Source organism: Oncorhynchus tshawytscha, linkage group LG19 (assembly GCF_018296145.1).
Source record: "Oncorhynchus tshawytscha isolate Ot180627B linkage group LG19, Otsh_v2.0, whole genome shotgun sequence".
Taxonomy (NCBI): Eukaryota; Metazoa; Chordata; class Actinopteri; order Salmoniformes; family Salmonidae; genus Oncorhynchus; species Oncorhynchus tshawytscha.
In genome coordinates, this window is record NC_056447.1 from 54174040 (window position 1) to 54315047 (window position 141008).

Below are 141008 nucleotides of genomic sequence, written 5' to 3' on the forward strand. Positions count from 1 at the left end.
TAGCAGTGACAGCAGTAGTAACAACAGTAGTAACAGTAGTATCAGTAACAACAGTAGTAACAGTAGTATCATTAACAACAGTAGTAACAACAACAGCAGTAGTAACAACAGTAGTAACAACAGCAGTAGTAACAGCAGTAGTAACAGTAACAGCAGTAGTAACAGTAGCAACATCAGTAGTAACAGTAACTACAGTAGTAACAACAGTAGTAGTAACAGTAGTAACATTAGTAACAACAGAAACAACAGCAATAGTAACAGTAGTAACAGTAACAGCAGTAGTAACAGTAACAGTAGTATCAGTAACAACAGTAGTAACAGTAACAGTAGTAACAGTAACAGTAGTATCAGTAACAACAGTAGTAACAGTAACAACAGTAGTAACAGTAACAGCAGTAGTAACAGCAGTAGTAACAGTAACAGCAGTAGTAACAGTAGTAACAGTAACAACAGTAGTAACAGTAACAGCAGTAGTAACAGTAACAGCAGTAGTAACAACAATAGTAAGAGTAACAGCAGTAACAACAGTAGTAATAGTAACAGCAGTAGTAACAGTAGTAACAGTAACAGCAGTAGTAACAGTAACAGCAGTAGTAACAGTAGTAACAGTAACAGCTGTAGTAACAACAGTAGTAACAGTAACAGCAGTAGTAACAGTAGTAACAGTAACAGCAGTAGTAACAGCAGTAGTAACAGTAACAGCAGTAGTAACAGTAACAGCAGTAGTAACAGTAGTAACAGTAACAACAGTAGTAACAGTAACAGCAGTAGTAACAGTAACAGCAGTAGTAACAGTAACAGTAGTAACAGTAACAGTAGTAACAGTAACAGCAGTAGTAACAGTAACAGTAGTAACAGTAACAACAGTAGTAACAGTAACAACAGTAGTAACAGTAACAACAGTAGTAACAGTAGTAACAGTAACAGCAGTAGTGACAACAGTAGTAACAGTAACAGCAGTAGTAACAGCAACAGCAGTAGTAACAACAATAGTAACAGTAACAGCAGTAACAACAGTAGTAATAGTAACAGCAGTAGTAACAGTAGTAACAGTAACAGCAGCAGTAACAGTAGTAACAGTAACAGCTGTAGTAACAACAGTAGTAACAGTAACAGCAGTAGTAACAGTAACAGCAGTAGTAACAGTAACAGCAGTAACAACAGTAGTAACAGTAACAGCAGTAGTAACAGTAACAGCAGTAGTAACAGTAGTAACAGTAACAGCAGTAGTAACAGTAATAACAGTAACAGTAGTAACAGTAACAGCAGTAGTAACAGTAACAGTAGTAACAGTAACAGTAGTAACAGTAGTAACAGTAGCAGTAGTGACAGTAGTAACAGCAGTAGTAACAGTAACAACAGTAGTAACAGTAACAACAGTAGTAACAGTAACAACAGTAGTAACAGTAGTAACAGTAACAGTAGTAACAACAGTAGTAACAGTAGTAACAGTAACAACAGTAGTAACAGTAACAGTAGTAACAGTAGCAGTAGTGACAGTAGTAACAGCAGTAGTAACAGTAACAACAGTAGTAACAGTAACAGTAGTAACAGTAACAGCAGTAGTAACAACAGTAGTAACAGTAACAGCAGTAGTAACAGTAGTAACAGCAGTAGTAACAGTAACAGCAGTAGTAACAGTAACAGCAGTAGTAACAGTAGTAACAGTAACAGTAACAGCAGTAGTGACAACAGTAGTAACAGTAACAGCAGTAACAGTAGTAACAGTAACAGCAGTAGTAACAGTAACAGCAGTAGTAACAGTAACAGCAACAGCAGTAGTAACAGTAACAACAGTAGTAACAGTAACAACAGTAGTAACAACAGTAGTAACAGTAACAGCAGTAGTAACAACAGTAGTAACAGTAACAGCAGTAGTAACAGTAGTAACAGCAGTAGTAACAGTAACAGCAGTAGTAACAGTAACAGCAGTAGTAACAGTAGTAACAGTAGTAACAGTAGTAACAGCAGTAGTAACAACAGTAGTAACAACAACAGTAGTAACACCAGTAGTAACAGTAGTAACAGCAGTAGTAACACCAGTAGTAACAACAACAGTAGTAACACCAGTAGTAACAACAACAACAGTAGTAACAGTAGTAACAACAACAGTAACAGTAGTAACAACAGTAGTAACAGTAGTAACAGTAACAGCAGTAGTAACAAATCCCTCTATTTGACTACAGCACTGTACTATTCTTCATGTGATGGAGGACAGTATAAAATGCAACGGACAAGTGATAGGGCCTACATTTGGAAACAGGTTCCCTTATTGATAAAGGAACTAAAATGGATTTTGTGGAATTATCTCCCTGTGTAAATACAGAGGATTGCATTCTCTATTATTATATTATCAGGGAACAGATAGTGATTTATAATTTGCAGGTAATTACAGTCTGTAAGTTTATCTGAAACATGAATAATTTCGCCTTTGTTTTCTCACACATCTTTTCAGTGCATTTACAAAGTATCCCTTTTAGAGAAACGACAATAGGATGTGCTGAGGGTCTATTAAGGCCGTTCTGTATGCAATCCCTGGGCACGTCTGATGTTTTGTGCCAATCCTCACCACAGAGCTATGGGCTTTTCATTTCCTCAGCCACAACAAAGCGATGCCTCCATCCTCTCCTGTGGCAGCATAATAAGCCGTTTCCATGACCACTCTATTTTTTTTTTTTTAGGAGAATTTATTTATTTTTCTGGTCACCATTTTTTGTTTTTTACAACTTTTTTTGTTGTTGTTAGATATACATTTCACATACATTGTCACGCCCTGGTCTAAGTATTCAACAAATGTTGAAATGACTTGGAAACTATGTTAATTCATCCAGTATGTCCCCAGTGGGTACTGTCTGCATGTTAGCCTGGGCTGGCAGGTTGACTTACTGAAGAGGAGGAGGTGTCACGCCCTGGTCTAAGTATTTTGTGTTTTTCTTCATGTATTGGGTCAGGCCAGGGTGTGGCATGGGGTTTTTGTATTGTGGTGTGTTTTGTCTTGGGGTTTTGGTGTGTATGTATTGGGATTGTAGCTAGTAGGGTTATCTAGCAAAGTCTATGGCTGTCTGGAGTGGTTCTCAATCAGAGGCAGGTGTTTATCGTTGTCTCTGATTGGGAACCATATTTAGGCAGCCATATTCTTTGAGTTTGTCGTGGGTGATTGTCCTGTGTGTCGTTGTTCCTGTCTCAGTTTACACCAGTATAGGCTGTTTCGGTTTTCGTTAAGTTCTTTGTTTTGTCGTGTTTATCATTGATTCGTGTTTTACGTTCGTTCATTAAACATGGATCGCAATCTACACGCTGCATTTTGGTCCGACTCTCCTTCACACCTAGAAAACCGTAACATACATGGTACTTTTATACAATGTCTAATGTTTACATATGACATTTTATACAACGTTTATATATATTACATTTTGGACAGATAATACAGTTATAACCCTCTGTTACTCTCAGCCCATCCCAGCCTCTTGTGATTTCCATGTGCCACATATTTTAACTGTGCTGAGCGTTGGAGCTGAGCGCTGAGCGTTGGACTAGTAACCGGAAGGTTGCAAGTTCAAACCTCCGAGCTGACAAGGTACAAATCTGTCGTTATGCCCCTGAACATGCAGTTAACCTGTTCCTAGGCCGTTGTTGAAAATAAGAATTTGTTCTTCACTGACTTGCCTAGTTAAATAAAGGTTAAAAAAAAATCTCTAAAATGAATTCTCAACCTTTCTAAAGGCATAGATTGTACATTAAAGTTGAATATTTTTTCCTTAGAGTATTATTATTATATTGTTGATTGACTGACCATTACTATTATTTGTAGGGTCCATGTAGGGACCATTTGAAAAGATTGTGATTTTTCAGCCATTCCTGAACCTGTGATCAGGAGCAACCTACATGGGGACATTATCAGAATAAATAATCTAACGATTCTGGGGTTTTTTCACAGCAACATCTGCAGAGCTGAGACTGTTATATACCCCATATATTGTATACAACAGTCTGTTGGTGGCCAAAATGTTGTATTATAATGTAAATAGAACAATGAGGTGTTGAAACAAGTGTTGCTTTGTGTCTCAGTTCATACAGTATACCATGGAATTGGCACATCGAACATTTCTTCCCAGCTATTTTGCAACCTGTAGCTGTAAAACACATTTTGTCTTCAAAGGAAACTGGTATATTTTCTTTAACTTGCGTACGAGTGAAGCTTTTAGTGGTTTAATGCTTTAAATATAATAATTGTATCTTTGTGTAGCATAAGATCTATCAATTATGTTAATGTTAACGCAAAAAAAACAACATTGAAACAATTCTAAGTACTGACCTGCAATAGAGCATTCTGGGAAATATGATAATGATGGCCCGTGGCTTTTGAGACTGACGTACCTTCATATTCAAAATATTGGATAAAACAATTGACCATTTAACTTAGATTATCCTCGCATGTCTCCTAAAAGCTACCGAACAGTACCATGTGAGATCATTACGTGTATCTCTGAAGGTGTATTTGTCATATTTCCAGGTACCCTAACCGTACCCTTTTTTCCCCCTGAGAGTGTACACACATTTCCTGCATAAGACAGACATCCTTTTTTTCCCCAGCATGCAGTGCAGTTCAGCACCATCCACGCGAAGAACGAGCACACGGAAGAGGGAGAGAGTAGTGCATCTCATACGCAGAGGTAAACCTATACCCGAAGCACATAATATACATCCATACCACTTCCTGTAAAAAACAGGTCATATAATATAATTCATAATAGATCCATAAATGGTAGGTTCCTGTTGATTGGATCCACAACAAAGTCTAAGATTTCACATCATCTGTAGTTACTGTCTGTTAAGACATGTCGACGGAAAGCACCACACACACACACACACACACACACACTTCTCTTTAGTATTAGTTAACAGTTTGTCGATTCATTTCCATCCAAACGTGTGGTTTTTACCCACAGCTTCCTGTTTGCATAGTAACCACAAGCACATTGAAGGGTAGGCTCCGTTGAATGCTTAGTTCCCAGAGCTGCCAACCAAGTCATAAAGGTGTGGTAAACTGGCAAGGATTCACCTTGACCGAAGGGCACCCTGGTGATATCCACAGAGGGAGGGATGGGGAGGGGGGGGGGTGTGTGTGTGTAAAACTCCAGTGAGTTGACTTACTGCACGTGGGTATACATCAGGTTAGGCCTGTACAGTAGTAGAAATAACCTACCACATTTCTGGCATAAGGCATTATCCTCTCTGGTCTCCTTCCTGGGTTACGTTGGGTGGGTGTGGCTATGGAGTCTCTGGTCCAATTCAGGAAGTGTTATGGTGTTATTATAAAAGTTGTTACTGTCTGTCCTTACTGTAATTGCTACGGTTTCAGTAAAAATAAATAAAAAGAGCTGTGTAGAAAGTCAACATGAACTTTGAAACCTCACAGCTTTTGATTGAAAGGAGATGTGATTCACCCATTGCTTTTCTGATGGGACTGTTGACAACATTTATATATTATTTAGAGTTGATGAAAAGCAAAAGGAGAATTCAGAAAAAACTTTACTGTATGGAGTTAAGTTTATTTTATTTTATTTTTAAGGTCAAGCCTTCACCACAGGTAGTGTGTGTGTGTGTGTGTTGCATGACGAGGCTCAAGTAGAACACATTTTACAACATACACTGCAAGTATGTGGACACCTGGTCATCGAACATTTCATTCCAAAATCATGGGGATTAATATGGAATTCATATGGAGTTGCCCCCCCCCCCTTTTCTGTTGTAACTGCCCCCACTCTTCTGGGTTAGTCAGAACGTCACTGTGGGGACTTGCTTCCAATCAGCCACTAAGAGTATTAGTGCGGTCGGGCAATGATGTTGGGTGATTAGGCCTGGCTCGCAGTCGGCGTTCAAATTCATGTCAAAATAAGAGGTTGAGGTCAGGGCCTTCTACAGACCAGTCAAGTTCTTCCACACCGATCTCGACAAACCATTTCGGACCTCGCTTTATGCACTGATGCATTATCATGTAGAAACAGTAAAGGGCCTTCTCCAAACTGTTGCCACAAAGTTGGAAGCACATCGTCTAGAACGTCATTAAGATTTCCCTTCACTGGACCTAAGGGGCCTGAACCATGAAACAGCCCCAGATCATTATTCCTCCTCCACCAAACTTTACAGTTGGCACTATGCATTCGAGCAGGCAGCGTTCTCCTGGAATCCGCCAAACCCAGATTCGTCTGTCAGACTGCTAGATGGTGAAGCGTGATTCATCACTCCAGAGAACGTGTTTCCATTGCTCCAAAGTACAATGGCGGCGAGCTTTACATCACTGCAGCCGACACTTGGCATTGCGATGGTGATCTAAGGCTTTTGTAAGGCTGATCTGCCATGGAAACCCATTTCATGACGCTCCCGACAAACAGTTATTGTGCCGACTTTGATTCCAGAGGCCGTTCGTGTTCCAACCGAGCACAGAGGAATTTGACACGCTAAAAAATCAAATCAAATCAAATTTTATTTGTCACATACACATGGTTAGCAGATGTTAATGCGAGTGTAGCGAAATGCTTGTGCTTCTAGTTCCGACAATGCAGTAATAAGGAGCAAGTAATCTAACTAACAATTCCAAAAAAACTACTGTCTTATACACAGTGTAAGGGGATAAAGAATATGTACATAAGGATATATGAATGAGTGATGGTACAGAGCAGCATAGGCAAGATACAGTAGATGATATCGAGTACAGTATATACATATGAGATAAGTATGTAAACCAAGTGGCATAGTTAAAGTGGCTAGTGATACATGTATTACATAAGGATGCAGTCAATGATATAGAGTACAGTATCAACGTATGCATATGAGATGAACAATGTAGGGTAAGTAACATTATATAAGGTAGCATTGTTTAAAGTGGCTAGTGATATATTTACATCATTTCCCATCAATTCCCATGATTAAAGTGGCTGGAGTAGAGTCAGTGTCATTGACAGTGTGTTGGCAGTAGCCACTCAATGTTAGTGGTGGCTGTTTAACAGTCTGATGGCCTTGAGATAGAAGCTGTTTTTCAGTCTCTCGGTCCCAGCTTTGATGCACCTGTACTGACCTCGCCTTCTGGATGGCAGCGGGGTGAACAGGCAGTGGCTCGGGTGGTTGATGTCCTTGATGATCTTTATGGCCTTCCTGTAGCATCGGGTGGTGTAGGTGTCCTGGAGGGCAGGTAGTTTGCCCCCGGTGATGCGTTGTGCAGACCTCACTACCCTCTGGAGAGCCTTACGGTTGAGGGCGGTGCAGTTGCCATACCAGGCGGTGATACAGCCCGCCAGGATGCTCTCGATTGTGCATCTGTAGAAGTTTGTGAGTGCTTTTGGTGACAAGCCGAATTTCTTCAGCCTCCTGAGGTTGAAGAGGCGCTGCTGCGCCTTCCTCACGATGCTGTCTGTGTGAGTGGACCAATTCAGTTTGTCTGTGATGTGTATGCCGAGGAACTTAAAACTTGCTACCCTCTCCACTACTGTTCCATCGATGTGGATGGGGGTGTTCCCTCTGCTGTTTCCTGAAGTCCACAATCATCTCCTTAGTTTTGTTGACGTTGAGTGTGAGGTTATTTTCCTGACACCACACTCCGAGGGCCCTCACCTCCTCCCTGTAGGCCGTCTCGTCGTTGTTGGTAATCAAGCCTACCACTGTTGTGTCGTCCGCAAACTTGATGATTGAGTTGGAGGCGTGCATGGCCACGCAGTCATGGGTGAACAGGGAGTACAGGAGAGGGCTCAGAACGCACCCTTGCTATGTGCGCTTCAGCACTCGGCCGTCCCGTTCTGTGGATTTTGTGTGGACTACCACCTCGCGGCTGAGCCGTTGTTGCTCCTAGACGTTTCAGCACTTAACAGTAACAGCACTTACAGTTGACCAGGGCAGAAATTTTACAAACTGACTTGTTGGAATGTATGACAGTGCCACGTTGAAAGTCACTGAACCATTCTACTGCTAATGTTTGTCTATGGAGATCGCATGGCTGTGTGCTCGATTTTATACACCCGTCAGCAACGGGTGTGGCTGAAATAGCCGAATCCACTAATTTGAAGGGGTGTCCATATACACTGAAGTATCATTCATGACAAACGGGGTGCAAACTTCCTAGAATAAGTCTCCAATGAACAAATTATTTATTTATTTCCAACTAAAACAATGGAAATCCGTAACATATTTCTAATTTGAGGTACAATATAATGCGTCCACATGAAAAAACTAAAATCAACAGTATTGATCTTATTCTGTAATGAGCTGTCAGCCTGAAAGCCCCGGTCAGCCTGAAAGCCCCGGTCAGCCTGAAAGCCCCGGTCAGCCTGAAAGCCCCGGTCAGCTGAAAGCCCTTCAGTTGAACTGGTAAGCAGTTGAAACTAAAATAAAAAGGAGTCAGAAATGGAGTAAAACAGGGCGGTACTATATGTTCTGTTAACCCTTTCATAGCAGTAGTGAACCATCGAAACGTAGGGCAGATCAAAGATGTCAAAACACATTACTGAAATAGAGTTCTCTTTACAGAGCACCACCTCTCTGAATCTGTCCTCCATCTATCCCTCCCTCCCCACCAAAATAAGTAGCTCTTCAGTCATTTGAACATTTTTTAACTCCATAATTACCATGTTTGCCAGATAGGGAGGGCCTGCTGTACAGGCCCGGGACACAGAGTCAAGGAGGAGTGCTGACTACTAATTAAACACTGTGAAAGGGATACTTACTAGTGTGTGTGTCTCATCTGTGCTATACTGTGCAGTACAGTAACCATGGGAACAAGCAACATCGGGCCTGCCTTGCAGCACTCACGGAACCACAAAACCGACAACCACTAGAGAACCAGGACTTTTACAACCTTCTCAGACAGGACTCAACATGGTCATTTACCCTCGTATGGGCATCGTGCGCTTCTCACTGTAAGACATCTGTGTTTTCTATCCAGCACAATGAGAGACAGACTTCCATTCTGAGTGTGTAGATTTTGTTAAGACATACAGCAAGGACTGTAGATGTGAGCTGCGGGAAAAGAGGGTAAGTGGATTGGTTGACAACATTTCCTCAAAATTCCTCTCAAAGCCCATTGGAGGAGAGGATCCAATGTCCCTCCCTCGGACCTCCTCGTCAAATGAGCTTTGAAAGGATTTGAGGAAGGACGTAGGAAGCAAAGATTTCACAGCTAGTAACATTTTCAGACAGGGCCAAGATGTGGTGTGGATTCACAGATCCAGACTGGGAATCCAGTTAGACTAGAGCAGTGGTTTTTCTCCTTCGGGGACCCCGACTTTTCTACATTTTGTTGTAGCCCTGAACTTGCTCACCAGACTCAGGGCTTGGTAATTGGATAACAAGATTTCCGAGACAGACTCTGGAATAGTTCAAATCCATGGAAGTGAGTCCCCGAGGTTCGGAATCCATTGGTGGAGGGGAAAAACATGTGCTTACTATCGACTGGTCCACCTAGCTGTCTGAAGATTAATGTCCTGACTATGACTGAGATATGTGGTTGTCCCACCTAGCTGTCTGAAGATTAATGTTCTGACTATGGACTGGTCCACCTAGCTGTCTGAAGATGAATGTCCTGACTATGGACTGGTCCACCTAGCTGTCTGAAGATGAATGTCCTGACTATGGACTGGTCCACCTAGCTGTCTGAAGATTAATGTCCTGACTATGACTGGTCCACCTAGCTATCTGAAGATGAATGTCCTGACTATGACTGGTCCACCTAGCTATCTGAAGATGAATGTCCTGACTATGACTGGTCCACCTAGCTATCTGAAGATGAATGTCCTGACTATGACTGGTCCACCTAGCTATCTGAAGATGAATGTCCTGACTATGACTGGTCCACCTAGCTATCTGAAGATTAATGTCCTGACTATGACTGAGATATGTGGTCATCTCACCTAGCTGTCTGAAGATTCATGTCCTGACTATGACTGCGATATGTGGTTGTCCCACCTAGCTATCTGAAGATTAATGTCCTGACTATTACTGGTCCACCTAGCTATCTGAAGATGAATGTCCTGACTATGACTGGTCCACCTAGCTATCTGAAGATGAATGTCCTGACTATGACTGGTCCACCTAGCTATCTGAAGATTAATGTCCTAACTAGGGACTGTGATATGTGGTTGTCCCACCTAGCCCCTCTGGATAAGAGCATCTGCTAAATGACTAACATGTGAACTTACATGGGAATGCAGAGATCACGTGAAAAATACAAAAACAACTCCACCACGCACAAACATAGTTATATTTCTATCTCCCCATTTTGTCAGAACTATAATAGCTTCATTCTGTTCATGACTAACACCCATTTTGTCACCATTGACTCTACTGTGTTATTGACTGTATATTTTGTTTATTCCATGTGTAACTCTGTTGTATGTGCTACGCTTTATCTTGGCCAGGTCGCAGTTGTAAATGAGAACTTGTTCTCAACTAGCCTCCCTGGTTAAATAAAGGTGAAATAAAAAAATGTAACACGTTGATCATGCATGATCACACCTCTGTGTACTACTAGTATAAATGTGCTCCAAAAAGATACATTTCCAGGTGCCATATTTCAGCACAGAAAAGGACTATATCGCATGCAATTATCAAACATCAAAACACCACAAATCCATATACAGCGCATTCAGAAAGCATTCAGACCCCTTGACATTTTCCCACATTTTGTTACAGCCTTATTCTAAAATGGATTAAATAAATACAAATCATTAACTACAAACAATACCCCATAATGCAGTGCACTTCATAATGACAAAGCAAAAAAAAATTTTTATTTTTATTTAAATGTCCACAAATGAAACTAATTATTCAGACTCTTCGCTATGAGACTCGATAATTGAGCTCAGGTGCATCCTGTTTCCATTAATCATCCTTGAGATGTTTCTACAACTTGATTGGAGTCCACCTGTGGTAAATTCAATTGATTGGACATGATTTAGAAAGGCAAACACCTGTCTATATATAAAGGTCCCACAGTTGACAGTGCATGTCAGAGCAAAAACCAAGCCATGAGGTCAAAGGAATTGTGGGTAGAGCTCGGAGACAGGATTGTGTCGAGGCACAGATCTGGGGAAGGGTACCAAAACATTTATGCAGCATTGGAGGTCCCCAAGAACAGTGGCCTCCATCATTCTTAAAATGGTGGAAGTTAGGAACCACGAAGAGGATGGAAGAACCCCCTCTTCCTAGAGCTGGGCGCCCGGCCAAACTGAGCAATCGGGGGAGAAGGGCCTTGGTCAGGGAGGTGACTAAGAACCCGATGGTCACTCTGACAGAGGTATAGAGTTCCTCTGTGGAGATGGGAGAACCTTCCAGAAAGACAACCATCTCTGCAGCACCTCACCAAGCAGGCCTTTATGGTAGATTTGCCAGACAGAAGCCACTCCTCAGTAAAAGGCACATGACAGCTGGCTTGGAGTTTGCCAAAAGGCGCCTAAAGACTCTCAGACCATGAGAAACAAGATTCTCTGGTTTGATGAAACCAAGATTGAACTCTTTGGCCTGAATGCCAAGCGTCACATCTGGAGGAAACCTGGCTCCATCCCTACTGTGAAGCATGGTGGGGGCAGCATCATGCTGTGGGGATGTTTTTTAGCGGCAGGGACTGGGAGACTAGTCAGGATCGAGGAAAAGATGAACGGAGCAAAGCACAGAGAGATCCTTGATGAAAACCTGCCCTCGGGACCTCAGACTAGGGTGAAGGTTCACCTTCCAAGAGGACAATGACCCTAAGCACACAGCCAAGACAACTCAGGAGTGGCTTCAGGACACGTCTCTGAATGTCCTTGAGTGGACCAGCCAGATCCCGGACTTGAATCTGATCAAACATCTCTGGAGAGATCTGATAATAGCTGTGCAGCGACGCTCCCCATCCAGCCTGACAGAGCTTGAGAGGATCTACAGAGAAGAATGGAACACCCCAAATACAGGTGTGACAAGCTTGTAGTGTCATACCCAAAACTGCTTCAACAAAGTACTGAGAAAAGGGTCTGAATTATTATTTAAATGTGATATTTTGTATATTTAATGTGTCAATTTAAAATTAAAATAAAGTTTTTGCTTTGTCATTATGGGGTAGTGTGATGTCATTATGGGGTAGTGTGATGTCATTATGGGGTAGTGTGATGTCATTATGGGGTAGTGTGATGTCATTATGGGGTAGTGTGATGTCATTATGGGGTAGTGTGTGTAGATTGATGGGGGGAAAAAAAAAACTAAGCAATTTTAGAATAAGGTTGTAACGTAACAAAATGTGGAAAAAGTCAAGGGGTCTGAATACTTTCCAAATGCAGGGCTTAGACCCCAGACACGACATTAAAATGACATCTTTAAATCCCAGAATGGGACTTTAGAAAACAAAACACATCTATAGGTTTCCTGTTAGGTTCAAAATAACGACATCACACCGCAGTAATACAGTATATGGCTACCTTTATTTACATGTATCAAGTGTATGTTGGTTGGTGACTGTTCTTTGAAAAGTTTAAGGCAAAGACTACAGATAGATATGGTGTGTATAAAAGTTGTGCCGTTGTCACCAATAAAGACGACCCTGACTAACACTGGCACGCTCTGCTGGTCACATCGAAAGTACACCGTAAAAATTAAACAAATGTCCTTCTCTCTCTACATTTGACATTAACCATGAACACACAAAAGAGACCATCTGTAACCAGATGGCTGTAGGGTTCAAATCAAATGTCATGTCACATGCTTTTGTAAACAATACGTGTAGACCGACAGTGAAATGCTTACTTAAATCTACCCCTGTTAGTTATGAAGCATGTGACATTATGTTCAAGTTAAACTTTTGTATAAATACTAAATATTTCAGTGTAATTATACAGTAGGCTGATTGATGGTGACAAGTGACAATTAGCGTTTTCAAAGTTCTATATCTTGAAAACTGGATTGCTGCACTGCAAAACATTTTTTGGGGGGCTGTATCAACAGTGGACGAATGAAACAAATATACACAAAAATATCATTTTGGGAGTGGAATTGACCTTCAAGTCAAAGTTGCTGAATTAAAAAGGTGATCATCCCTGTAAAATGTCTATTCCCGACGCGCTTCATATCGTCAGCTCACTCTCAATATCACGTTAGAGGATGAGGCATCTCTATCATGTACAGTATGCGTTCTCTATGCCCATTGGACAGACTGAAAAGCGGACCTGAGACCTCCCTCAGTGTTCCGACGCAGCATTAAGAACAGACAGAATATACATCTAGATGCTGATCCACACATTATACCGGTCTGTCAGCTGGACAATGGCTTCACCATGAGCAGGTCTGATCACCTTTCAGTTTAGAGACAAGGGCAGCAGGTCTGATCACCTTTCAGTTTAGAGACAAGGGCAGCAGGTCTGATCACCTTTCAGTTTAGAGACAAGGGCAGCAGGTCTGACCACCTTTCAGTTTAGAGACAAGGGCAGCAGGTCTGACCACCTTTCAGTTTAGAGACAAGGGCAGCAGGTCAGATCACCTTTCAGTTTAGAGACAAGGGCAGCAGGTCAGACCACCTTTCAGTTTAGAGACAAGGGCAGCAGGTCAGACCACCTTTCAGTTTAGAGACAAGGGCAGCAGGTCAGACCACCTTTCAGTTTAGAGACAAGGGCAGCAGGTCAGACCACCTTTCAGTTTAGAGACAAGGGCAGCAGGTCTGATCACCTTTCAGTTTAGAGACAAGGGCAGCAGGTCTGATCACCTTTCAGTTTAGAGACAAGGGCAGCAGGTCTGATCACCTTTCAGTTTAGAGACCAGGGCAGCAGGTCAGATCACCTTTCAGTTTAGAGACCAGGGCAGCAGGTCTGATCACCTTTCAGTTTAGAGACCAGGGCAGCAGGTCTGATCACCTTTCAGTTTAGAGACCAGGGCAGCAGGTCTTGATCACCTTTCAGTTTAGAGTCCAGGGCAGCAGGTCAGATCACCTTTCAGTTTAGAGACAAGGGCAGCAGGTCTGATCACCTTTCAGTTTAGAGACCAGGGCAGCAGGTCTGATCACCTTTCAGTTTAGAGACCAGGGCAGCAGGTCTGATCATATAAATAGAACACGGTCGACTTGAAATGTCTGTTCTAGATATTTTATTTGAATTAGTGTGATTCTGTTTTACTGTACCGCTCTGCCTTACCAGCAGTCTTCTACCTATAGCGGACATTCTGCTGGTTAAATGAACAGCTGAACGAAAACAGATAAACACTTGAGATACAGAGAGAGAGAGAGAGACAGAGAGAGAGAGAGACAGAGAGAGAGAGAGAGACAGAGAGAGAGAGAGAGAGAGAGAGAGAAAAGATACAGGTTTCACCTTAGTGCACAGGAGCAGTAACAATGTCACCAACCAACACCATAAAAATGGAATATCTTTAAACTAACAAACTCTTTGTCCTTGAGACTTCAGTATATTCAAAATGAAACTACCAAAAGATCTGAACAACAAAAAATCATTCAAATGACTACATACTAATACAGTATAGTGTTTTAAATTACTCTGTACATCTTGGAACGGTCCCCAAAAAAGCTACTTATTTCCTATACAGTGCACTACATTCATCAGGGCCCATACGACTCTACTTTTGCTCAAAGGTAGTGCACTATATAGGGAATAGGTTGTTATTTGGGACGTAAGCACTAAGTCACGTGACTGGGCGGAAGGGAGATACTGTACAAGAAAAACATTACTTCAAATGAATACACACTTTTTTTTTTTTTTTTTTTTTTTTTTTTAACACAGAACCCCCTACACACACACACGAGTAGAGTACAGTGTTTGGAGGACGACAACAATCTCCCAGTTCACAATCAGACCCTTTCTCATTTTCATATAGAGAACAAATGAGACCACCATGTGTGGGAGGTTATGTGGGGGCAGGGCATATCAGGGAAGCACCTCCCACCCCCGCATCCCTGATAAGCCCGCCCCCGCATCCCTGATAAGCCCGCCCCCGCATCCCTGATAAGCCCGCCCCCGCATCCCTGATAAGCCCGCCCCCGCATCCCTGATAAGCCCCACCCCCACTTCACCTCCCTGATAAGCCCCACCCCCACTTCACCTCCCTGATAAGCCCCACCCCACATCCCTGACCAGAAAAGTAGAACGTTATACATGTAATGTATAGATCTGCCATGCTGGTTTGTCATGTAGAACTGTGAATAATGTCATTTCGCTTCATTCAATAAACCCCAGCTTAAATATCTGGAAGCACCCACCCCTCCCGGACAACCTGACTCAGCCGAGCCCCCCCCAGTGGCCTCCGTCCCCTCCCCTCCCTGCTCTCAAATCATCTTGGCTCGTCCTCTCTCCTCCCCTCCATCTCAGATCTTCTTGGCTCGTCCTCTCTCCTCCCCTCCCTCCATCTCAGATCATCTTGGGTCGTCCTCTCTCCTCCCCTCCATCTCAGATCATCTTGGCTCGTCCTCTCTCCTCCCCTCCATCTCAGATCTTCTTGGCTCGTCCTCTCCCCAGGTGGTAGTAATAGAAGAGAGTGACCAGGAGGAAGAGTACCCGGCTGAGGAGGAGGAGGACGGCAGCGTTGGGCAACGAGCCCATCTCCACCAGGGTGACAGACGTAACTGCAACAAGACAGGGTTGAGACGACAGTAACAAACAAAAAGAACAATAAAACCTCCTCTCTCTCACATAAAGAGACGGACTGACTGACTGATAGATAACGGACGACTCTCAGTCATGGAGATATAATCCCTCATCGGTAATAACTATGACGTTTCAACAGCGGTATCTGATCCAGACTTCAAACAGTACTACTACGTCTCCAACACTAGAGGGCGCCGTTAGCGTATTACACAATCTGAAGAAGGTGGGCAGATTGGACAGCATGACATATGCAATAAGACTCATGGAGTAATGATAATACATACGGTAATAGGTTTGCAGCATAAGCATGAATTTATATATTAAATACCAACATGAAAAGAATGTGTGCTCTCACCTAAAAACTGGACAGCAAAGTAGCATGCCTCACTGAGCAGAGTCCATTGAATGATGACCTTCTCCTGTGTATACACTCCATTCCACAAGATGAGGGATAGACCTGGAGGGGGGTCAGAGGTCATGGGTTATAGTTCAGTCCATTGAATGATGACCTTCTCCTGTGTATACACTCCATTCCACAAGATGAGGGATAGACCTGGAGGGGGGGTCAGAGGTCATGGGTTATAGTTCAGTCCATTGAATGATGACCTTCTCTTGTGTTTACAACCCATTCCACAAGATGAGGGATAGAACTGTGGGAGGAAATGCCATCGGTCAGAGGTTAGGGGTCAAAGAGGTCACGGGAGACAGGCCAAATGGTATGGAGACATTACTATCCCGAATCTAAATAAATCTGAAAACTATACCCCCATCTTCATTCTTCATCAAGCTGAAAACTATACCCCCATCTACATTCACTGGGCATTCTTCATAACACCCATCTACATACGATATCAACAAAAACTTAATTTCAGGACTCATGTTATCATCCATAATCTAGAATCTAGACAGTCAGGTCCAGGGCCGGTCTACCTTGGGTTGGGGGCCCCCTAGCGAGATCTCTCCATAAAGACCTTAGTAGTCGCAGGGTAATTTCACTATTTCTCCATGATGACCTTTAAAGAGGTCAACATTCACAAGGCAGCTGGGCAGACGGATTACCAGGTCGTGTTTACAGAGCATGGGTGGACCAACTGGCAAGTGTCTTCACTGACATTTTCAACCTCTCCCTGACCGAGTCTGTAATACCTACATGTTTCAAGCAGACCATCAGAGTCCCTGTGCCCAAGAATGCGAAGGTTACCTGCCTAAATGACTACAGACCCGTAGCACTCATGTGTGTAGCCATGAAGTGCTTTGAAAGGCTGGTAATGGCTCACATCAACACCATCATCCCGGATCCAGAGAAGACGCAATCTCAATCACACTGCCCACTGGACCTGAGACTGGGGTGAAGGTTCACCTTCCAACAGGACAACGACCCTAAGCACAGAGTCAAGACAATGCTGGAGTGGCTTTGGGACAAATCCCTGAATGTCCTTAAGTGGCCCAGCCAGAGCCCGGACTTGAATCCGATCAAACATCTCTGGAGAAAACTGAAAATATCTGTGCAACGACCCTCCCCATCCAACCTGACAGAGTTTGAGAGGATCTGCAGAGAAGAATGAGAGAAACAACCCAAATACAGATGTGACAAGCTTGTAGTGTCAGTAAGATGAGGCTGTAAAGGGTCTGAATACTTAAATCAAATCAAATTTTATTTGTCACATACACATGGTTAGCAGATGTTAATGCGAGTGTAGCGAAATGCTGTAACGCAACAAAATGTGGAAAAAGTCAAGGGATCTGAATATTTTCTGAATGGGCTGTATATCGATGTTCTCAGGACCGTCTGAAATGTCCAAAATCTATTTCTAGGAAGGACAAAAAACAGTGTCAAAGACACCAGTCACCAAAGTCATTAACGAGTCACTTAACCCCTACCTACGTGTACAAATTACCTCACCTAACCTGTACCCTGAAACATTGACTCAGTACCCCCTGTACAGAACCTCATTATTGTTATGTCATTTTATTGTTACTTTTTATTAAAATTTATTTTGCAAATATTTTCTTAACTATTTCTTGAACTTCATTGTTGGTTAAGGGCTTATAAGTAAGCATTTAACAGTAAGGTCTACTACACCTGTTATATTCAGCATTTCACAGTAAGGTCTACTACACCTGTTGTATTCAGCATTTCACTGTAAGGTCTACTACACCTGTTGTATTCAAGTCTACTACACCTGTTGTATTCAGCATTTCACTGTGAGGTCTACTACACCTGTTGTATTCAGCATTTCACTGTCTACTACACCTGTTGTATTCAGCATTTCACAGTAAGGTCTACTACACCTGTTGTATTCAGCATTTCACTGTAAGGTCTACTACACCTGTTGTATTCAAGTCTACTACACCTGTTGTATTCAGCATTTCACTGTGAGGTCTACTACACCTGTTGTATTCAGCATTTCACTGTGAGGTCTACTACACCTGTTGTATTCAGCATTTCACTGTGAGGTCTACTACACCTGTTGTATTCAGCATTTCACTGTGAGGTCTACTACACCTGTTGTATTCAGCATTTCACTGTGAGGTCTACTACACCTGTTGTATTCAGCATTTCACTGTGAAGTCTACTACACCTGTTGTATTCAGCATTTCACTGTAAGGTCTACTACACCTGTTGTATTCAAGTCTACTACACCTGTTGTATTCAGCATTTCACTGTGAGGTCTACTACACCTGTTGTATTCAGCATTTCACTGTGAGGTCTACTATACCTGTTGTATTCAGTATTTCACTGTAAGGTCTACTACACCTGTTGTATTCAGCATTTCACTGTGAGGTCTACTACACCTGTTGTATTCAGCATTTCACAGTAAGGTCTACTACACCTGTTGTATTCAGCATTTCACTGTAAGGTCTACTACACCTGTTGTATTCAGCATTTCACTGTAAGGTCTACTACACCTGTTGTATTCAGCATTTCACTGTAAGGTCTACTACACCTGTTGTATTCAGCATTTCACAGTAAGGTCTACTACACCTGTTGTATTCAGCATTTCACTGTAAGGTCTACTACACCTGTTGTATTCAGCATTTCACTGTGAGGTCTACTACACCTGTTGTATTCAGCATTTCACAGTAAGGTCTACTACACCTGTTGTATTCAGCATTTCACAGTAAGGTCTACTACACCTGTTGTATTCAGCATTTCACTGTAAGGTCTACTACACCTGTTGTATTCAGCATTTCACAGTAAGGTCTACTACACCTGTTGTATTCAGCATTTCACAGTAAGGTCTACTACACCTGTTGTATTCAACGCCTGTAACTAATACAATTTGATTCCATAATGACCTCAGTGATCCCAGGTTAATGTCACTACATCTCCATAAAGACCATACAGTGGGATTTATGTTCATCTCTTGTTATATAAACCTTACTAGATCTCTCTCGCTCTCTCTACTTTTCTGTCTATGGTGTGACACCATAACCTGTTAAGAGAAACAGACCTGGGTTCAACTTTTGAGACAAATTAGTTCTACGGTGCCAGGCAAGCTCAAGTAAAAACATAGCAAAAACTATTTGAAAGAAAACAAATACTATTTGAACCCTGAAGGGAAGAGGACCACCGCCAACCCAACATTAAATGACTGACTGACATGATTTATTGTCAAATGAACGCGACTATAATAATGAATTCTCATCTTCAATACAATTCCTGTGGCGTGGTGGTACTAGTCCAACGCTTTAACCACTAGGCTACCCTGCCGCCCCTCCACTCTAACCACTAGGCTACCCTGCCGCCCCTCCACTCTAACCACTAGGCTACCCTGCCGCCCCTCCACTCTAACCACTAGGCTACCCTGCCGCCCCTCCACTCTAACCACTAGGCTTCCCTGCCGCCCCTCCACTCTAACCACTAGGCTTCCCTGCCGCCCCTCCACTCTAACCACTAGGCTACCTGCCGCCCCTCCACTCTATAACCACTAGGCTACCCTGCCGCCCCTCCACTCTATAACCACTAGTCTACCCTGCCGCCCCGCCACTCTATAACCACTAGGCTACCCTGCCGCCCCTCCATTCTAACCACTAGGCTACCCTGCCGCCCCTCCACTCTATAACCACTAGGCTACCCTGCCGCCCCTCCACTCTATAACCACTAGGCTACCCTGCCGCCCCTCCACTCTATAACCACTAGGCTACCCTGCCGCCCCTCCACTCTATAACCACTAGGCTACCCTGCCGCCCCTCCACTCTAACCACTAGGCTGCCCTGCCGCCCCTCCACTCTATAACCACTAGGCTACCCTGCCGCCCTCCACTCTAACCACTAGGCTACCCTGCCGCCCCTCCACTCTATAACCACTAGGCTACCCTGCCGCCCTCCACTCTAACCACTAGGCTACCCTGCCGCCCCTCCACTCTATAACCACTAGTCTACCCTGCCGCCCCTCCACTCTAACCACTAGGCTACCCTGCCGCCCTAATAATATACATGCACGGACATTTTATTGTCGTTGTCCATTTTGTCCATGCATGTATATCTGGCTGACAGATGTTTTGTCCTGCTCTTCTGTGCTAACGTGCACTCTATGACGACTCAAACTACAGTCAGTCACGTGCACTCTATGACGACTCAAACTACAGTCAGTCACGTGCACTCTATGACGACTCAAACTACAGTCAGTCACGTGCACTCTATGACGACTCAAACTACAGTCAGTCACGTGCACTCTATGACGACTCAAACTACAGTCAGTCACGTGCACTCTATGACGACTCAAACTACAGTCAGTCACGTGCACTCTATGACGACTCAAACTACAGTCAGTCAGGTGCACTCTATGACGACTCAAACTACAGTCAGTCACGTGCACTCTATGACGACTCAAACTACAGTCAGTCACGTGCACTCTATGACGACTCAAACTACAGTTAGTCACGTGCACTGGTCATGTAGACGGTGACAGAGATACCAATGAAGGCCTTGCATGAAGCATCCAAATACACGGACATGTGGGAGGGACAGAGATGACACTAATATAGTGTGTGTGTGAGACAGTGTATACGTACCATATGCAGATGAACAGCACAAGGAAATAGCAGTGTGTGTGTGTGTGTGTGTGTGTGTGTACTGACTGAGTAGTGCTCCTCCATAGAGCCTGATGGAGATGCTGGTGTTGCTGATCTCTTCTTCAAACACCACCTCATAGAGCTGGTTGGGACACACCAGGGCCTGCAGAGAGAGAGAGAGGACAACACTTATATACTACACAGCATCCACTATAGCGGGGGGGGGCACTGCCTGTCTAAATACAGCCAGCTCCTCTCTCAACTCCAGCCAGCTCCTCTCTCAACTCCAGCCAGCTCCTCTCTCAACTCCAGCCAGCTCCTCTCTCAACTCCAGCCAGCTCCTCTCTCAACTCCAGCCAGCTCCTCTCTCAACTCCAGCCAGCTCCTCTCTCAACTCCAGCCAGCTCCTCTCTCAACTCCAGCCAGCTCCTCTCTCAACTCCAGCCAGCTCCTCTCTCAAATACATCAGCAGCAATGAACAGACTGTGCAACATGAACAACATGAACCGTTGTAGTAATACAATGGGGTTTAGTTTCTGGTTAGGCAGCGATGCTCTGTGCAGCTGTGTTAACTAACGTTCCAAGAAAGCTAGTTCTGTTTATCCCAAAGTCACCAGGCTAGTTCCGCCAGCATTGAACAGAGGACAACTTCATTTACTATTAAAAAAAACTATTTTTGTCTTCCAGTCCTCCCCCCCAGTAAGGCCATTCAGCTCCACTACTAGATAATGAAGACAATTCAGCTCCACTTAAATTTAGGCACAAAGGCACAGCTGTTCCTCCCAGTTGTCCCCATAGAGAGATAGCGTAGCAGTGTCCCCATAGAGAGATAGCGTAGCAGTGTCCCCATAGAGAGATAGCATAGCAGTGTCCCCATAGAGAGATAGCATAGCAGTGTCCCCATAGAGATAGCATAGCAGTGTCCCCATAGACATAGCATAGCAGTGTCCCCATAGAGTGTAGCGGTGTCCCCATAGAGAGACAGCATAGCGGTGTCCCCATAGAGATAGTGTAGCGGTGTCCCCATAGAGAGACAGCATAGCGGTGTCCCCATAGAGAGATAGCATAGCGGTGTCCCCATTGAGATAGCGTAGCAGTGTCCCCATAGAAATAGCATAGCCGTGTCCCCATAGAGATCGTGTAGCGATATATTTTCATTTGTTTAACACTTTTTTGGTTACTACATGATTCCATATGTGTAATTTCATAGTTTTGAGGTCTTCATTATAACCCACAGTTCCCCAGGGTGCTGAAGACGTGGATGTTGATTAAGGCAGCCCCCTGCACCTCTCTGATTCAGAGGGGTTGGGTTAAATGTGGAAGACACATTTCAGTTGAATTCATTCAGTTGTACAACTGACTAGGTATCCCCCCCCTTTCCCTTAATTCTACAATGTAGAAAATAGTTTTAAATGTTTTTTTACAACTCTGGAATGAGTAGGCGTCCAAACCTTTGACTGGTACTGTAGATTTCCCTTAACGGTGTGATGTTTGATGTAAAATACTTTTTTTTTTAAGTCTTGACACACACACACACACACACCCTATAGTTCTAAACCGCTCCTCTGGGCTCTAAACTGCTCCTCTGGGCTCTAAACCGCTCCTCTGGGCTCTAAACGGCCAATGTGACTCTCTATACATCAGAATCATCATTGCAGAAGTTTGAGCGTGGCTAGAACCCAGGTCATCGAGACACTCACCATCAAGGCCATAACTGTGAAGGCAAACGCAGAGATGGCGATCCAGAGCCTGTAGAGAGACAATTACATACAGAGATTGATTTACCCAAAACTGCAATTAAAATAGATTGATCATATGACAGTAAAATTATACCCCCCCCTCCCCTCTGGTGTGTTCTCTCACCTTAGACCAACAGGCTCTCGCACCTGATACTTGATGTCGTTCCCCAGCATCTGACTGAGCTGTGAGGAGAGAGAGAGAGAGAGACAGAAATAGAAAGAGTGGATCATTAAGACGTTTTCTAATTAGAGCTAGTTATAGGTCTATCGAGGAGGAACCTGACAGATGAAGAGGAAGCAGACACCACATAAAATAAAATGAAAAACAAAAACACACGGAAGCAGATACCCCATCAACAAGGTCTTGAATTAATCACAAACTATATTTAACAGAAAAATCGATTATTTAGCACTAATTAGCTCTTCATCACCCATACACACACCCCATGCGTCACAGACAAAGAATGGAGCTTTACATTGATAGAGCCCACGCCCCTAATGGGGGACGTCGCCCACGCACCTAATGAGGATAACACATCAGATGATTGTTTAGTCATAAATGAACTAAATTCTGTGCAGCATTGTGGAACCCAGCATGTCAACACAGATGGCACGACATGAGTACATTTCATACCAAACATTTACAGAGCCAATGCCTCATTACAGTAACTAACCCTAAACTGAAGACACATGCAGTATACATGCTTCCCTGCAAAGTGTCTATAAATGCTAATAAAATTCACATGATCCTTAAAAACAGACAAATAAAATCTACTGTATTAGTCGGATGTGTTGAATACAACAGGTATCACAGTGAAATGCTTAAATAGTCCCTAACCAACAATGCAGTTTAAAAAATATATATAAAATATATATATATATATATATATAAAAAATATAAATATATATATATATAAAAATATTATATGTATATAAAAATATATATATATATATATAATATAATATATATATATATATATATATATAATATATATATATATAATATAATATATATATATATAATATAATATATATATATATATAATATAATATATATATATAAATAATATAATATATATATATATATAAATAATATATAAATAATATAATATATATAAATAATATAATATATATATATATATAAATAATATAATATATATAAATAATATAATATATATATATATATAAATAATATAATATATATATAAATAATATAATATATATATAAATAATATAATATATATATAAATAATATAATATATATATAAATAATATGATATATATATATATATATAAATAATATAAATAATATGATATATATATATATAATATAATATATATATATAAATAATATAATATAATATATATATATAAATAATATAATATATATATATATATATATATATATATATAAAAATTATATATATAATATATATATATAAAAATTATATATATATATAAAAAAATTATATATATATATTTTTATATATATTTTTATATATATATTTATATGTTATATATATTTTTTTTTTATATATAATTTTTTTTATATATATATATATATTTTTTAATATACATTTTTTTTATTTATATATATATATTTTTTTTAAATACGAATAAGAAATAAAAGTAACAAGTAAAAGTAACAAATAATAGAACCCAGCACAAAGCATTACGTCATCACTGCGGAAAAAGCAAAAACAACTTTACAGAAGATTCATTGCTATTTTATTAGTCTATAAGATGGTCTTTTAGTGAAGAACCCATGATACTTCACTGACATGAATTCATATCAAGCTTTAAATCGGCAGTAGGAACTGGGCAGGTGTGTGTCTGTATGTACAGTTGAAGTCGGAAGTTTACATACACTTAGGTTGGAGTCATTAAATCTCGTTTTTTCAACCACTACACAAATGTCTTGTTAACACACTATAGTTTTGGCAAGTCGGTTAGGACATCTACTTTGTGCAGGACACAAGTCATTTTTCTGGGTAATGCAAGCAGTGTGTGAAGAAGCAGTGTGGCTTGGCAGGGTCGTGTTTCCTAAAGAGGCACGGCTCTCGACCTTCGCCTCTCCCGAGTGCGTACGGGAGTTGCAGCGATGAGACAAGACTGGACCAGTGATGAATTAGGTCTGTTATTTCAGACAGAAATCAATATGCCCAAAGGGGAACAGGACCCCGAGCTGTGCGGATGACGTTACGCATTTGAACTTGAAGGGTTTGAGGTTGTCAGGACAATGAAAACTGCCCAGAACAGAACAGGGTTCACTGGTGATTGTCTGAGTCTCTCAAATACGCTCACACACTCTAGAGACTCTCACTCACTCTACAGAGAGTCCATGAGAGAGAGAAAGAGACTCCACCCCTTCTTCTGTGGGGTTAAATTGGCAGTTGGCATCCAAAGTTATGGTGAATTGACACCACCTACTGTCAAGCCCTGCCTCCTGCCTGTTTACCAGAGTTGTAACATAAAAATGGACCAATAGAAGTAGAAAAAAAGGGGGTCCTGCAAATGCAGAAAATATTTTTTCTTTAGCCTTTATTTAACCAAGCAAGTAATTTAAGACCAAACTCTTATTTACAATGACTGCCTAGCAAGAAGCAATAGGCCTCCTATGGAGACAGGGGCTGGGATTAACACAGGGGATTAACACAGGGGATTAACACAGGGGCTAGGATTAACACAGGGGATTAACACAGGGGCTGGGATTAACACAGGGGCTGGGATTAACACAGGGGCTGGGATTAAAGGAACGCCCAGAATTGTGGTCCGCAATCACACCCTTCTAGCAATTTCAGGTGGAAACTCAATAAAACATGTCTGAAATACAATGAATGTCTATAAATTTCAGCTGTTTCAAAAACATTGCTCTGCTATTAGTATTTTTACGGTATGAATGTTGAGCTCAAAATAGACAATTGTGTTTACACTGCCCTTCTTAGATGGGGGGGGGGGAACTGTCAGGCGCGTGTCGTGCGCTACCTCGAGAGGTAGCGTTGTTGGAGACGTGACTTTACATTACAGTAATGCCTCTCCAGAATCTCTCGGAAATCTCTTTACTTCTCATCTATGAGAATAGACCCCCCAAGGGACAAATACACAATCTAAGAGAGATGAGAAGGACTGAAGTGGCTTCATATGGCCATCTCATTTTGGGATGTTCAAATCACAAAAATAACAGAGGGAGGAAATGGGAAAAATAAGGAGTCTAAATTGCAGCGGAAAGGGAAAAGATAAGAGCCAGAGTGTCCAGCCCTAATCTCTCCAGCCACGACCACTGTATTCCACCGTCCAGTGAAACGGAAGCCTTTGCCCAGCCTGGTTGGCTCTCGCTGCCTGGTTGGCTCTCGCTGCCTGGTTGGCTCTCGCTGCCTGGTTGGCTCTCGCTGCCTGGTTGGCTCTCGCTGCCTGTGGCAGGTTTTGGGGTACTTGGGAAAAATAAAAATCACTGGTCTTAACCTGACTGAGCTGGTAAAAACCTTTTAAAAACGGCAAGAAATCCCTCGTTCGAAAGCGAATGCTTTTCTGGAAACTGTGCCGTGACATTTGGGTCAGCCCCCCTAGCAATTAAAAAGTTCTAGCCAATGAGCTTCAGCCGCTTCGCCATTTGAGAGTGACAGCTAGCACGATGCACACACAGCAGAGCGGAGAGCGAGAGAAATCACGCGGTGCTCATATCTGCTCACATGTGACGCTGTTCACCATTTTTCAGGGACCCCTTTTGGCTCGTGAGCTCTACTTCTAGCACTACTGGCTAAAAAGTATACACAAGTACTGGAGAATCTCTTTAAGACAGGAAGTAGGTACATGAAGTGGGTACATGCAAAGGCAAGAAGTGGGTACATGCAAAGACAGGAAGTGGGTACATGCAAAGACAGGAAGATAAGGTGGGGATTCTGGTGTGTAGCCAGTCCTAACATGAGCCTAAGCAGAGCATACACATGCCTGTGTTATCTAACAGTATGACTTTAGAATTGGCTTGAGAATTATATAACAAGAGGAAAAGCAAAGGACTTGGCTGAGGAGGAGAAGAAACAGGAGAAACGGGAGGAGAAGAAACAGGAGAAACGGGAGGAGGAGAAACAGGAGAAACGGGAGGAGAAGAAACAGGAGAAACGGGAGGAGGAGGAGAAGAAACAGTAGAAACGGGAGGAGGAGAAGCAACGGGAGGAGGAGAAGAAACGGGAGAAACTGGAGGAGAAGAAAAGGGAGAAGAAACAGGAGAAGGAGAAGAAACGGGAGAAAGAGGAGAAGAAACGGGAGGAGAAGAAACGGGAGGAGAAGAAACGGGAGAAACAGGAGAAGAAACGGGAGAAACGGGAGGAAGAGGAGAAGAAACGGAGAAACGGGAGGAAGAGGAGAAGAAACGGGAGAAACGGGAGGAAGAGGAGAAGAAACGGGAGAAACGGGAGGAAGAGGAGAAGAAACGGGAGAAACGGGAGGAAGAGGAGAAGAAACGGGAGAAACGGGAGGAAAAGGAGAAGAAACGGGAGAAACGGGAGGATGAGAAGAAACGGAGAAACGGGAGGATGAGAAGAAACGGAGAAGCAGGAGAAGAAACGGGAGAAGCAGGAGAAGAAACGGGAGGAGGAGGAGAAGAAACGGGAGAAACGGGATGTGGAGAAGAAACGGAGAAACGGGATGAGGAGAAGAAACGGGAGAAAGAGGAGAAGAAAACGGGAGAAACAGGAGGAGGAGAAGAAACGGGAGGAACGGGAGAAAGAGGAGAAGAAACGGGAGAAACGGGAGAAAGAGGAGAAGAAACGGGAGGAGGAGGAGAAACGGGAGGAGGAGGAGAAGAAGAAACGGGAGAAGGAGGAGAAGAAACGGGAGAAAGAGGAGAAACGGGAGGAGGAGGAGGAGAAGAAACGGGAGAAACGGGAGGAGGAGAAGAAACGGGAGGAGGAGGAGAAGAAACGGGAGAAGGAGGAGAAGAAACGGGAGAAACGGGAGGAGGAGGAGAGAAGAAACGGGAGGAGGAGGAGAAGAAACGGGAGGAGGAGGAGAAGAAACGGGAGGAGGAGGAGAAGAAACGGGAGGAGGAGGAGAAGAACGGGAGGAGGAGGAGAAGAAACAGGAGAAACGGGAGGAGGAGAAGAAACGGGAGGAGGAGAAGAAACGGGAGAAACGGGAGAAAGAGGAGAAGAAACGGGAGGAGAAGAAAAGGGAGAAGAAACGGGAGAAAGAGGAGAAGAAACGGGAGGAGAAGAAAAGGGAGAAGAAACGGGAGAAAGAGGAGAAGAAACGGGAGAAGGAGGAGAAGAAACGGAGAAGCAGGAGAAGAAACGGGAGAAACGGGAGAAGCAGGAGAAACGGGAGAAGCAGGAGAAGAAACGGAGAAAAGGGAGAAGAAGGAGAAGAAACGGAGAAGGAGAAGAAACGGGAGAAAGAGGAGAAGAAACGGAGAAACGGGAGGAGGAGAAGAAACGGGAGGAACGGAGAAAGAGAAAGAAACGGAGAAACGGGAGAAAGAGAGAAGAAACGGGAGGAGGAGAGAAGAAACGGAGGAGGAGAAGAAACGGAGAAACGGGAGGAGGAGAAGAAACGGGAGAAACGGGAGGAGGAGAAGAAACGGGAGGAGGAGGAGAAGAAGAAACGGAGAAGGAGGAGAAGAAACGGGAGAAGGAGGAGAAGAAACGGGAGAAAGAGGAGAAACGGGAGGAGGAGGAGAAGAAACGGGAGGAGGAGGAGAAGAAACGGGAGGAGGAGGAGAAGAAACGGGAGGAGGAGGAGAAGAAACGGGAGGAGGAGGAGAAGAACGGGAGGAGGAGGAGAAGAAACAGGAGAAACGGGAGGAGGAGAAGAAACGGGAGGAGGAGGAGAAGAGGAAGAAACGGGAGAAAGAGGAGAAGAGAGAAAGAGAAGAAACGGAGGAGAAGAAAAGGGAGAAAGAGGAGAAGAAACGGAGAAAGAGGAGAAGAAACGGGAGAAAGAGGAGAAGAAACGGGAGAAGAAACAGGAGAAAGAAACGGGAGAAGCAGGAGAAGAAACGGAGAAGCAGGAGAAGAAACGGAGAAACGCAGGAGAAGAAACGGAGAAACAGGAGAAGAAACGGAGAAAGAGGAGAAGAAACGGAGAAACGGGAGAAGAAACGGGAGAAACGGGAGAAAGAGGAGAAGAAACGAAAACGGAGGAGGAGAAGAAACGGGAGGAGGAGAAGAAACGGGAGAAACGGGAGGAGGAGAAGAAAAACGGGAGAAACGGGAGGAGGAGAAGAAACGGGAGGAGGAGGAGAAGAAGAAACGGGAGAAGGAGGAGAAGAAACGGGAGAAGGAGGAGAAGAAACGGGAGAAAGAGGAGAAACGGGAGGAGGAGGAGAAGAAACGGGAGGAGGAGGAGAAGAAACGGAGGAGGAGGAGAAGAAACGGGAGGAGGAGGAGAAGAAACGGGAGGAGGAGGAGAAGAACGGGAGGAGGAGGAGAAGAAACAGGAGAAACGGGAGGAGGAGAAGAAACGGGAGGAGGAGAAGAAACGGAGAAACGGGAGAAAGAGGAGAAGAAACGGAGGAGAAGAAAAGGGAGAAAGAGGAGAAGAAACGGGAGAAAGAGGAGAAGAAACGGGAGAAAGAGGAGAAGAAACGGAGAAGCAGGAGAAGAAACGGAGAAGCAGGAGAAGAAACGGGAGAAGCAGGAGAAGAAACGGAGAAACAGGAGAAGAAACGGGAGAAGAAACGGAGAAGAAACGGAGAAGAGGAGAAGAAACGGAGAAAGAGGAGAAGAAACGGGAGAAACGGGAGAAAGAGGAGAAGAAACGGGAGAAACGGGAGGGGAGAAGAAACGGGAGAAACGGGAGGAAGAGGAGAAGAAACGGGAGGAGAAGAAACGGGAGAAACGGGAGAAACGGGAGGAAGAGGAGAAGAAACGGGAGGAGAAGAAACGGGAGAAACGGGAGGAAACGGAGAAGAAACGGGAGGAGAAGAAACGGAGAAACGGGAGAAACGGGAGGAAGAGGAGAAGAAACGGGAGAGAAGAAACGGAGAAACGGAGAAACGGGAGGAAGAGGAGAAGAAACGGGAGGAGAAGAAACGGGAGAAGAAGAAACGGGAGAAAGGAGAAGAAACGGGAGGAGGAGGAGAAGAACGGGAGGGGAGAAAGAAACAGGAGAAACGGGAGGAGGAGAAGAAACGGGAGGAGGAAGAAACGGGAGAAACGGGAGAAAGAGGAGAAGAAACGGAGGAGAAGAAAAGGGAGAAAGAGGAGAAGAAACGGGAGAAAGAGGAGAAGAAACGGGAGAAAGAGGAGAAGAAACGGAGAAGGAGGAGAAGAAACGGGAGAAAGAGGAGAAGAAACGGAGAAACGGAGAAGAAACGGAGAAACGGAGAAACGAGAAGAAACGGAGAAACGGAGGAGGAGAAGAAACGGGAAAGAGGAGAAGAAACGGAGAAACGGAGAAAGAGGAGAAGAAACGGGAGGAACGGGGAGAAGAAACGGAGAAACGGGAGGAAGAGGAGAAGAAACGGAGGAGAAGAAACGGAGAAGAAGAAACGGGAGGAAGAGGAGAAGAAACGGAGGAGAAGAAACGGAGAAGGAGGAGAAGAAACGGGAGAAGAAGGAGGAGAAGAAACGGGAGAAAGGAGAAACGGGAGGAGAGAGAAGAAACGGGAGAAGAAACGGGAGAAACGAGAAACGGGAGGAGAGGAGAAGAAACGGGAGGAGAAGAAACGGGAGGAGAAGAAACGGAGGAGAAGAAAAACGGGAGGAGGAGGAGAAGAACGGGAGGAGGAGAAGAAACAGGAGAAACGGAGGAGGAGAAGAAACGGGAGGAGGAGAAGAAACGGGAGAAAGGGAGAAAGAGGAGAAGAAACGGGAGGAGAAGAAAAGGGAGAAAGAGGAGAAGAAACGGGAGAAAGAGGAGAAGAAACGGGAGAAAGAGGAGAAAAACGGGAGGAGAGAAGAAACGGGAGGAGAAAGAAACGGGAGAAACGAGAAGAAACGGAGGAGAAGAAACGGGAGAAGAAACGGAGAAACGGGAGGAGGAGAAGAAACGGAGGAGGAGAAGAAACGGAGAAACGGGAGAAAGAGGAGAAGAAACGGGAGGAACGGAGGGGAGAAGAAACGGAGAGGAGGAAGAAGAAGAAACGGGAGGAGAAGAAACGGAGAGGAGAAGAAACGGGAGGAGAAGAAACGGGAGGAGAAGAAACGGGAGGAGAAGAAACGGGAGGAGAAGAAGAAACGGAGGAGAAACGAGAAACGGAGAAACGGAGGAAGAAGAAAAACGGAGGAGAAGAAACGGAGAAAGAGGAGAAGAAACGGAGGAGAAGAAACGGAGGAGAAGAAACGGGAGGAGAAGAAACGGAGGAGGAGAAGAAACGGGAGGAGAAGAAACGGAGGAGAAGAAACGGGAGGAGGAGGAGAAAGAAACGGGAGGAGAAGAAACGGAGGAGGAGAGGAGAAGAAACGGGAGGAGAAGAAACGGGAGGAAAGGAGGAAGAGGAGAAGAAACGGGAGGAGAAGAAACGGAGAAAGAGGAGAAGAAACGGGAGGAGAAGAAACGGGGGAGGAGAGAAGAAACGGAGGAGAAGAAACGGGAGGAGGAGGAGAAAGAAACGGGGAGGAGGAGAAGAAACGGGAGGAGAAGAAACGGAGGAGGAGAAGAAACGGGAGGAGAAGAAACGGGAGGAGAAGAAACGGAGGAGAAGAAACGGGAGGAGAAGAAACGGGAGGAGAAGAAACGGAGGAGGAGGAGGAGAAGAAACGGGAGGAGGAGAAGAAAAACGGGAGGAGAAGAAACGGGGAGGAGAAGAAACGGGAGGAGAAGAAACGGAGGAGAAGAAACGGGAGGAGAAGAAACGGGAGGAGAAGAAACGGAGGAGAAGAAACGGAGGAGAAGAAACGGGAGGAGAAGAAACGGGAGGAGAAGAAACGGGAGGAGAAGAAACGGGAGGAGAAGAAGAAGAAACGGGAGGAGAAGAAACGGGAGGAGAAGAAACGGGAGGAGAAGAAACGGGAGGAGGAGGAGGAGAAGAAACGGAGGAGAAGAAACGGGAGGAGGAGGAGGAGAAGAAACGGGAGGAGAAGAAACGGGAGGAGAAACGGAGGAGAAGAAACGGAGGAGAAGAAACGGAGGAGAAGAAACGGGAGGAGAAGAAACGGAGGAGAAGAAACGGGAAGAAACGGAGGAGAAGAAACGGAGGAGGAAACGGGAGGAGAAGAAACGGGAGGAGAAGAAACGGGAGGAGAAGAAACGGGAGGAGAAGAAACGGGAGGAGAAGAAACGGGAGGAGAAGAAACGGGAGAGAAGAAACGGGAGGAGGAGGAGAAGAAACGGGAGGAGGAGAAACGGGAGGAGGAGGAGAAGAAACGGAGAAGGAGGAGAAGAAACGGGAGGAGGAGAAGAAACGGGAGAAACGGGAGGAGGAGGAGAAACGGGAGAAACGGGAGGAGGAGGAGAAACGGGAGAAACGGGAGGAGGAGGAGAAACGGGAGAAACGGGAGGAGAAGGAGAAACGGGAGAAAGAGAAGAAACGGGAGAAACGGGAGGAGGAGGAGAAGAACGGGAGGAGGAGGAGAAGAAGAAACGGGAGGAGGAGGAGGAGAAGAAACGGAGGAGGAGGAGGAGAAGAAACGGGAGGAGGAGGAGGAGAAGAAACGGGAGGAGGAGGAGGAGAAGAAACGGGAGGAGGAGGAGGAGAAGAAACGGGAGGAGGAGGAGGAGAAGAAACGGGAGGAGGAGGAGGAGAAGAAACGGGAGGAGGAGGAGGAGAAGAAACGGGAGGAGGAGGAGGAGAAGAAACGGGAGGAGGAGGAGAAGAAACGGGAGGAGGAGAAAGAAACGGGAGGAGGAGGAGGAGAAGAAACGGGAGAAATGGGAGGAGGATGAGAAACGGAGAAACGGGAGGAGGATGAGAAACGGGAGAAACGGGAGGAGGAGAAGAAACGGGAGGAGAAGAAACGGAGAAACGGGAGGAGGAGGAGAAGAACGGGAGGAGGAGAAGAAACAGGAGAAACGGGAGGAGAAGAAATGGGAGAAACGGGAGGAGGAGGAGAAATGGGAGGAGGAGAAGAAACGGGAGAAACGGGAGGAGGAGAAGAAACGGGAGGAGAAGAAACGGAGAAAAACGGGAGAAAAACGGGAGGAGAAGAAACAGGAGAAACGGGAGGAGGAGAAAACGGGAGGAGGAAACGGAGAAACGGGAGGAGAAGAAACGGGAGAAGAAGAAACGGGAGGAGGAGAAGAAGAAACGGGGAGGAGAAACGGAGAAGAAGAAACGGGAGGAGGAAACGGGAGGAGAAGAAACGGGAGGAGAAAGAAACGGGAGGAGAAGAAACGGAGGAGAAGAAACGGGAGGAGGAGGAGGAGAAGAAACGGGAGGAGAGGAGGAGAAGAAACGGAGAGGAGAAAGAAACGGGAGGAGGAGGAGAAGAAACGGGAGAAAGGGAGGAGGATGAGAAACGGGAGGAGGAGAAAGAAACGGGAGGAGAAGAGGAGAAGAAACGGGAGGAGGAGGAGAAGAAACGGGGGGAGGAGAAGAAACAGGAGAAACGGAGAGAAACGGAGGAGAAGAAATGGGAGAAACGGGAGGAGGAGGAGAAATGGGAGGAGGAGAAGAAACGGGAGGAGGAGGAGAAGAAACGGGAGGAGGAGAAGAAACAGGAGAAACGGAGGAGAAGAAACGGGAGAAACGGGAGGAGGAGAAGAAACGGAGGAGGAGAAGAAACGGGAGGAGGAGAAACGGGAGGAGAAGAAGAAACGGGAGGAGGAAGAAGAACGGGAGGAGAAGAAGAAACAGGAGAAACGAAGAAACGGGAGGAGAAGAAACGGAGAAACGGGAGGAGAAGAAACGAGAAACGGGAGGAGGAGAAGAAGAAACGAGAACGGGAGGAGGAGGAGAAGAAACGGGAGAAACGGGAGGAGGAGGAGAAACGGGAGGAGGAGAGAAGAAACGGAGGAACGGGAGGAGAAGAGAAACGGGAGGAGGAGAAGAAACGGGGAGAAGAAACGGGAGGAGGAGGAGAAGAAAACGGAGAAGGAGGAGAAGAAACGGGAGGAGGAGAAGAAACAGGAGAAACGGGAGAAACGGAGGGGAGAAACAGGAGAAACGGGAGGAGGAGGAGACACGGGAGGAGGAGAAACAGAAACGGGAGAAACGGGAGAGGAGAAGAAACGGGAGAAAGAGGAGAAGAAACGGAGAGAAACGGGAGGAGGAGAAGAAACGGGAGGAACGGAGAAAGAGGAGAAGAAACGGAGAAGAAACGGAGAGGAGGAGAAGAAACAGGAGGAGAAGAAACGGAGAAACGGGAGGAAGAGAAGAAGAAACGGGAGAAACGGGAGGAGGAGAAGAAACGGAGAAACGGGAGGAGGAGGAGAAGAAGAAACGGGAGAAGGAGGAGAAGAAACGGGAGAAAGAGGAGAAACGGAGGAGGAGGAGAAGAAACAGGAGGAGGAGGAGAAACGGGAGGAGGAAAAGGAGAAGAACAAGGAGGAGGAGAAGAAACAGGAGAAACGGGAGGAGGAGAAAATCACGGAGACAAAGAGGAGAAGAAGACGGGAGAAACGGAGAAATGAGGAGAAGAAACGGGAGGAGAAGAAAAGGGAGAAAGAGGAGAAGAAACGGAGAAAGAGGAGAAGAAACGGAGAAGCAGGAGAAGAAACGGGAGAAACGGGAGAAGCAGGAGAAGAAACGGAGAAACGGGAGGAGGAGAAGAAACGGGAGGAACGGAGAAAGAGGAGAAGAAACGGAGAAAGAGAAGAAACGGAGAAACGGGAGAAAGAGGAGAAGAAACGGGAGGAGGAGAAGAAACGGAGGAAGAGGAGAAGAAACGGGAGAAAAGAAACGGGAAGGAGGAGGAGGAGAAGAAGAAACGGGAGAAGGAGGAGGAGAAAGAAACGGAGAAAGAGGAGAAGAAACGGGAGAAAGGAGAAGAAACGGGAGGAGGAGGAGAAGAAACGGGAGGAGGAGGAGAAGAAACGGGAGGAGGAGGAGAAACGGGAGGAGGAGGAGAAACGGGAGGAGGAGAAGAAGAACGGGAGGAGGAGGAGAAGAAACAGGAGAAACGGGAGGAGGAGAAGAAACGGGAGGAGGAGAAGAAACGGGAGAAACGGGAGAAAGAGGAGAAGAAACGGAGGAGAAGAAAAGGGAGAAAGAGGAGAAGAAACGGGAGAAAGAGGAGAAGAAACGGGAGAAGCAGGAGAAGAAACGGGAGAAACGGAGAGCAGGAGAAGAAACGGAGAAACGGGAGGAGGAGAAGAAACGGGAGAAAGAGGAGAAGAAACGGGAGAAAGAGGAGAAGAAACGGAGAAACGGGAGGAGGAGAAGAAACGGAGAAAGAGGAGAAGAAACGGAGAAAGAGGAGAAGAAACGGAGAAACGGGAGAAAGAGGAGAAGAAACGGGAGGAGGAGAAGAAACGGGAGGGGAGAAGAAACGGGAGAAACGGGAGGAGAAGAAACGGGAGAAACGGAGAAACGGGAGGAAGAGGAGAAGAAACGGGAGGAGAAGAAACGGAGAAAGAGGAGAAGAAACGGAGGAGAAGAAGAAACGGGAGGAGAAGAAACGGGAAACGGAGGAGGAAAGAAACGGGAGGAGGAGAAGAAACGGGAGGAGAAGAAACGGGAGGAGAAGAAACGGGAGGAGAAGAAACGGAGGAGAAGAAACGGGAGGAGAAGAAACGGGAGGAGAAGAAACGGGAGGAGAAGAAACGGGAGGAGAAGAAACGGAGGAGAAGAAACGGGAGGAGAAGAAACGGGAGGAGAAGAAACGGGAGGAGAAGAAACGGGAGGAGAAGAAACGGGAGGGGAGAAGAAACGGAGGAGAAGAAAACGGGAGGAGAGAGAAGAAACGGAGGAGAAGAAACGGGAGAAAGAGGAGAAGAAACGGAGGAGAAGAAACGGGAAACGGAGGAGGAGAAGAAACGGGAGGAGAAGAAACGGGAGGAGAAGAAGAAACGGGAGAAACGGGAGGAGGAGAAGAAACGGGAGGAGAAGAAACGGGAGGAGGAGGAGGAGAAGAAACGGGAGGAGAAGAAACGGAGGAGAAGAAACGGGAGGAGAAGAAACGGGAGGAGAAGAAACGGGAGGAGAAGAAACGGAGAGAAGAAACGGAGGAGAAGAAACGGAGGAAGAAACGGGAGGAGGAGAAACGGAGGAGAAGAAACGGGAGGAGGAGGAGAAGAAACGGGAGGAGAAGAAACGGGAGGAGGAGAAAGAAACGGGAGAGGAGGAGAAGAAACGGGAGGAGGAGAAGAAACGGGGAGAAGAAACGGAGAAGAAGAAACGGAGGAGGAGAAGAAGAAACGGGAGGAGGAGAAGAAACGGGAGGAGGAGAAGAAACGGGAGGAGAAGAAGAAACGGGAGGAGGAGAAGAAACGGGAGGAGGAGAAGAAACGGGAGGAGAAGAAGAAACGGAGGAGAAGAAGAAACGGAGGAGAAGAAGAAACGGGAGGAGAAGAAGAAACGGGAGGAGAAGAAGAAACGGAGGAGAAGAAGAAACGGAGGAGAAGAAACGGGAGGAGAAGAAACGGGAGGAGAAGAAGAAGAAACGGGAGGAGAGTTGAAGAAACGGGGAGGAGAAGAAGAAACGGGAGGAGAAGAAGAAGAAACGGGAGGAGGAGTTGAAGAAATGGGAGGAGGAGAAGAAGAAACGGGAGAAACGGAGGAGAGAAGAAACGGGAGGAGGAGAAGAAACGGGAGGAGGAGAAGAAACGGGAGAAACGGGAGGAGGAGAAGAAACGGGAGGAGGAGAAGAAACGGGAGGAGGAGAAGAAACGGGAGAAACGGGAGGAGGAGAAGAAACAGGAGAAACGGGAGGAGGAGAAACAGGAGGAGAGAAACAGGAGGAGAAGAAACAGAGGAAAGAAACAGGAGGAGAAGAAACAGGAGAAAGAAACAGGAGAAACGGGAGGAGGAATAACAGGAGGAGAAGAAACAGGAGAAACGGGAGGAGGAGAAACAGGAGGAGAAACGGGAGGAGGAGAAACAGGAGGAGAAACAGGAGGAGGAGAAGAGAAACGGAAGGAGGAGGAACAGGAGAAACGGAAGGAGGAGAAACAGGAGGAGAAGAAACAGGAGAAACGGGAGGAGGAGAAACAGGAGGAGAAGAAACAGGAGAAACGGGAGGAGGAGAAACAGGAGGAGAAACAGGAGGAGGAGGAGGAGAAGAAACGGGAGGAGGAGAAGAGAAACGGAAGGAGGAGGAACAGGAGAAACAGGAGGAGGGGAAGAGAAATGGGACAGGAAAAGGAAGAAATACACAATGTGAGGAGAGAGGAGCATACGGTAATCTAAACTGTTATGGTCTAGCTTTGACACCAAATCACTTAAGAGACAAAGCCAGGCTGCATTTAGACAGACGGAGTTGAAATACTGATGAATATGATATCCCACTGCCCTCGAGTCCTCTTCAGTCCATTGCTATTCTCATTCCCCGATCCTCATCTCTCAGCCTTGGCAACAACAAAAAACACACACAACTCAATGACCATCCTAGTACAAATCACAGTTGTACCGATGTCATTGTTCAGTTCATTGTGATCCAGTGCGTAGCCTACACTTACATCCTTCTGTATCGGTCTTCATGCCAGAACCATTGCATAGTATTCTCTCCCAGCACCACAGGAGTCAGAGTGCTTTACAGCAGACGAGATGTGGCTCAAGGCCGGGGGGGGACGGGGACAATATCACTGGCCTAAGTAAAATGTTTGTTTCAGAGCACGGCGAAAGGCAGGAAACAGAAGGACAGTGGCTAACAGCCGGCCGACTTCCCTCCTTTGTTTACAAGGACGAAGTGTGTGTGTGTGTGTGTGTGTGTGTGTGTGTGCACGCGTCCTAAGACTAAACCTTCCTCCACACCAACCTCCCGCTCTCTATTTGTAATATGATTGTTATCTCCCAGGGGTGTTGTCGTCTGAGCGGAGGCTGATGAGGTGCTTACGGCAACTCAACTGAAAAACAAAAAACAACACCATTTCATTGTCTGTGTTTGCTAGTCTACAGATAACAAAGCAATTACTTGTAATTCCAATAACATTTATTTTTCTCCTCAGGGGAGATGGAATCATTAACACTGGCAGACGAGCAGAAAATTGTGTTACGGAACTAAATTCTTCTTTCTTATAAGTCAAACGTTTATATAGCTGATCACCCCACTCCTCCTCACACTCCATTGGCTTCCAGTCAAAGCTCACATTCGCTACAAGACCAGGGTGCTTCCCAACAGAGCAGCAAGAGGAACCGCCTCCACGTTACCTAGAGGCTATGCTCAAGAGGAACCGCCTCCACGTTACCTAGAGGCTATGCTCAAGAGGAACCGCCTCCACGTTACCTAGAGGCTATGCTCAAGAGGAACCGCCTCCACGTTACCTAGAGGCTATGCTCAAGAGGGCAGCTCCCTTTCAGCCCAGCCAAAGCACTTCTCTGTTCTGGCAACACAATGGTGGAACCAGCTTCCCCCTGGAGCTAGGAGAGCAGAGTCTCCTGCCCGTCTTCCCCCTGATGCTAGGACAGCAGAGTCCCTGTCCATCTTCCCCCTGAAGCTAGGACAGCAGAGTCCCTGTCCATCTTCCCCTGATGCTAGGTCAGCAGAGTCCCTGTCCGTCTTCCCCCTGATGCTAGGACAGCAGAGTCCCTGTCCGTCTTCCCCCTGATGCTAGGACAGCATAGTCCCTGTCAGTCTTCCCCCTGAAGCTAGGACAGCATAGTCCCATGCCAGTCTTCCTCCTGAAGCTAGGACAGCAGAGTCCCCTGCCCGTCTTCTCCCTGAAGCTAGGACAGCAGAGAACCTGTCCATCTTCCCCCTGAAGCTAGGACAGCATAGTCCCCTGCCCGTCTTCCTCCTGAAGCTAGGACAGCAGAGTCCCCTGCCCATCTTCCCCTGATGCTAGGACAGCAGTGTCCCTGTCCATCTTCCCCCTGATGCTAGGACAGCAGAGTCCCTGCCCATCTTCCCCCTGATGCTAGGACAGCAGAGTCCCTGCCCATCTTCCCCTGATGCTAGGACAGCAGAGTCCCTGCCCATCTTCCCCTGATGCTAGGACAGCAGAGTCCCTGCCCATCTCCCCCTGATGCTAGGACAGCAGAGTCCCCCATGTCCGTCTTCCCCCCCTGAAGGTAGGACAGCAGAGTCCCCTGCCCGTCTTCTGAAAACATCTGAAACCCTACACCTCTTCAAAAGCATCTTAAATAATCCCACAGCACCCCTCCCCCCCAAAAAAAAAATTATTGTAGCAGTAGCTTTGGCTAGTCTGTACAGTAGTGTTGTGTATCCAATCTAACGGCTCAGACACGAGGCCGATGTATCAGGGACTCCAGACAATCAAGGATTATAAGAAGGGAAAAGCCAGGCAGCACGGACACCGACGCCTCGCTCCCGGGAAAGCTAAACACCTTCCCCCGCTTTGAGGAAAACAGCCGACGCAGGCCCCCACCACTCACAAGGACTGTGTGCTCTCGTTCCTCCCATGGCGGATGTGAGTAAGTCATTTAAGCGTGTTAACCCTCACCGGCCCAGACGGCGTCCCAAACCGGGTCCTCAGAGCATGTGAAGGACCAGCTGGCTGGAGTGTTAACAAACACATTCAATCTCTCCATATCCCAGTCTGTTGTCCCCACTTGTATCAAGATGTTCATGTGACTTAGAAAGCGAAGGTAACTCAACTAAATGGCTATCGCCCCGTAGCACTCACTTCTGTCGTCATGAAGTGCTTTGAGAGACTAGTCAAGGATCATATCACCTCCACCTTACCTGACACCCTAGACCCACTTCAATTCACATACCACTATCACCATTGCACTGTACACTGCCCTCTCTCACCTGGACATGATAAATACCTATGTAAGAATGCTGTTAAATCAACATCGTCCTAATATACAGTACCAGTCAAAAGTTGACACCTACTCATTCAAGGGTTTTTCTTCGACTATTTTCTACATTGTAGAATAAATAGTGAAGACATCAACACTATGAAATAACACATATGGAATCATGTAGTAACCCAAAAAAAAAAAGTGTTATACAAATCAAAATATATTCTATATTTGAAAATCTTCAAAGTAGCCACCCTTTGCCTTGATGACAGCTTTACCCACTCTTGGCATCGTGTGTCTCCAGTAGAACTGAGTGACTGTGTCGTGTACCTCTAATATCTGTCTCTCTCACTAAGCATCTGTGTGACTGAGTGAGTGAGTGAGAGAGGGAGGGAAAGTGAGGGGAGGGAAGAGGGGCGAGAGAGAGGGAGGGAAAGTGAGGGGAGGGAAGAGGGGCGAGAGAGAGGGAGGGAAAGTGAGGGAAGGGAAGAGTGAGGGGCAAGACAGGATCTCAGAGGACAAAGCATCTCAGCAGGCAGGCAGAAGGTCAACATTCACTGGATTGTAATAGGGGATTACAGTAAACACAATAGAACAAAGTGAGAGGTGGGCCAATGTATTGTCTGCCAAGGCAATACAAAGGACAGAGAGTGATGACATGTTATCATTCGGTACATTGTGCTGCAATAAGCAAGTAATCAAGAAACTGATATTACTCAAGACGTGGAAGCACTATAGATTATCTTAAATTAACATAATGGTTTATTAAGAATGATTACCTTCACAATAGCGTGCCAGTGTGATTGAGCGGTCATGTTGCATGATGGGTAATAATCTATGAACTCAGTTAAAAAGCCAGTCGGTATTCTCCATTCTATCCACTTGCACACTACCTCTAATGGATTCAACCATGCAGAATCTTTCTCCAGCCACCAAGCCCATGATTGATTCACCATGATGGACAATGAGCAAAACGCTACACCTTTTTCTGTATATTTAGGATCTAAAAATGATACAGACCTTTGACCTATGCACCTCTCCATCGTCATCCTCTCCCCCGACCCCCAGTATCTTCCTGGTCTTCAGCCGGCTCACCAGATCTGACTGACTGTGTTTCTTCATTAGAGGAGGATGTGACTTAGAGGCCATGGCACAATAACCTGGAGCGAGAGAGACCGAGAGAGAGACAGAGACACATTTAGCAATTATGGACTGAAAACAAAAACTCTTAGGTTGCATGGTCCCTTCCATGCAGAACAATCATGTGAAAAATCAACAAGAAAAGGAGAGGTTGAGAGGAGAGAGGGTGGAGAGGGTGTGAGTTATCCACTGCAGACACAGGCAGTCCCAACCCGGTCCACTGCAGACACAGGCAGTCCCAACCCGGTCCACTGCAGACACAGGCAGTCCCAACCCGGTCCACTACAGACACAGGCAGTCCCAACCCGGTCCACTACAGACACAGGCAGTCCCAACCCGGTCCACTGCAGACACAGGCAGTCCCAACCCGGTCCACTGCAGACACAGGCAGTCCCAACCCGGTCCACTACAGACACAGGCAGTCCCAACCCGGTCCACTACAGACACAGGCAGTCCCAACCCGGTCCACTGCAGACACAGGCAGTCCCAACCCGGTCCACTGCAGACACAGGCAGTCCCAACCCGGTCCACTGCAGACACAGGCAGTCCCAACCCGGTCCACTACAGACACAGGCAGTCCCAACCCGGTCCACTGCAGACACAGGCAGTCCCAACCCGGTCCACTGCAGACACAGGCAGTCCCAAACCAGTAAGTCAAATGTCTTCCACAGATCTGACTTTCCCTTTCCCTCCTGAGCAACCAGTAAACATATGCCTGTTTCGAGTTTCTTTTTCACATCCTCCACATCCATTTTGCGGTCACGTGTTGTGGTGTTCGGAGTTCGTTATAACCAACTTATTGATGTAATTATGATAGGCTATCGGTCAGGCCCTATTGGTCACATGCATGTGATGCTTACATGTTTATCGTAAAGATAGCAAGGGTTGAGGGAAAATGGAATGTTTTTCGTAAACAAATTAGGGATTTCGGTAACAGAACTTTTCAGGTCAGAAACAAGAAAGAAACGAAATGGCTGAAATGGCGTCGCAGCACAACAAACCCTTGCTGTAGTAGGTAGGAGAGAGAGACAACGTTCGCCAGTCACGCAGGCACTCGCTGTAATTGTTTTAAACAGTGCGACCATCATGCTGAGTAATTTGATGAATTATTTAATCAAAACAGTGTGCTTAAAAGTATCAGACAAGCTCAGTGCATATGTAGTTGATTTTACTCACACACACACGTAGGGTGTGTGTCTATATATGGAAAAATACATTTCAACTAGTTTAACGCCGATGTCAAAGCTGACGTACCTACGTTATACAGGCATGTAGGTCATCAACCTACGCTATACAGGCATGTAGGTCATCAACCTACGCTATACAGGCATGTAGGTCATCTACCTACGCTATACAGGCATGTAGGTCATCTACCTACGCTATACAGGTATGTAGGTCATCTACCTACGCTATACAGGCATGTAGGTCATCTACCTACGCTATACAGGTAAGTAGGTCATCTACCTACGCTATACAGGTATGTAGGTCATCTACCTACGCTATACAGGTATGTAGGTCATCTACCTACGCTATACAGGTATGTAGGTCATCTACCTACGCTATACAGGTATGTAGGTCATCTACCTACGCTATACAGGTATGTAGGTCATCTACCTACGCTATACAGGTATGTAGGTCATCTACCTACGCTATACAGGTATGTAGGTCATCTACCTACGCTATACAGGTATGTAGGTCATCTACCTACGCTATACAGGTATGTAGGTCATCTACCTACGCTATACAGGTATGTAGGTCATCTACCTACGCTATACAGGTATGTAGGTCATCTACCTACGTTATACAATGGCATTTTGAGAACATGTTTGAAACATGAAAACACTCCTAGCTCCATTCGAACTACTGACTGGAGAAATAAGCTGAACTGAGTCTGCCTCAGACGTAATACCCTTCTTCACGGCATTGAAACACCTGCTCAACAAAACTGCCAACAGACCGTGGGGTTAAAACATACAAAAGTACACAAGGATGTGAACAAGCAATTCAGTGGCATTCTCTCTGAGCCTCTTTACTATGTCGTATCGAGCATGGTGGCAAGGACAGCTACTTCGATGCAGACGAGGACAGAGCTGAGACTTCACTGCTTGACGAAATCTCCCTCTCCCTGTGGGCTTGTGTGAGACCACTCCACTTATGCCAGCCTGCACACAATGGTGTGAGTATATATCCTGAGGCATAGTCCTCACTCCACACACCTGACAGGTTAACCTGCATCACTTGACATGAATCAGCCTCAACTCCTTCCCACAGCAACACACTTCTCTTTCCCCAACATCCATAGCCTGGATAACAAACAGTCTGTGCTAACATTCTCACTGAGAGTCTACAGTATACTGCCCACAGCAACACACTTCTCTTTCCCCAACATCCATAGCCTGGGTAACAAACAGTCTGTGCTAACATTCTCACTGAGAGTCTACAGTATACTGCCCACAGCAACACACTTCTCTTTCCCCAACATCCATAGCCTGGGTAACAGCATATGACAAAATTACAGAGTGGAATGTCAGCACAAAACAGGTCTGCAACAAATCTCCACTCATTTATCAGTGTCTTCATAATGCAGTAGGTCTCAGGACGCCTCAAGTCTCCCACTAGTTTCCACACTCAACAGTAATCTATATACAATAATCAGATGTCTGCCAGACTAACGGTGGATTTATGACTCAGACTCAATGAATTTCACAGTCAATTTAGTTTATTAATTCGACTATTAAAAAAAAATAATAATAATAATAATAATAATAATAATAATAATAAAAAGTGGATAAAAGCCAATACATGCACATGAATAATATCATGGAGGATAACAAAATACAGTCTGGGACTTATTTCCATTGTGGTCCTCTTGAGACAAGATGGCTGGACAAGATGGAACACAGTATGGCAGTGAAAATAATCAAACAAAAGCAGAGAAGAAGAACATCTAGCTCATCAAAAACAGAGAAGAAGAACATCTAGCTCATCAAAAACAGAGAAGAAGAACATCTAGCTCATCATTCCAGTTACATCATAGGGGTTATTCATATGGGCACAGAAGACAAACATTTTTACTTTATGTTTGTTTGATTTCATAGTTCTGAGCAGTCTGACCTTAAGTTGGATGTATCCTGCTGAATCTGGGACTGTCACTCAGATATTTTCACTAACTACTGCTCTGAATGTCTAGTTGGGTCAAGTGGGGACCATTCCCGAAGGGTCGGAACCTGGGGCTATAGTCACAAGTCTACCCCCCCCAAATTTGGCCAACTGATATCAATCCAGACTAAGACAGAGAACAGCTGGCCTCATTCATAAAGCTCAGAATAGGAGTGCTGATCTAGGATATCTCGTGCATTATGAGATCAAAAACTGATCCTAGAATAGCCCTTTTCCTCACCAGCTGTATGAGGTCACAGTTTGGCTGACATTAAAGGGTATTTATAGGTGGTGATTCAAATGCAGGAACGGAGAGAGAGGACAGAGCCCTGAGTTGGGTTAATGTGATATAGGTAAAAAAAATAAAAAGGTGAGATTCACATCATTCTTACACAAACAGTACTAATAAAACCCCTATGGATCAAACATAACTCAAATTTAATTGATCAATCCATAAAAATTGTCTTCCCTAATCTAGATAAGGTCATCTGAATCATACCATTTCCATGGGGGAAAAATGACCCATGAGCACCAACATGGGAAAGCTAAGAGTCTATATTTTGGGGGAGAAATGAAGGCAAAGAGACACGTCTTAACCATTTCCCAAAGTAAAACTGAGGAATAAACAAAAGGCTTTGATATATAGTCACACAGATGGAAAAGGAGTCTTAAAAAAACACATCTACTCGAAAAAGTTCAGGTGTAGAAATAGATCAAAAACACTATGTTGAATTAAAATCAACATTTCTATTTATTTTTGCAGATTTTATTTGCCTTTAAAGTTTAAGAAATATTGACTAGTGTCTGGTCATTCTGTTATCAAAAACACCCACAATATAGCTTTATGATACGCTGTAGTATCTCACTAGGATTATGAAAGTTTACAGAAGTAAAAAAGGTAGACATGCCAAGTAATTTGTGCTTTTAAAATTATAATTTTGTTTTTGAATAAGTGATTAAAACGTGTCGCTCTGATAGCAGTGACTGAAAAATATGCAATTTAATTATTATTATTATTTTTTTTTTTTAAATCTGCCTTAACGGGAAATCTAAGTTGACAAACCACAGTTACATTACAGTTCACTACACTACACTACCATGCAGTACAGTTCACTACACTACACTACACTACCATGCAGTACAGTTCACTACACTACCATGCAGTACAGTTCACTACACTACAATGCAGTACAGTTCACTACACTACACTACACTACACTACACTACCATGCAGTACAGTACACTACACTACAGTACCATGCAGTACACTACACTACACTACAGTACCATGCAGTACAGTTCACTACACTACACTACCATGCAGTACAGTTCACTACACTACCATGCAGTACAGTTCACTACACTACCATGCAGTACAGTTCACTACAGTACACTACACTACACTACCGTGCAGTACAGTTCACTACACTACACTACCATGCAGTACAGTTCACTACACTACACTACCATGCAGTACAGTTCACTACACTACACTACCATGCAGTACAGTTCACTACACTACACTACCATGCAGTACAGTTCACTACACTACCATGCAGTACAGTTCACTACAGTACACTACACTACAGTTCACTACACTACACTACAGTTCACTACACTACCATGCAGTACAGTTCACTACACTACCATGCAGTACAGTTCACTACAGTACACTACACTACAGTTCACTACACTACACTACAGTTCACTACACTACCATGCAGTACAGTTCACTACACTACCATGCAGTACAGTTCACTACACTACCATGCAGTACAGTTCACTACACTACAATGCAGTACAGTTCACTACACTACACTACCATGCAGTACAGTTCACTACACTACACTACACTACCATGCAGTACAGTTCACTACACTACCATGCAGTACAGTTCACTACAGTACACTACACTACAGTTCACTACACTACAGTTCACTACACTACCATGCAGTACAGTTCACTACACTACCATGCAGTACAGTTCACTACACTACCATGCAGTACAGTTCACTACACTACACTACCATGCAGTACAGTTCACTACACTACACTACACTACCATGCAGTACAGTTCACTACACTACCATGCAGTACAGTTCACTACACTACAATGCAGTACAGTTCACTACACTACACTACACTACACTACACTACCATGCAGTACAGTTCACTACACTACACTACCATGCAGTACAGTTCACTACACTACAGTACCATGCAGTACACTACACTACACTACAGTACCATGCAGTACCATACACTACACTACAGTACCATGCAGTACACTACACTACAGTACCATGCAGTACACTACACTACAGTACCATGCAGTACACTACACTACCATGCAGTACACTACAGTACACTACACTACACTACAGTACCATGCAGTACACTACACTACAGTACCATGCAGTACACTACACTACAGTACCATGCAGTACACTACACTACAGTACCATGCAGTACACTACACTACAGTACCATGCAGTACACTACACTACAGTACCATGCAGTACACTACACTACAGTACCATGCAGTACACTACACTACAGTACCACTGCAGTACACTACACTACAGTACCATGCAGTACACTACACTACAGTACCATGCAGTACACTACACTACAGTACACTACACTACACTACACTACAGTACACTACACTACAGTACACTACACTACACTACACTACAGTACCATGCAGTACACTACACTACAGTACAGTTCACTACAGTACAGTTCACTACAGTACCATGCAGTACAGTAGAGGGTGGAGAGATGGGCACTGGTCCCGAACCCAAAACGCAATGTTGTTATTTTAGGCATATGAGACACAAGCACGCTTGCCAGCCTTGGCCCCTGCAATTTCACTCTGCACGCAATATCAAAAATGACCAATAGAAATAGGTTAATTTACCGGAGATTCGTACATGGCTCATTATATTAGGCAATTTCAACCAATAGGATAGACGTCGTTTGAAGAGATGTTTTGCATACAGCCTACCATTTAGGAGCAGGATGTCTTTCAGAGACAAAATATGGGTTATGAATGTTAATTGCCAGGCAATGTAGTAAACTATAGCTTAACCCATAGTTAAAGTTTCCTTTGGAAAGAACTTACCCCTGCTTCTCCACCCATGCATAGGCTATAGCCTACTCTAATCGTTTTTTTTTTAATACAACAGGTAGGCTAACACATACAAAAGCAGAAAGATCACCTTGTCCAAATAAATCGGCAAGGGACCCCCCAAAGAAAATCTGTCATTCTTTTACCAAACTTTGCATCTAAACTGTACCTTAAGTAAATGTGTTTTACTAAAATGTTCAGTGGCAATTGTTAAAAGTAGACTTCTGCATATAGGTAAAAAGGTTTGTAAAACTTTGCAACCATTGTTTTATTGCTTGGCATACATTTTAAAGTGAAAACGTGAGTCTCAGCGTCACTCCGTTACCGCGGAAAGGCTCTCCTCTTCCGTCTGACTGCCTGTGTTTGCCTGCCTGTTAACGATGAAGACTCGAAGCAGAAAGCAGGGCTATGGGACAGCTGGCAGCCTGTTCACGATGAAGACTCGATGCAGAAAGCAGGGCTATGGGACAGCTGGCTATTATATGCCTGTTTGTCCCTTGTTTGTGGGTGGAGCTCATTCTAATAATAGCCAGTGTGTATAATAACCATTAACACATGAAGATACTACAGACTACCCTTTGACCAGGGGCCCATAGTGCACTCTTCAGGAAACGGAGTACCATTTGAGATAAGACAAAGTGGTGTTCTATTGGGGAAATTAAAGCCAAAGCATTGTGAGCAGACACAGAGGGGCCTCGTGTTCCTTTTGAAAGTTTAAAAATCAACCCAGTTAGAAGGGCCCGCCCCCTCTGCGAAAGCAACGGACCCCGAAAAGAGACAAGGAGAAAAATCGACTTTTTTTTTACAAATGCCAAATTGCCCAGCTGGGATGTATTAGAGGGAGAGAAGAATGAAAAGATGATTAAAATAGCTATCTACCTGCACACACAGAGGATGTTGGTTAAAGGGCTTGTAAGTAAGCATTTCACGGTAAGGCGCATGTGGCAAATAAAGTTGGATTTGATTATACAAATGTACTGAGCCAGAAGCTAGTAATCTAACTGCCTGGCGGTGAGGGAAATTATGATAGGCTGAGCAGAGCGGCAACCCTCCAGATGGGAACCGGGTGGGAACCCTACAGATGGGAACCGGGTGGGAACCCTCCAGATGGGACCCGGGTGCCGTTCCATGATATGACAAACACCACCAAAATAAGGACATACACTGACACGTACAATAACGTTCAAAAGTTTGGGGTCACTTAGAAATGTACATGTTTTGAAAGAAAATCTATTTTTTGTCCATTAAAATAAATCGAATTGATCAGAAACAGTGTACAGTCGTGGCCAAAAGTTTTGAGAATGACACAAATATTAATTTTCTCAGTCTGCTGCCTCAGTGTCTTTAGATATTTTTGTCAGATGTAGAATGCTATTCAGTGACTCCAGCTCTGTGTTCAACACCATAGTGCCTTCAACACTCATCAATAAGCTAAAGGACCCTGGGACTAAACACCTCCCTCTGCAACTGAACCCTAGACTTCCTGACGGGCTGCCACCAGGTGGTAAGGGTACATAACACATCCGCCATGCTGATCCTCAACACAGGGGCCCCTCAGGGGTGCGTACTCAGTCCCCTAGTGTACTTCCTGTTCACTCATGGCTGCACGGCCAGGCACGCCTCCAACACCATCATTAAGTTTGCCGATGACACAACAGTGGTAGGCCTGATCACCAACAACGACAAGACAGCCTATAGGGAGGAGGTCAGGGACCTGACTGTGTGGTGCCAGGACAACAACCTTTCCATCAATGTGATCAAGACAAAGGAGATGATTGTGGACTACAGAAAAAGGAGCACCGAGCATGCCCCCATTGTCATCGACGGGGCTGTAGTGGAGCAGGTCGCGAGCTTCAAGTTCCTTGGTGTCCACATCACCAACAAACTAACATGGTCCAAGCACACCAAGACAGTTGTGAAGAGGGCACAAAAAACCTATTCCCCCTCAAAAAGATTTGGCATAGATCCTCGAAAGGTTCTATAGCTGCACCATCGAGAGCATCCCGAAAGGTTGAATCAGTGCCTGGTATGGAAACTGCTTGGCCTCCAACCACAAGGCAACTACAGACTGTAGTGTGAACGGCCCAGTACATCACTAGGGCCAAGCTTCCTGCCATCCAGGACCTCTTTACCAGGCTGGATAAAAATTGTCAAAGACTCCAGCCACAGACTGTTCTCTTTGCTACCACATGGCAAGCGATACCGGAACGCCATGTCTAGGACCAAAAGGCTTCTAAACAGCTTCTACCCCTCAAGCCATAAGACTGCTGAACATCTAATCAAATGGCTACACAGACTATTTGCATTGTTGGTTAAGGGCTTGTAAGTATACATTTCACTGCAAGGTCCTCAGATCCTCAAAAAGGTTGTACAGCTGCACCATCGAGAGCATCCTGACGGGTTGCATCACCGTGTGGTATGGTAACTGCTCGGCCTCCGACCGCATGTGACAAATAAAATTTGAATAACCAGAAATCTCACCCACAGAAGAGGGAGCTGCTGCTGGTTTGACAGCTCACACCCTGTCGTAAATTACAGGAGAAGAGGACTCTTTTCCCTTCTAGTATTAACCAAAGTAAAACGTTGTTAACAGACAGTCTTCCCGCAGAAACAAACAGTTCTAAAGCAAATACAGGAACAATATTTCTAATATAAGAATGTGGGGAATGGTCAGAGATGATCTACAGAAAACTTACGTTATATTGGTTTTGATTTTGTGATGTCATTAAAAAAGGTTTTTAAAGGAAATACTGTAACTTGAAAAGTATTTACACTACATGTATGTATTCTCCATCCTTAACGTTGTATATGAAATATGAACGGGATTTAGGAGGTATAAGAGAATCTCTCTCCTATAAACTGGGCATAGTAAGTAGCCACGCCCCGAGGTCAGAGAGTGTGTCAGACTGACGGAACCGACCCCTTCGGCCAGAGTGCATAAAAGGATTGGTAACAGGAATGAACATTCACCCAGAAAAGCGTGGAGCCTAGCTACACGTTTGAAATGGTTGGAACGTTGAACCTCAACACGAGGTGAAGAAAATAAACTCACCTCCCAGACAAGACCAGAACAAGCTGCAGCTACACGTGTAAAGTGGTTCAAACTCGATCAACGTGAGGAGAAAACTCCCCTCTCGGACAATCACTGGTACGGCTGATTAGTCAAATGTCGAGAAAAGCTCATCTAAGTGGGACAATCCTACTACTCTCAACACTGAGAGGGAACCATCAACACGGCTGGCTAGCCAATCTTCCCAGGAGCATCTTCAAGAGTTAACAACAGCAGAAGAGACCGGTCCGGACGCTTTCAGACAATCAGAACCTTAAAAGCGTGCCGCATCAAGGCCAATCCACATCCTTCCTAAGAAGGCCCGTTTCCAACTGATTTAATGAGCCATTCGCAGTTTCACTGTACCGGCATTCAAACGTAAATAAATTCCTGATTTCTTACTTTAAAACAGGCGGTGGTTCGTGTGCAAAGTATATAATTACTGTGAGAATAGTTCCTAAAACTATTAGATTATGGAGCTGAGAAGGGAATCTCTCGCAGGTTGAGTCCAAAACGGAACCCTGTGCTCTATAATAGTGCACGGTTTACCAGAGCCCTGGTCAAAAGTAGTGCACTATATAGGGAATAGGGTGCCATATGGGACACAACCTAAGTTCCCTGAACCCATCAGGGAGAGCAGCAAATGGGATGTGCCTCAGATGTATAGATTAGTGGGACGTGAACTAACCCCATGACCGAACACACAGGCGCGTGAACACACGCCACACAAACACTCTTGTATATCATTCTGATTCAGAGGGGTTGGGTTAAAATGCAGAAGAAATTTCAGGTGAACGCATTCAGTTGTGCAACTGACTAGGTATCTCTCACCCCCCCCCGATCTCAAGACACAGTCCTCTTTGACTATAGCAGAGATGCTGAGGCAGTTACCTAGCAACCACCAATGGAATGGAATGGCATGGCTGCTTCTTCACTATTGATACTCCCCTTGACAACAAAGGTATTTTCTCAGGCTGACTCACTTGGCTGCGGTGTGTGTCTGAAGTGATGCTTCATCTTAAATTAAAATGACTTTGCTCTCTACGGAGTGGATCAGTTCACTCTACCTAGAGCTCCCCTTAGGGAATAAAGGGCTTTGAGGGGGACGACCTACTCGTCTGCTTCGCAAGGCCAGAGGACTATACTACAAAATTGGAACAATAAAGCAGACTAACTTTGATCAAATCGTCCAGATTAAGATTGTTTAAGAAAGCTAAAAAAAAAATATGTTTCTGGTAATTGTGTCATTTAGACCAAAGCCCATGTCAAAAAGATAGTTATTTCAGGATATTTAGGTAACTTAGTGGTGCAATTTATTGATGCTGCTTTGTAGAACAAATTTCTGCTCTGTCTGAAGCAGTGGGCAAGGATGCTGAGAAGTAGTGGGCAAGGATGCTGAGAAGTAGTGGGCAAGGATGCTGAGAAGTAGTGGGGAAGGATGCTGAGAAGTAGTGGGGAAGGATGCTGAGAAGTAGTGGGGAAGGATGCTGAGAAGTAGTGGGGAAGGATGCTGAGAAGTAGTGGGGAAGGATGCTGAGAAGTAGTGGGGAAGGATGCTGAGAAGTAGTGGGGAAGGATGCGGAAACTCTTCTCCACATGTTTTATTGTAACTGTTATGAAAGTTGTATTGTCCATTTTGTTTTGTATTTAAATGCCAATTTAAACATGTACATGACACTGCAACAAAATATCCCCATGGGGACTAAAGTCAGTAACAAAAGAAAGTAAAATGATAGTTTAACTATCCCTTTAAATGTTACTTTCTGCATGTCTTCTAGAACAGAAACAGCATGTGTGATACCAGGGGTGTAGTGGGACTGAGGTACCAGGGGTGTAGCGAACATCGCCACCTGGGGTGTAGCGAACATCTCCACCCGACTGAGGTATCAGGGGTGTAGCGAACATCGCCACCTGGGGTGTAGCGAACATCACCACCCGACTGAGGTACCAGGGGTGTAGTGGGACTGAGGTACCTGGGGTGTAGCGAACATCGCCACCTGGGGTGTAGCGAACATCGCCACCTGGGGTGTAGCGAACATCACCACCCGACTGAGGTACCAGGGGTGTAGCGAACATCGCCACCTGGTGTGTAGCGAACATCTCCACCCGACTGAGGTACCAGGGGTGTAGCGAACACCGCCACCCCACTGAGGTACCAGGGGTGTAGCGAACACCGCCACCCCACTGAGGTACCAGGGGTGTAGCGAACATGGTGTGTAGCGAACATCACCACCCGACTGAGGTACCAGGGGTGTAGCGAACACCGCCACCCGACTGAGGTACCAGGGGTGTAGCGAACATCGCCACCTGGGGTGTAGCGAACATCACCACCCGACTGAGGTACCAGGGGTGTAGCGAACATCGCCACCTGGGGTGTAGCGAACATCACCACCCGACTGAGGTACCAGGGGTGTATTCATTACATGACGTAAGTTGTAAAACATTTTGCAACAGACTCCGTTTACTCCAAATGGAAAATGTTTTCAATGAAACCAAGTTGTTTTTTTTAATACATTTTGGTAGGTCCCCCCGTTTCATTTGGTTTGCTACCGTTTAGTTTGGTTCCTAGTGAATACACCCCTGTCCTCTTGAGATATGGCTAAATGTTTCATTTTTTAAGTGAGCCCTGAAAAGCAAAGATAAGGAATGGAATGTTAACTAGGTCAGCCTAAGTTTTGATGAGATAAATAATTGAGATTTTTAGCTAGCTAGGAGAGTAAAAGAAGCCAAGGATCTTATGACAGAAATAGTGAGAAAAGACAAGGATATGAATGTGAGAAAGAGGCATGTCATTTCAGAACTGGAGGTGACCACAGTGACCAGACACGGTCCAGAACTAGAGGTGACCACACACGGTCCAGAACTGGAGGTGACCACACACGGTCCAGAACTGGAGGTGACCACACATGGTCCAGAACTGGAGGTCAGGTTGCCTCTGATTACTTTGGAAACCATGTGAAAACAGTCACCTACTAAGAAGATTACAGCAAGCTGGAGCACAAGCTGGAGCACAAGCTGGAATGAATAATCACCAATAATAGACAGGCTTGACAGGATTAAATATCACCTTTCTAGAATGGCAGAAATAGTATGTTATCAGGTAATAACAGTGATTCATGGATATACCAATTACACCCTTACCCTTCTCCTTCTCTTGTTATTGAAACATTGCCACCTAATTCCTGCCTCAAAATGAAACGATAGAAATCTGCTTTTTATAAAAGCTTTTTAATGAAGCTGACGAAAGCTTTATGCTTTATGGGCCCCTCCACTTCAGACTCCAACAGAAACACATGTTATACTTCAACTACATAATTAATCTGCTCTCAGGTATCCCACAAACCCATCTTGGTGTGAACACATGAGAAATCCCTATCCCATCTTGGTGTGAACACATGAGAAATCTCTATCCCACAAACTGATCTCGGTGTGAACACATGAGACGCTCCCAGCTATAGGAACCCATAACGCCTGAGACGCTCCCAGCTATAGAAACCCATAACGCCTGAGACGCTCCCAGCTATAGGAACCCATAACGCCTGAGACGCTCCCAGCTATAGGAACCCATAACGCCTGAGACGCTCCCAGCTATAGGAACCCATAACGCCTGAGACGCTCCCAGCTATAGGAACCCATAACGCCTGAGACGCTCCCAGCTATAGGAACCCATAACGCCTGAGACGCTCCCAGCTATAGGAACCCATAACGCCTGAGACGCTCCCAGCTATAGAACCCATAACGCCTGAGACGCTCCCAGCTATAGGAACCCATAACGCCTGAGACGCTCCCAGCTATAGGAACCCATAACGCCTGAGACGCTCCCAGCTATAGAACCCATAACGCCTGAGACGCTCCCAGCTATAGGAACCATAATGCCTGAGACGCTCCCAGCTATAGGAACCATAATGCCTGAGACGCTCCCAGCCTATAGGAACCCATAACGCCTGAGACGCTCCCAGCTATAGGAACCCATAACGCCTGAGACGCTCCCAGCTATAGGAACCCATAACGCCTGAGACGCTCCCAGCTATAGGAACCCATAATGTATGAGATGCTGGTGCCTTATGAGGTCTTCCTATAGCTGGAAGCCGCTCAGAGCCCTGTCTACAAGGATCAGTGTTGGATGTCTCTGACAGCTGTGCTCTCTTGATTGGCTTCAGTTGAGCCAGAGTACGGCTTTCTAAGAAAGTTAAGCGGAATGCAATGGAGGAGAGCCCAAATACAAGAGAGGATATTGTTCACATAGCATGGTGACAGTGATCCATGTAGTGTGGGCTGACGGGCTTTATAATATAAAGGACAATATGAAACTATGAAACTAGTCATGTGACCCCAGGGTTGGAACAGTGAGGGCCGTGTCCTAATCCAACTATCAATGAAAAGAGCCTAGTGACAAAACAGTTTTCAGTCCCTCTTTCCCCCTGGTAGAGAGTCAATGCATTTTCATTCTAAGGGGGTTGTGTACAGTGTGTTGGACTCTATCAAGGGGAAAACACACGACTGATGAATTAACAACGAGAGAGCAAGAGACCTAATAAGGTTTTCATAGCAAGCCTACTTAAGATGAACATAAAACCAGGGAATACTAAGGTCATTATAGAGCAGCAGGGAGATTAACCAGGGACCACTGAAGTCCCGCTCTCTACTCGCTCTAGCTACACTACACTCTCTCCCTTTGCATTGCTCTCTTTAAATCAATCCCTTGAGCATGCGTGTTCCAACCCCTCCACGGGGAGGTGAGCTCAGCCAACTAACCCCTCCACGGGGAGGTGAGCTCAGTCAACTAACCCCTCCACAGGGAGGTGAGCTCAGTCAACTAACCCCTCCACGGGGAGGTGAGCTCAGCCCATTTTTCAAACAATTGTTTACAGACAGATTATTTCACTGCATCACCATTTTAGTGGGCCAGAAGTTTACATGCACTAAGTTGACTGTGCCTTTAACCTGTTTGGGATAGGGGGGGGGAACATTTTCACATTCGGATGAAAAGCGTGCCCAGAGTAAACTTTCTGCTACTCAGTCCCAGAAGCTAATATATGCATATTATTAGTAGTATTGGATAGAAAACATGCTGAAGTTTCTAAAACTGTTTGAATGATGTCTGAGTATAACAGAACTCATATGGCAGGCGAAAACGTGAAAAAGATTTCCCACTTCCTGGTTGCCTATCGAATATACAGTGTCTATGGGGTCATATTGCACTTCCTAAGGCTTCCACTAGATGTCTACAGTCTTTAGAACCTTGTTTCAGGCTTCTACTGTGAAGGCGGGGGGAGTGGGGGCGAATGAGAGCTGATTCGACCAGAGGTCTGCCAGAGTGCCATGAGCTGATCACGTGCGCACACGTGAGAGCGACCTGCGTTTCATTGCAATTCTAAAGACAAAGGAATTCTCTGGTTGGAACATTATTGAAAATGTATGTTAAAAACATCCTAAAGATCGATTCTATACATTGCTTGACATGTTTCTACAAAACTGTAATATAACTTTTTAAACTTTTCGGCTGAGCTTTCGCCTGGACTTGCCCGCGCCTCGTGAGTTTGGATTTGTTTACCAAACGCGCTAACAAAAGGAGGAACCCATTTGGTATTTGGACACAAAGTTGTGGAAAAATGGCTTAAGGACAACAAAGTCAAGGTATTGGAGTGGTTATCAAAGCCCTGAACTCAATCCTATAGAACATTTGTGGGCAGAGATGAAAAACCGTGTGCGAGCAAGGAGGCCTACAAATCTGACTCAGTTACTCCAGCTCTGTCAGGAGGAATGGGCCAAAATTCACCCAACTTACTGTGGGAAACTTTGACCCAAGTTTAAATTGTTTAAGGCAATGCTACCAAATACTAATTGAGTGAATGTAAACTTCTGACCCACTGGGAATGTGATGAAAGAACAAAAATCTGAAATAAATCTCTACTATTATTCTGACATTTCACATTCTTAAAATAAAGTGGTGATCCTAACTGACCTAAGACAGGGAATTCTTACTAGGATTAAAATGTCAGGAATTGTGAAAAACTGAGTTTAAAATGTATTTGGCTAAGGTGTGTATGTAAACTTCCGACTTCAAATGTAGGTCAGCTTTGACGTGTAATATACACCTCCAGTCCACTAACTCCTCCACTGAAGGGGGCTTCCCAAATGGCACCCTGTACCCTTCAATATATAAGGATTCATTGAGGATGCAGCCTTGGTTGAGTGTGAGGGAAACGGTTCACTTGAACCAATCACCACAGCTAGGCAGGCAATCATCACCACTTCGGGCAGTGCCGCTTGGAGCCAAAACCAGATTAAAGTCCCTGTATTAGGAGTGACTGTGTGCTTGTATGCACACAGTCTGGTTGGTGCCCACTATTTGGGGTGTAGCTTAGCATATTTATCCCAGTAACAGATTTGTTAGCCACAGGGTGTGGCGTATTTAGCCTAGCAAACACATTAACTTTCATGGTTATAGAGTTAGCCTCAAGGCTAATGTTTTATGCCAAAAACAATTACAGGAGCAACGTGGGACAATAAGTTCTCTGATGGATTTACAGAAGGCATCCTAGAAGATTTAATTCCGTCTGGATTCACCAGGTTCAAAGAGGAGTGGCAGGGTAGCCTAGTGGTTAGAGTGGAGGGGCGGCAGGGTAGCCTAGTGGTTAGAGTGGAGGGGCGGCAGGGTAGCCTAGTGGTTAGAGTGGAGGGGCGGCAGGGTAGCCTAGTGGTTAGAGTGGAGGGGCGGCAGGGTAGCCTAGTGGTTAGAGTGGAGGGGCGGCAGGGTAGCCTAGTGGTTAGAGTGGAGGGGCGGCAGGGTAGCCTAGTGGTTAGAGTGGAGGGGCGGCAGGGTAGCCTAGTGGTTAGAGTGGAGGGGCGGCAGGGTAGCCTAGTGGTTAGAGTGGAGGGGCGGCAGGGTAGCCTAGTGGTTAGAGTGGAGGGGCGGCAGGGTAGCCTAGTGGTTAGAGTGGAGGGGCGGCAGGGTAGCCTAGTGGTTAGAGTGGAGGGGCGGCAGGGTAGCCTAGTGGTTAGAGTGGAGGGGCGGCAGGGTAGCCTAGTGGTTAGAGTGGAGGGGCGGCAGGGTAGCCTAGTGGTTAGAGTGGAGGGGCGGCAGGTAGCCTAGTGGTTAGAGTGGAGGGGCGGCAGGGTAGCCTAGTGGTTAGAGTGGAGGGGCGGCAGGGTAGTCTAGTGGTTAGAGTGGAGGGGCGGTAGGTAGCCTAGTGGTTAGAGTGGAGGGGCAGGGTAGTCTAGTGGTTAGAGTGGAGGGGCGGCAGGGTAGCCTAGTGGTTAGAGTGGAGGGGCGGTAGGGTAGCCTAGTGGTTAGAGTGGAGGGGCGGTAGGGTAGTCTAGTGGTTAGAGTGGAGGGGCGGTAGGGTAGTCTAGTGGTTAGAGTGGAGGGGCGGCAGGGTAGCCTAGTGGTTAGAGTGGAGGGGCGGCAGGGTAGTCTAGTGGTTGCAAGTTCAAATCCCCGAGCTGACAAGATACAAATCTGTCGTTCTGCCCCTGAACAAGGCAGTTAACCCACTGTTCCTAGGCCCTCATTGAAAATAAGAATTTGTTCTTAACTGACTTGCCTAGTTAAATAAAAGGAAAAAAACTTTGTTTCAGTAACGCCTGCCCCTGAGACAGATCGTGTTAAAAGCAGCACAGTTGTCTGGAGAAAAGGCATCGAAAGATGGCCATCGCTCCAGTGCATTACATGTAATAACAAGCCAAGCTGCTTTCATCAGGGTGAAGCTTCACAGTTCCACTCACCGCCATCAACAGCCCTCGTATGTCTGACAGCCAGTCTTTACTAGCCTGATCCCAGTTCTGATTGTGCACTCGTCACGACCACAGGAATAGGACTTGGCTATACATCACAAACAGATCTGGGACCAGGCTAACTTTACTACAGCTAATGTTCATGTTCCATTACCACCTCCATCAACAGACTGTTCCATTACCACCTCCATCAACAGACTGTTCCATTACCACCTCCATCAACAGGCCTAGTTATGTCTGACAACTAGACTTCGCTGGTGCTGGCTGGGTGAAGACAGAGACACCGCTCGACGTCATGACAGCTCCTTATAAAACAGAGGATTCCCTGTTAAGAGTCACATGGTAGATCACAGGTACCGGTCTCTACTGCCCTACACAACACAGAGATAGGCGCAATGTGCTCATAGTGTGGTGAGAAGCCAGCCGTAAATCAACAGGAGAGATAGAAATATCTTCTAGAATACAGTGGCTTCAGAATGTATTTATACTCCATAAACTTATTTCACATTGTTGAGTTACAGCCCAAATTCAAAATGGCTGAAATATATTTCTCACCCATAATACCCCATCATGAGACGGTTTGCAAATGTATTGACAGTGCCTTTGACACTCCAAATTGAGCTCAGGTGCATCCAATTTCCTTCAAATCATCCCTGAGATGTCACTACAACTTAAATTAGAGTCGACCTGTGGACAGTATTCAAATTTTCGGTATTCAAAAAAATGGGGTATTGTGGGTAGATGGGTGAGAAATATATTTCATCCATTTTGAATTTGGACTTTGGAATAAGTTATGGAGTATAAATACGTGATTTGGTTCAAGTGAACCGTTTGCCCTCACACTCCACACTCAACCAAGGCTGAGGTGTATATTATACGTCAAAGCTGATGTTACTGGGATAAATATGCTAAGCTACACCCCAAATAGTGGGCACCAACCAGACTGTGCGACCAAGATGATTGCCTGCCTAGCTGCGGCAGTGATGATTGCCTGCCTGGCTGCGGCGGTGATGATTGCCTGCCTGGCTGCGGCGGTGATGATTGCCTGCCTGGCTGCGGCGGTGATGATTGCCTGCCTGGCTGCGGCGGTGATGATTGCCTGCCTGGCTGCGGCGGTGATGATGATTGCCTGCCTGGCTGCGGCGGTGATGATTGCCTGCCTGGCTGCGGCGGTGATGATTGCCTGCCTAGCTGCGGCGGTGATGATTGCCTGCCTAGCTGCGGCGGTGATGATTGCCTGCCTAGCTGCGGTGATGATTGGTTCAAGTGAACCGTTTCCCTCACACTCAACCAAGTCTGCATCCTCAATGAATCCTTATATATTGAAGGGTACAGGGTGCCATTTGGGAAGCCCCCTTCAGTGGAGGAGTTAGTGGACTGGAGGTGTATATTACACGTCAAAGCTGACCTACCTACCTACCTGACGTGCCTACCTACCTACCTACCTACCCACCTACCTACCTGACGTACCCACCTACCTACCTGACGTGCCTACCTACCTACCTGACGTACCTACCTGACGTGCCTACCTGACGTGCGTACCTACCTACCTGACGTGCGTACCTACCTACCTGACGTGAGAGTGTACCTACCTACCTACCGTGCGTGCCTACCTACCTACCTGACGTGCCTACCTACCTACCTGACGTGCCCAAATACCTACCTACCTACCTGACGTGCCTACCTACCTACCTACCTGACGTGCCTACCTACCTACCTACCTGACGTGCCTACCTACCTACCTGGTGACGTGCCTACCTACCTACCTGACGTGCCTACGTACCTACCTGACGTGCCTACCTACCTACCTGACGTGCCTACCTACCTACCTGACGTGCCTACCTACCTACCTGACGTGCCTACCTACCTACCTGACGTGCCTACCTACCTACCTGACGTGCCTACCTACCTACCTGACGTGCCTACCTACCTACCTGACGTGCCTACCTACCTACCTGACGTGCCTACCTACCTACCTGACGTGCCTACCTACCTACCTGACGTGCCTACCTACCTACCTGACGTGCCTACCTACCTACCTGACGTGCCTACCTACCTACCTGACGTGCCTACCTACCTACCTGACGTGCCTACCTACCTACCTGACGTGCCTACCTACCTACCTGACGTGCCTACCTACCTACCTGACGTGCCTACCTACGTACCTGACGTGCCTACCTCCCTACCAACTACCTACTGACGTGCCTACCTACCTACCTGACGTACCTACCTACCTGACGTGCGTACCTACCTACCTGACCTACCTACCTGCCTACCTACCTGACGTGCCTGCCTACCTACCTGACGTGCCTGCCTACCTACCTGACGTGCCTTACCTACCTACCTGACGTGCCTACCTACCTACCTGACGTGCCTACCTACCTACCTGACGTGCCTACCTACCTACCTGACGTGCCTACCTACCTACCTGACGTGCCTACCTCCCTACCAACTACCTACTGACGTGCCTACCTACCTGACGTGCCTACCTACCTACCTGACGTGCGTACCTACCTACCTGACCTACCTACCTGACGTGCCTGCCTACCTACCTGACGTGCCTGCCTACCTACCTGACGTGCCTGCCTACCTACCTGACGTGCCTGCCTACCTACCTGACGTGCCTGCCTACCTACCTGACGTGCCTGCCTACCTACCTGACGTGCCTGCCTACCTACCTGACGTGCCTACCTACCTACCTACCGTGCCTACCTACCTACCTACCGTGCCTACCTACCTGACGTGCCTGCCTACCTACCTGACGTGCCTGCCTACCTACCTGACGTGCCTGCCTACCTACCTGACGTGCCTGCCTACCTACCTGACGTGCCTACCTACCTACCTACCGTGCCTACCTACCTACCTACCTACCGTGCCTACCTACCTGACGTGCCTGCCTACCTACCTGACGTGCCTGCCTACCTACCTGACGTGCCTGCCTACCTACCTGACGTGCCTACCTACCTACCTGACGTGCCTACCTACCTACCTGACCTGCCTACCTGACGTGCCTACCTACCTACCTGACGTGCCTACCTACCTACCTGACGTGCCTACCTACCTACCTGACGTGCCTACCTACCTACCTGACGTGCCTACCTACCTACCTGACGTGCCTGCCTACCTACCTGACGTGCCTGCCTACCTACCTGACGTGCCTACCTACCTACCTGACGTGCCTACCTACCTACCTGACCTGCCTACCTGACGTGCCTACCTACCTGCCTGACGTGCCTACCTACCTACCTGACGTGCCTACCTACCTACCTGACGTGCCTACCTACCTACCTGACGTGCCTACCTACCTACCTGACGTGCCTACCTACCTACCTGACGTGCCTACCTACCTGACGTGCCTACCTACCTACCTGACGTGCCTACCTACCTACCTGACGTGCCTACCTACCTACCTGACGTGCCTACCTACCTACCTGACGTGCCTACCTGACGTGCCTACCTACCTACCTGACGTGCCTACCTACCTACCTGACGTGCCTACCTACCTACCTGACGTGCGTACCTGCCTACCTACCTACCTGACGTGCCTACCTACCTACCTGACGTGCGTACCTACCTACCTGACGTGCCTACCTACCTACCTGACGTGCCTGCCTACCTACCTGCCGTGCCTGCCTACCTACCTGCCGTGCCTGCCTACCTACCTGCCGTGCCTGCCTACCTACCTGCCGTGCCTGCCTACCTACCTGCCGTGCCTGCCTACCTACCTGACGTGCCTGCCTACCTACCTGACGTGCCTGCCTACCTACCTGACGTGCCTACCTACCTACCTGACGTGCCTACCTACCTACCTGACGTGCCTACCTACCTACCTGACGTGCCTACCTACCTACCTGACGTGCCTACCTACCTACCTGACGTGCCTACCTACCTACCTGACGTGCCTACCTACCTACCTGACGTGCCTACCTACCTACCTGACGTGCCTACCTACCTACCTGCCTACCTACCTACCTGACGTGCCTACCTACCTACCTGACGTGCCTACCTACCTGACGTGCCTACCTACCTGACGTGCCTACCTACCTGACGTGCCTACCTACCTACCTGACGTGCCTACCTGACGTGCCTACCTACCTACCTGACGTGCCTACCTGACGTGCCTACCTACCTACCTGACGTGCCTACCTGACGTGCCTACCTACCTACCTGACGTGCCTACCTACCTGACGTGCCTACCTACCTACCTGACGTGCCTACCTACCTACCTGACGTGCCTACCTACCTACCTGACGTGCCTACCTACCTACCTACCGTGCCTACCTACCTACCTGACCTACCTACCTACCTGACGTGCGTACCTTTTTTTACATGGTTCAGAAAGAAAACACCTGTCTATATAAAAAGGTTCCACAGTTGACAGTGCATGACAGAGCAGAAACTACACCATGAGGGCCAAGGAACTGTCTGTAGATCTCTGAGATATAATTGTGAGGAGGCATGTATCTGGGGGAAGGGTAGAAAACTAGTTCTAGAGTGTTGAAAGTTTCCAAGAGCACAGTGGACTGCATCATTGGGAATACGAAAAAAAATCTGTGACTACCCAGACTCTGCCTAGAGCTGGCCGTCCGACCAAACTGATCAACCGGGCAAGAAGGACCTTGGTCAGGGAGGTGACCACTGACAGAACTACAGAGTATCCTGGCTGAGATGGAAGAACCTGCCTGAAGGACAACAGACTCTGCAGCACTTCACCTGGGCTTTATGGGAGAGTCGCTATACGGAAGCCACTCCTGAGAAAAAAAAGACACGACAGTAAGCCTTGAGTTTGTAAAAAAGGAACGTGAAAGATTAAGAGCATGAGGCAAAAAGATAGCGATCTGATGACACAAATGTAACTATTTGGCTTGAATGCAAAGTGCTATGTCTGGAGAAAACCAGGCACAGCTCATCACCCGTCTAACACCATCCCTACCGTGAAGCATGGTGGTGGCAGCATCATGCTATGGGGATGCTATTCAGCACCACAGACTGGTAGACTGGTAAGGATAGAGGGAACAATGAATGGAGCCAAATACAGGCAAATCCTAGATGAGAACCTGCTTCAGAGTGCAAACGATGTTAGACTGGGGGTGAAGATTTACATTCCAACAGGACAATGACACCAAGCATACAGCCAAAGCAACACTGGAATGAATTCAGAACGTGAAAGTCCTTAAAATATATATATATATATATAAAAATGGTAGCTACTCCAGTTTCCTGCTTCTTTGAGGTTATCATTTAAAAAACATGACAAATCTAACATTCTGCCAAAGCCCAGACTTGAATCACATTGACAACCTGTTGAAAGACTTGAAGATTGCTGTTCACTGGCCCCATTTAAGTTAACAGAGCTTGAGAAAATCTGCAGGGACAAAATCCTCAAATCTAGACGTGCACGGCTGATACAGAAATACCCAAAACCAATCTGTAACCGCCGCCAAAAAAGGTACTTCTACAAAAGTATAGACTCAGGGATGTGTATACTTATGTAAATTAGATATTTCTGTATTTAAATTTACAATAAATTCGCAAAATAATTTCATAAAAACATCACATTGAATCACTTTGTTATTATGGGGTAGCGTGTTTAGAATGGATGAGGGGGGGTGGGACAACCATTTTGAATTCAGGCTGTAACATGTGGAATACGTCCAGGAATTTGAACACTTTCTGAAAGCTCTGTTTATACAGGGAAGTAAAATGTTTCTTCTGCGTTCAGATTTGTGCTCTCTGTGTGTGTGTGTATCATCCACACACGCACCATAGCAACCTGCACACTGTGTGTTGCTTTTCCCAAAATATCAGTCACACGTCAGGAGGCGTGAAATGAGTAGCACCAGAGAGGGAGAGGCGACGCGAGAGGGTTTACTCCGCCCAAAATACGTCCGCAAAAATAATGAACCGAATTAGGTCAACAACACATTTAATTGCTAATTTGCTACATGAGGTTTATTTTGATCTAAATATACGTTTTTGTAATGCTTAGGTTGTTACAAATGCACTGATATAAGTGGACGCATGTGGTATTAAGGCAACTTTGGGGAAAAAATTAAACTTTATATCAGAGTTCTGCCTGCTGTTCACACTTGTATCTGTCACCTCATTGGCTAGAATGGTCCAACCCGATCTCAACTCCTCCCACCTGCATTCCATCTTTGAGGACATCTATTTCCATTGTCAGAGCGGTCACTCGACTATCTTGTCAATATAATAGAGCATATTTGGTAGCACACTGACTCACTACTGCATATGACTTCCTGTTACAGGGCTGTGTTATGGCTGCTGATTGGCAGTAGGGGGATTAAAGCGTGAGTGTGATGTGTTTAGCCATGTGTGTTTGGCAGAGGAAGAACACTGGTTTCCTTCTGCCTGTCCTCTGAACACAATTTCAGGGTCTGTCAGTTGGGCTTAGGGAGAGTGACAGGACTGTTGAGTGAGAGGAGGGGGTCCAACAATTGCAGCTGGGTCTCTTTGCATCCCACCTTCAAATCAAAATAATAATATTTGTCACATGCGCCAAATACAACAGGTAGCGTGAAAATGCTTCGGTACAAGCCGTTAATCAACAATGCAGTTCAGGAAAAAAATAAAAATGGACTAAAAAGTTTTTTTTAAATTACATAACAATAACGAGATACCGGTACTGAGTCAATGTGCGGGGGTACAGGTTAGTCTAGATGAAGGTAGGGGTAAAGTGACCATACATAGATGATAAACAACAAGTAGCAGCAGTATAAAAATGGGGGGGGTTGGTCATTTGATTAATTGTTCAGCAGTCTTATGGCTTGGGGGTAAAAGCTGTTAAGGATCCTTTTGGTCCTAGACTTGGCGCTCCGGTACTGCTTGCCGTGAGGTAGCAGAGTGAACATTATGACTTGGGTGACTGGGGTCTTAGATATTTTCTGGGCCTTCCTTTGACACAACCTGGTATAGAGGTTCTGGATGGCATCGGGACCACTTCTCGTTTGACTTTTCGCCTGTAAGCAGGAATCAGGAGGATAGAGTTCTGGTAAAAATTTGCCAAAGGGAGGGCCTTGCGTTTCTCTGTGTGGAGTAAACGTTCCTCTTTAGGACCTGGTCCAGAGCTGCCAACTCGTTGAAGTAGAAATCTTCATCAAAATCTAGGTTACTGATCGCTGTTCTGATGTCCAGAAGCTGTTTTCGGTCATAGGAAAATGACGACGGAGATAATGTAAAAAAAAAAAAAGATCTTAAAAACATTTTTAAAAAGATAACACTAAATATCGGTTAGCCTGTAAAATGTCCACTATCCACTGCAACGCCATCTTTCTGGGTGGGGGCTGGTCTGTACAGAAGACTCTAGTATGGGACTGTCAGTCAGTCGTGAAAGACCCTGGTCTGTCTGTCAGTCTGCTGGGTGTCCACATTTAAAATACTTTTTGAATCCACCAATCAAATTGACAAAAAAAATATATTAAAAAAAGATCCAGACATCTCAAAAAAAGGTCCCTGTCTGCATGGCACTCAAGAAAGCACCTCCTCCTCCAAACTGCTAGACTGCCAAGCCAGGCTGAAAATCAGAGCAGTATCTAGCCAATTGCTTTGCCCACACAAGAATTTAGATGGTGCAGACCTTGTGTGGGGGGAGACCTTGTGTGTGTGTGTGTGTGTGTGTGTGTGTACGTACACAAACACGTGAATTGTCGCACTGCAGGAATAACAGTAAAAGCATACAGCAGACAATAAACTGCATCCCAAATGGCACTGGTCTAAAGTAGTGCACTATATAGGGAATAGGGTTCTGGTTTATAGTGCACTATATAGGGAATAGGGGTTCTATAGGGCTCTGGTCTAAAGTAGTGCACTATATAGGGGTTCTATAGGGCTCTGGTCTAGTACTATACAGGGCCCTGGTCTAAAGTAGTGCACTATATAGGGAATAGGGTTCTATAGGGCTCCTGGTCTAAAGTAGTGCACTATATAGGGAATAGGGTTCTATAGGGCCTGGTCTAAAGTAGTGCACTATATAGGGAATAGGGTTCTATAGGGCTCTGGTCTAAAGTAGTGCACTATATAGGGCATAGGGTTCTATAGGGCCCTGGTCTAAAGTCTAAAGTAGTGCACTATATAGGGAATAGGGTTCTGGTTTATAGTGCACTATATAGGGAATAAGGTTCTATAGGGCTCTGGTCTAAAGTAGTGCACTATATAGGGAATAGGGTTCTATAGGGTCTGGTCTAAAGTAGTGCACTACAGGGCTCTGGTCTAAAGTAGGAATAGGGTTCTAAAGGGTCCTGGTCTAAAGTAGTGCACTATATAGGGAATAGGGTTCTATAGGGTCTGGTCTAAAGTAGTGCACTATATAGGGAATAGGGTTCTATAGGGCTCTGGTCTAAAGTAGTGCACTATATAGGGAATAGGGTTCTATAGGGCTCTGGTCTAAAGTAGTGCACTATATAGGGAATAGGGTTCTGGGCTTTATAGTGCACTATATAGGGAATAGGGTTCTAAGGGCCCTGGTCTAAAGTAGTGCACTATATAGGGAATAGGGTTCTATAGGGTCTCTGGTCTAAAGTAGTGCACTATATAGGGAATAGGGTTCTAAAGGGCTCTGGTCTAAAGTAGTGCACTATATAGGGAATAGGGTTCTATAGGGCTCTGGTCTAAAGTAGTGCACTATATAGGGAATAGGGTGCCATTTGGGACTCCGACAGATTTCAGCAGAGCCTAACAAAAAAGCAGACAGACCGAAGAGGCTCCCTGTTAACTAAACCTACAATCAGGGATGGACAACTGGCTCGCGGATCAATTTACAAAAAACGCAAGAAACTCCCGTCATGGTCCTTACTGTCGAGTGTTTGTAGAATACATAAGGTGCAAACATTTGGTTGTTCATCAGCAGTTCTTCTCGTTATGTCACTCAATTAGCCCACGTCGGCTAACATTTCTCAGAAGGGGGGCATTGATTTTGTTAGTCAGCCGCACTCATATTAAAAACCAAACATTTTTCTCCACCCCATTGTAAAAATGTGTAGAATTGCAGGAAATTAGCTGTGAAAAAAATGCTAATCTTTCTCTCCGCCCCGTGGGAAAATGTGTAGAATTGCAGGAAATTAGCTGTGAAAAAAATGCTAATCTTTCTCTCCGCCCCGTGGGAAAATGTGTAGAATTGTAATGAAATGAGTTATAAAGTTGCTCAATCTTCTCTCTGCCGTAGAATCACAGCAACACTTGCTTTAAAACTGAAACAGTTTCTCTGCTCCCCATGGCAAGTAACTCAAAAACAAAAATACACAAAACCACAAGGCCTTTATCTTCAACTGAAAAATTACATTCTTTAGACAAGCTTTGGGAAATACAGCACAACAAGTGTCTACCAAATGACAACGTCAGACACAAAAACGGTTGACATATTAATTGATGGTTCTAAAAATGGGTTATGGTGCTGGAAACGTCAGGGTTGTGGGTTCAATTCCTCTATACACTGTACTGTAGGTCACAATGCTGACAGTTCTGTAAGTGGCTTTGGACAAGTGTCCGCTACACTACCATAAATGGTGACAAAGAAGAGGGTCCCATCAGACCCCTCAGTCCTTCTTGAGACAGTATTTACCGAGTCGAGAGAGATTGATTGTTCTGTTTAACTAAATACAGGAATGAAAATATCCAAGCCCTGCCAAAGCCCTTTTCTCACAGTACAATCAAGAACACAATGTCCAACAGATGTACAGTAGCAGTCAAAGGTTTGGACACACCGACTCATTCAAGGCTTTTTCTTCATTTTTACTATTTGCTACAATGTAGAACAACAGTGAAGACATCACAACCATGAAATAACACATAGGAGGGGTGGTATACAGAATATGGTATTTTACCAAATTGGGCCAAGTCTATATTATGGCAAGAACAGCTGAAATAGGCAAAGAAAAACCAACAGTCAATCATTACTTTAAGACACGAAGATCAGTCAATAGGGAACATTTCAAGAACTTAGAAAGTTTATTCAAAATGCAGTTGCAAAAAACCATCAAGCGCTATGATGATACTGGTTCTCATGAGGGCCGCCACAGGAAAAAAAGACCCAGAGTTACCTCTGCTGCAGAGGATACATTCATTTGAGATACCAGGACCTCAGATTGCAGCCCAAATAAATGCTTCAGAGTTCAAGTAACAGACACATCTCAACAACTGTTCTGAGGACACAGCGTGAAGCAAGCCTTCGTGGTCAAATTGCAACAAAGAAACCACTACTAAAGGACAACTATAAGAAGAGACTTTCTTGGACCAAGAAACATGAGTAATGGACATTAGACCGGTGGAAATCTGTCCTTTGGTCTGACGAGTCCAAATTTGAGATTTTTGGTTCCAACCGCCGTGTCTTTGTGAGATGCTGAATAGGTGAACGGATGATGTCCGCATGTGTGGTTCCCAGCGTGAAGCATGGAGGTGGTGGTGTGATGGTTTTTTGCTGGTAACACTGTCTGATTTGTTTAGAATATAAGGCACACTTAACCAGCATGGCTAACACAGCATTCTGCAGCTATATACCATCCCATATGGTTTGCGCTTAGTGGGACTATCATTTGTTTTTCAACAGGACAATGACCCAACACCTCTCCATGCTGTGTAAGGGCTATTTGACCAAGGAGAGTGATGGTGCTGCATCAGATGACCTGGCCTCCACAATCACCTGACCTCAACCCAATGAAGATTGTTTGGGATAAGTTGGACTGCAGAGTGAAGGAAAAGCAGCCAACAAGTGCTCAGCATATGTGGGAACTCCAACACTGTTGGAAAACCATTCCAAGTGAAACTGGTTGAGAGAACACCAAGAGTGTGCAAAGCGGTCATCGAGGAAGAATCCAAAATATATTTAGATTTGTTTAACACTTTTTAGGTTACTACATGATTCCATGTGTGTTATTTCATAGTTTAGTTTTGATGTTGTCACTATTATTCTACAATGTAGAAAATAGTACAAATAAAGAAAAACCCTTGAATGAGTAGGTGTCCAACCTGTTGACTGGTAATGTACATGGTCCTTCAGCACACTGATCTCCACTCCACATTTGAGTACCTGATATTTAAATTACTTTCTGTGTAGGAGTATGTTAAAATACACAGCCAAGAACAATAACAGAATATTTGAATGGTTATTTATAAAACTCAAATAGTCTACCAAATTGTATTTTAGATTTTTTTCAGGTCTGACACACACACACACACACACAGGTCTCTAAGGATTTGTTCTGTCCTGCTCCAGCTGTGCGTATCATCCAATTCCCATAGGCTATTCACAGTACCAATTGGATCAGACAAGGAAAACCAATGACCTAAACGACAACATCCGATAACAGAGTACGCCAAAACACACATACGTGCCATTGCACAGCAACCATCTGAAGAAGAGAAGAGGGGGGAAAAAAAGGCTTTCAAATACACACGGTCCCTAATGGTCTCCCTGATGTAAAATTCCTAGGTTACTGTGGAAATGGCAGATGTCAACCCGTTGCCCGGGTAACCATTGTTTTTTAAATGACCTAAGTAAGAGAAGGCAGAAAGAGGATAAACATCGGAGGTGCTCATCTCAAGTTCTGTAAATACATTGTTGGGTGCTATAAAACACCGGTGTAATGTGCAAAAAACGCATCCATTGGCACAGCAACCGTCTGTAAAAGAAAAAACAGCCTTTCCACTCGGTCCCTGGCCGTGTCCCTGGCCGTGTCCCTGGCCGTGTCCCTGGCCGTGTCCCTGGCCGTGTCCCTGGCCGTGTCCCTGGCGTAATAGCAGAACCATGTTCGTGTGGAAATGTCAGCTTTTTGCCCGAGTTAACCGTTGAATAACAGACACTAAAACAAATGGATCTCATGAAACTCTTTAATAAAAATGAGGAATTCCTGCATCTTTTGTCATCTTTGTATTTTCTTTCAACAGGTAAGAAAAAGAGAAGGATTGACTTGAAAAGGTAGGAGGAGAGTGAATCAGAAAGGCAGTGGATGGGATTCCAAACCATGCAGACTCTGGTATTAAAAATGTGGTACGAACCGTTACATGCTGACCACACAGCTTACGTTATGTGCGTGTGCAAAATGTCGTTGCCAAAGTTTTAAAAAAAATAATAATTCAAAAGTACACATATATATTATTCAATCATTTCATCCAAACTGCTCGCGCGAATCTTCGCGGCCAGGCGCTAAAATAGAACTTGGTTATATTTGAATGCTTTTGACGCGCTGCAAGTCCCGCCTCTCCAATCATTGATTTTTAGGAGCGTATAGCCACCTGGGTGATTGTTCATCTTTCAGAGGTCCACACTCCAGTCCAGTTGGTGGTGCATCTTAACTGTCTGCCTGCTTGCGTCCAGCAGTATTCTGCTGAAGCCCAAACTATAGAACTTTTAGATTTCCCATAGTGCCTGAACAGTTGCACACTGACCAGGGCAATGACTTTATTGAAGTAGCCAGGAATACAAATTGCACTGCAAACATGAGAAGGTTATTAGCTACACAGGGAAGGTTATTAGCTACACAGGGAAGGTTATTAGCTACACAGGGAAGGTTATTAGCTACACAGGGAAGGTTATTAGCTACACAGGGAAGGTTATTAGCTACACAGGGAAGGTTATTAGCTACACAGGGAAGGTTATTAGCTACACAGGGAAGGTTATTAGCTACACAGGGAAGGTTATTAGCTACACAGGGAAGGTTATTAGCTACACAGGGAAGGTTATTAGCTACACAGGGAAGGTTATTAGCTACACAGGGAAGGTTATTAGCTACACAGGGAAGCATACTTTGGGATATAGAGTTTGTTGCCAACCGCCATATAAAGTCCAAAGTAGAAGATGGCTGAAGAAGGAGAGATTACTAGAAAACGAAATTAGGTTTATCATTTTATCTGTGGATTAATTGTCAGAGTAGAGGACCCTGTGCATTTCAGGTAAAATAGCAACCCAGTGTTTACATCCCAGGAAAAAATTAGCTAGCAACAGCAAGCTAACTAGCTAAATTGCCATGAATGTTTAATGCGTTTCAACCTGTCAATCCAGATTAATATAGTTTGTTCAGAGTTGGTTTTGATATTTCTGCAAGTTAATTAAGCCACCACCTCTGGTATAACGTGTCCTGAAGGTTGTGATTCTAACCATTAGACCACCACCACCACTGGTATAACGTGTCCTGAAGGTTGTGATTCTAACCATTAGACCACCACCACCTCTGGTATAACGTGTCCTGAAGGTTGTGATACTAACCATTAGACCACCACCACCTCTGGTATAACGTGTCCTGAAGGTTGTGATACTAACCATTAGACCACCACCACCTCTGGTATAACGTGTCCTGAGGGTTATGATTCTAACCATTAACCACCACCTCTGGTATAATGTGTGTGTGCCTGGTCTATTCAGCATGTTAAGCCACCACCTCTGGTATAACGTGTCCTGAAGGTTGTGATTCTAACCATTAGACCACCACCTCTGGTATAACGTGTCCTGAGGTTGTGATGACCACCACCTGATAACCTGTCCCGAACCACCATTAATTAAGCCACCACCTCTGGTATAACGTGTCCCGAAGGTTGTGATTCTAACCATTAGACCACCACCACCACCACCACTGGTATAACGTGTCCCGAAGGTTGTGATTCTAACCATTAGACCACCACCACCACCTCTGGTGTAACATGTCCCGAAGGTTGTGATTCTAACCATTAGACCACCACCACCACCTCTGGTGTAACGTGTCCCGAAGGTTGTGATTCTAACCATTAGACCACCACCACCTCTGGTATAACGTGTCCTGAAGGTTGTGATTCTAACCATTAATTAAGCCACCACCACCTCTGGTATAACGTGTCCCGAGGGTTGTGATTCTAACCATTAATTAAGCCACCACCACCTCTGGTATAACGTGTCCTGAAGGTTGTGATTCTAACCATTAATTAAGCCACCACCACCTCTGGTATAATGTGTCCTGAAGGTTGTGATTCTAACCATTAATTAAGCCACCACCACCTCTGGTATAACAACGTGTCCTGAAGGTTGTGATTCTAACCATTAATTAAGCCACCACCACCTCTGGTATAACATGTCCTGAAGGTTGTGATTCTAACCATTAGAAGCCACCACCACCTCTGGTATAACATGTCCTGAAGGTTGTGATTCTAACCATTAATTACCACCACCACCTCTGGTATAACGTGTCCTGAAGGTTGTGATTCTAACCATTAGACCACCACCTCTGGTATAACGTGTCCCCATTAGAGGGTTGTGATACTAACCATTAATTAAGCCACCACCACCTCTGGTATAACGTGTCCCGAAGGTTGTGATTCTAACCATTAGACCACCACCACCTCTGGTATAACGTGTCCTGAAGGTTGTGATTCTAACCATTAATTAAGCCACCACCACCTCTGGTATAACAACGTGTCCTGAAGGTTGTGATTCTAACCATTAATTAAGCCACCACCACCTCTGGTATAACGTGTCCTGAAGGTTGTGATCCTAACCATTAATTAAGCCACCACCACCTCTGGTATAACGTGTCCTGAAGGTTGTGATTCTAACCATTAGACCACCACCACCTCTGGTATAACGTGTCCTGAAGGTTGTGATTCTAACCATTAATTAAGACCACCACCTCTGGTATAACGTGTCCCGAAGGTTGTGATTCTAACCATTAATTAAGCCACCACCACCTCTGGTATAACGTGTCCTGAAGGTTGTGATTCTAACCATTAATTAAGCCACCACCACCTCTGGTATAACAACGTGTCCTGAAGGTTGTGATTCTAACCATTAATTAAGCCACCACCACCTCTGGTATAACAACGTGTCCTGAAGGTTGTGATTCTAACCATTAATTAAGCCACCACCACCTCTGGTATAACAACGTGTCCTGAAGGTTGTGATTCTAACCATTAATTAAGCCACCACCACCTCTGGTATAACAACGTGTCCTGAAGGTTGTGATTCTAACCATTAATTAAGCCACCACCACCTCTGGTATAACAACGTTGTCCTGAAGGTTGTGATTCCATAACCATTAATTATACTAACCATTAGACCACCACCACCTCTGGTATAACGTGTCCTGAAGGTTGTGATTCTAACCATTAGACCACCACCACCTCTGGTATAACGTGTCCTGAAGGTTGTGATTCTAACCATTAGACCACCACCACCTCTGGTATAACGTGTCCTGAAGGTTGTGATACTAACCATTAGACCACTTCAGAGATGGTTTAATAAATGACATAAGAGAAAGCAGAGGATGGAGGAAAACCAGAAAAGGGCCAAACATACTTAATGCACATCCCCTTTATACAATGTAGGCTCACTATACACAATGCAGGTATGACCATACTGTACAAACCGATACTAGAGCATTACACTACCATAGCAGGATCAGGGTAACCCTAGACTACAGCACTACCATAGCAGGATCAGGGTAACCCTAGACTACAGCACTACCATAGCAGGATCAGGGTAACCCTAGACTACAGCACTACCATAGCAGGATCAGGGTAACCCTAGACTAGATAAGAAAAGGAACAGAACTGTACCACTTCAGGTAACCTCACACCATAGCATGTGTTGGATGAAAGAACATTTTAGTCCCACTTGGTAACCCTACACCAGTAGACTAAAATGGGTAGACACACACACACACACATCACTGATCTACACAGTACTTCCATGTCAGCGTTCCCACATCGAGTCAATAAAAAGGGCACCGAGTCTCACACCATCCGGTCTGCAACGTGTGTGTGTAAATACACCCCATCAATCACTACGGTGACATGCAACACCACATATATGTCAACAGCGAGACTAAAGAGAGAGAGACCTGTTTCACATCTCACGGCCACTTTGACAGGACTGAGGATCACGGCGCTGAAGCTCCCTCCATGTTTTTCACCCCAAACAGAAGCCCTCGTCTTCCATGATGAAGAGTGTAATTGCAGCAGCCACAGTCTCAGAGAGGATGCTGGCAGCCGGCGGGGGGGGGTGTACCAAATCATCTGCCACGGCGTGCCATGGCAGCTTGCTGACAGCTCACAGAGCTTCTGTTCCTACTAATAAGCCTTAACGCGTGAACAGCCAAGGCATCTTGTCCCTGACTGCTATGGACGGATGTTCTTTTTAAAAAATCGTGTGCCGCTTGCCGCTGTGGGAAAACTCAATCAAGCCTGGAGTTTTTCCATTTGAATAAGCAAAGCGAGCCTTAGGGCTTTGTAGAATAGCCTTCCAATGGATGAAACCTATATCAGTGTTCATCATATACTTCATACAGTCCAGGTTTAGAAATCAACAGGAAAAGACCAAGGATCTTGTTCTTTAGCTCTTCAAACCATCTTTAGGTCAAGTTATTTTCAGAAAAATCAAAAGAAATTAAGGTGGGAATGAAGACTGAGCCCTGAGGTGCCGCCCCCTCCTACTCATCTACCCCCACACTTCCTTTCAGTCTCATCCAATCCCTGCTTGCTGTGCGGAGGCTCTACCTGGTTGCTAGGCAGCCCGGTTGGATGACGGACAGGGGTTTTCGATTGAGCATGCTCAGTCTGCGTCTCCCGAGTCAGTCTTCGCATCAACAGGATTAATTAGCAGATTGAAGGTCAGACGCACATAAGACGCGTTTTGATCCACAGAGGATCTGAGGTCTATCATGTCTGTCACGTAGCGAGTCCTGGGTTGGTGCATCGCCGCAAACATTATTTTAGTTTGGTCTAATCACTTGTTGAAAAGCAATGGCACGTATAGGGGGAGCTTCTCCACTAACACAATACCTTTTTTTTTTTAAATCAACAAGTTCTGTTACATGGTTATACGCAGAACAGAAGTATTTTTATTCCTTTAAAAATCAATCCTCTTTTAAATGAGTTCACACACGGGACCTATAAAGTGAATCATCAACAAATCTATAAAACTTGTCTGTAGAACACAAGCCATAAATAGGCTTATGCTCATATTTTTTTTTAAACGTGTAATTGCCAATCCTGCCGATGTAAAAGCTTAATCATCCGAGATCTATTGAATGCATTATGCAGCCGGTATAACACACACACACACACACACACACACACACACACACCAAATAAGGCGAGAAACAGATGTGTCAAACTGCATTATTGACCAATAGTAAAACAGTGTTTGCTGATGGTTAAGTCAGTTATTCCGAGTTAAATACTCAGAGAGAAAGGGATTTCCACTGATTGTTGACAGCACCACAGCCCTGTTAATTAAAGTTGTCCAATAAGAAAACTAGTTTTCCCCAAGGCGCACCGCTTTGAAAACGTTTTGCTACGCTGTTTCCTAATGAACAAGACCCAGGTTTAGCATGTCACTCCGTTAACTTTCCTTACTGCAACACAAAAATCAATCAAATGTATTTATAAAAAGCCCTTCTTACATCAGCTGATATCTCCAAGTGCTGTACAGAAACCCAGCCTAAAACCCCAAACAGCAAGCAATGCAGGTGTAGAAACTGTACCAACACTATTCCTTTCTTCTAACAGATCTGTCACTGCTGTCTCCATGTTGCCCGTGACCCTCATTAATCGTTCAAGTCATTGGTTGAACTAGGGCTTGTGATATGGGCTAAATATGTTTCGCAATACGGTGGTATTTAACAGTTTGGTTTTTTTTACATTGAGAAGTGTTCAAATCTGACAATTTTAGTCTAGTTTTATGTCAGTCGTTTTAGTCACAGTTCATTTGGCTCCGTTCATTGCTGAGAGACCCAAACAGATCTTCGTTCAAAAAAAAATGTGAGAACCATGAAAAAATATATTTGCTAATATCAAGCCTAAAATAAAGGTACCTTACCGCTATGTCAGATTGTGAAATATGCGATTAACAACAACAAAAATTACGTGACCAAATAATTAGATTTGCTTGGAACAGAATTATATGCTCTCCTAACTATTCAATGTTCCTGCAGTGAGGATTCACCATCTTCAGAGAACGATTTTGTAACTTTCCTGCAGATAATTGTTGAGCGAGCCAAATTAAATGGCTCCCAGCGACCCATCATCATTCACTGACTTCAACCAGATACAGACACACACACACACACACGGGAGAGTGTTTAGCTTTTTGTGCCCTGATGGCATTTGTTTTGCTCACTGAAACCTGATTAGCGAGCTGCGGGGCTCTTACAGATAGACAATAATGGGTCGTTCCACCTCAAGAGGATTTAACACCCACCACCTCAGATTGTTCTGAAATCATTTCTGTAGTTAGAAAACAGATAAGATTAGCATTCCTGCAACCTCATTTGATTGAAATATACATTTGATGTCTGAGAAATTAAGCTAATTGATTCCACCCAAATTAGCCATTTAAAATTCATATCATATTCAATAAATACAGTACATGAAATCTTGTTTGGACCCAAAACAAATTCAAAAAAGTAAAAAAAATTTTTTTTTAAATCAATGAGTACGACATGAAGATTGCAAAAATGTTGTCAAAAACCCACCCATTGACCCCACCACACCAATCCCAACAACGAGCATCAGTTCTCTGTTTGACAAGTAGTGTGGAGTTGCGGCTTGGAGTTTTGTTTCTTCATCCCATGTAATGCATTCTCCGTAAAATGTGGTGATTTTATTTTACCCCAGTTCAAAATAAAATTTCTAATTGAAGTTGTTAGGATGGGATATAAATCTACAACCTGATATTACAAGGTTCTGATCACTAAATTGTGATGTTCCTGCTATTAGGTGGTAAAGTACGGCCTTATTTTATATTACAGCATATCGGATGACTGTCGTTCATATTCATTATGGGGTGTATTGTGTGACCCCCCAAAAAAATCTAAAATTCAAGAAATGTTCAATTCTGTCTAACACAGTACAATGTGTAAAGTCAAAGGGTTAAATACCTTGTGAAGGCGCTGTACTTAACAGTGACCGGCCATCACCCCAGAGTGGGAAACCACAGCTATGGTTACTACAGTATCCTTTATGAGTCACACAAGTGCACACATTTCTATAGCAAAAGGCTATACCATATCTGAGCCATGTTTTACATGTTGGATTTCACACACATATTACACTTCTTTATTTTAGTGTTGTTGAGTAATGGTGTTCTCATTTAAGACGATACAAAGTGTTATTCCTGATAGTGACGTCACCAGGCATTACATGACTAATGATCATGGAGTCCAGGGGTGGTTGGTGACGTTTAAGATGAGAGAGGACCATCTTTTTATCTTTTGGAGAAGGGCCTTATTTCTATTACAGCATATTGGAACGTCTGTCATTCATTTTCCGTTCACCCAGTTCAATGTAACGTTGACAGGTTTAGGCTACTACATTGTACTCCATTGTTCCCTATACCCATCATGAGGTTGCCTCAACCTAGCCTATGAATGAAAGTTTACAACGTAGGTGCACACCGGTTGAGAGGAATTAAAGCAATCAAGATGACTGAGTGACACATTCAATACCGCCTTGCACTCTTCCCCACATCTAGCTGATCTACTGTAGGTTGTAATTGTTAGTCTAACATTTGCAAAACAAGAGTTTCTATTGGACAAATTCAGGTATGGTTTATCCCCATTTCTTACCGTTTGCTTCCGTTTAAGAAAAGTTCAACAGAATTGGCGGTATGAATACACCCCCTGAACACAGATCACTTTGCTCGTAATATATAACAGTATTCAGACCCCTTGACTTTCTACATACCCATATGTTACAGCCTTCAACTAAAAAGGATTCAAATGGTTACTTTCCCACTCAATGTACACACAATAGCCCATAATAATCAAAACTGTTTAAGATGTTTGCAAATGTATTAAAAACAATGAAATATCAGATTTACTTAAGTATTCAGATCCTTTACTCAGTACTTGTTGAAGCACCTTTGGCAGCGATTACAGACTTGACTCTTTTGGGTATGACGCTACAAGCTCGTATTTGGGGAGTTTCTCCCATTCTTCTCTGCAGATCCTCTCAAGCTCTGTCAGGTTGGATGGGGAGCGTTGCTGCACAGCTATTTTTAGGTCTCTCCAGAGATGTTCGATTAGGTTCAAGTCCGGGCTCTGGCTGGGCCACTCAAGAACAAAAATCAGAGACTTGCCCAAAGCCACTCCTGCGTTGTCTTGGCTGTGCGCTTAGGGTCGTTGTCCTGTTGGAAGGTGAACCTTTAACCCAGTCTGAGGTCCTGAGTGCTACGGAGCAGGTTTTCATCAAGGATCTCGTTGTACTTTGTGCCAAATGGTCATCACACAGTTGGCAACGAGCCAAGCAGCCCAAACTGCTGCATAAACCTGACGAGAATGCGCTTTTCATATATCATCACCCGTTTGACCAAGTAGGCTATGATTGGATGACAAATTAAAAACAGGCACCATATTGATTATATGCAACACAGGACAAGCTAGTTGAACGAGTAATATCATCAACCATGGTCTATTTAACAAGCGAATATTTTAAGATTGATTCTTTTTTTATAAAAGATAAGTTTAATGCTCGCTAGCAACTTACCTGGGCTCCTTGCTGCACTCACGTACCAGGTAGTCAGCCTGCCACAGTCTCCTCATGAAGTGCAATGTAATCGGCTATAAATCGGTGTCCAAAAACACTGATTACCGGTTGTTACGAAAACTTGAAAATTGGCCATGCCGATTAACCGGTTGACCTCTACTACACACATTTGCAACAAACAAAAAAAAAAAGTATTTTCACTTTGTCATTGGGAATTGTGTGTGTAGATGAGGAAATGATTTGTCCATTTTAGAATAAGGCTGTAACATAATGAAAATGTCAGGTGGTCTGAATACATTCATACGTTCCCTTCATCTACGCTTGAGAGACAGACACACAAAAGTTTTGGGTTCACTTAGAAATTTCCAGGGTTTTGAAAGAAAAGCACTTTTTTTTTGTCCGTTAAAATAACTTCACATTGATCAGAAATACAGTGTAGACATTGTTTATGTTGTAAAATGACTATTGTAGCTGGAAACGGCTTTCTTTTTTTACATATGGAATATCTACATAGGCCCATTATCAGCAACCATCACTCCTGTGTTCCAGTGGCACGTTGTGTTAACTAAAATAATAAAATAAATAATATAAATACAATAAAACTCTAAATGATACACTTGGATTAGCAACACAACATGCCATTGGAACACAGGAGTGATGGTTTCTTACCTACACACACGCATACCCTTTTCCCCTTCACACCATTGGTTAGTAAGTAAGGTCTACTACACCTGTTGTATTCAGCATTTCACTGTGAGGTCTACTACACCTGTTGTATTCAGCATTTCACTGTGAGGTCTACTACACCTGTTGTATTCAGCATTTCACTGTGAGGTCTACTACACCTGTTGTATTCAGCATTTCACTGTGAGGTCTACTACACCTGTTGTATTCAGCATTTCACTGTGAGGTCTACTACACCTGTTGTATTCAGCATTTCACTGTAAGGTCTACTACACCTGTTGTATTCAGCATTTCACTGTAAGGTCTACTACACCTGTTGTATTCAGCATTTCACTGTAAGGTCTACACACCTGTTGTATTCAGCATTTCACTGTGAGGTCTACTACACCTGTTGTATTCAGCATTTCACTGTAAGGTCTACTACACCTGTTGTATTCAGCATTTCACTGTAAGGTCTACTACACCTGTTGTATTCAGCATTTCACTGTAAGGTCTACTACACCTGTTGTATTCAGCATTTCACTGTGAGGTCTACTACACCTGTTGTATTCAGCATTTCACTGTGAGGTCTACTACACCTGTTGTATTCAGCATTTCACTGTTCTACTACACCTGTTGTATTCAGCATTTCACTGTGAGGTCTACTACACCTGTTGTATTCAGCATTTCACTGTAAGGTCTACTACACCTGTTGTATTCAGCATTTCACTGTGAGGTCTACTACACCTGTTGTATTCAGCATTTCACTGTGAGGTCTACTACACCTGTTGTATTAGGCGCACGTGACAAATAAACTTTGATTTGATAATGGGCCTCTGTACGCCTATGTAGATATTCCATTTAAAAAAATAATTTGAACAGCCATTTCCAGCTACAATAGTCATTTACAACAATGTCTACACTGTATTTCTGATCAATTTGATGTTATTTTAAAATGGACCACAAAAAAAAAATGATTCTTTCAAAAACAAGGACATTTCTAAGTGACTCCAAACTTGATCATTTTTGAATATATACATACACACACACACACACACACACACACCTGTAAGAGCCCTGCGGCTCGCTAGTCAGGTTTCAGTGAGCAACACAAAATGCCATCAGGGCACAGGTGAGTTTACACAGCAACAAAGTGAATGTGTCTGTCAGCATGTTTGACGTCAGTGAACTGGTTTCAAATCAGGGAAAAGGTGAAGGGACGGGGGGTGCTCGAGCCTGACGACTCAAACTAAACTCTTTCCGCTGTCATTCGCTGCTTACTGCAGTCAGACTGCTGTCGTTCAAGTCGTTTGTGTTGACGAAGGGCATTGTACAAAAAACACAGTCATCACCAATTAGATTGATTGGTTGGAGACAATGATGAATTTTCACCCCCAGTGTGTTCTGGCTCTGGCCCGGCCCATCTGGCCCGACCCATAAGTTTCTGTAACAAATCAGACAGGCCCCGAATGTGATCATTCGGTGAAGGGTCGGGGAGGTACTCGGAGAAGAAACTAAAATGTCCGTGGCCACTGTGTAGCGTTATGGGCGGAGCAAGGAGTCAGAGTAGCCAGGATAAAGTTACCGGTGGGACACACACACACCCCCCACACCCACAAACACACACACACACAAACACACCACACACACATCAATGCTGAACCACAGGCTAGTAATGCCATGTGTCCTTATCCAGTCAGACAAGAGGTATACTGGAACATTTGATTAGTTTGAAATGAGCAGCAGCCAGAGATTGTCCTTTACAGATCGTAACATCGTCACCATCAAAAAGAGATGGTGAATTGTCGTTTTCCTTGGAAAATAGGACTTAATAAGCAGAGGAGACAGAAAGCTATACTGAGAGGTGCTTTAGCACCTCGACCAAATTCACATGGCAACGTGTGATATCACTCACTGAACGCCAGTCTAAGAAGCAGTAGGTCTGTTCTATGCGTTATAGATCTAGCACTCTCATTGAAAGCCAGTCTAAGAAGCAGTAGGTCTGTTCTCTGCATTATAAATCTATCACTCATTGAAAGCCAGTCTAAGAAGCAGTAGGTCTGTTCTCTGCATTATAGATCTATCACTCATTGAAAGCCAGTCTAAGAAGCAGTAGGTCTGTTCTATGCGTTATAGATCTATCACTCATTGAAAGCCAGTCTAAGAAGCAGTAGGTCTGTTCTATGCATTATAGATCTATCACTCTCACTGAAAGCCAGTCTAAGAAGCAGTAGGTCTGTTCTATGCATTATAGATCTATCACTCATTGAAAGCCAGTCTAAGAAGCAGTAGGTCTGTTCTATGCGTTATAGATCTATCACTCATTGAAAGCCAGTCTAAGAAGCAGTAGGTCTGTTCTATGTGTGTTATTTCTATGCTTTCTTTTGCATCTTTTACTTTCGGTTTTCTTCACCAGCTTCAATACAAGCTGAAAGTACAATATTTTTGGTTCAGGAAAATACAGTATATTTCACAGATGGTACAATGATTCTCTAAACTATACTTGCTTTGTTTTGTCACAAACTCAAATTAGCAACCAGGAAATTGAGTGTTATTTGTTGTTGTAGTATAGTACCTCTTTAAAAAAGGTTATGGGTGAAAGAGGTGGGGCTGACATTTATGATTTATTTGAATAGAGAACACCACATTGTTGTATTGATAACCAACCAGTCTCCTAGATCAAACCATCTTGATCTCTACACAGTACGTACACACACAATTTCAACAAGGACTCTACGCTTTAGGAGAATTTTAAAAATAATATATATATATAAATAAAGCTAGAATCCTTCATTTTTCAAGGTGTACTGGTGCTCCTAAATTAAAATTCCTGGTGGCACCGCAGCACATCTAAGCGCATATGTGAGTAAAATAGTCCGCACTGTCGAGCCCCGATTTGACCGACTTAGTGTCCATGTGATGGTGGCTGTGGTTAGCTGTGTTTTAAAGCCGAAGCATTCTTTTGTGTCACCACAAGGGTTTAAATGATTTGGTCCCAGCAGGTGGTTCGCGCATACATTAGCATGCATCTGCATTCGTCTAGTCACACTGTCACTCAAGCAGAAGCCTTTCAAAATATATTTCTGAATTTGTTACTTTGAAACAATAAAACAGGTTATATAATAGGAGTAGTAACCTATTGCTCGTCTCAGACACCTTAAAAAAAAAAAATTAAAAAGGCAGAATGAACAATGTGTCAATAGCGTCCATGAATATAGTTTCTAGCTAACATATTTACCTGAACTGGCTTTGAATCAATAGCATTGGATGTCCTGTAGGTTAAAGCAACTGATGAACACAACACCAACATGTAACACTGGTTTTCACACTGCACCCGCCCCTGCTGTTATGATCGAGTTGGTCAGTCAAGGACTTGTTTTTTTTAAAGTAGGCACTTTGGCAGACTGGCAGCAGACATTAGCGGAGACTCGCGTCTGAAAGGCTGTGTTTGTACTTGTCCGTCGCTACATTGCTTGGCAGTTTAGCAGTCGGCTTTCACATCAGGATTGAGTCACCAGGCATCGGATCAACACCTTACGCCTGCATACCAGGGGAGAGGGGGCGGGGGGTGACAGGATGCCAACTGTGCCTCTTGGTCTGACCGTGGTTGTAAATCCAGCGTGTGAGTGAGATTCCACCACCACTCTAGTGGTCAGTGTGTGTGTGTGTGTGTGTGTGTGTGTGTGTGTGTGTGTGTGTGTGTGTGTGTGTACAGGGAAGGGTCATGTTCAAACAGGAGAACAACAGACTGAAGGAGGGAGAGGCTACCTGACCTATTGTTGTGATAAATATTTTACATTTAACACTAGATCCAGGGAAGGGTCCCCCCCTCCCTTTCAAACTACCACAACATTCAACACTAGATCCAGGGTCTCGGGCGTCCCCCTCCCTTTCAAACTACCACAACATTCAACACTAGATCCACTGGGTCTCGGGCGTCCCCCTCCCTTTCAAACTACCACAACATTCAACACTAGATCCGCTGGGTCTAAACTACCACAACATTCAACACTAGATCCGCTGGGTGAAACTAAAACATTCAACACTAGATTTACAAACTACCACAACATTCAACACTAGATCCACTGGGTCTCGGGCGTCCCCCCACACCCTCCCTTTCAAACTACCACAACATTCAACACTAGATCCACTGGGTCTCGGGCGTCCCCCTCCCTTTCAAACTACCACAACATTCAACACTAGATCCACTGGGTCTCGGGCGTCCCCCTCCCTTTCAAACTACCACAACATTCAACACTAGATCCACTGGGTCTCGGGCGTCCCCCTCCCTTTCAAACTACCACAACATTCAACACTAGATCCACTGGGTCTCGGGCGTCCCCCTCCCTTTCAAACTACCACAACATTCAACACTAGATCCACTGGGTCTCGGGCGTCCCCCCTCCCTTTCAAACTACCACAACATTCAACACTAGATCCACTGGGTCTCGGGCGTCCCCCCTCCCTTTCAAACTACCACAACATTCTAAACAATGTAATTAATACAGTTCATATATGCTAAAATCACAAAAAGAATCATTTGGTTACATTTATGAAAGTCTTGGGTAACAGAATATGATTATTTAAAATAACAGCAGCATTTATTACTTTGTTACTGCAAGCTATATGTAAACATTAAAAAAATTAAAATTAAAATGTTCAATCATTATTTGTTGAGTGCTTTGTTACAACTATGAAACAGAAAGCATGTGCGTTGGAACACGGTAACAGATTTTCATTCATGGAATCTATTAAAATGTAACATGTTTCAAGTTAAACTGTAGTTTAGTTTGTATCCTGTTTAGTGAATGATTACTGTGAGTATTAATGGAGTTTAGACCATGAAACTGTGCGTATATACATTTAGAAACCTAATCAGAGAAGAGGGAGAGTGGAGGAGTGGGGAGAGGAAGAGTGGAGGAGTGGGGAGAGGAAGAGTGGAGGAGTGGAGGAGGACGCGATGGAGTGGCGTTCAACGCCACTGAGGGATTCGGGTGAGCAGTGCCACTGAGGGATTCGGGTGAGCAGTGCCACTGAGGGATTCGGGTGAGCAGTGCCACTGAGGGATTCGGGTGAGCAGTGCCACTGAGGGGGCGTCCACACCAAAGACGAGAACTACAAGATCGCTCCTGTTCACTTGAATTCGAATGTTCACACTACAAAAAGAGTGGATAAGGAGCGCTATCGTTTGGATCACCTTAATTAAAAAGCCATTTCATCCCTGTCCCTCCCACGATAAAAAACAACTTTGACAACCGGTCAAAAACTGCATTCCATTGAAGCGTTCTTGGTTCTAGATACGCAAGGCTGCTTTGAGAGGCAGAGTAAGCTGAACAACTGGGCGACCACATTCGCGACCACATTGGTGACCACATTGGTCTAATTATAAGACGACCTGGGAGAACAACGATCCACAACAAACAACGCATATCAGTATGATAACGGCAATCTTTTCTTTTTTTTTTTACCAACGGCAGCCTAATATTTAGCTAATAAATAATGGGTTGTATTAGCTACTAACACATCTCGCATCTTCTCTTTGAACAATCACACCCCTGGCCTCACCCTGGCCTCACCCTGGCCTCACCCTGGCCTCACCCTGGCCTCACCCTGGCCTCACCCTGGCCTCACCCTGGCCTCACCCTGGCCTCACCCTGGCCTCACCCTGGCCTCACCCTGGCCTCACCCTGGCCTCACCCTGGCCATCAGCTACAGTCAGTCTCTCTTTAGCTCTTTGGATTCCCAGGAAAATCTAAAACTACAATAGCATTTGGAACACGCATTCACAAACAGGAGCATTTGAGCGTTTATTCAAATTAGCCTAGATCACTGCAGGTTACAGCCGTAAAACAATTAACCGCGTACTCACTTAACAAAAAAAAAAGAGATGAGCACAGTGAGATTAAAAACATCCAAAATGAATTGACAACTATGAGAAAACATTGTTTTTACTATGACAAATGAACACACCCCAAAAAGGTCTGTGTTTGCATCTCAGTAACAGGCCTACCCGCGTGCAGGATGTATTGATCAGTTGATTTGACATGCTGTAAAACATTACACGTTCCTCTCGCGTCACTAACATTTTATATAGTTATGTATAATTTATCATAATTATCCGTTATGGTCCTTGGTGTGGACGGCCCCGAGTGCTGTTTGACACTGGTCTCCAACATCTATCTGTAGTTGAAAAGGGATTCATTCCTGAAAGAACCAGGACAGGAAAGATGTATTGAACCTGGCACAGTGGAGGTGGATCATGATGTGTGTTGGTGGTGTTCAGTCGCTCCCCTGATCTTACTGCCTACAGCATAAAAAAAAAAAAACATTAAACAGGATGTGATGCACGCAACACACACAGGAGGAATCTAGTCATTATTATTGTGCCTGCCTGCCTGGAGGGGTGTGTTTTGATGCACAGAAGGAATCTAGCTCATTATCCTCAATTGCTCCGGAAACACTTTCAGGCAGAAAAACATGTTTTAAAAAAAAACCTAGTTCGCATCACAAAACACCCGTAACCAAGATGAATGTGACACGGTGTGCTTTCAACATGACAACAAGAGAAAGCCCATTAACCTGTAGAAGTGGAGTTTCCTTCCCACTCCCCCCACTAGGGGCCCCCCCCACTAGGGGCCCACTAGGGGCCCACTCCCCCACTAGGGGCCCACTCCCCCACTAGGGGTCCAGTCCACTCTGGTGGAGAGATACACAGGAAAAGGGACCCATCAAGGTCTCTCTGGTGGAGAGATACACAGGAAAAGGGACCCATCAAGGTCTCTCTGGTGGAGGGATACACAGGAAAAGGGACCCATCAAGGTCTCTCTGGTGGAGAGATACACAGGAAAAGGGACCCATCAAGGTCTCTCTGGTGGAGAGATACACAGGAAAAAGGAAATTACAACATCAGAAAACAGTTGCGTTGTGAAACGTTTGCAAACTTCCCGCGGTCAATGTCTTAATGTGTAAAAAAAATAGATGTTTTTTTAAAAGAGACCCAACAAGCCATCCTCCTAACCGTGTGTAATAACAAACACTAACAGGTCCATCAACATGACATCCCGGTTCAACAAGCCATCCTCCTAGCAGTGTGTAATAAACACACCAACAGGTCGATCAACATGACATCATGGTTCAACAAGCAGGCCCTCAGACGTAGGATCCAAGGCAGTCTAGTATCTGACGTACAGTAGTCCCCTAGTGACAGAGACCTGAAAGAGGGCTTTTGTCAAAGTGGTGACAGGAAATGTGACACCAACTACATCATAAAATAGTGTTGCCTTTGCAACGCACACACACACACACACACACACACAATTCACCCCCCCACTCACCGCACCCCCTTCCCCCACTCCCCTAATCTGCTCCCACAACAGCGAGTCAGCCTCAAAAGGCCCACCAGAACTGGCCAATGCTTATTTCAATGAGCTTGTAGATAAAATAAATGATTGAATAACTTCACATGCTGCACTGAAGAAAAGGAGCAGACTGACTGACTGTACTGGCTAGAGTAGAATCAAAGAGTGATTGACTGTACTGGCTAGAGTAGAATCAAAGAGTGACTGACTGTACTGGCTAGAGTAGAATCAAAGAGTGATTGACTGTACTGGCTAGAGTAGAATCAAAGAGTGACTGACTGTACTGGCTAGAGTAGAATCAAAGAGTGACTGACTGTACTGGCTAGAGTAGAATCAAAGAGTGACTGACTGTACTGGCTAGAGTAGAATCAAAGAGTGACTGACTGTACTGGCTAGAGAATCAAAGAGTGACTGACTGTACTGGCTAGAAGAATCAAAGAGTGACTGACTGTACTGGCTAGAGTAGAATCAAAGAGTGATTGACTGTACTGGCTAGAGTAGAATCAAAGAGTGACTGACTGTACTGGCTAGAGTAGAATCAAAGAGTGACTGACTGTACTGGCTAGAGTAGAATCAAAGAGTGACTGACTGTACTGGCTAGAGTAGAATCAAAGAGTGACTGACTGTACTGGCTAGAGTAGAATCAAAGAGTGATTGACTGTACTGGCTAGAGTAGAATCAAAGAGTGACTGACTGTACTGGCTAGAGTAGAATCAAAGAGTGACTGACTGTACTGGCTAGAGTAGAATCAAAGACTGACTGACTGTACTGGCTAGAGTAGAATCAAAGAGTGATTGACTGACTGACTGTACTGGCTAGAGTAGAATCAAAGACTGACTGACTGTACTGGCTAGAGTAGAATCAAAGACTGATTGACTGACTGACTGTACTGGCTAGAGTAGAATCAAAGACTGACTGACTGTACTGGCTAGAGTAGAATCAAAGAGTGATTGACTGACTGTACTGGCTAGAGTAGAATCAAAGAGTGACTGACTGACTGTACTGGCTAGAGTAGAATCAAAGAGTGATTGACTGACTGACTGTACTGGCTAGAGTAGAATCAAAGACTGACTGACTGTACTGGCTAGAGTAGAATTCAAAGAGTGATTGACTGTACTGGCTAGAGTAGAATCAAAGAGTGACTGACTGTACTGGCTAGAGGCTAGAATCAAAGAGTGACTGACTGTACTGGCTAGAGTAGAATCAAAGAGTGACTGACTGTACTGGCTAGAGTAGAATCAAAGAGTGACTGACTGTACTGGCTAGAGTAGAATCAAAGAGTGACTGACTGTACTGGCTAGAGTAGAATCAAAGAGTTAGTGACTGACTGACTGTACTGGCTAGAGTAGAATCAAAGACTGACTGACTGTACTGGCTAGAGTAGAATCAAAGACTGACTGACTGTACTGGCTAGAGTAGAATCAAAGAGTGATTGACTGACTGTACTGGCTAGAGTAGAATCAAAGAGTGATTGACTGACTGACTGTACTGGCTAGAGTAGAATCAAAGAGTGACTGATAGAAATGTATTGACTGGAAGTTCTGGCTAAAGACTGGCAGCCACTGAATCAAAGAGTGATTGATGACTGTACCACACAGTACAGGATTCTGAGACAAGAGTGTACTGGCTAGAGTAGAATAAAGAGTGATTGACTGTACTGGCTAGAGTAGAATCAAAGAGTGACTGACTGATAGAAATGTATGGAAGTTCCAGCCACTGAATCTCAACTATTGATACCACACAGTACAGGATTCTGAGACGAGTGTGTGTGTATATATATATATATATATGTATGTGTGTGTGTGTGTGTGTGTGTGTGTGTGTGTGTGTGTGTGTGTGTGTGTGTGTGTGTGTGTGTGTGTGTGTGTGAGACTTACTCAAATATAGGAATCTGGAGGGTCCACACCTAGCTCCTAACCCAGTATGCAATGCCCTTCTCTGGACAGATATCCTGCTGTGATGGCACCCTGTAGAAATCACCTGTGGTGGAGAAAGAGAGAGAGAGAGAGAGTCAGTATAGCTTGTTTTTCAGTGTGTGGACAACCACTGTCTGACAGGAAGACCTGAAGTAACTAAACATGCTCCATGTAAAAAAAAAACATGTGACTGACAGCTTCTGGAATGTCACAGATTTTTTTTTACATCTCTGCAAATTGTGGTGAGGCAACATTGTTTTCGTGACCATGTGAACGATAAAAACATTCATGACGTGCTATGTAAAAATGCTGCATTTGACTGACGAGATTAACTCCTTCCCAACAGGATTCAGGAGTGAATCTTCAATCTAAAAATACAAAATAAAAAAAGGTTTCATTCCTCACATCCACAAGTGGAATAAAACCCAACAGCTGGGAATGTGTTGGAGAAAATAAACTAAGGCTAAACACAGCATGACAGAAAAAAACCTGAGAGATTACCGACAACAAAGCCTGACATTTCAGCCAGTCACAGAGTCTGTTAGTGTGCCACTGACATTTCTGTCCGCTTTCAGCCTACACCGGGAATATGGTGACAGGAATTGCCCTGCCTACTCAATGTTGTGTCTGTACACTTAAACTCTGCACTCTCTCATACTGTAGCCTCTTAATTCTGCCTGTGCACCAGAAACGCAACGGGTTTTCAGTCACTGCTTCACTGGATGTTATGGGGGGGGTGTAACAGCAACGTGTGTGTGTGTGTGTGTGTGTGTGTGTGGTTGTAACAGCAACGTCTCTGTGTGTGTGTGTGTGGTCCAGTCACAGATGTTACCGTGTTATTTGTGAAAAGCAAGAAGCTCTTGCCCATTGGATGTCAATGGAGACATCTGGGTTGTGAGAACACAAAACACACACACAACCCACCCAGGGGCCACATTACTGATCCCTGGTTGACCTGCTGACAACAGACAATGAAGAAATTAAAGATGAATGCCAGGAAGGAAGAAAAGCCCCCCCCCCCATTCCCCACTCTCTCTCTCTCCTAGGCTCTTAAAGGCTCAGTGCAGTCAAAATCCTGTTTCTTCTGTGTTACCATATTGTACAACAGCTGATAAAACGAACACTGTAAAAGTGTGTTTATTATTATCAGTGTTATTTCCTGGAGGATTCTATTTTTCCAAACAGCAACTAACACCAATTTTTTTAATGTATATTTTTTCAATTGTGCCGAATACAACAGGTGTTGACTTTAATATGAAATACTTGCTTACGAGCCCCAACGATGCAGAGTTTAAAAAAAATACTAGTAATACAAATCACACACACACACACACACACACACACAATGTGAAGCTATATACAGGAAATATCAGATCAATGTGCAGATGTACGAGGTATTTGAGGGAGAGATGGACTTGAAAAAGGCAGGGTAAAGAAACTTCAGGATAATAACTTAAATAGTAAAGAATGTAGAAGCAGCGAAGGAAGAGTAAAAGTGTGTGTGTAGTTAGTGTATGTATGTTGATTTTGTGTGGGAGCGTAAATGTAGCACACACACACAGTGGGGCAAAAAAGTATTTAGTCAGCCACCAATTGTGCAAGTTCTCCCACTTAAAAAGATGAGGCCTGTAATTTTCATCATAGGTACACTTCATCTATGACAGACAAAATGAGTGAAAAAAAATCCAGAAAATCACATTGTAGAATTTTTAATGAATTTATTTGCAAATTATGGTGGAAAATAAGTATTTGGTCACCTACAAACAAGCAAGATGTCTGGCTCTCACAGACCTGTAACTTCTTCTTTAAGAGGCTCATCTGTCCTCCACTCGTTACCTGTATTAATGGCACCTGTTTGAATTTATCAGAATAAAAGACACCTGTCCACAACCTCAAACAGTCACACTCCAAACTCCACTATGGCCAAGACCAAAGAGCTGTCAAAGGACACCAGAAACAAAAGTGTAGACCTGCACCAGGCTGGGAAGACTGAATCTGCAATAGGTAAGCAGCTTGGTTTGAAGAAATCAACTGTGGGAGAAATTATTAGGAAATGGAAGACATACAAGACCACTGATAATCTCCCTCAATCTGGGGCTCCATGCAAGATCTCACCCCGTGGGGTCAAAATGATCACAAGAACGGTGAGCAAAAATCCCAGAACCACACGGGGGAACCTAGTGAATGACCTGCAGAGAGCTGGGACCAAAGTAACAAAGCCTACCATCAGTAACACACTACGCCGCCAGGGACTCAAATCCTGCAGTGCCAGACGTGTCCCCCTGCTTAAGCCAGTACATGTCCAGGCCCGTCTGAAGTTTGCTAGCGAGCATTTGGATGATCCAGAAGAAGATTGGGAGAATGTCATATGGTGAGATGAAACCAAAATATAACTTTTTGGTAAAACTCAACTCGTTGTGTTTGGAGAACAAAGAATGCTGAGTTGCATCCAAAGAAACCCATACCTACTGTGAAGCATGGGGTGGAAACATCATGCTTTGGGGCTGTTTTTCTGCAAAGGGACCAGGACAACTGATCCGTGTAAAGGAAAGAATGAATGGGGCCATGTATCGTGAGATTTTGAGTGAAAACCTCCTTCCATCAGCAAGGGCATTGAAGATGAAACGTGGCTGGGTCTTTCAGCATGACAATGATCCCAAACACACTGCCCGGGCAACGAAGGAGTGGCTTCGTAAGAAGCATTTCAAGGTCCTGGAGTGGCCTAGCCAGTCTCCAGATCTCAACCCCATAGAAAATCTTTGGAGGGAGTTCAAAGTCAGTGTTGCCCAGCAACAGCCCCAAAACGTCACTGCTCTAGAGGAGATCTACATGGAGGAATGGGCCAAAATACCAGCAACAGCGTGTGAAAAGCTTGTGAAGACTTACAGAAAATGTTTGACCTTTGTCATTGCCAACAAAGGGTATATAACAAAGTATTGAGATAAATAAACTTTTGTTATTGACCAAATACTTTCCACCATAATTTGCAAATTAATTAATTAAAAATCCTACAATGTGATTTTCTGTTTTTGGTTGTACTAATTTCCCATCGGGGCCCACCGGAATAAGTGCTAAACTGCTTACTGACTGTACACTTACGTTACTGCATGATTGTAGCAGGTTTAGTTTTTTTTTTTGCGTTACTAGTTCTATTAGCTTGGGGACAACGATGTAGGCTGCGTGTAGCAGTTATGACATGGCTTGGAAATGTTTTTTTTTTAAATCACCTGGTCACATACAGCTGATGTGTTGTGCATTGAAGTCCACAAGCAAAGGAAAAAGGAGTACATAGATGGGAGAAGGAATACAACGTGGCTGCTATGAAAGTGAATTGTTTACACGCCTGACCAGGGGTGTATTTATCGTGCCGATTCTGTTGAAAAACATTTCTTTAAAAACGGAAGAAATCTGAACAAAAAAAACTGGGATAAACATACCTGAATTTGTCCAATAGAAACTAAAGATTACACCCTAGATCAGCTAGATGTGGGGAAGAGTGCAAGGCGGTATTGAATGTGTCACTCAGTCATCTTGATTGCTTTAATTCCTCTCAACCGGTGTGCACCTACGTTGTAAACTTTCATTCATAGGCTAGGTTGAGGCAACCTCATGATGGGTATAGGGAACAATGGAGTACAATGTAGTAGCCTAAACCTGTCAACGTTACATTGAACTGGGTGAACGGAAAATGAATGACAGACGTTCCAATATGCTGTAATAGAAATAAGGCCCTTCTCCAAAAGATAAAAAGATGGTCCTCCCTCATCTTAAACGTCACCAACCACCCCTGGACTCCATGATCATTAGTCATGTAATGCCTGGTGACGTCACTATCAGGAATAACACTTTGTATCGTTCTTAAATGAGAACACCATTACTCAACAACACTAAAATAAAGTGTAATATGTGTGTGAAATCCAACATGTAAAACATGGCTCAGATATGGTATAGCCTTTTGCTATAGAAATGTGTGCACTTGTGTGACTCATAAAGGATACTGTAGTAACCATAGCTGTGGTTTCCCACTCTGGGGTGATGGCCGGTCACTGTTAAGTACAGCGCCTTCACAAGGTATTTAACCCTTTGACTTTACACATTGTACTGTGTTAGACAGAATTGAACATTTCTTGAATTTAAAAACATTTTGTCACTGTCACTAACCCATAATGTCGAAATTGATATATATTTTTTTACACATTACTTAAAAATGAAATGTCTTGAGTCAATAAGTATTCAACCCCTTTGTAATGGCAAATCTAAGATTTCAGAATTAAAAATGTGCTTAACAAGTAACGTAAGACGTTGCATACTGTGTGCAATAGTGTTTAACATGATGATTTTAATGAATAGCTCAACTATATGAATAGTTTCTGAAGGCACTGTAGCTTTCTGTAGCCCTGGATTGTCCATCCATATGTAGTAAGAGTAACACAGGGTGAATTGGCCAATTCATTGACAACTTTGACTTGCTTATATAGACCGGACACTACCAGTTTGCAGAAATGCGTGCGAGAGGGTGAAGTTCGTAACGTGGCTCGAGCACTTTCACGGAGGTGCTGAAACCCACTATTCTTCTCAACCACTGAGAATGGACGTATATCCGTGGCTATAAAACATAGCTGCAGCTCTTGTCATGTCTTTGATTTCTTTGGCCCGGTCAGAATCAGATGCTTGAATACAGAGGGGAGACCAAGTTGTTGTTTTTGGCGTTTCCGTTTTTCTCCAGCGGAGGAAATACTGGGGTGCTGTCGACATATTTACGGTGGCATGTTTGAGGTGTTGTCAGCTGCATAAAGTAATCTGATTGAGCAGAGGTAAATTTACACTCTGTCCATTGCCGTTTTAATCGACTAGGAAACCAAAATGTTTTCAAACTGGATATCTAAACGATGGAGAATCCTCTAGGTTTATTGACCCCACCAGTTGTCATTGTACAGAACTAGTTCCCGGCTGCGCCTCACAAAAGGACAGCTTGAAAATGCCCCAATTAAGATTTACATTTTTGATTACAATGTGCCTATGCGGCTTTAGTTGTTTTAACGGAATAGCGGTTTTCGTCTCAGATTTACTCAAGAGGCATATAACACAGCGTCGTCATAGCTTATAGGGCTTGTGTTTTCATTTTATTTTTTCATTCGAGTTCACAGTGCCGACCGAACAGAGGTTCCAGTACCGTTACACCCCTAATAGTCGAGAGGGGCAGGTTTGGTGATGGCGAGTCAGGTTTGCATGGGTGGGAGTTTCAGTTTACCACGGTGAGATCACTGTACGGTAAATTGGTTAATAGCCCAATAACAAAGAGCTCCAAACCTCTGCCAGTAATAGCTAGTTTTCAGTTTTCCCTCCCCCAGTCAGACCAATCTAAAAGACAGGCCAAGCAAAAGTTTGTCCATTTTAAATGGAAATCTATTACAGTAATGTACTTAATTGTTACCAAGAAATTTGATATTCATATAAAAACAGCTGCATTGGGCCTTTAAATCTAAAAAAAATACAAATAAAAAATAAATAAAATTGGTAACAGAGTACATGCTGACAGAAACAGAAACATAAGAAATACCCTGATGAAGACAGAGGTGTCATGAGGACAGAGTTCCATACTACCTTCTGTAACATCCTACTGTCAAATGGTTTAGTCTCATGTTCCAGTTTTACTTCGTTTGTACTTTTGTCTGAACTCAAAATGTTTTTTTTTTTTAAAAGTCAACCTCTCAAGAGCTCTCTCTCTCGTACTGTTAACGACCTGTTCCCTCACATCCTTAAACTGACAACCAGAGGTGGGAGCAAGAAATTATAGTCACAAACATGTCAAGTCACAATGTCCCGAGTCTCAAGCTAATGTGTCTATTTCAGGCTACTAGACAGCACTTTTCATTACATTTTGTCTCCAACATATTTTGATTATGTAATACTTCAATTTTAACAACAAATTCCAAATGCTCAGTAAATTAAATCAATTATGACATACCAAAAAAGACCATTAGACCTATGCCAGTAATCATTACTTAATGCCCCATTGCAAACTAAAAACGGTTCATATTCTTGATCACTAAACAATTTCTTTGGAGGTGCATATTTCTAGAATTATGGCAATCCTCCCTCCATACAATTTGATGTTTGCGATGCACACGATTCTATACAGTTCCTTGCAAACGTATTCACAGCTCTTGGATTCCTTCAAACGGTATTGTCACAAAGTTAATTTAATTAGAATTCATTTAAGTTGGATTAAATTTTAAAGTGGAATGTGAAAGTGAAAGGAAAATGCTACATTAATTAATATTTTTTTTAAATAAATAACGCAAATATAGTCGTTGATGAAGTATTCCCCCTGACTCAATATGTGTTAGAGACATTTGGCATACATTACAGTGGTGAGTCTTCTTGGGTAAGTCTATAAGAGATTTGCATACTATCCCATTATCCTTTACAATATGTTCTTGCAAAGGTGGCCACTCTGGAAAATGTCCCCGTCTTCTTGGTAAGAAACTCCCGCGTAGATGTGGCCTTGTTTTAAGATTATTGTCCAGCTGAAAGGTGAATTCCTCTCACAGCGTCTGGTGGAAAGCAGACTGAAGCAAGTTTAACCTCTAGGATTGTGTCTTTTGCTTAGCTCCATCCCATTTATTCTTATCCTGAAAAATCTCCCCGGTATTTGCGGATGTCAAGCAAAGACCACCATGCTTGAAAAAACAAAACAAAAAAAATGGGGGGGAAAGAAGGAGGCAGTTACTCAGTCATGTCACATTTGCCCCAAACTATAGGGCTTTGCATTTAGGCCAAAACGTGTATTCCTTTGCAGTGTTTTTTTCTTTATTTCTTCAGTATTCATTTAGTGCCTATATATTATATTATATATATAGCAATATTTGTATTGCTCTTTTCGCTCTGTCATTCAGGTCTTTATTGTGTAGTTGATCCTCCCCCCATTGAACTCTGTAGGCATTTTTTTTTAAACAACCAATGGTAACATCCCCTGAGCAGTTTCATCCCTGTCCTGCAACTCAGTTCAGAAGGACGACTGGATCTCTGATGTGTCTGGGTGGTTTAATACATCATCCACAGCATAATTATTAACTTGACCAGGCTTAAAGCGATATTCAGTCTGATCTGTTATGGTTACCAAATCACTGCCCTTTTATGCGGCTTTCATTGAACCGGTGCTTGAAATCCAATACTTGACTGAGGGACCTTACAGATGTACAGTGTATTCAGTAAGTATTCAGGCCCAGTCACTTTTCCAACACGTTAGACTTATTCTAAAATGGGTTCAATTGTTCCCCCTCTTCAATCTACACACAATACCCCATAATGACAAAGCAAAAACAAGTGGACATTTTTGCTAATTTATCAAATAAATATATATATATAAAAAACACATTTACATAAGTATTCAGACCTTTCACTCAGTACTTTGTTGTAGCATTTTCGGCAGCAATTCCAGCCAAGTCTTCTTGGGTATGACGCTACAAGCTTGGCACACCTGTATTTGTGAGAGTTTCTCCCATTTTCCTCTGCAGATCCTCTCAACCTCTGTCAGGCTGGATGGAGAGCGTAGCTGCACAGCTATTTTCAGGTCCAGGATCTGCCTGGGCCACTCAAGAACAAATCAGAGATTTGTCCCGAAGCCACTCCTATGTTGTCTTGGCTGGGTGCTTAGTGTGGTTGTCCTGTTGGAAGGTGACCCTTCACCCCAGTCTGAGTGCTCGGGAGCAGGTTTTCATCGAGGATCTCTGTACATTGCTCCGTTCATCTTTCCCTCGATCCTGACTAGTCTCCCAGTCGCCCCCACTGAAAAACATCCCCACAGCATTATGCCGCCACCACCTTGCTTCACAGCACGGATAGTGCCTGGTTTCCTCCAGACATGAAGCTTGGTATTGAGGCCAGAGTTCAATCTTGTTTTCATAATACCAGAGAATCTCGTTTTTCATGGTCAGAGTCCTTAAGGTGCCTTTTAACAAACTCAAAGCAGGCGGTCATGTTCTTTTTTACTGAGGAGTGGCTTCCATCTGGTCACTACCATAAAGGTCTTATTGGTGGAGTACTGCAGAGATGGGAGAATGTTCCAGAAGGACAACCATCTCCACAGAGGAGCTCTGTCAGAGTGACCATCAGGTTCTTAGTCACCTCCCTGACCAAGGCCCTTCTCCCAGGATTGCTCAGTTTGGCCGAGCGGCCAGCTCTAGGAAGAGTCTTGGTGGTTGCAAACTTCTTCCATTTAAGAATGATGGGAGGCCAGTGTTCTTGGGGACCTTCAATGCTGCAGACATTGTTTGGTGTAGGTATTAATGCCTCTGTGTAGCCGTTAGCAATGATGCTAACGACAACCTTATTCTGATTGATGGAAAGGCTTCCCCCAACACCTTCTCAACTAAATGTTATCTACAAGTAGCCTATGCATACTTGGCATAATGCATCAATCCAGGGTATTTTGTTTGGAAAACTCTAATCATGTGCCTTTCAAAAACACCACTAAAACAGCCTCTTGCTAGGTGGACACTTGAATTAATTATTTTTTCACCATACCTCGAGATTGGTCTCCTGATGTGCTTTAAGCATTGTTGTGGACATATAAAACATCTAATTTTGTCGTTTTTCCTATTAAGAAAAAAAGTGGATGGGAGAGAGAGCAGAAAAAAACTGGGAAAATTAGGAAACCTGAAAATACAAAACAAAAAAATTCAGAAAACTAAATGGAATTATTCCAAAAATGAAACAGATTTTATAGGGTACTAGAAAGTGGATCATTTTGTACATGTATTCAACTGCACGTTTGACCAATTCCAGTCCTAAGGTCTTTTTTTTCCTTCTCATTACAAAGAATCCATATGATGGAAAACCGTCCCAGTGACGGATAACTGTGTAGGTGACCGAGAAAGGCAACAGAAATCTGGGCGACAGAATGGTCAGAATGCCATGGTCAGTGGAGGCTCAAATTTAGTTAACGGGGTCACCATCTGCTTGGTGTGCGCTGCCGCTGCCCAGGAGAGCGTGCGTCGAGCCCAGGAGAGCGTGCGTCGAGCCCAGGAGAGCGTGCGTCGAGCCCAGGAGAACATGCATCTCGGCATCTGGAACTTGGACAGCTGCTTGTGCTGTCCAGGCCAGCGTGCAGTGATGTCTGAGCCTCTGGGACAGCCATGCTACTGTTGGCAGACCAGCAACAAAGCAACAGAGCGCAGACACTGAATCTCAACCATCTCAGCTATCACTGCAGTACAGTTGTGTCAAGAAGGCTGTATGTCCTTTGGGTGGTGGACCATTCTTGATACAAAACAGGAAACTGTTGAGCGTGAAAAACCCAGCAGCTTTTCAAATAGAAAGGTTTAGAACTTGTGAAATGTGTGTGTGTGAAGTGTGTGTGTGTGTGTGTGTGTACAGTGTGTGTGTGTGTGTGTGTGTGTGTGTGAGTGTGTGTACAGTGCACTCAGAAAGTATTCAGACCCCTTCACTTTTTCCACTTTTTGTTCCGTTACAGACTTATTCTTAAATTGATTAAATTGTTTGAAAAGGGAAAGGGGTCTGAATATTTTCCGAATGCACCGTATACAGTATAGACATGTGCATCTGATGGTTCTGACTTAAATATGGACGACTACCCAGGTGTCTGGTTAGACTGTAAGCTCTCCTTACAGACTCACATTAAACATCTCCAATCCAAAATTAAATCGAGAATCGGCTTCCTATTTCGCAACAAAGTCTCCTTCACTCATGCTGCCAAACATACCCTCATAAAACTGACTATCCTACCAATCCTCAACTTCGGCGATGTCATTTATAAAAAAGCTTCCAATACTCTACTCAGCAAATTGGATGTAGTGCTATCACAGTGCCATCCGTTTTGTCACCCAAGCCCCATATACCACCCACCACTGCGACATGTATGTTCTCGTCACCAAACCCACTGGCTCCAGGTCATCTATAAGTCTTTGCTAGGTAAAGCTCTGCCTTATCTCAGCTCACTGGTCACCATAACACCCACCCGTAGCGCGCGCTCCAGCAGGTATTTCTCACTGGTCAACCTCAAAGCCAACACCTCCTTTGGCCACCTTTCCTTCCAGTTCTCTGCTGCCAATTACTGGAACAAATTGCAACGTGAGAACAAAAAGAGAGAGGGAGAGAGAGAGACATGGGGGAAACAACGGAATGGGTTTTTAAACTAAGGGAAAGGGGATGTGATTGGGTAATGGAAACAGGAGGAGGTGTGTCTTCAGATGAATGACTTGATTGGGGAATGATGATTGGTGACACCTGTGAATAGTGGAGAAGGAAAGAAAATACACACACAGGATACCTGTATCCGTAACACTAACTTTAAACATCAGCTATCTGAGCAGCTAACCAATCACTGCAGCTGTACACAGCCAATCTGTAAATAGCACATCCAATCTACCTACCTCATCCCCATATTGTTTTTATTTACTTTTTTTTTTGCTCTTTCGCACACCAGTATTTCTACTTGCACATCATCATCTGCACATCTATCACTCCAGTGTTAATTCACCACTATGGCCTATTTATTGCCTTACCTCCTTACTCCATTTGCACACACTGTATATAGATTTTTCTATTGTGTTATTGACTGTAATTTTGTTTATCCTGTGTGTAACTGTGTTCTTTTTTGCTTTATCTTGGCCAGGTCGCAGTTGTAAATGAGAACTCAACTGGCCTACCTGGTTAAATAAAGGTGAAATTTAAAAAATTAAAATCTATCCGTGCATCTCTGGGATGACTGAGGGCTCAGGGCTGAGTGGCTCCCTGCACTGCATCAGTAGCCCATCATAACCGACTCTAGAGGCCGATCTGAATCTCAAACATCTGCAGTACTGCACTTCCTTTCTACGGTGAGAGATTAACAGTGAGAGATGCCAACCACAATCTCAACCAGCCGTCCTGTGTGGCTTCCTTTGTAAGCGCTAGAACAAAAAGGTTGAGTTTCATTTCCACAGGGATTACAAACTAAAAATAGCTGGATCACTGTACCGTAAGTCACTTTGAATGAAGCCAAAACTACAGAAAGACCAAATGAATGTCAACCATAGGCTACCACTGCCAGATGCTTCCATCTACTCTACACCCAACCATTTCCATGAAGATAAAAACCTCTCTGCAGCTCCACACCATCAACGGAACCCCCCGAGGCAAACGCCAAAACACAACACCTACCACTGAGATAAGCCCATCTTCTATAGCCAACCATTTAAAAATCCGACTCACTGTTGCAGAAAATGCATCGTAGTCCACTGAGCAATATATATTCATGTGGGTATCGTAGTCCACTGAGCAATATATATTCATGTGGGTATCGTAGTCCACTATATTTTACACGTGGTGAGCTCTGACCCCATTGGAATCTACAACATTATGATCATCATGTTGACAAGTGCCTCATTGGCTGGTTCCCATTCCAAGAAAATTCTGCCTTCAGTATACCCTTTGACAAGGACTGTTCCTCACAGATCTCTAAGGATTTAAAACTGCAATCAGTATTTGAAACAAAGCATTCTCCCGGTCACTGTTTTGGTTAAAAAAAAAAAAAGCTTTGGGATGGGGCTGGAGAAATGTAACCACAATCAAATTTTAAAAATCGGCACAGAGCTATGGATGCATGATATCAAAAGTATAGTTTTAATATTGAGGCTATACAGTGTTTGTTTAAATTCACTTTGTTTACAAACATTGGAGTAAAACAAGCTTATATGATATTTTGGGTTCTGATGGAGTGTGATAGGTGAACTCAACTTATAAAAAAACTAAAAATGCATCATGAACTATATTCTTCAAGAATTAAAAAGGGTACATATTAATTTATAAAAATCCCAAAATGCCCATTTAATATTTGCAGCAGCAAGATGGAGGACATTTGTCAATAGATTATAATAGCCTAGAGGTGTGTTGGGTCATTGTCCTGTTGAAAAAACAAATGATAGCACAAACCAGACAAGATGATGCATCACTGCAGAATGCTGTGGTAGCCATGCTGGTTAAGTGTGCCTTGAATTATAAAATAAATCACTGTGTTTTACCAGCAAAGCACCACCACCCCCATGCTTCACGGTAGGAACCACACATGCGGAGATCATCCGTTCACCTACTCTGCATCTCACAAAGACACGGAGGTTAGAGCCAAAATCTCAAATTTGGACTCATTAGACTAAAGGACAGATTTCCACCGGTCTAATGTACATTGCTTATGTTTCTTGAGCCAATCAAGTCTTCTTATTGGTGTTCTTTAGTAGTGGTTTCTTTGCAGCAATTCAACCATGAAGGCCTGATTCACCCAGTCTCCTCTGAACAGTTGATGTTGAGATGTGTCTGTTACTTGAATTCTGTGAAGCATTTCTTTGGGCTGCAATCTGAGGTGCAGCTAATGGACATATCCTCTGCAGCAGAGGTAACTCTGGGTCTCCCTTTACTGTGGCGGTCCTCATGAAAGCCAGTTTCATCACAGCGCTTGATGGTTTTTGCGACTGCACTTGAATAAACTTTCAAAGTTCTTGAAATTTTCCGGTTTGACTGACCTTCAAGTCTTAAAGTAATGATGGACTGTCATTTCTCTTTGCTTATTTGAACTGTTCTTGCCATAATATGGACATGGTCTTTTACCAAACAGGGCCATCTTCTGTATACCAACACTACCTTGTCAAAAACAACTGATTGGCTCAAACACATTAAGGAAAGAAATTCCACAAATGAACTTAAAGCACGCCTGTTAATTGAAATGCATTCCAGGTGACTACCCCATGAAGCTGGTTGAGAGAATGCCAAGAGTGTGCAAAGCGGTCATCAAGGCAAAGGGTGGCTATTTTAAGAATGTCAAAATATAAAATACATTTAGATTAGATTAACACTTTTGGTTACTACATGATTCCATGCATTTTTTTGTGTGTTTTTTTTCCCCATTGTTGAGGTCTTCACTATTATTCTACAATGTAGAAAATAGTAAAAAAAATAAAGAAAAACCCTTGAATGAGTCAGTGTGTCCGAAAATTTTGACTGGTACCATCTATATCTATACACACTTTAGTAAATATTTTCTTAACTCCATTTTCTTAAAGCTGCATTGTTGGTTAAAGGCGTGTAAGTAAGCATTTCACAGTCAGGTCTACACCTGTTGTATTCGGCATATGTGACAAAATTTGATGACTCAATATCATGGCTATAGCGTATGCTACCATACCTGTAGACTTCATCATTGCGCTAATGCTAATTAATGCTAATGCTAGTTAATGCTAATGCCAGTTAGCATTGGCTCGCAAACACAGCCAAATTCCTTCAAACTGCACACGGAGACATGAAAATGGTATCCATTTCTACTTAGAGATTCTTTCTGTAAGTAGAAAGAATCTCACCAGTATCTCTTTTTAAAAACAGCTAACGAAAGACACCATCTTCACAGACGCTTGCAATAACCATCTTCGCTCCGCGGCCCAAACCAGCTCAGCTATGTCATATCAACAAATCACAATGATGAATCCTTAGCTCCATGGGAGCCGAGAAAGGAAGAAAGAACAGTCTCCCCGTCATGTCTATCTAACAAGATGGACGATCATCCATATTGACGATCCTTATGATTCATTCCTGACCCGGAAGGACGATTTGGTTCATTAGGTATTAAATAGTACAGTTATGCAGCTAGGGCTGGAAATTAGGGATGCACGATATATCGGTTAACATATCGGAATCGGACGATATTAGCTAGAAATGCCAACAGTGGTATCGACCCGATGTCTACTTTAACGCCAATGTTAAAAACCAACGTCAAAGCTGACGTGCATACCTATATAACAAAGGTACATGACGTAATGACGCCACGTAAAATGTAGCGCGATAAGAGCAACAGAGCATTCCTAACCTGGCCCACAATGTCTGCTGTGTGGATCGAGCAGCCAACAAGTCCATCAGTCATTTGAAAGAGTAAGAACTTTTCAGCGAGACAACTCGAAAGGTGAAAACCATTAAAGCTAAGATAAATTCCATTATTGCCCTTGACAATCAACTGTTCTCTGTTGTGGGTGATGTTGGCTTTCGCCGACTGGTCGAGAACACACTACCAAGTGAGCTATTTTTCAGATAGCGTCACTGCTATTAGCTTCATGACATACATACTATGGAACGCCGTTTGGGTCTTTGCGTGTCAAAAAGATACAGTAGCACTGTCAAAGCTGTACAAAAAAAACTCTGCAAACAAGCAAACACCACGAACAATGTATACCGCATCATTTGTTCGACCACAACTTCTAGGGGAGCTAGCTTTAGTTTGGTACCTAGCTAGCACTAATACAACCAGCCTGAAAACAATGAATAGAACATGTAGTCATTTTCATTATTCTTAGCAATGTTTTAGGAATCCTTGTGAGCAAGTATTCCCTAGGTTGCCATTTGTTGTTCGCCTATTGATATTGAACTTCAGTTCATGAAAATAAATAGCTAGCCAGCTACTTAACCCTGTTGCCCAAAGCTAACGTTATAATCAGCCAGCTAGCTTCATCTGGCTAGTGAGGCTCGACCGAACTGGGTTGTGAAGCTAGCCACAAGTGGAATTTATGTTTTTTTCCTTCAAAATAAAAGTATGTCATTGGCAGTGATGCAAATAGTAGAATTATGCCATACTTTTATTTTGAAGGCTAACTGCAAAGTCTACTATTGTGGTGAGCTTCACATAGATGGGTCCGACTTTATAAAATAAGGTTATTTTAGATGACACCTAGATTGTCATTTTGCTATGTTTTTGGGAGTAGACCATTGTTTGCATCCATCAGCTAGCTTAGCGTTTTTTTATGACCAGCACTGTAGGTGCGCAGACAACTTTACCAGCATCATAGCATAGGTATCAATGAAACAAATGAAATACAAGTGATAGTGTAATGAATGTGTAATAACTACATCAATTATGAACGCATTAAATTATTATGTGACGTGCAGTCATATTCAGGTCCTGATTGGTCAACAGGCTTATTTGAGACATCAAATAGTGTTATTTGACGTGCATCTTGTTTGACACGCAAACGGTGTTCCGTAGAAATCCTGGTTGAGAATGAAACGACTGAACAATGAAACAGCACAGCAAGTAAGTGAAAGAAGTAGGTTTTGATGATGTTTTACTGGTCATGGGGACATAAATGCCAACAAAATAACTTTTGAGTCAGTGTGGTGTGTGTGATCTGACCTTAACTAGGCAAGACAGGTAAGAACAAATTATTATTTACTATGACGGCCCGGATGAGGCTGGGCCAATTGTGCGCAGCCCTAAGGGCTCCCAATCACAGCCGGATGTGACACAGCCTGGATTCGAACCAGGGACTGTAGTGACGCCTCTTGCACTGAGATGCAGTGCCTTAGACCGCTGCATCCATGTGTGTGTGTGTTAACTATTTAACTGTACTAGAATGCTGTTTTTTTAGTGTATTTTTAAAGGCAGCAAAAACTTTAAATATCGGTGTTGGTTTTTTTGGCAAGAAAAATAACAGATATCGGTATATCGACCAGAAATATCACATCAGTGCATCACTACTGGAAATTGCTAGAGATCTCACGTTAGGATATTATCAACAATATTTAGGTGCTGATACAATACGTATATGAGATTCTCAATGTATTGTGATTTGAATGGCACACATACACAACCCATGTCTCAATTGCCTTAAGATTTAAAAAAAATAATAATAAATATATAAATAAATAAAAAATATCCTTCTTTAACCTGTCTCCTCCCTCTCTCACCTACACTGATTGAAGTGGATTTAACAAGTGACATCAATAAGTGATCATAGCTTTCACCTGTATTCACCTGGTCAGTCTGTCATGGAAAGAGCACGTGTCAAACTCATTCCACGGAGGGCCGAGTGCCTGCAGGGTTTTCGTACTTGATTGATGAATTAAGATCACTAATTACTAAAAGGAACTCCCTTCACCTGGTTGTCTAGGTCTTAATTAAAAAGGAATTTGCGCCAACATCCACCAATCACAAAACACACCAGGCCTGTTTTCCCAGACACAGAGATTCTCAGTTGAAAGTGCTTTATTAGTCCAGGAATTGGCTTATATTAAAATAATTTTTGTGTCCCTTTCGGGAAAATGTCTCAATATGACTCCGGAACCACAAACCAGCCCCTTGACTTAGCCTTTGTTTACAGGTCCAACGTTTACTGTGATGGAACCGTTGTCATGGGCGAAGAAAGGTTAAGGAGGGTGTTAGTTTCCCTCGGAGCAGGAAAACAGGAGACTACTGTTTGGCTCGCAACACAATCCCTGTGTTCAGTCAGCTGACATTTATGTAGCCGTTCGGCTTTTATACACACCACACACACACCACACACACACACACGGTAGGAACAGAGAAAGATTCCACTTTCAACAACTTCTTTTGCCAGGCATCACATCATACTGTATACAGATGGGAGCAGTGATAGTTCCAGTAGCGTCTCTATGTACAATATGCCTGCCCTACACAAATTTGCCAACATATCGCTACAGAACCAAGTCACACGTCTCTCTCTACATATCAGTTCAATTTGTATTTAAAAACAGTAGTTGTGTGTCCACAGACCTGTAGAAACTAGGGAGTGATCTAAGGCTCACATTAGGAGAGAGAGAGAGAGAGAGAGACAGGAGGACACCCATCGAAACACACCCAAATAGTATGGTCCCTGGCTTTTACAGAGCAGGTCAAACCTATTAGGTTGCTTCAAGAAGTAGGGGGGGGGGGTGATCTTCGCACGCACACACACAGGAAAGAGGCAGCATGGTGTCTATCCAGGTTCTTAAAAATAATTCTGACTTCAAGCTCAAAAAAAACTGTGCATACAGGGACAATACACAAACAGTCCCCGACATGCATCAGACACCCACACAGTCCCTATTCTCTGCCTCCATGAGAGCCTGAAGCAATACTATTATTGGCCACCCGTCAGTCCCTCTTACCCGCCTCAGTCCCGCCTCAGTCCCGCCTCAGTCCCGCCACTATATCCTTCCATTTGTCAAAGGGGAAGGTAATTTTCAGCTATTTTTTAAAGCACTCTAAAACAGCTTCTTCCTATAACGGTTTAGAAGCAATCCATGTTCCAATCCAATCCATGTTCCAATCCATGTTCCAATCCAATCCAAGTTCCAATCCAATCCATGTTCCAATCCAATCCATGTTCCAATCCAATCCATGTTCCAATCCAAGTTCCAATCCAATCCATGTTCCAATCCAATCCATGTTCCAATCCAATCCATGTTCCAATCCATGTTCCAATCCAATCCATGTTCCAATCCATGTTCCAATCCAATCCAAGTTCCAATCCAAGTTCCAATCCAAGTTCCAATCCAATCCATGTTCCAATCCAATCCATGTTCCAATCCAATCCATGTTCCAATCCAAGTTCCAATCCAATCCATGTTCCAATCCAATCCATGTTCCAATCCAATCCATGTTCCAATCCAAGTTCCAATCCAATCCATGTTCCAATCCAATCCATGTTCCAATCCAATCCATGTTCCAATCCAATCCATGTTCCAATCCAATCCATGTTCCAATCCATGTTAATTTTTGTACTAAAAAAAGTTTTTTTTTTCTCCTTTTAAGTATGGTTGGTCATGATCTGTCAATGTGTGTGAACTGAACGTGTTGAAACACGAAGAGGAATGACTGAAAACAACAAGCAGAGAAATGTTCTATCGGCTAGGCTACGGTAACACATTAACCACATCAGTACCGAGATCCCAGCAAAAATCGTCTGCTCATTTATCTTCATGTCCAGCCTTTATATTGAACCTCACAATGAGGTGTTTTACCATGTTCTTTAAAAAGGACAACCAGGGCTACAAGTAGAACACAAAACTATTGGACATAAAGTGTTGCATTTATGAGTCTTACTGAAAAATGTTTTAAAAAATAAAAATAAAAAACAACTAAGGTCTGCCTAAGCAAAACCCTGATATAAATGCTGTAAGCACAGAAAATGTTTGCTCAGTGGGAAATTAATATCCAACTAGTCAGTGACGACTGTGTGGCGTTTGGAGTTTGTAACAACTACGTGAGTTTGTTACAGTATTATAGACACTATGTCCTGGGATTTCCTATGATCTATGTAGAAGAACCCCTTACAGTATTATAGACACTATGACCTGGGATTTCCTATGGTCTTCTATGTAGAAGAACCCCTTACAGTATTATAGACACTATGACCTGGGATTTCCTATGATCTTCTATGTAGAAGAACCCCTTACAGTATTATAGACACCATGACCTGGGATTTACTATGATCTATGTAGAAGAACCCCTTACAGTATTATAGACACTATGACCTGGGATTTACTATGATCTATGTAGAAGAACCCCTTACAGTATTATAGACACTATGATCTATGTAGAAGAACCCCTTACAGTATTATAGACACCATGACCTGGGATTTCCTATGATCTTCTATGTAGAAGAACCCCTTACAGTATTATAGACACTATGTCCTGGGATTTCCTATGGTCTTCTATGTAGAAGAACCCCTTACAGTATTATAGACACTATGACCTGGGATTTACTATGATCTATGTAGAAGAACCCCTTACAGTATTATAGACACTATGACCTGGGATTTCCTATGATCTTCTATGTAGAAGAACCCCTTACAGTATTATAGACACTATGACCTGGGATTTCCTATGATCTTCTATGTAGAAGAACCCCTTACAGTATTATAGACACCATGACCTGGGATTTACTATGATCTATGTAGAAGAACCCCTTACAGTATTATAGACACTATGACCTGGGATTTACTATGATCTATGTAGAAGAACCCCTTACAGTATTATAGACACCATGACCTGGGATTTCCTATGATCTTCTATGTAGAAGAACGCCTTACAGTATTATAGACACTATGTCCTGGGATTTCCTATGATCTATGTAGAAGAACCCCTTACAGTATTATAGACACTATGACCTGGGATTTCCTATGATCTATGTAGAAGAACCCCTTACAGTATTATAGACACTATGACCTGGGATTTACTATGATCTTCTATGTAGAATAACCCCTTACCTTCTAATGACATTTGTGTAGCATCATAGAGCAAAACAGTCTCAGCTTTTTACAGATGGCTTATCGTAGTTTGTAGCTAAAACCATTCGGACGTTTTTGTATAAAAAGACTCGGGGCCCCGGGCCCCTTCAGAATCCACCCTTGGCTCAAACACAGTTGTAGCTCAGCCCCCCGTTAATCACACGGACCAATGGCTCAAACACAGTTGTAGCTCAGCCCCCGTTAATCACACGGACCAATGGCTCAAACACAGTTGTAGCTCAGCCCCCGTTAAATCACACGGACCAATGGCTCAAACACAGTTGTAGCTCAGCCCCCGTTAAATCACACGGACCAATGGCTCAAACACAGTTGTAGCTCAGCCCCCGTTAATCACACGGACCAATGGCTCAAACACAGTTGGCTCAGCCCCCGTTAAATCACACGGACCAATGGCTCAAACACAGTTGTAGCTCAGCCCCCGTTAAATCACACGGACCAATGGCTCAAACACAGTTGTAGCTCAGCCCCCGTTAAATCACACGGACCAATGGCTCAAACACAGTTGTAGCTCAGCCCCCGTTAATCACACGGACCAATGGCTCAAACACAGTTGTAGCTCAGCCCCCCCGTTAAATCACACGGACCAATGGCTCAAACACAGTTGTAGCTCAGCCCCCGTTAAATCACACGGACCAATGGCTCAAACACACAATCTTAAAAATAAGTTAGAAGTCCAAAACACACCAGTGATACGGTGGGACTCATTAGGTCACAACACCCTAGAACCTTTTTTTTGTGGGGGGGGGGGTCCCTTGGAGGTCAGCCCCCCAGACAGTATTTGAACACGTCATAAGCCTTGAATTATTACATTTTTTGAATTACAGGAAAATCAGCTTTAAAAATACTGAAACATTTTCTCAGCCTCACGGTTCTGACTGGCGAGTCGCCATTTGAGTCACCAAGCAATGAACAAAAATCTATTAAATTCAATTGACACTAACCCCCTCCCCAAATCATAATCTAATATGGATGCCAATGTTTTGGTCTAGCTTTGCACTTATACGTTTAATTTACTTCCCGTTTTGCGGCACTCATTATCTAACAACAGACAGGTGTGAACCAGACAGGGGTGTATTCATTACGGCGATTGTTGAAAAATGTTTAATCTGTTGTAAAACATTTTGCAACAGGAACAACAAAGTTGTAGTTCATTTTAAAATTGTATGGTTCAGGGTTCCCATGCAGTGCCATTCCAATCTGAACCGTCTGCGAAGTGTTTCGTACAAACCGCCAAACTTGTGCTACCACGGAGTGAAGTCTGCGGGGTTCCTCAAAAACTTCTTCCAGACCCTAATTTTGTTGTTGTTGAGAGACGCGACTTACCTACAACTTGTGTTTAAAAATGCAAAAGATATCAGCAAAATTGATATACCCTGTGCAAAACAAAACATTGGCATTCATATTAGATTTTGATTTGTGAAGAGCGAGGGGGGTGTAGCATCTAAAGACTGGATAAAAAAATAAAAAAATTGTTCACTGCTCGGTGATGCAAACAGCGATTCTCTAATCAGACATGTCTGCCGATTACAGATGTAGCGTCGGACTCAAGACACACGCTGCTAGCAGGTAGACTACAGTCATTCAGCTGAAAATTCTCAACTCCACAGCGTGTACATCACATCTCAATGGAGTTGAGTGGCAATGACCTTTGGGGGAGTATACCTCCGACTACATTGAATCTATCAGTCAAATTATTTAATGTGTACTTGGAAACCTGTGTTTGTCCTGTATAAAATAGGTTATTTTCTTTGGATGCTGCAATACAATACAATATTTTTTTTTAATCAATGCGCGGTGTCATCCACTGTTCTCCAATGGCGTATGTCAACCGGTAGAGTAAGTTCAAAGGTCATTTTATTCAAAACTTTACTTTAGTTTTTTTTGCAGTACTACACAGAGGTGTATTAGGCCAAGTAGCCTGCAGAGTTGACTCTGCAAAGCAGATGGCACCATTTTCTTGTTTTTAAAATGTATAGATCGCCAGGGGCACTGTCCAACATTATTTACAAAAGACGCATGTGTTCAGTAAGTCTTCCAGGCCAGAGGCATTGGGGATGAACATGTGTTCTCTTGATAAGTGCTTGAATTAGACCATTTTCCTGTCCTGCTAAACATTCAAAATGTAACAAGTACTTTTGGTTGTCTGGGAAAATGTAGAGTCAAAAGTACAGTATTTTCATTAAGAATGTAGTGAAGTAAAAGTTGTCAAATTAAATAGTAACGTGCAGATATCCCCAAAAACGAAGTAGTACTCTCAAGTATTTTTACACCATTGCTTAAAACCAGTAAACAAATTGATGTCATTTCGAAAATGTGCAAGGAAAATCTCCCCTGTCCCTAAGAGGATCTATGCAAGCAGCACTCCCTGGCCATGCTAGTCTCGAACTCCTGTTAGCCCTCACCTGAGGGCCCGCAAGGTAGCTATCAACAGCCAGTCAGCCAATCCAATAGCGGTTGGAAGCTATAGCCAGCTTCGATTGGTCAATATCAATGCGATGTCGTGGAGTATGAGTCAAAACTTCAGTCGCTCTCCCCCCCAACTTCAGTCCTGCGGTGTACAACTCCCTCCCTCAACCGTCCCTCGCCCACTTAATTGAAGATGAATGGGGCTTCGTTGTGTTATCGCCACCAAACGTGCTAGATGGGTTTTCAGTGTAATTGTTTTCGCTCCCCATGTGAGGCAGAAATGAAAGAGAACTTTAACGATGTCAAAGTTGATGCGTTCATTCCACCGATGCTTATCAGAACGTAATACAAGGCATTATTTAGTAGGTTATTCTAAAGAGCATCAAGTAATGACAGAAGGTTAGATGCATACATGCAGTTTATTATATACACATGTACTAATAGCCTACCTAATGTCGGGATTTTTTTCCCCCGCAACCCTGTCAAAAAAAAAAACACCAAAAAAATCGTTCCGCTGCCCCTGGCCAAACTAGGAATATTCTGTTTATTCATAGCTGCAGGGATACTTGTGAGCTGGATATCAAAAGTGCTGATCAATTTATCCGGAAGAAGACCTTAACCGGCATATGAGCCATTATCGGGAATATTGGTGGTGACTATTTCATCAAGGAATAATCAGAAGTGTCAAATGGACAAGCGTCGTTGAATTAACCAATGCGTGATTCTTGAAATTCTATCAAAACACACATTCCACCAGACGCTACACAATTAACTCATTTTGCCCTCAATCTACCAATTAAAAAGGTTGTTTATTTGTCCAGAGAAGTTAATATATCTTTCAAATTTTTAAAAAGACATTCAACTACGCAAACCGACTGTTCAACTAAACCGAGTTATTGATAAATAAAAATAACATGCAAAGAAATGTTTGAGCGAAACACACTGAAGTTTGTGTGTACTTACAGTATAGCAAGCGAAGACAATACAGAGTTTTCCTTTCACTGGTATTCGAACAGCAGCTTTTGAGCTGTGCTCAATGGGTTTGCAAACAGTGGGGTGGAGAATCCGACGGATGTATGCAGGTACCGTAATGGGAGGTACGCACAAGGGAGCGCAGTGTCATTACCGTAATATGTAGACTACTCGTTACCGAGTAGGTTTTTCATAATCCCCGTCTTATTTTGAGAAATGCATATCACTATACAAACATATAGCTATGCTATTTTATTAGGGAATTAACTAATCAACCAATCAAAAACATTTTTACATCAGCAGTTGTCACAGTGCCAGCCTAAAACCCTAAAGAGCCAGCAATGCAGGTGTACTGTAGAAGCACGGTCCTCTCTTGGCTGTGCGTGGTGGAGGTTATAAGAGCCAGTGGCGACCAGTCATTCATGGCAGAGTTGATTTGTTTAGAGGCCCACCTGTTTAGAGGCCCACCTGTTTAGAGCCCCTCCTGTTTTGAGACCCACCTGTTTAGAGCCCCACCTGTTATGAGACCCACCTGTTTTGAGACCCACCTGTTTAGAGCCCCACCTGTTTAGAGCCCCACCTGTTTTGAGCCCCACCTATTTAGAGCCCCACCTGTTATGAGACCCACCTGTTTTGAGACCCACCTGTTTAGAGCCCCACCTGTTTAGAGCCCCACCTGTTATGAGACCCACCTGTTTTGAGACCCACCTGTTTAGAGACCCACCTGTTTAGAGCCCCACCTGTTTTGAGCCCCAACTGTTTTGAGACCCACCTGTTTAGAGCCCCACCTGTTTAGAGCCCCACCTGTTTTGAGCCCCACCTGTTTAGAGCCCCACCTGTTATGAGACCCACCTGTTTTGAGACCCACTTGTTTAGCAAAAAAAAGTGGCTGTTTTGCATGTTATTTTGGCATTAATACATATCAGTTTGCAAACAATGTAAAAACAAAAATATGAATTGATTTAATAAAGCTGAATACAAACATGGTCTATTTTTTGCCTTCTTGAGTAAGGCAACTTCAAAATGCAGGCGTTTCAGCCCAGCTCAGTGCTTTCTGTGGTGGTGGGGTAGCCAGCGGAAAATACGGAACGTTGGCGTTGGTAAACTTCTCTAGTTGCGCCGTGATTGGCTCAATGTTCGGTCACTCATGGGGACACTACATCATTATAAAATCTACAGGGAGAGCTAGAAAATTCAAGCCCCTTTGGGTGCTGCCATAGATTTACATTAGAAGTGCCCATCCAAGAAGGCTCAAGGTCATTGGTCACAGATAAAATGACGACAAATCACGTTATATCTGCCGTAGCTTTGATTGGACTGGAATCTTAGCTAGCAAGCTAGACAAGCAGTCATTATCATGAATCACGTCGACAATCTACTGGCAAATCCTTTTCAATCCTTGTCATAAGAAGATAAATTATAGATAAAACTTATCGGTGCTCATCGGCCATTGGACATAAACATTACACAACAAGTTGGAAATCGCAGAATCAGCAATGAGTGGTTTGGAAGGAATCAGTGGCTAACTGCAAGCTTTGCAAAGCAATCACTATTTTGTTTCCCCTGCCTGCGAATCGGTGGAGAGGGTGTGTGGTCCAAGTCTGGGTTAAACAGTGTATTTTCCAAGCTTAAAAGGATCAACTTTCACATGCAACACCATGGGCCACAAAAGGTTGAATACATTGACCATGCTGTCCATCCAGCATGCTTTCATCCGTGTTCAAAACAACAGGAAACTCGGAAGTGGGAAATCTCAGACAACTGGGAAAATACGCTTTGAACGGTCATCCAACTCGGGATTCCAAGTCAGGAACTCCGGGCCTCTTTCTCGAGCTCCGACCTGAAGATCACTGACGTCAAGATGCAACCTTGTTTTCTTTCATAGTTCCCAGTTGTCTTGAAAACACCATAAATCCAGAGAATGACATACTTTGATGACAAAGTTTCAAGACAACATTTGCCCACAAGAAGGACTGCTAAGCCACCTTCCTGTTCAAGTGAGCACAGCACAACAGTGAGTGTATTGTATGCTGCTGCATAAATTATGTAATATGCCAGGGAGATATGTATACTGTAGCTAAGAAAGTAAAACTAAGTGTATGTTGTGTAGTAAGCTGTCAGTAACCAATGTGCCTCACGCTAATAATTTGGTCCCTTTCCCCCTCATAACTTAGTTTACTGTTCTGACTTGGTGGTGCACATGTAGCCTATAGCCTGTTTTAGAGAAATGTCATCATCGAATATTGTAAGTTTCATTGTCTGCTTATGTGCCCCTTTATTTATCCCACAGTTCTGACTTGGTGTACAGGGAGAATATTGTAAGAACGGCCCATGTTCTGAATTCTGTTGCTGTACATTTCAAAAGTGCTGAACAATTATATTGACTATGTCCATCTTAGCTCGCTCATTAATGTCTTAATCGAAATTACTGATTGCCTCTTACCCGCTCATCATTCCCTTATGCCATAGTTTGTACATCTCAATTGTCAGTAGAACCCACATTTGTTTAATTAATCAAGTCTGCTATATCAACTATGTGTTTTAAAAAGGCAGTAAATTAGGCTGAATTAACTGTTTCGCTGCCAGACAAGGCTCCGCTGATAGCCAGGTGTAGCACTGTTGAAAAGAAAGCTCTGCTGTCAGGACATGTTTATGTAGGACCTAACCATTTTTGGGCACATTGTGTCACTGTTATAGTGCAATTAATGTATTGTTTATTGTTGTGTTGTGTATGGGCTTTGCTGGCACGCATAATTAAAAAAAATAGATGGAGCATAGCTAAGGTCTCAAAGGACACCACATAAGACAGGAGAATTACACCAGATATGACAGCCCCCGAAACATAGTCTATTGCAGCATAGATACTGGAGACTGAGATGGGGGGGGATCAGGGGACACTGAGGCCATGTCCAAAGTTTCCATTGGACAGGGTCAACCAGGTAGGATATAACCCCACCACACCACCAAAAGGATATCAACAGATCACAAACTTACTACCCTGAGACAAGGCCAAGTATAGCCCACAAAGATCTCCCCCACCGCACGAGCCCAAGGGGGTGCAAAACCGGACAGGAAGATCATGTCAGTGACTCAACCTACTCAGGTCAAGTATAGCGGGGAAAAAACCTGACACAACGTGATGCACCCCTTCTAGGAACGGCATGGGAAAGCTCGAGCAAGCCAGTGACTCAAACCCCCGTAATAGAGTCAGAGACAGAGAATCCCAGTGGAGGAGGGCCGGCCAGGCAGAGACAGTAAGGGTGGTTCGTCACCCCAGTGCCTTGCCGTTCACCTTCGCATCCCTGGGTCAGACGACACTCAATCATGGGACCTACTGAAGAGTCTTCAGTGAAAGGCTTAAAGGTTGAGACTTAGTCTGCATCTCTCACATGGATCAGCAGACCATTCCATTAAAAATGGAGCTCTATAGCAGAAAGCCTCCAGCTGTTTGCTTTGATTTTCCCATGAACAAAAATACCTGACGAGATGGCGTCGATAGACATGTTCCTGGCTCTGAAGCAAATTTGCAGTATTTTTTTTAAATGTTATTATTTCTCACCTTTTATTAGCTCCAAATGTTTCAAGGTGGCAACTTTAATAAAAACAAATCTGAGGAAAACCCGCCGTTTTATCAACACGTTGTCTGCACTACTCACACATCAAAAAACTCTTGACCATTCCTACTTTCCCTTCCGGGACGGCTACAAGGCCCTCCCCCGCCCTCCCTTCGGCAAATCAGATCACGCCTCCATTCTGCCTCTTCTGAAACTCAAACAGGAAGTACCAGTGGTAAGGACTGTTCAACACTGGTCTGACCAATCAGAATCTATGATTCAAGATTGTTTTGATCACCCGGATTGCGATATGTTCCAGGTTGCCTCTGAGAATAACATTGATGTATACACTGACATAGTGACAGAGTTCATCAGGAAGTGTATAAGGGATGTTGTTCCCACTTTGACAATTAAAACCTACCAAAACCAAAACATTTGGATTAAATGGCAGCATTTGTGCAAAACTGAAAGCGCGAACCACCACGTTTAACCACGGCAAGGTGACTGGGAATATGGTTGAATGCAAACAGTCCAGTTATGTCCTCCATAAGACAATCAAACAGGCAAAACATCAGTACAGAGACAAAGTGGAGTCACAATTCAACGGCTCAGACACGAGACGTTTGTGGCAGGGACTCCAAACAATCACAGATTAAAGAAAAATCCAGCCATGTTGCGGACACCGACGTCTTGATCCCAGACAAGCTAAACACCATCAGAGAAAACAACACAGTGCCTCCGACACATGCCACCACTCCTGAGGACTGTGAGCTTTCGTTCTCCGTGACCAACGCGAGTAAGACACTTAACATTTAAGCTTGTTAACCCTCGCAAGACTTCTCGCCCAGACGGCATTCACAGCCTCGTCCTCAGAGCATGCGCATGACCCAGCTGGCTTGTGTGTTTACAGATTTATTCAACCAATCCCTATCCCAGTATGCTGTTCAAGATGATATAACTATGGGCCGTACTATCGGCCCGCAGCGCTCACTTCTGTCATCATGAAGTGCTTTGAGAGGCTAGTTAAGGTTCATATCACTTCCACCTTACCCGACACTCTAGACGCACTCCAGTTTGCATACCGCCCCAATAGATCAACAGACGATGCAATCGCCATCGCACTGCCCACTGCCCTATCCCATCTGGACAAGAGGAATACCTATGTAAGAATGCTGTTCATTGACTGCAGCTCAGCCTTCAACACCATAGTACCCTCTAAACTCATCATTATGCTGGAGGCCCTGGGTCTGAACCCTACCCTGTGCAACTGGGTCCTGGACTTCCTGACAGGCCGCCCCCCTCCTGTAGTCCCTGTTCACCCATGACTGCATGGCAACGCACGCCTCCAACTCAATCATCAAGTTTGCAGACGACACAACAGCAGTAGGCCTGATTACCAACAATGAGGAGACAGCCTACAGGGAGGAGGTGAGAACTCTGGCAGAGTGGTGTCAGGAAAATAACCTCTCCTTACAACATCAACAAAACGAAGGAGCTGATCATGAACTTCAGGAGAGAGCAGAGGGAGTGCGCCCCCATCCACATCGACGGGGCCACAGTGGAGAAGATGAAAAGCTTCAAGTTCCTCATTGTACACATCACTGATGATCTGAAATGGTCCACCCACACAGACAGTGTGTTGAAGAAGGCGCAACACAAATCAGGAGCATCCTGTCAGGCTGTATCACCACCTGGTACGTCAACTAAACCGTCCGCAACCGCAGGGCTCTCAAGAGGGTGGTGCGGTCAGCACAACGCATCACCGGGGGGGCACACTGTCTGCCCTCCAGGACATCTACAGCACCAGGTGCCAAGAAGATCATCAAGGACCTCAGTCACCCTAGCCACGGCCTGTTCACCCTGCTATCATCCAGAAGGCAAGGTCAGTACAGGTACATCAAAGCTGGGACCGAGAGGCTGAAAAACAACTTCTATCTCAAGGCCATCAGACTGTTAAATAGTCACCACTAGCCGGACAGTACACCGCCCTGAACTTTAGTCACTGTCACTAGCCAGCTACCACCCGGTTACTCAACCCTGCACCTTAGAGGCTGCTGCCCTATGTACATAGTCATGGAACACTGGTCACTTTATTAATGGAACACTGGGCACTTTAATAATGGAACACTGGTCACTTTAATAATGGAACACTGGTCACTTTAATAATGGAACACTGGTCACTTTAATAATGGAACACTGGTCACTTTAATAATGGAACACTGGTCACTTTAATAATGGAACACTGGTCACTTTAATAATGGAACACTGGTCACTTTAATAATGGAACACTGGCCACTCTAATAATGGAACGTAATAATGGAACACTGGTCACTCTAATAATGGAACGTAATAATGGAACGCTGGCCACTCTAATAATGGAACGTAATAATGGAACACTGGTCACTTTAATAATGGAACACTGGCCACTCTAATAATGGAACGTAATAATGGAACACTGGCCACTCTAATAATGGAACGTAATAATGGAACACTGGTCACTTTAATAATGGAACACTGGTCACTTTAATAATGGAACACTGGTCCCTTTAATAATGGAACACTGGTCACTTTAATAATGGAACACTGGTCCCTTTAATAATGGAACACTGGTCACTTTAATAAGGTTTAGATGCTGTTTTACCCACTTTATATGTAAATACTGTATTATAGTCAAGGCCAATCCTATTTAACTATTGCCGTACATATACTATTCTATAAAAGGATTCTTCAGATATACTACATATTCTATCCACAAACTGTCCATAATGTCTATACATCCCATCACATACAGTATATACAGTACCAGTCAAAAGTTTGGACACCTACTCATTCAAGTGTTTTTGTTTATTTTGGCAATTTTATACATTGTAAAATAATAGTGAAGACATAAACAAAGCCAATTCCTCCTATGAAATAACACATATATCGAATCATGTAGTAATGAAAAAAAAGTGTTAAACAAATCTAAATATATTTTATTCTTGATTCTTCAAAGCAGCCACCCTTTGCCTTGATGACAGCTTTGCACACCCATTGGCATTCTCTCAACCAGCTTCACCTGGAATGCTTTTCCAACCGTCTTGAAGGAGTTACCACATACAGCACTTGTTGGTTGCTTTTCCTTCACTCTGCTGTTCAACTCATCCTAAACCATCTCAATTGGGTTGATGTTGGGTGATTGTGGAGGCCAGGTCATCTGATGCAGCACTCCATCACTCTCCTTCTTGATCAAATAGCCCTTATACAGCCTGGAGGTGTGTTGGGTCATTGTCCTGTTGAAAAACAAATGATAGTCCCACTAAGTGCAAACCAAGTGGGATGTCATATTGCTGCAGAATGCTGTGGTAGCCAGGCTGGTTGTGTGCCTTGAATTCTAAATAAATCACTGACCATGTCACCACCAAAGCACCTCCACACCATCACCAAAAATCTCAAATTTGGACTCATCAGACCAAAGGACAGATTTCCACCGGTCTAATGTCCATTGCTCGTGTTTCTTGGCCCAAGCAAGTCTCTTCTTCTTATTGGTGTCCTTTAGTAGTGGTTTCTTTGCAGAAATTAGACCATGAGGCCTGATTCATGCAGTCTCCTCTGAACAGTTGATGTTGAGATGTGTCTGTTACTTGAACTCTGTGAAGCTTTTATTTGGGCTACAATTTCTGAAGCTGGTAACTCTAATGAACGTATCCTCTGCAGCAGAGGTAACTCTGGGTCTTTATTTCCTGTGGCGGGTCCTCATGAGAGGGTTTCATCAGAGCGCTTGATGGTTTTTGCGACGGCACTTGAAGAAACTTTCGATGTTCTTGACATTTTCCGTATTGACTGACCTTCATGTCTTAAAGTAATGATGGACTGTCATTTCTCTTTGCTTATTTGAGCTGTTCTTGCCATAATAGGGTCTTTTACCAAATAGGGTTATCTTCTGTATACCACCCCTACCTTGTTACAACACAACTGATGGCATCAAATGCATTAAGAAGGAAAGATATTCCACAAATTAACTTTTAACCAGGCACACCTGTTAATTGAAATGCAATCCAGGTGACTACCTCATGAAGCTGGTTGAGAGAATGCCAAGAGTGTGTAAAGCTGTCATCAAGGCAAAGGGTAGCTACTTTTACGAATCTCAAATATATATTTTGATTTGTTTAACAGTTTTTTTTGGTTAGTACATGATTCCATATGTGTTATTTCATAGTTTTGATGTTTTAACTAATATTCTAATGAGTAAACCCTTGAATGAGTAGGTGTGTCCTAACTTTTGACTGGTACTGTATATATTTATTCTCCTCATCCTATTATTTATATATTTCTTAATTCCATTCTTTTACTTTTTAGATTTGTGTGTATTGTTAGATATAACTGCTCTGTTGGCGCTAAGAACACAAGCATTTCGCTACACCCGCAATAACATCTGATAAATACGTGTATGTGACCAATACAATTTGATTTGAACAATAAGGAGGCCTTCGTCTTGTGACCGTAGTGTACGTGTAGGTATGTACAGGGTCAAATCGGAGAGATAGGTAGGAGCAACTCCGTGTAATGCATTGTTGGTTAGCAATAAAACCTTAAAATGAGCCTTGATACCATTTAGTTCTAGTGATGTACCAGAAATATGGGTTAGGGATGGCGTGGGTGTTAGGTATGTGGGATGTGACTGTATCTTCAGAGGAACCCTGATAACGGCAGCTTGCTGTCCAAACTGTATTGCACTGGAGCGATAGTGTGCAGATACAACTGCGTCCCAAATGGAATCCTATACCCTACATAGTGCACTACGTTAGACCAGAGCCCTATAGAACCCTATTCCCTATATAGTGCACTACTTTAGACCAGAACCCTATAGAACCCTATTCCCTATATAGTGCACTACTTTAGACCAGAACCCTATAGAACCCTATTCCCTATATAGTGCACTACTTTAGACCACAGCCCTATAGAACCCTATTCCCTATGTAGTGCACTACTTTAGACCAGAGCCCTATAGAACCCTATTCCCTATGTAGTGCACTACTTTAGACCAGAGCCCTATAGAACCCTATTCCCTATGTTGTGCACTACTTTAGACCAGAGCCCTATAGAACCCTATTCCCTATATAGTGCACTACTTTTGACCAGAGCCCTATAGAACCCTATTCCCTATATAGTGCACTACTTTAGACCAGAGCCCTATAGAACCCTATTCCCTATATAGTGCACTACTTTTGACCAGAGCCCTATAGAACCCTATTCCCTATATAGTGCACTACTTTAGACCACAGCCCTATAGAACCCTATTCCCTATGTAGTGCACTACTTTAGACCAGAGCCCTATAGAACCCTATTCCCTATATAGTGCACTACTTTAGACCAGAGCCCTATAGAACCCTATTCCCTATGTAGTGCACTACTTTAGACCAGAGCCCTATAGAACCCTATTCCCTATATAGTGCACTACTTTTGACCAGAGCCCTATAGAACCCTATTCCCTATATAGTGCACTACTTTAGACCACAGCCCTATAGAACCCTATTCCCTATGTAGTGCACTACTTTAGACCAGAGCCCTATAGAACCCTATTCCCTATATAGTGCACTACTTTAGACCAGAGCCCTATAGAACCCTATTCCCTATGTAGTGCACTACTTTAGACCAGAGCCCTATAGAACCCTATTCCCTATATAGTGCACTACTTTTGACCAGGGCCCTATAGAACCCTATTCCCTATATAGTGCACTACTTTAGATCAGAGCCCTATAGAACCCTATTCCCTATATAGTGCACTACTTTAGATCAGAGCCCTATAGAACCCTATTCCCTATATAGTGCACTACTTTAGACCAGAGCCCTATAGAACCCTATTCCCTATATAGTGCACTACTTTAGACCAGAGCCCTATAGAACCCTATTCCCTATATAGTGCACTACTTTAGACCAGAGCCCTATAGAACCCTATTCCCTATATATTGCACTACTTTAGACCAGAGCCCTATAGAACCCTATTCCCTATACATAGTGCACTACTTTAGACCAGAGCCCTATAGAACCCTATTCCCTATATAGTGCACTACTTTAGACCAGAGCCCTATAGAACCCTATTCCCTATATAGTGCACTACTTTAGACCAGAGCCCTATAGAACCCTATTCCCTATATATAGTGCACTACTTTAGACCAGAGCCCTATAGAACCCTATTCCCTATATAGTGCACTACTTTTGACCAGAGCCCTATAGAACCCTATTCCCTATATAGTGCACTACTTTAGACCAGAGCCCTATAGAACCCTATTCCCTATATAGTGCACTACTTTAGACCAGAGCCCTATAGAACCCTATTCCCTATATAGTGCACTACTTTTGACCAGAGCCCTATAGAACCCTATTCCCTATATAGTGCACTACTTTAGACCACAGCCCTATAGAACCCTATTCCCTATGTAGTGCACTACTTTAGACCAGAGCCCTATAGAACCCTATTCCCTATATAGTGCACTACTTTTGACCAGAGCCCTATAGAACCCTATTCCCTATATAGTGCACTACTTTAGACCAGAGCCCTATAGAACCCTATTCCCTATATAGTGCACTACTTTAGACCAGAGCCCTATAGAACCCTATTCCCTATATAGTGCACTACTTTAGACCAGAGCCCTATAGAACCCTATTCCCTATATAGTGCACTACTTTAGACCAGAGCCCTATAGAACCCTATTCCCTATATAGTGCACTACTTTAGACCAGAGCCCTATAGAACCCTATTCCCTATATAGTGCACTACTTTTGACCAGAGCCCTATAGAACCCTATTCCCTATATAGTGCACTGCTTTAGACCAGAGTCCTATAGAACCCTATTCCCTATGTAGTGCACTACTTTAGACCAGAGCCCTATAGAACCCTATTCCCTATATAGTGCACTACTTTAGACCAGAGCCCTATAGAACCCTATTCCCTATATAGTGCACTACTTTAGACCAGAGCCCTATAGAACCCTATTCCCTATATAGTGCACTACTTTAGACCAGAGCCCTATAGAACCCTATTCCCTATATAGTGCACTACTTTAGACCAGAGCCCTATAGAACCCTATTCCCTATATAGTGCACTACTTTAGACCAGAGCCCTATGGTACCCTATTCCCTACATAGTGCACTACATTAGACCAGAGCCCTATAGAACCCTATTCCCTATATAGTGCACTACTTTTGACCAGAGCCCTATAGAACCCTATTCCCTATATAGTGCACTACTTTTGACCAGAGCCCTATAGAACCCTATTCCCTATACAGTGCACTACTTTAGACCAGAGCCCTATAGAACCCTATTCCCTATATAGTGCACTACTTTAGACCAGAGCCCTATAGAACCCTATTCCCTATATAGTGCACTACTTTAGACCAGAGCCCTATAGAACCCTATTCCCTATATAGTGCACTACTTTAGACCAGAGCCCTATAGAACCCTATTCCCTATATAGTGCACTACTTTAGACCAGAGCCCTATAGAACCCTATTCCCTATATAGTGCACTACTTTAGACCAGAGCCCTATAGAACCCTATTCCTATATAGTGCACTACTTTAGACCAGAGCCCTATAGAACCCTATTCCCTATATAGTGCACTACTTTAGACCAGAGCCCTATAGAACCCTATTCCCCTATATAGTGCACTACTTTTGACCAGAGCCCTATAGAACCCTATTCCCTATATAGTGCACTACTTTAGACCAGAGCCCTATAGAACCCTATTCCCTATATAGTGCACTACTTTAGACCAGAGCCCTATAGAACCCTATTCCCTATATAGTGCACTACTTTAGACCAGAGCCCTATAGAACCCTATTCCCTATATAGTGCACTACTTTTGACCAGAGCCCTATAGAACCCTATTCCCTATATAGTGCACTACTTTAGACCAGAGCCCTATAGAACCCTATTCCCTATATAGTGCACTACTTTAGACCAGAGCCCTATAGAACCCTATTCCCTATATAGTGCACTACTTTAGACCAGAGCCCTATAGAACCCTATTCCCCTATATAGTGCACTACTTTTGACCAGAGCCCTATAGAACCCTATTCCCTATATAGTGCACTACTTTAGACCAGAGCCCTATAGAACCCTATTCCCTATATAGTGCACTACTTTAGACCAGAGCCCTATAGAACCCTATTCCCTATATAGTGCACTATTTTAGACCAGAGCCCTATAGAACCCTATTCCCTATATAGTGCACTACTTTAGACCAGAGCCCTATAGAACCCTATTCCCTATATAGTGCACTACTTTAGACCAGAGCCCTATAGAACCCTATTCCCTATGTAGTGCACTACTTTAGACCAGAGCCCTATAGAACCCTATTCCCTATGTAGTGCACTACTTTAGACCAGAGCCCTATAGAACCCTATTCCCTATGTAGTGCACTACTTTAGACCAGAGCCCTATAGAACCCTATTCCCTATATAGTGCACTATTTTAGACCAGAGCCCTATAGAACCCTATTCACTATATAGTGCACTACTTTAGACCAGAACCCTATGGAACCCTATTCCCTATATAGTGCACTACTTTAGATCAGAACCCTATAGAACCCTATTCCCTATATAGTGCACTACTTTAGACCAGAGCCCTATAGAACCCTATTCCCTATATAGTGCACTACTTTAGACCAGAGCCCTATAGAACCCTATTCCCTATATAGTGCACTACTTTAGACCAGAGCCCTATAGAACCCTATTCCCTATATAGTGCACTACTTTTGACCAGGGCCCAATGGCACCCTATTCCCTACATAGTGCACTACTTTTGACCAGAGCCCTATAGAACCCTATTCCCTATATAGTGCACTACTTTTGACCAGAGCCCTATAGAACCCTATTCCCTATATAGTGCACTACTTTTGACCAGAGCCCTATAGAACCCTATTCCCTATGTAGTGCACTACTTTAGACCAGAGCCCTATAGAACCCTATTCCCTATGTTGTGCACTACTTTAGACCAGAGCCCTATAGAACCCTATTCCCTATATAGTGCACTACTTTTGACCAGGGCCCTATACAGGGAATAGGGTGCCGTTTTGGACACAGCCTAACTATTTTTCTTCCTTTTTCTTTCTATGTGTTTTATCTCCACCCACACAGAGCTGTCATCCAGCCCCATTCATCCACCCACAGCCCACAGCAACCAATCAGGCTTCAGGAGCTAAACATACCATTTCATCAATAATGTACATTGGCTCAGTGACAGATTTATTATTGACTGTGTCAAGCAATAGTTGCATTCAGAGTTCCCGTGTGTATGTGCGTGTGATAGCTCTTGTTTGTTAGTCCTTCAACATCCATTGTCGAGACCTTTAAACACAGCATAACACAGTGGCAGGGTTTGGTGGGTAACAAAACATATTGATACAACAGTAGCTAAGATGGGCAGAAGTCTGCCCATAATAAAGTGTTGTTCTACCTTCTCAACAAGGCAGGTCCTACAGGTCCTAGTTTTGTCACACCTGGACTACTGTTCAGTCGTGTGGTCAGGTGACACAAAGAGGGATTTAGGAAAATTGTAATTGGCTCAGAAAAGGGCAGCACGGCTGTCCCTTGGCTGTACACAGAGAGCTAACATTAATAATATGCATGTCAATCTGTCCTGGCTGAACGTGGAGGAGAGATTGACTTCATCATTATATATAATAGTATTTGTGAAAGGTATTGACATGTTGAATGCATCTGTTTAAACTACTAGCACACCCATGCATACCCCACAAGTCATGCCACCAGAGGTCTCATCACAATTCCCAAGTCCAGACGTGACTACATGGAACTCTATACCACACTAGGTAACTGATGCCAGCAGTACAATTCAATTGTTTTTTAAACTGATAAAAAATACACCTTATGGAACTGCGGGGACTGTGAAGCAACACAAACACAGGCACGGACACATGCACACACACACACACATGATAACGTACGCACTATACACACATGTACACATAGATTTTTGTGTTGTAGATATGTGGTAGTAGAGTAGTGGCCTTAATATGTTGTGAAATTTGTTAATGTATTGTAATGATTTTCAAAATTATATAACTGCCTAAATTTTGCTGGACCCCAGAAAGAGTAGCTGCTGCCTTGGCAGGAACTAATGGGGATACATAATAAACCCCAGGAAGAGTAGCTGCTGTCTTGGCAGGAACTAATGGGGATCCATAATAAACCCCAGGAAGAGTAGCTGCTGTCTTGGCAGGAACTAATGGGGATCCATAATAAACCCCAGGAAGAATAGCTGCTGTCTTGACAGGAACTAATGGGGATCCATAATAAACCCCAGGAAGAATAGCTGCTGCCTTGACAGGAACTAATGGGGATACATAATAAACCCCAGGAAGAGTAGCTGCTGCCTTGGCAGGAACTAATGGGGATACATAATAAACCCCAGGAAGAGTAGCTGCTGTCTTGGCAGGAACTAATGGGGATCCATAATAAACCCCAGGAAGAGTAGCTGCTGCCTTGGCAGGAACTAATGGGGATCCATAATAAACCCCAGGAAGAATAGCTGCTGCCTTGACAGGAACTAATGGGGATCCATAATAAACCCCAGGAAGAGTAGCTGCTGCCTTGGCAGGAACTAATGGGGATCCATAATAAACCCCAGGAAGAGTAGCTGCTGCCTTGGCAGGAACTAATGGGGATCCATAATAAACCCCAGGAAGAGTAGCTGCTGCCTTGGCAGGAACTAATGGGGATCCCTAATAAAACCCAGGAAGAGTAGCTGCTGATTGTTACTGGTTTCTTCCGTCGAAGGAGAGTCGGACCAAAATGTAGCGTGGTTGATAATATACATCTTTAATAAAGAAGAAAAAAACAAACAATACAAAACGTGAAAACCTATACAGCCTATCTGGTGACAACTAACACAGAGACAGGAACAATCACCTACAAACACACAGTGAAACCCAGGCTACCTAAATATGGTTCCCAATCAGAGACAACGAGAATCACCTGCCTCTGATTGAGAACCTCAGGCAGCCATAGACTTTCCTAGACAACCCTACTCAACCACAATCCCAATACCTACTAAAACCCCAATACAAAAACACACCACAAAATAAACCCATGTCACACCCTGGTGGACCAAATAAATAAAGAGAACACAAAATACTAAGACCAGGGCGTGACACTGATAGGGATCCATAATAAATAAATAATATAATATACTATAATATACAATTAATACTATAATATACAATTAATACTATAATATACAATAATAAATAAATAAATAATAAATACAAGGAAGAAGAGAAAGGCTTAATGTTGGAGTACTGAAAATGGAGAGGAATCCCACCCTTCCTCCTCCACTTAAACTGGAACATGCTTAACACCCCAGCCATCCTACAATCTAAGCTTGATGCCCTCAATCTCACACAAATTATCAATGAACCTACCAGGTACCACCCCAAAGCTTTAAACACGGGCACCCTCATAGATATCCTCCTAACCAACTTGCCCTCTAAATACACCTCTGCTGTTTTCAACCAAGATCTCAGCGATCACTGCCTCATTGCCTGCATCCGTAATGGGTCAGCGGTCAAACGACCTCCACTCATCACTGTCAAACGCTCCCTGAAACACTTCAGCGAGCAGGCCTTTCTAATCGACCTGGCCGGGGTATCCTGGAAGGATATTGATCTCATCCCGTCAGTAAAGGATGCCTGGTTATTTTTTTTAAATGCCTTCCTAACCATCTTAAATAAGCATGCCCCATTCAAGAAATTTAGAACCAGGAACAGATATAGCCCTTGGTTCTCTCCAGACCTGACTGCCCTTAACCAACACAAAAACATCCTATGGCGGTCTGGATTAGCATCGAACAGCCCCCATGATATGCAGCTGTTCAGGGAAGCTAGAAACCAATATACACAGGCAGTTAGAAAAGCCAAGGCTAGCTTTTTCAAGCAGAAATTTGCTTCCTGCAACACAAACTCAAAAAGGTTCTGGGACACTGTAAAGTCCATGGAGAATAAGAACACCTCCTCCCAGCTGCTCACTGCACTGAGGATAGGAAAAAATGTCTACGGCTGGCCATGCTTTCCACCTGGCTACCCCTACCCCGGTCAACAGCCCTGCACCCCCCACAGCAACTCGCTCAAGCCTTCCCCATTTCTCCTTCTCCCAAATCCAGTCAGCTGATGTTCTGAAAGAGCTGCAAAATCTGGACCCCTACAAATCAGCCGGGCTAGACAATCTGGACCCTTTCTTTCTAAAATTATCTGCCGAAATTGTTGCAACCCCTTATTACTAGCTTGTTCAACCTCCCTTTCATGTCGTCTGAGATTCCCAAAGATTGGAAAGCAGCTGCGGTCATCCCCCTCTTCAAAGGGGGGGACACTCTTGACCCAAACTGCTACAGACCTATATCTATCCTACCCTGCCTTTCTAAAGTCTTCGAAAGCCAAGTCAACAAACAGATTTAACCTGTCTCTCTTAGAGACAGTTTCTGTCAGACCTCATCCTCCGATACAGTCTGCCTTACGATAAGGGAGTGAACAGCTCATGGCTGGGTGGTGTGTGTGGTCCTTGATGCTTCGTGTCTTCCTCCGGCAACGTTTCGAGTAGATGTCCCGGATGGGTGGGAGCACGGTCCCAGTGATATACTGGGCCGTCATCACCAGTTGGTAGGCCTTGCGGTCATGGACGGAGTAATTCCCGTACCAGGCTGTTATATAACCGGTCAGGACGCTCTCGATGGGGCAGCGGTAGTATTTGGAGAGGACCTGCGGCGGCATCCCAAATTTCTTCAGCCGCCTCAGGAAGTAGATATGCTGCTGCGCCTTCTTACCTCTTGCCTCTTGATCCAGACTCTTGTCTCTGTACAGTAAGATAGACACTGTTGGTGTACATGTTAAATCTCTCTCTCTCTCTCTCTTGCTACAATAACAGTCCTTCTCTCCTTATGAACAACTGATACCAGTAAAGCTTGGCCCAGGCAGCCAGACAGACGCAGAGAGACTTGGATACCAGTAAAGCTTGGCCCAGGCAGCCAGACAGACGCAGAGAGACTTGGATACCAGTAAGAGAGACTTGGATACCAGCCGGGCCCAGGCAGCCAGGCCCAGGCAGCCAGACAGACTCAGAGAGACTTGGATAACAGTAAAGCCAGGCCCAGGCAGCCAGACAGACGCAGAGAGACTTGGATACCAGTAAATCTTGGCCCAGGCAGCCAGACAGACTCAGAGAGACTTGGATACCAGTAAAGCTTGGCCCAGGCAGCCAGACAGACTCAGAGAGACTTGGATACCAGTAAAGCCTGGCCCAGGCAGCCAGACAGACTCAGAGAGACTTGGATACCAGTAAAGCCGGGCCCAGGCAGCCAGACAGACTCAGAGAGACTTGGACAACAGTAAAGCCTGGCCCAGGCAGACAGACAGACTCAGAGAGACTTGGATACCAGTAAAGCCTGGCCCAGACAGCCAGACAGACTCAGAGAGTCTTGGATACCAGTAAAGCCTGGCCCAGGCAGCCAGACAGACTCAGAGAGACTTGGATACCAGTAAAGCCTGGCCCAGACAGCCAGACAGACTCAGAGAGACTTGGATACCAGTAAAGCCTGGCCCAGACAGCCAGACAGACTCAGAGAGACTTGGACACCAGTAAAGCCTGGCCCAGGCAGACAGACAGACTCAGAGAGACTTGGATACCAGAGAGCTGCTGACTTCTCCTCATATCACAAGCCAGACCTTTGCTCTAAAGAGATCAAGTATTGCTATATTATTGCCGTGACTGCCCTCTCTCCTCTCCTCTCCTCTCTGTATCTGGTCTGGTGTTGCTATATAAAACTGATATTTGGCAGCCATTGTCTTCATTCTCTCTGAAGCAAAGTGTGACCAGCTGTGAGTGTTGTATGTAAAGTAGCCACTGTAGCCCATGGTAACTACAGTAGCGTGAAAGTCACATACAATACTGTACAACGTCGTGAGTTCATGTCTCCGCTAGAAGCAGTTCAACTGTAAACCACAAAGCAGAGGCATCCCTACAGCTACATAGGTTGAATCTCAAGCACTAAAGACCTCTATCATGGCTTGGCATTTTGGAAAAGGCCTCCATGTTTTCTTTCAGTAAATAGTTTTACATCTGTACACATTGTTTATTTGTTTATTTGTTTATTTGGATCCACATTAGTTTTTTTTTTTTGCCGAGGTCGGAGCTATTCTTCCTGGGGGGGGGTCCCCCCCAAAAAAAAAAAAAACATGACAAGTAACAACACACGATACACTGATAGACAAGGACAGTCGCATTTTAAAATACAACGGTACACCGACGATACACCTAAAAAAACTAGGCGTGTGTTTGTGTTTGTGTCCCCTCGATTGAGTAAGAACCACGTTGCTGCTTATTGATTAAAAATCCCTTGTCGACAACCCAGGCAAAAGGCAGAATTAGTGACAAATGGCCAAACTTATGAATACCCTCTTCATAAGACATTACACAGTACATGTGGTTATAATGCTTTATGCAATAGCTCATAAGGCCTGAATGTGGTTATAATGCTTTATGCAATAGCTCATAAGGCCTGAATGTGGTTATAATGCTTTATGCAATAGCTCATAAGGCCTGAATGTGGTTATAATGCTTTATGCAATAGCTCATAAGGCCTGAATGTGGTTATAATGCTTTATGCATAGCTCATAAGGCCTGAATGTGGTTATAATGCTTTATGCAATAGCTCATAAGGCCTGAATGTGGTTATAATGCTTTCTGCAATAGCTCATAAGGCCTGAATGTGATTATAATGCTTTATGCATAGCTCATAAGGCCTGAATGTGATTATAATGCTTTATGCAATAGCTCATAAGGCCTGAATGTGATTATAATGCTTTATGCAATAGCTCATAAGGCCTGAATATGGTTATAATGCATTATTTTATTCATTTTTTATTTATTTAACCTTTATTTCACTAGGTCTTTATTTAATGATGAAAGGTTATTCATAGGAAGTGACCGCATAGTAATTCGACAGCTGTTTTATACTGTGGGGTTGTTGCACACATACACCTGTCTGAGACCTATTGACATCCATTACAAAGAATCAATCCCCCCCTCCCCCACTGTGTTCCCTTTAATTTTCACTGTGTTCCCTTTGATTTTCACTGTGTTCCCTTTGATTTTCACTGTGTTCCCTTTGATTTTCATTGTGTTCCCTTTGATTTTCACTGTGTTCCCTTTGATTTTCACTGTGTTCCCTTTCATTTTCACTGTGTTCCCTTTGATTTTCACTGTGTTCCCTTTGATTTTCACTGTGTTCCCTTTTCACTGTGTTCCCTTTTTCACTGTGTTCCCTTTGATTTTCACTGTGTTCCCTTTGATTTTCACTGTGTTCCCTTTGATTTTCACTGTGTTCCCTTTGATTTTCACTGTGTTCCCTTTAATTTTCACTGTGTTCCCTTTGATCTTCACTGTGTTCCCCTTGATCTTCACTGTGTTCCCCTTGACCTTCACTGTGTTCCCCTTGATCTTCTCTGTGTTCCCTTTGATTTTCTCTGTGTTCCCTTTGATCTTCTCTGTATCAGATATTTTACATTTGAGTCATTTAGCAGATGCTCTTATCCAGAGAAACGTACAGTTAGTGCATTCATCTCAAGAAAACTCTGTGAGACAACCACATATCACAGTCGCAGTAAGTACATTTTCCCCTCAAAATTATCAGCATAGTTAGTGCTAGTAGATGTCTTATGTAAGATACTTGAACTATGCTGTCCTAGCATCAGGGGGGAAGCTGCTTCCACCAATGGGTTGCAAGGGCAGAGAAGAGCTTTGACTGGTGTGAGCGGGAGATGACCTTCCATAGAGGTGGGAGAGCAAAGAGACCAGTGGTAACAAAATGGAGTGCTCGAGTTTGGGATGTAGGGTTGGAGCATAGTCTGAAGGTAGGGAGGGCCAGTTCCCTTTGCTGCTCTGTAGTTTGTAGTTGATGCCCTTTTGCTGACTCTGTAGACAAGCCATGCTGGTCATTTATGGGGCCATCTTTATAATCTCCACCCGTAGTTGATTTCTTCCTAGGTTTTGGCCTTTCTAGGGAGTTTTTCCTAGCCACCGTGCTTCTACACCTGCATTGCTTGCTGTTTGGGGTTTTAGGCTGGGTTTCTGTAGCAGAGATATCAGCTGATGTACGAAGGGCTATATAAATAAATTTGATTTGATTTGATTTGTGGAGGAGCGGGTGACATGGGAGAACTTGGGCAGGTTGAACACCAGGCGGGCCGCGGCATTCTGGGTACGTTACAGGGGTTTGATGGCACAAGCTGGGAGCCCAGCTAACAGAGTTGCAGTAGTCCAGTCTGGAGATGACAAGGGCCTGGATTTGGACCTTCGCCACTTCCTGTGTGAGGTAGGGTCGTACTCTACGGATTTTCCGCTTCCTGTGTGAGGTAGGGTCGTACTCTACGGATGTTCCGCTTCCTGTGTGAGGAAAGGTCCTACTCTACGGATGTTGTAAAGCATGAACCTGCAGGAGCGAGTCACTGCTTTGATGTTTGCAGAGAACGACAGGGTGTCGTCCAAGGTCACGCCAATGTTCTTTGCACTCCATGAGGGGCATACCTTGGAGTTGTCGACTGTGATGGAGAGGTTTTGGAGCGGGCAGGCATACCCCGGTAGGAAGAACAGTTCCGTCGAGGTTGAACTTTGAGCGGTTGGCCAACATCCAAGCTGAGATGCATGCCAGGAATGCAGAGATGCGTGTCACCAACTGGGCGTCAGAATGGGGGAAATGTAGTTGAGTGTCATTCACATAGCAATGATAGGAGAGACCATGTGAGGATATGACGGAGCCGAGTGGCTTGATGTATAGAGAAAAGAGAAGAGGGCCTAGAACTGAGCCTAGAAGAGGGCCTAAAACAAGGGTTATTTTCTTCTCAGGAAGGCGAAGTCTGAATATTTTATGTCTGTTACCACTGATAACCTTAATGACCCTAGACAGTTTTGGAAGGCTATTAAGTCTATGTCTGGTAACAGTAATGTTCATGAATTACCGTCATGTGTATTGAAGGACTCTATTGCTGTATATGACAAAACTGAAATGCTGAATTGTTTCAATGAGCACTTTGTATCAGGCTGTTTGATTCAGTGTCCTCTGTCTCTGTACAACCCTGTGTGGATGAACCAGTGAGAGCTGGTCAAACCTTTAGCTTTTTGCCATTCTCAGTGCAGGTGGTACATAAAGCCGCCATAAAACCTTAGATCAGAGAAAGCCTGCAGGTCCTGATCTTTTGGATCCCTGCTTTTTAAATTTGGCAGCTGATTTCATAGCTGAACCACTTACATCTCTGTTCAATCTAACCCTGGAATGTAATGAAATTCCAAAGATCTGGAAATAAGCATTTTGTCCTACCACTTTTAAAAGGGGGAGATCCAACTCTTTTAAATAATTATAGGTCAATCTCAAAGCTGTCACCCCTGGTGAAAATACTTGAAACCCTTGTGAGTGAACAGCTAAGAGTTTTTATTTACTAACTCTATTTTATCAATGTACCAATCGGGCTTCAGGAAGAAGCAGAGCACAATTACAGCAGCCATGAAGGTTTTAAATGATATCACTGAAGCCCTTGACAAAAAACAGCACTGTGTCTCACTTTTTATTGATCTCTCTAAGGCGTTTGATACAGTTGATCATGCTATTGTTGTGTCTTTACGATCATTAAATGAAGACATTTAGTTTTTATCAAAAATTCTCTGTAATTAGTATTACGCGATTAAACTGATTAATCATGTAACCGTAATTACTAGGAGGTCGGGGCACCAAGGAAAATATTCAGATTACAAAGTTATAATTTCCTAATATAACTTTTCAGATATTTTATATCTGATCAATTAGTCTTCTAATTAATTATTTATTTATTTACTTTACCTCACGTTAGTCTCATTCCAAACGTCATAAATAGTTGGTTATCTGCACGAACCCAGTCTTCACTATGAGTCATTCATACATCAATTGTCTTAAATAATGTATTTGCTAACTAAGTAATTCACAACAATGCATAAACAAACAAACAAAGTAAATATGGTTACAAGAAATGATAGAAGAATGTGCCCTAGTGGGATAAACCGGCATGGCGGCTTGTTAGACAAAAGGGTAGTGGGGGTCGACTAAGAAGTCACTACAGAGTGATAATTATAACAATTGAAATGCTAATCCTTTGCACATGAACGCTCACTCATTCGGGAACAATTGCAATCAATATATATATTTACGCTCAGTGTGTCATCTTGATCGCTGTTGAAAAGTTAGTTTCTGTTGGAGAGTTTCCGTCCTCTCTCTCTCTCGCTCTCTCTCTCTCTCTCTCTCTCTCTCTCTCTCTGCGTTGTTAGAATTGATTGTTCAGAGTGATATTCACCCATTTCATTATATATGTTTTGGCGGTCTTTGTTCTTCGCGTTCAGCTGCAGACTAGTAATTAATATCAAAAGACTTGTTCTTATTCTGTCGGTATCGATAGTCTAAGAGTTTAACCACGTGGTATGGTTAAAAGATTCAGCAATCGTCTCAAACCTTGGCCCTCTCTTTATTGAGGTAAGCTGGTCTGCAACCTTTGTCCTCTCTGGATTGAGAGAAAACATGGTCTGTTGAGACATTCTCAAAGTTGGGGTTTTATTCGGGAGTTGTAGAAAAGGGCCTGTCCCAGGATGCCCGACCCTAACTGGGCTCATGGGCGGTCCTCTGATTTAGTCCAACTCAAAAGGGAATTGGAGTTTCCTTCATTAAACAGTCCAGAATCACATTACACCATTTTACAAAGAGTATCCTCCTCACTCATTCATCTTATACAACAATTAGATGTAAACCTCATATCTGAGGCTATTATATAAACAGCGTTATGGTAATGTGGCCGTATTGTCTCTCATGAGTTTCACCAATTGTACCAACCGGACCAGTTCGTAGCTGGATTCTTCACAGATCTTTTATACCTTCTCCGGAACATAGATGTTGTTCGGACCTCAAGTTCTGTGAGGTGGAAGAAATTCCTTTGTTCTCTATGAAAATTCACTCTGTCTCTATACTGTGGCCATGATGAGATCATCTCCTCCCGGAATGTACGACCTCTCTGACCACAGCAGCCTAGTTGTAGGAGGCAGGGAGAGGGGGATAGGGCTTGCTGTACCCAAAGAGGGCAACGTCATGACACTATACTAAGGCAGAGATTGTCGAGTGTAGGTCTTTTGGAGCATGCAGTTGCATGGTTTGCTAACTATCTGTCTGATAGAACTCAGTGCACTCAATTTGAAGGGCTTATGTCTGTTAAATTGTCTGTCTTTAATGGTGTGCCCCAAGGCTCTGTTCTTGGTACTCTCTTATTCACTATTTATATAAATGATTTAGACAAAAATGTCCAAAATGCGCAACTTCATTTTTATGCTGATGATACTGTTATTGATACTGTTGTGCCTCGTCTCTCACAAAAGCTTCCCAGAACTTGCAAACTGCTTTTTATACTGTTCAACATACCTTGTGTCAATTGAAACTTATCCTCAATACTGACAAAACTAAACTAATGGTGTTTTCTAAAGCAAGAAATAGACCTCTGAACCTTTCACCTATTACTACCTGTCAGGGCAAGGAGATTGAGGTTGTAACCTCACATAAATATCTTGGAGTTTTAGTTGATGACGGTCTCTCTTTTAAATTGCATATTCAACAACTTACAAAAAATTGAAGCTGAAATTGGGATTTTAGGATTAAGGCCTGTTTTTCTTTTGAAGCCAGAAGGAGGCTAGTATCAGCTACATGTATGCCTTTACTAGACTATGGGGATATTTTATATATGAATGCTTCTGCTCAGTGTTTGAGATCAATTGACACCCTTTACCATGGCACTTTGAGATTTTTTTTAAAACTGCAAAACCCTTACGCACCACTGCACTTTGTATACCAGGGTTGGTCACTGGTATACCAGGGTATCGTAGGCTCAGTCACTGGTACACTTTTATTTACAAAGCCATTTTGGGTTTACTACCTTTTTATTTTGGAATTTTTATTGTTAAGAAATGTGGTGGGTACTCTCTTCGTTCACAGGACTTTATCCTGCTAACTGTTCCAAATGTCTGAACTGAATTTGGTAAAAGGGCTTTTATGTACTCTGCACCATCGTCTTGGAACGCCTTACAAAATACTTTTAAACTGGAAGAACTTGTCCCGATTATTATTTTTAAATCACTGATGAATGATCCTGAGACTGATTCCCTGACCTGTTAATGTTTTTAATTTGCTGTTTTTGATTTTGTTATACTCTTGTGAATTCTACGTTTTTTTTACTAGATTACTTTTTCATGTTGTTTGTCTGTCATTTTGTAATGACTTGGTGCTGCCTATCTTGGCCAGGACGCTCTTGAAAAAGAGATTTTAAATCTCAATGAGCCCTTCCTGGTTAAATATAGGTTAAATATATATATATCTTTTTAAATACTAGGTAGAGGGCCAGCAGTTAACTAGAATATGCCCCAGCCAGACTATACCAATTTAACTACAATATGCCCTAGCCAGACTATACCAATTTAACTACAATATGCCCTAGCCAGACTATACCAATTTAACTACAATATGCCCTAGCCAGACTATACCACTTTAACTGCAATATGCCCTAGACTTGACCAAATTAACTAGAATATGCCCTAGACAGACTATATTAACTTAACTAGAATATGCCCTAGCCAGACTATATTAACTTAACTAGAATATGCCCTAGCCAGACTATATTAACTTAACTAGAATATGCCCTAGCCAGACTATATTCACTTAACTAGAATATGCCCTAGCCAGACTATATTAACTTAACTAGAATATGCCCTAGCCAGACTATATTATTAACTTAACTAGAATATGCCCTAGCCAGACTATATTAACTTAACTAGAATATGCCCTAGCCAGACTATATTAACTTAACTAGAATATGCCCTAGCCAGACTATATTAACTTAACTAGAATATGCCCTAGCCAGACTATATTAACTTAACTAGAATATGCCCTAGCCAGACTATATTAACTTAACTAGAATATGCCCTAGCCAGACTATATTAACTTAACTAGAATATGCCCTAGCCAGACTATATTAACTTAACTAGAATATGCCCTAGCCAGACTATATTAACTTAACTAGAATATGCCCTAGCCAGACTATATTCACTTAACTAGAATATGCCCTAGCCAGACTATATTAACTTAACTAGAATATGCCCTAGCCAGACTATATTAACTTAACTAGAATATGCCCTAGCCAGACTATATTAACTTAACTAGAATATGCCCTAACCAGACTATATTAACTTAACTAGAATATGCCCTAGCCGGACTATATTAACTTAACTAGAATATGCCCTAGCCAGACTATATTAATTTAACTAGAATATGCCCTAGCCAGACTATATTAACTTAACTAGAATATGCCCTAGCCAGACTATATTAACTTAACTAGAATATGCCCTAGCCAGACTATATTAACTTAACTAGAATATGCCCTAGCCAGACTATATTAACTTAACTAGAATATGCCCTAGCCAGACTATATTAACTTAACTAGAATATGCCCTAGCCAGACTATATTAACTTAACTAGAATATGCCCTAGCCGGACTATATTAACTTAACTAGAATATGCCCTAGCCAGACTATATTAACTTAACTAGAATATGCCCTAGCCAGACTATATTAACTTAACTAGAATATGCCCTAGCCAGACTATATTAACTTAACTAGAATATGCCCTAGCCAGACTATATTAACTTAACTAGAATATGCCCTAGCCGGACTATATTAACTTTAACTAGAATATGCCCTAGCCAGACTATATTAACTTAACTAGAATATGCCCTAGCCAGACTATATTAACTTAACTAGAATATGCCCTAGCCAGACTATATTAACTTAACTAGAATATGCCCTAGCCAGACTATATTAACTTAACTAGAATATGCCCTAGCCAGACTATATTAACTTAACTAGAATATGCCCTAGCCAGACTATATTAACTTAACTAGAATATGCCCTAGCCAGACTATATTAACTTAACTAGAATATGCCCTAGCCAGACTATACCAACAACATTAATTTATTGAAAGACAAAAATATAATTAAGCTACTTTTTCAGAGATGAGTTGTCTGTCCAGAACTGTAGATGAGCACTGAGACTGGAGGTCTTTGAGGGCTCTGAGAATACTCCAAGAGGACAGGTAAGTACACTTCTCCTCCAACAGACACACTCACCAGTTATTACAAAGCTAATACACAAATAGTCCTGCCGAAACCCGTCCAAGTCAATGTTTCAACACTTCACAGCCACTAGTACTGAGCATTCAGCAGTTCTCACTATGTAACATACCCAGAGGGCAGCTTTCAGCTGGTGAAAAATGAATGATGTTTCACACAATGTCTGATACTGTATCTGATTAGGCTGCTGTGAGTCTCTGTTCTCTGTTGCTCAGGCTGGGGAGGTGAAGTGCTAGCCTGGCTAAACCAGACTAACTGGTGTGCCCCTCAATGGTCTGCTAGCAATGGTCTGGTTCAATCTGGTCTCAGTGGTCTGGAAGCAATGGTCTGGTTCAATCTGGTCTCAGTGGTCTGGAAGCAATGGTATGGTTCAATCTGGTCGCAATGGTCTGGTTCAATCTGGTCGCAATGGTCTGGTTCAATCTGGTCGCAATGGTCTGGTTCAATCTGGTCGCAATGGTCTGGTTCAATCTGCTAGCAATGGTCTGGTTCAATCTGGTCGCAATGGTCTGGAAGCAATGCTCTGATCACAGTACTCTGTTCACAATGGTCTGGTCACAATGGTCTGGTCACAATACTCTGGTCACAGTACTCTGGTCTCAGTGGTCTGGAAGCAATACTCTGGTCACAATACTTTTGTCACAATGGTCTGGTCACAATACTCTGTTCACAATACTCTGGTCACAATGGTCTGATCACAATACTCTGTTCACAATATTCTGGTCACAATGGTCTGGAAGCAATACTCTGGTCACAATACTCTGGTCACAATACTCTGGTCATAATGGTCAGTCGTTAGATTAGGCTGATACAGACAACAACATTAGTTAGATCAGCTTGATACAGACAACAACAGTAGTTAGATCAGCTTGATACAGACAACAACAGTAGTTAGATCAGATTGATACAGACAACAACAGTAGTTAGATCAGCTTGATATCGGCTTCAACAGTAGTTAGATCAGCTTGATACAGGCTTCAACAGTAGTTAGATCAGCTTGATATCGGCTTCAACAGTAGTTAGATCAGCTTGATCAAGTTTGTTTGAGTGCTTCTTAAAGCCTCCAGATGGGCAACTGCGATCATGTGAAGATCTGGAATCTCATAGCTAGATGCTCAGCGGAGGTGGTGGCCGGAGGTGGTGGTCGGAGGTGGTGGCCGGAGGTGCTGGTCGGAGGTAGTGGTCGGAGGTGGTGGCCGGAGGTGCTGGTCGGAGGTGGTGGCCGGAGGTGCTGGTCAGAGCTGGTGGCCGGAGGTGCTGGTCAGAGGTGGTGGCCGGAGGTGCTGGTTGGAGCTGGTGGTCGGAGGTGGTGGCCGGAGGTGCTGGTCGGAGCTGGTGGCCGGAGGTGCTGGTCGGAGGTAGTGGCCGGAGGTGCTGGTCGGAGCTGGTGGTCGGAGGTGGTGGCCGGAGGTGCTGGTCGGAGCTGGTGGCCGGAGGTGCTGGTAGGAGGTGGTGGCCAGAGGTGCTGGTCGGAGGTGCTGGTCGGAGTGGCCGGAGGTGCTGGTCGGAGCTGGTGGCCGGAGGTGCTGGTCGGAGGTGGTGGCCGGAGGTGCTGGTCGGAGCTGGTGGTCGGAGGTGGTGGCCGGGTCGGAGGTGGTGGCCGGAGGTGCTGTGGAGCTGGTGGTCTGGAGGTGGTGGCCGGAGGTGCTGGGAGGTAGGTGGGTGGTCGGAGGTGGTGGCCGGAGGTGCTGGTCGGAGCTGGTGGTCGGAGGTGGTGGCCGGAGGTGCTGGTGCGGAGCTGGTGGCCGGAGGTGCTGGTAGTGGCGGAGGTGCTGGTGGTGGTGGTCGGAGGTGGTGGCCGGAGGTGCTGGTGGCCGGAGGTGCTGGTCGGCTGGTGGTCGGAGGTGCCGGAGGTGCTGGTCGGAGCTGGTGGCCGGAGGTGCTGGTCGGAGGTGGTGGCCGGAGGTGCTGGTTGGGAGGTAGTGGCCGGAGGTGCTGGTCGGAGCTGGTGGTCGGAGGTGGTGGTCAGAGGTGGTGGTCAGGTCAGCATGTCCAATGGCAGGTAGGCAGGCAGCAGGTGTCTCCGCCATCTGCAGCTCCTCTGTATCGGGACTCTGTGATGAAGTTTGAGCTCACCACGGAGTACAACCCCCCACTCCTTACTTCAGAATTATCCTCCTGAGCAATGAAAAAGCTGTCCCACTGCCACCTCTGCATGCATAGCCTCCACTTGGGTCACCGTTAGTGAAAAACAACCCCAAATCAGTAGGTATAATTCAAATGAAAACACACAGCAGTTAGCTAGCATTAGCTAGCTTGTTGACAACACTGATTTTCATCAATTTACAGGCAGGAATCCAATTCATGATGTCAAGACTTCATCTGCACTCATTTTGTTTTTGAAAAATAAAAAGTTTGTACAAATATTTACATAAAAACTATTAAATATGTACAGAATTTAAATGAGCTTTCTGCCTAGGCTACCACTAGGCACCATGGCCAGCAATGGTATGTTTCAATCTGGTAGCAATGGCCTGGTAACTGCTGCTATTTAATTATTTGTTACTTTTATTTATATTTTTTACTTATCTATTTTGTTTACTTAACACTTGTTTTTCTTAAAACTGCATTGTTGGTTAAGGGCTTGTAAGTAAGCATTTCACTGTAAGGTCTACACATGTTGTATTCGGCGCATGTGACTAATACAATTTGATTTGATTTGATTTGGAGTGGTCTGTTTCAGTCTGGTTTAACCAGGCCACAGTGAACTGCCTAGCATGGTCCCAGTTCGGTTTGTGTTATCATTCCAACTCATTGTCACTCATTATCATGCCAAACATAATCAAATAATTATGTTTGGAGTGACAATGAGAGATACCCAGGCTATATGAACCCCCACCAAACATCAATCAAATCTCTGTCTTTCTGTGCTGATAATTCCCTCCCATTAGAAATGAATTCATAATAAATTAATAACAAATAACCACAATCTTTAAATAGACCTCTTTATATTCAGGCGGAGGCTGAGGAGGGAAGGCAGAAAGTAAATGACATTTTAATTATAGCTGAATGAAAGAAGCTGTTGTCTCCACAAAGGAACTCGGATTAAGAATGAACTGTTTTGCTTTGATCACAGGCAGAAGCTAAACATACCAGAGGAAAATTCTTTGGAACCTGCTAGAAACAGACAACCTCCAAATTATGTTTTCAAACATCAATATCAGTGTTTAATTAGTTACCGTGGCTTCACTTTGCAGATAGTGCCTTTTAGAAGTGAAATATGTTTTGCATATGTATATATATATATATATAAACACTTGATTTAGAACTGGCTAGTTTTTCTGAGTGCAAACATGGCTGATAAGTCTTCTAGAATAAGACAGAATGTTTCCCTCCATCCAGGACATGCTGCCGTGCAAATTAAGTGTTATTCTGCATGTGCTATTACAGGGGGAATCCCCTTTCTGCGAGGGATGGAATCACGGCCAGAGTCTCTTAGGGACTAAACATTCCCAAGTGGCCTAGCTATCCACATATCTGACCGTACACTGATTATAATCAGTGAATTGCATTCCGTCTCTGTTGTTCAGTCAGTTATGCTTCTGTCTGGTTGAAATAATCATTATTATTGAACTAATCTCCAATGATTAATAATAATCAGACATTATTCGGGACGAAATGATTCTCTGTCAAAATAATTCATATTGTTAATAACTGTGATTACTACCGAACCGTTGGGTGTTCTTGGGCTCTTGAGGTTTCAGGGGAAATATAATGATTAATCTCCAATGCAGAGATGAGACTACAATGGAAATAATTAACTTTGTCCGTGGCTCTGTACACTGTGTCTGGTGCGATGGGAACACAGTCCAACTGCCTTGGGATTTGAGACACACTAGACCCTCTGGTAGCCTGGTCCCAGATCTGTGGTGGCCTGGTCCCAGATCTGTGGTGGCCTGGTCCCAGATCTGTGGTGGCCTGGTCCCAGATCTGTGGTGGCCTGGTCCCAGATCTGTGGTGGCTTGGTCCCAGATCTGTGGTAGCCTGGTCCCAGATCTGTGGTGGCCTAGTCCCAGATCTGTGGTGGCCTGGTCCCAGATCTGTGGCGGCCTGGTCCCAGATCTGTGGTGGCCTGGTCCCAGATCTGTGGCAGCCTGGTCCCAGATCTGTGGTGGCCTGGTCCCAGATCTGTGGTGGCCTGCACTCATGTTTGACTATAATAACGTGGTTACAGAAAACACAAATGACTTGAATTGCCTCTAATAAACCACATTCTTACAAATGTCTTACTCATTATTGAACTAATCTCCAATGATTAATAATAATCAGACATTATTCAAGATGAAATGATTCTCTGTCAAAATAATTCATATTGTTAATAACTGTGATTACTACCGAACCGTTGGGTGTTCTTGGGCTCTTGAGGTTTCAGGGGAAATATAATGATTAATCTCCAATGCAGAGATGAGACTACAATGGAAATAATTAACTTTGTCCGTGGCTCTGTACACTGTGTCTGGTCCGATGGGAACACAGTCCAACTACCTTGGGATTTGAGACACACTAGACCCTCTGGTAGCCTGGTCCCAGATCTGTGGTGGCCTGGTCCCAGACCTCATAGATCTGTCCAATAGCTCCGTCTCCGAGACCCAGGTTGCATCCCAAATGGCACCCTATTCCCAATATAGTGTACTACTTCCCACAGGGCCCTGGTTAAAAGTAGTGCACTATATAGGGAATAGGGTTCTATAGGACTCTGGTCAAAAGTAGTGCCCTACGTGGACTTAATCCTAGACACATGGAATGTAGGGTGAATACAGAGAGTACTGGTAACAAAAGACAAACAGCAGTGGAACTAAGGACTCTAGAGATGGGGAAAGGACCAATGAAACGGGGGGAGTTTGCAGGACTCCACCTGAAGGGGCAGGTCTCGTGTGGATAGCCATACCCACTGCCCAATGCGATAGCGTGGACCTGGAGTCCGGCGGCGATCCGCTTGTCGACAATACCTGGAGTTCGTCTTGAGAAGCGCTGCCCGGGCTCTTCTCCAGGTACGCCGACAGCAGCGGACGAACATCTGGGCCGAGGGTACGTTGACTTCCTGCTCTTGTTCTGGGAAGAGTGGAG

General features: G+C 44.0%; 1 protein-coding gene and 1 long non-coding RNA gene across 3 annotated transcripts; both read right to left on the bottom strand.

Annotated features, from left to right (window-relative positions):
• Window positions 1-12421: 12421 nt before the first annotated feature.
• Window positions 12422-13469, bottom strand: LOC112251448. Its single transcript, XR_002953678.2, has 2 exons — window positions 13345-13469; window positions 12422-13307 (listed from the first exon to the last, which is right to left on the bottom strand). It is a non-coding gene; the product is annotated as an uncharacterized LOC112251448 (long non-coding RNA).
• A 1858-nt stretch (window positions 13470-15327) lies between these two features.
• LOC112251445 (tumor protein p53-inducible protein 11) lies at window positions 15328-110273 on the bottom strand. 2 transcript variants are annotated; one of them, XM_042301899.1, is made up of 8 exons: window positions 110150-110273; window positions 87674-87776; window positions 40118-40257; window positions 22481-22539; window positions 22318-22366; window positions 20684-20780; window positions 15955-16056; window positions 15330-15577 (listed from the first exon to the last, which is right to left on the bottom strand). In XM_042301899.1, exons 3-8 carry the CDS (start codon window positions 40244-40246, stop codon window positions 15441-15443), a joined length of 573 nt encoding a protein of 190 aa, XP_042157833.1. In that variant the 5' UTR covers window positions 40247-40257; window positions 87674-87776; window positions 110150-110273; the 3' UTR covers window positions 15330-15440. The 2 variants fall into 2 exon arrangements, with proteins under 2 accessions (XP_042157834.1, XP_042157833.1); XM_042301900.1 differs by lacking the exons at window positions 87674-87776; window positions 110150-110273 and adding an exon at window positions 81677-81914 and having other exon boundaries at window positions 15328-15577.
• Window positions 110274-141008: the final 30735 nt, after the last annotated feature.

Excerpts from the sequence above, each read along its gene's own strand:
- LOC112251445 (XM_042301900.1), bottom strand. The coding sequence starts at position 40,246 with ATGGCCTCTAAGTCACATCCTCCTCTAATGAAGAAACACAGTCAGTCA. Across the intron at positions 22,367-22,480 it reads CGAGAGCCTGTTGGTCTAAG|GCTCTGGATCGCCATCTCTG; the intron begins GTGAGAGAACAC and ends GTCTCTCTACAG. Across the intron at positions 15,578-15,954 it reads CTTTGCTGTCCAGTTTTTAG|TTACGTCTGTCACCCTGGTG; the intron begins GTGAGAGCACAC and ends GTCTTGTTGCAG.